At 41.3% G+C, this 144,179-nt stretch overlaps 2 protein-coding genes across 10 annotated transcripts; one reads left to right on the top strand and one right to left on the bottom strand.

The window, feature by feature from the left end:
* Positions 1–3,069: 3,069 nt before the first annotated feature.
* On the bottom strand, positions 3,070–10,922 carry PTGS2 (prostaglandin-endoperoxide synthase 2). 2 transcript variants are annotated; one of them, XR_006168885.1, is made up of 11 exons: positions 10,795–10,922; positions 10,280–10,396; positions 10,031–10,174; positions 9,408–9,551; positions 8,818–8,999; positions 7,936–8,019; positions 7,514–7,760; positions 6,255–6,541; positions 5,956–6,103; positions 5,280–5,805; positions 3,070–3,937 (listed from the first exon to the last, which is right to left on the bottom strand). XR_006168885.1 is itself a non-coding variant. In XM_042819319.1 (10 exons), exons 1-10 carry the CDS (start codon positions 10,844–10,846, stop codon positions 5,399–5,401), a joined length of 1,812 nt encoding a protein of 603 aa, XP_042675253.1. In that variant the 5' UTR covers positions 10,847–10,922; the 3' UTR covers positions 5,149–5,398. The 2 variants fall into 2 exon arrangements, 1 of the variants encoding a protein (XP_042675253.1); XM_042819319.1 differs by lacking the exon at positions 3,070–3,937 and having other exon boundaries at positions 5,149–5,805.
* PLA2G4A (phospholipase A2 group IVA) lies at positions 10,813–118,233 on the top strand. 8 transcript variants are annotated; one of them, XM_042819317.1, is made up of 21 exons: positions 50,648–50,755; positions 51,111–51,166; positions 56,832–56,935; positions 57,100–57,235; positions 61,519–61,577; positions 62,904–62,985; positions 75,377–75,525; positions 79,012–79,125; positions 81,606–81,643; positions 83,712–83,853; positions 90,908–91,044; positions 94,654–94,876; positions 97,088–97,202; positions 99,738–99,875; positions 100,206–100,298; positions 102,503–102,574; positions 104,723–104,965; positions 111,034–111,218; positions 113,623–113,818; positions 114,017–114,174; positions 115,653–118,229. In XM_042819317.1, the coding sequence occupies exons 6-21, from the start codon at positions 62,982–62,984 to the stop codon at positions 115,782–115,784; spliced, it is 2,139 nt and encodes a 712-aa protein (XP_042675251.1). In that variant the 5' UTR covers positions 50,648–50,755; positions 51,111–51,166; positions 56,832–56,935; positions 57,100–57,235; positions 61,519–61,577; positions 62,904–62,981; the 3' UTR covers positions 115,785–118,229. The 8 variants fall into 8 exon arrangements, with proteins under 8 accessions (XP_042675249.1, XP_042675248.1, XP_042675246.1 ...); XM_042819312.1 differs by lacking the exons at positions 50,648–50,755; positions 61,519–61,577 and adding an exon at positions 43,679–43,717; XM_042819311.1 differs by lacking the exon at positions 61,519–61,577.
* The last annotated feature ends 25,946 nt before the right edge of the window (positions 118,234–144,179 follow it).

The following is a 144,179-nucleotide window of genomic DNA, read 5'->3' on the forward strand; positions in this document are numbered from 1 at the left end:
TTGTAGTCAATATTAATTAAAATAGCTGCACCAATCATATTATATCAAAGTAAAATATTATTTTAAAACTGAAGCTTCTAATTGAAGTAAGATGAGTACTCAGCTCTTGCCAAGGAGAGGATTTCTCATTGTAATGTTTCTTGTGATGCTTCTGTGTTTTTGCATTGTGTGGTTTCGGGTTTTTGCATGTCTTATAGCAAAAAAAGTTAGGATTTTTCTATTCATCTTCTCTTCCGTATTTACTTTTTTACAGCCTTTCTGCCCAGCATATATCCTTACATCTTCAAAGACTTCTCCTTTCTGCTTCCCAGAAGGAAGCAGCATGTCTTTGCCAAAGCCTTTTCCAGCACTGTTCCCCAGTGTCAGTATCTGCAGCAGTGCAAGGCTCAGGAAAAAATCTCCATCTGCCTGTCAGAGGCGGCTCCTTGTCTGTGTCTTCTCTCTTGTTCACACTCTTCCTACAGGTTGGTCAAACTACCTGGCTGATTTTTCTGTGGATTGTGCTGAAATCTGAAGGAGTACTTTCTAGCAAAGCTGGAACTGTTTCTGCTACAAATGTCTCTTGTAAGGCAGGTAATGTGTGTCAGGGTGTAAGGCAGTTGTCTTGGGAGAATTGGTGCTCCAGCATAAAAGTAAGCCCGCCTCTAGCGAGTGCATCAGAATTAATGAACATGGTCAGATGCCCACGAGGCTCCTACTCACTGCCCATAAAGTGCTGTTACGCAGTGGGCAAGTGAGAAAATGATGTATAGCCAAAGCCCTCGATGAGGGCGATTGTGTATGGTGACCTGCTTACAGAAGCATTCTGTTCTTGTGCTCCTTGAGGGACCTGCCTCCCAGGTGCGGCTCAAATGCTGACCCCCTCCTTCTCCTCCTCTTTTTGGCATCTTTTTGGGCGAAACAGTTACCTCAGCTCAGTCCCAAGAGAAAGCATTTTTCACAGGGCAGGTTTCCCCTGGGGAACATTCTTGCCTCTTGTATCATCGGGACATGCCCCTGCTCAGAGGGAAGGAGGAGCTCCTCCACGATTGAGCTATCTCATCCATCATGCTCCAAATCCATTCCGGACCGGCCCATCCCTAATTAGGGCAGCACTCACCTGAAACACCATTTGTACAGATGACCTCTGTGCTGTCCCCCTCACGAAGCACCCTGCTGCCCCAGGGCCACAGCAGAATCTGCCTACCACTGCCCTCTGAAGTGCTGGACTTGGTTGTGCCACACCATTCCTTTCATGGCATACTTATTGCACTTTTGGGGTCAGCATTCGCAAGGATACTGGGCACTTTTCCCCCCCTCTAGGCCCCAGGAATTGCTGTGTTTACTTGGGAGACATATAATCTTTTTTTTCCCTACCGTAACAATTGAGCGAAACCCCCAGAAATGCTTGAGGCTGTCTAAATGCAACTGCTGGGCTGCAGATGTGTGGCATTTCTGCATTTTTTTAATCAAGGTGAGAGCACAGCATGCCAGTGTATTCTCCCATGCTTCCCTTGCACTGCATGCTCTGTTTCTTGGAGTGCTCAAGCAAAGCCACAAGACAGGCTCAGAACCCTCCCTTGCTGAGTCAGAGCAGCCACCGTCAGGAGCCTGCCTGTGAGACATGGCCGCAGGCCCTGCTCACTCTCGCCAGTTGCACCAAAGCACTTTAGTGTTTATGGAACTGGGGCAGATGTGTGAGAGGGCCTACAGGTTCCCCGAGGGAACTGGCAGCAGCCACATCTCCCACAGGCAGGCAGGGAAATGTTTTTCCCCCCTCACATCAGAGGGCCTTAAGAAATGTGCTAGAAATGAATTAAATCATAGCATTAATTGGCTCTAAAGAAAAACTAACCCACCTTGCTAACACAAGATCTGCATGCAATTCCATTCACACCCACCGTCTAAGGCCAGGAGAGGGACTGAAGAGATGCCTTTGAAAGGGCTCTCCAGATGTCTTTTCAGGGCTAAAGTGATCAGGACTGTGTCTTAATTTATTAAGAACTGCCAAAGATTCTCTTTTCCACATGTTAGCAGAAATGGAAAGCTACAGAGCAGAGGCAGGAGGACAGTCACATGGGTGCATGGACTTGTGAGTCACTGGGTTGAGCCTTGGACCAAAGAGATTTTGAATGGCTGGCAGGAAGGTGAGTAGGTAAAGGAGATTCAATCACTAAGACGGGACTATGAGGGAACACTGCCAGTACAGAGATGGGTGACTAACGGGGATAATCACAGCAGGATGCTATAGGCGCTGAAAGTAGCATTTGCTCAGCAGCTGCTGAGCAAGAAATGGTAGTCAGTACGAGGTGCCGGATCTCCTCAGGGATACCTTCCATAGCTTTCCTTAGTGAGATGAAAATTAAGGGGAGAAACTAGCTTACTCAAGGTGTTCTCTGCAGTAGAGAGAACTACTGCAACCAATCCTGTCTCTGGATTTTATTAACTGTACTGCTTCTCTTGTCCTAGCCCCATCACCCACCATTCTGACTTGCAGAATTCTTTGCAAAAGCTAATCAAAGGTACCTTTGCTGTTTTTCCCCAACTCAAGCAAAGTTGGACCCTCATGCAAAGGGAAGACTGGTGGTGCCCATAGAGAACATCATAACTGATTTAGCCTCTTGCTTCAGAAGGAGGTTTCTCTCTGACAGCAGTGGCAAACTACCATAGAGGAAAACAACACAAAAGGCTATTTCTAGTTATTACTTGTATCCAAAACACCATTTCCTTTCAAAGTCTATTAAGCCTGAAGGGAGACACCTATGAACAGTTTGTGCTTCAGAGAGCCTGAATAGTCACAGCAAAGGGGTTATGAGTTAAACCATCACACTGGCAAGTGGTTCCAGCAGTGACCCCTCCCTCCGAAACAGTTCAGTACAAAGACAGCATTGCTGGCATGCAGCACAGTGAGTGCTTTATAGGTTTCGTAGTGAAGTCTCTTTTTACGGGTTGCAGAAAAGGTAATGGCAGCTGGATGATGTACAATTTTCTTCAACAACACTTGGCATGAAACAAAGGAGCCCATCAATATAATGTTTTCAATTTATTTATATAAACAATTGCATTAAAAAAAAAAAAAACATTCTTGTCCTATAAAAATAGTGTGAAAAACAATTCACAGAATTTTAAATAAATAATCTCAAACATACACATTTATCATGATCAACTTGAACCCAGCCAAACCCAGCAGGTTGGGTCACAGATAAACATGGCTTCAGAGTACAAAGTGTAGAGTGAACTGGATTCCTTTCCAAAGCAGCTTGTAAGAACAAGGCTGAAATGAACTTTTTTTTTTTTTTTTAAAATGAATTCTTTTTTACCTACCTCAAAATAACTAGATCTGCCCAAACTTGTCTTCCTTTGATTTCAAGACATACTGTTTTCCTTGAGAATGTTAGTAGATGCTCTAACACATTCCAAAGGTGGTCTGAATGATAGCTACATGCTTAATCAATAATTAAGTAGCTTTCACTAATTGAACACAGTACTGGCCCCTTTTTTTTTGTTACAAGGTTACTGAATTTTCTTCCTTCTGTGCCTCAAATACAAAGAGCAAAAACACCCTTCTATCTCCCAAAGCATTTATACCATGGACCACCTCAAATCAGTCACTAGTATCAATTGCTGTAGGAGATCTGGAGTCAGCTATTTGCGCTACCAGTTACAAGTTTGTACTGTAGAACATGATCAGCATCTTTAAACAAATCAACAGAAATACAGAAGTCACAGTACTAGTGACACAATACTAGTACCACAGTCATTACAACACAAGCCTCTACAAGCATTCAAGAGATTCAGATGGAAATATAAAGCAAGTCCTTTTCCACAAGTAGCCAAGGAATTTTGGCTGGGGGCATAGAATACCAGGTTGCTGCTCTACTCCAGTCTGAAGTAACATTCTTTTTATCTACAGTTCCCCAGCTGATTTTATGGGAAGATCATCTTCTACATTTCTTCTCTAGAAATTAAAAAAAGATACCCTTATATGCAAAGGTTGAAGTGCTGGTACAAGATCCCACGTAAGTTCTTATGTGCCCCAATGAGACTAGATACTTCAATGCTGGACCAGGACAAATGTGTCTGGGACATTTTGTGCTTAGCTAGCTATTATTTTTTTTCTTCTTAGAGCTCAAGCCACTCCTTTAAAATGCCTCTGTTTATACTTCAATAAATAAAACATTAACATCCCCCCTCCAACCAAATAAACAATTTATAGTCATGAGTTAGAGCTCTATTTATGTAGACCTAGATTAACAAAGCCTTGGTGCCTTGAAGTTTAGGTCACTCAGTGCTACTTATGTTTATATAATATCCCAATTTTTTTTTATTTTTTATTTTTTCCCCCCCTCTCTATTTTCTAAATTATTCCCCAATAATTTCCATTTGGCTACACAAACCTATATTATACTCATGTCCTTAAGGACAAAAGGATTGTATTGTTTTATCTAAAATAACAGATTTATACCATCCAGAGAATTTATATTGACCAGACAATTACAGCTACAAAAACAAAAACAACCCCACACTAATAGACTTTGGATTAAGTTTAAGATCTCCCCAAACTCACAAAGTAAAATGTCTACTGATATACAAGCAGCCTTGTTTTCCTGCCTGACAGTCGTGTCTAAGCTCAGTACCTCTGTTAACATCATCTCACATAATACTTCTGCGACACATGCTTCAAAAACAAGTAGGATTTCAGACAAGTTCTCTTATTCTTAAATAATTAAATTAATAATTAAATTAAAAATGATGAAAAAGTATAATGCCACACAAAAGGACAGACTTACAAAAAAAAAAAAACAAAAACAATCATGTAAATTACTATACAAAGTGCCTTATTTGCATGAGGGAGAGGTAGTATCATTGACAAACGCAATGCATTTTGACTTTAAATAAGCAAGTCTCAAACATATTTGTTAATCTTGGAGTGCTTATACGGAATTCAGAATCTTTTTTAGCAGTTTCATTAAATCATGCTCTCATTTTTAGTCTGAAAGTCTGTTTTCAAGTTCAAAAAATTGCTGAGGCAATAACTTGCTTTTTGTAGTGTTACGTGACCTATCAAAGTGAGAAGACAATCCTAACACCCTTAGTCAAGTATTAAAACAAGTATAAAAAAAAAAAAAAAAAAAAAAAAAAAAAAAAAAAAAAAAAAAAAAACCACAAACAAACAAACAAGAAACTGGAACTTGGTCCATTTTGGAATACGTAGTTCTGCTACAGAAGGCTTTTAACAAGGGATTTGCTACTACAGAGCTGAAACACAGAAAATCCCTTTTTCTAAAATGAAGCCTTACCTGAGTAAGGAATCTAGGGCAACCCTCAAAGTGAAGATGCAAAAGGTTGCTTTTTGTTTTCTAAATACTAGAGCTATAAATAGAATAACTTAGATAAATAAATAAATTAGATGGCTAATTTACAACTCAGCAGATCGCTCTTTCAGTAGTAGTGTGGGGTTGATATCTTCCATTGCTGTGTTTGAGGTACTAACATTAATAGTTGCCTCTGTGGGTTCAGGATTTAAGACATGGAAAGCAGTGAAAGGACAGCCTTTCACATTGTTGCAGATGAGCTTCTGTAAGGAGGCAGTATTGATTATTTCAAACCCCACTTTTCCACCAAAGGTGCTTGGCTTCCAGTACTCAGGGGAGCATATTGTATTTCCCATCAGTCCTTTCAGAGAGAACGGTGCGCCAATTTCTACCATTGTTTCACCAAAGATGGCACCTGGTCTTGGCTTTTCTACAAGAAGGCCTGGATACAGTTCCATAGCATCTATGTCTCCGTAAAGCTCTTCTAGTTCAGCAGCCATTTCTTTTTCTCCTGTAATTATTAATGAATAAGAACAGTAAGTGGAAAGTCCTGTTTCAACAACAACATCCTGCTGAAGTTCAGAAATAGCATCACAGGTTTCTATTACCCACTTTAAGGAAAAATTGAACTTGTTTATAAGGAAAGATTAAAAACTGTTACCTGTAAGTTCTTCAAATGATTTGAATGGTTTCAACATGAAGCGTTTCCTGTACTCATTCAAGGACTGGTATCTCATTTCTCTGCTTTGGTCAATTGAAGCCTTTGCTACTTTTTGTACTGCAGCTGGAATATTTTTCCCACCAGCAACCTATTTGACAGAAACAAAAAAGTAGTAAGAACTCCACATAAAAGTTGAGGAAGTTGTATCTTTATATTATTAGTTCTGGATAGATTTACTGAACTGCTGCTCAACCCCCAAGTTGATGTTTCCATACTAGTAACTTGAGGAAAATACCTACCCTGCCAGCACTTTGCTTGGAGAAAGATTTCACCATATGGGAAAGGCCATGTTCAAGCATTATGGAGTTGTTGTAGAGGAACTGCTGGAAAGTGTACTCCTGGTCACGTATCTGAAAAGTGTCAGGCAGCAGTGGGTGCCAGTGGTACAGAGTATTGAATTCAGCTGCAATTCGGTTCTGGTATTGAAAACGCTGGTTGAACAGAAGCTCAGGGTCAAACTTCAGTTTGAAGTGGTAGCCACTCAAGTGCTGCACGTAATCTTCAATAACTATCTTGATCGTTTCTCCTGTTGGAGAATAAAAAGGATACAAAAAAAAAAAAAAAAAAAAAAAAGTCAATATTGCTTCCCCTAAGAATTACCAGGCAGTTACCCTGCTCTGAGGGCATATTTCTAAGCTTCTCTAGGGAACAAACACACAGAAAACCTTCAAAACTATAGAAATCAAGAATAATAAACTCATTAGCATTCTGTAGTATATTATGGAATGGATATTTATATTTTGAGAGATAAGTTTTCCCCCTCTACCACCTCCACAGCTTGCACCACTTTGCTTATCCTCTCCCAAACTATACTTCCTTTGGTTTTCTACAAAACCTGTAGAAAATCATTAATCACTGTCTACATTGCATTTGATTGTATAATACTATCTGGGATAGAGGTAGGAGGAAAAGGAAGTCAGCATCTCAAGGCCGTCTCTCAGCTTCTGAACTGCTTAATGTAATTGCTTTCTCTTGGTTTACTGTTTCATTCGCTATTTGGGCACAGACTTTTTCAACTGTGTGTATCAACATTAACAAGATGTAATACCATTTAACAGAAAGTAAGACATAAGAAACATGTACAGTTTTATTCTATGCTGCTTTTCTGACTTAACTATAGCCCATCTCAAAGCATACCTGGTTTCACCCAGTCCCAGAAGAAATTGTCATAGTTGGAGAGCAACTGAGGTCACCTAACCTCACAGGCTTTTTCTCTGAGAAAACTAACCTTAGCTTCTGCCTTTTCAGTTCTGCTTCCCTTAGATAAAAAGAAGTGTCTATCACTTGACTCCATTTTCTTCATTTTGGTATTTAACATGGGCAGGAGGAAGCTGTATTTTACAGCTTCAGTATTATACAGTTTCAGTAGGGGTCATGAAGATCGATTTATTTCCTCACATTTTTCTTCTTATTAAATTTACTGCAGCTGCCATAGGAAATGGGCAGAAGTGTCAACCTCAAGAGAATATTAAGAGTTTTACATGCAAAAATAACACACCTATCAATATGAGTCTTGTAGTCTGAAATAGCTGCTCATCATCCCACTCTGGATGCTCCTGTTTCAAGACATCACAGACTCTGTTGTGTTCTCTTAGCCATATCGTTGCATACATCATTAGGCCTGGGACCAAGCCAAACACCTCCTGCCCAACAGAAAACTGCAGGTGCTCAGGAACGTGAGGAGGGTAGATCATCTCTGCTTGAGTGTCCTTTACTGTTGGTGGATACATTTCTCCATCAATCAACTGCCAGGAAGGGGGCACAGGAAAAAGAACAAGAGCATTATTAGCTAAGATGCTTATACGTTACACCACATTGACGCCATTAATGCCAACTTCAGGCGAGCTCTGCTGCAAACACAGCAGTAATTTTAAGAAACATGTCAGCCAATAAAGAGGTGGCAGTTGAGATAAGATGTACCTGGTACTTTAGTTTTCCATCCTTGTGAAGTCTCAATTTAAGTTGCCTCTCCAGAGTCTCTCCATAAATGTGGTTCAAGTCAACCTGTAAAATAAGAGCATTAAGAACATGAAAAGAACGTTAAAACAAGCCACATTTTTTTGCTATTTTAGGACAGGTCCTATTTCTAATAGATGATCTGGCATCCACAGATGTTTACCTTTTGATTACAGTACTGTTACCTTATAAGTATCACACACTGATATTTAAGATGAAGCCAAATTATTTCCTGGCAACTGCAGCAATCTCTGCATTAAGTTTTTAAATCACACTGGCAATTTAAGAGGACTCTGTTTAGAGTGTCAATGGCATTTTATTAAGCAGACAGCTCTTTATATATACACAAAGATGTTACAGATTTCTGCTTTAGACACGCAAACTATATTTATATTGAGAATTTCTTCGTCCCCAAACCATTTTTCTCATAGATAAATATTTTGAAATCCAAATTTGCTTTTGAAGTTCTTTTAAATCTGTCTAATTAGCAGCACAAAATAAAATACTGTATAAAGCATCTCTGCAACTGATGGAAAGAGTCCAGAGTAGTTGGAAAAACACTCATTACATCTAGCACACTTTAGGTAAAAGCAGATTCTTTGAAGAATTCACAGTCCTCACTGTACAGAGATCTTAAGCAGAACTATGTGCTTGGCACAAACAGTTCTGACCTAAGAGATGCTACTGAGTAGCTGGAATTTTGCCTAAAGATAAGCCACGTAAGGGGTAAAGCCAACAGTTTGTTGCTGTGTTGCACAGTACAGTCACTAGTGTTTGCGTATTCTAACTGCTTGGTAGCTCCTAAGAGCTTAGTGCCGCATTCAAGTTCCAAAGATATGATCTTACCCCATGGCCATAAGCTTTAGTGAAGCCAGGTCCTTTCTTATGGTCTGTTTTAAAGAACTGATGAGTGAAGTGCTGGGCAAAGAATGTGAACATCACATTTGTGCCTTGTGGGTCAGGAATAAATTTTCTCCGCAGCAAGAATTTCTCCACAATCAGCTTTGAATCTGGGAGCTCCTTCTTACCTAGAAGAAAAGTTTCCTTATAGCAAGATATTCACAACAATTATGCTTCATACTTATTTTTGCTCCTAACAACCAAACAGGTCTCCCATTTTCAGCTCTTTTACAAAGGACAGCAGCTTACTAATAAGGGGAACTATCTCCTTTTTGTTGGTTGTAGTCATAGGTTTTCCATGCTTATTTTTTTGAATTTATTAAAGCTTTCTAATTCCTGGTTTTAGAACACAGTTCAATAATGATTGCCAGAATGGTTATCTTTTAGGTCATTACACAATATAACTCATTCATTGCCACTCTCAAAGTCAACAGTGCATTAGGATGGTTGCAGACAAGCAGATCTGTTGGTGTTTTCTAGGACAACAAGATAAATGACATTCCTAGAAATGAACACGGTGCATCCTTATTCCTTACCTTTAACACCCATCGGTGTTGGACAGTCATGTCCTACTGGTGGAAGGCTTCTTGTGTAATAGGAAAGATTGGAATAAGCTTCCCAGGATTTGTAATTATAGTCACTGTTGTATGTTGGTGGGCTGTCAATCAAGTGTGATCTTGCTGGAAGAGGAAAAAAAAAAAAAAAAAAAAAAAAGTACTTCTTAGGCTCCACTTTGATATATGCCAAATAAAAGAAGTCACAGTGCTACGTTGTTTCCATGTATTTTTGGCAGTGGTTGCATTCATAAATTCCACACATATAATTGCATTTGACTCCAGTAACTTGTGGCTAATAGATAATAGGAACTGATCCCAGTTTACCAGTTGGATCCAGCTACTAAATTTATAACAAATGGTTCAGGTTGTGTTAGCAAAATTTGAGATTTTATTTGAGGAAAAAAAAAAAAAAAATAACCATGTCTGAAAGCCTATTTCACACCAAGCGTGAATATGCTTATAGATCTTAAGTTTTCTTTAAAGGGTTTTTACCATAACACATTTTCCTCTTGCTATTTTATCAATGAACTAATGAAATAAAGTACTTGGAGCCCAACATATAACTCCTGTCAGGAGTACTGGAAGAGTGAATGTATACTTACACGTCAACACGTATCTCATGATAATATCTCGTAAGAAGGAAACATTGTTGATGATGTTCCAGACTCCTTTGAAGTGGGTGAGAATGTAGTGGACAGTATTTGGTGTAGGTTTCAACGTTAGTCTCAGCCATGTGAAGAATTCCGCTGTGAGCAAAGATGGAAAGACTGTAAGTTGCTATTCAGAATAACCTGCAATTCTGTAATTGAGTTCTCAGACTCCATTTCCGCACAGAGATCAGAGGTACTTACGTGTTGTACAGTTTTCCCCATAATAGCCTGTCCTCGTGCAGTCGCATTCATACCGATCAAATCCTGTTGTCATACACACACCTCTGTTCTGACACGGGAGGGAGCAGCAAGGGTTGGCTGGAATGAAATCAAACGCCGCAGTTAAAAGAGCGCCTTCTCTACTGGATCAGCACCGCAGGGCGGGCAGCAGAACGAGTTTCACTCGCACGAGATTTCGGGCATCTCCCGGCAACATCAGTGACACAAGTATGGAAGCGCACTGCTTGCGGGCTGCGACGAACCAGTTCCGAACGCTGGCTTAGCGGGGGGTCCGACAGCCCTCCTGCCACGCTAACTTCAGAGTCACGAAGCACGTAAAACAGAAGTCCTACGCTCCGGCCGCGAGCATCACCGCGGCCTGGCCCGCCGCCGCCCATCCGAGAGCTCCCCGCACCGTGGCCGTGCGGCACCGCGCAGCACCGGGATGCAGAGCCGGAACCCGTCGGGGCCAGACGCCCACCACACCCCACACTCACCTGCGTGGCCAGCAGCCAGGAGAGCAGCCAGCAGCGCACAAGGCAGGAGCATATCCCGGCGGGCTTCTTTACGCTTTCCTCGCAGCTGCTGAAATCCCAAGGACGCTCGAAATCGCACAGATCGTACTGCAGCTAGGTACTCACCCTCATTTATACATCCCGCCGTGAGTCACCTCCCCCGCACCCCCCCCCCCGGCCCGGAAACTAACGAAAGGGGTGGGGGATTTCGCGTGCCTTGCTCCGCCCCGCTCCACCCCCAGCTCTCACCTGCTGTGGGCCGCCCCCGGGCGCGGGCCGTGCCTCGTTCCTCTCGGTCCGGTCTGCCGCGGTCCGGGTGCTGCGTGGTACGTGAGGGGGCGCTGAGGAAGAGCGCCGGGCTTGGGGCGGGGGAGCGCAGCACCGCGAGGCACCGTGCAGCGTAGCGGGGCAGCCGCGGGGTGCCACTGAGCGCCACTGAGCGCAGTGGGCGCGCGGAGCGGGCAGCCCGCGGCATCGTGTGCGCCGGGCTCCTTCCGCCGGACGCTGCTGACCCCCCGCTGACCCAGCCTTGGTTGGATCGTGGCTCATTCGCTTTTAGTGAGGTCATCTCGGCAGTTTCATTTAGTGAAGCGCGTTTCCTCACGCGCGGAGCAGGGCCCGTCGCACAGCGTGGTGCCGCAGACGGATGCTGCGGGGTGAGACGGGTGTTTGGGGCATACTTGGTTTAACTTTTGCACATTTGCCAATCCCGTTATTAGGAGTCTTACCTCCATGCGAGTAGCGCTGCTTTTTTTCTTGCCTTTGCCTTAAAGTGCCCCCGTTGCTCTGAGCACAGTCACGTTGTAAACAAAATCTTAGCTCATTTCCTCCCAGCAGCACGCAGACGGGATGCTTTTTGTCACAGATTTCTAACCGGCACACGTTACCTCTATTTTTACTCTTCGTTGCGCACGGAAGGTTACGAAACAACAGGACGTTGCCGAGTTGTGTAAGGGCCGCGCGGTGCCTCCCTCGCCGCCTGCCCGCTCCGAGCCACGGTCGGGTCTGTAACGACGCCTCGAGATTTGAGGTGATGGTGTTTACGTTGCAAATCGTTGCCTTGAAAAGGGATTTAGTCCGATTTAAACAAAATCTTATTTTTGGCTCTGAAGAAACATGCTTTGGCTGAGTGAATAATTTGTGCGCATTGGTAATTGGTCATCAAGACCTTTCAGAGAGCGGTGCACAAAGGTCTGTCATTGCATGATTCTTCTGCAATAGCACAAGACACATCTTCTGATTTTATGCTCACACACACAGAGATATGTGTAGGTGTCAGTGTCCCTACAAAGCACTGCTAGCCTCAGCCGCACATATGGAGCACAACATGGCGTCAGGAGCCTGTCCCTGCACGCACTGCTGCTTGCTGTGCCTTTCTGCAGGTTGTTCAGCCCTCCCTGGTGTGAAACAGGGAGCCTGGCTCCTGCGTTATGAGCTCAACGTCTGGTCGTGAAACACAAGTGGTGTTAGAGTCATAGAATCACAAGGTTGGAAAGGACTACGAGGTCATCAGGTCCAACCATCCTCCCATCACTACTGCTACTACAAACACTAAACCACATCTCACAGCTCCTCATCCAGACGCCTCTTGAACACTGCCAGGGACAGCAACTCAACCACCTCCCTGGGCAGCCATTCCAGTGCCTGACTATTCTCTGAGAGAAAAAGTTTTTCCTCATGTCCAACCTAAACCTTCTCTGGTATGACTTGTGGCCATTTCCTCGGGTCCTGTTGCCTGAGAGAAGAGGCCAAACCCCTCCTCATCACAACCTCCCTTCAGGAAGCTGTAGAGTGTAGTGTTCCACGGGACAGGATATAGAGAGGAACATCCCCTACACACAGCACCATGGATCGAGGTCTAGCCTTACAGGTTTTGCATTTTCATTTCACACCTTTCCTATTTCATCTCTCAAAGTGGTGATGGATGTTGTTGGGCACTAAGACTGAAAATATCAGACAAGCGAGGTGTTACTTTTTAATTGTGTGGGAATTGGTAAATGCAGACAGTATTTCTGAGATGTAAAAGCAACAGTGATAAAGGGAAAACTGAATGAGTTGCATAGTAGAGAATTATCTTTGAAACGATTAAACCTTGCTTGGGTACCATGTAGATATGGGAAATGTATTAGTAAAGGTTTTTCATTACAAAAACAAATGCTATACACCTTGAGCAACAGAGCAGAACTTTTCTGCTGAGAGTGAGGGGATGCTGCTGCTGGCACCACGGCTGTACTGGCTCCAGGCAGGGTGTGTGGTGAAATGTGAGCTCTCTTCAGTCTGCTTTATGCTGGGAAGGGGCATTTGTGCAGTGAATGGCTGTGCTGGAGCTGGAGGCATCCAGCGCCTGCTCTGGCGGGTTGAAGCAGGGTGATAGAAAATCAGGGAGATGGGGTATGGTTGTTTTTCCAAAGGGTGCCCTTCACCATCATGTGTTGTTTTGAAATTGCTTGTAATCAAGATCTGATCATATTCTTGAATGAGATTTTTTCTTATAAATAAATTATTTTTGCTGTGGCAGCATTCAGCACCAGGTGTAGAGTCTTTGCATCAACTAACAAATTCATTATTTATTTAACATATAAAGTGTCCATGAAAAAAATCACCATTATTTTTACTTCTCCAGTGATCATTTCAGATATCCTTTGCTCTAGATGAAGCAGTGTGTGGAATGGAGTAGCTTTCTCTACCTGAGCAGTTTCACTTTGACTGAAATTTCTGAAGCTGGTGATTCCCCTATGTTTCCCTTATGTCCTGTTTCTGTTCCAGGTAGTTCTGTCTAGAGCATCTGCTGAATTCACAGTTCTTTACTGAGGCCAGTTTGCTACCTCCTGATGGCTGAGTTTCAGGAAAGCACTAGGAGAAAATTCAGCAATCTGTCATGACTCAGTAATGCCCCTGAGGGACACAATGGACATCCTTATCCTTCTGCATTACCCACCACGTGCACCCAGGTCTCTGAGAAAAAGCAGTCCCACAGATAGGCTTGTCTTTGCCCGAAACCCTGAAAACCTAGGCAAATTGTGTTGTTCTGATAAGAATGATGATGTTTCTGAGATGTTCGTGGCATGTTTGTGGTGGTGAGATGAAGGTTTTGCAAAGTGGGAATGTTTGTCCATCATTCATCTTCCTTGCAAGGTGTGTACAGTTTTTAAGCATAGCTTTCAAAGCCACAATTTTTATTTATTTATTTATTTATTTATTTATTTATTTTAACAAATGCAGTTTTTCTTTTCCTGACTGTCTTCATTCGTTCATTTTATCTGTAGGCATGGCTTGGAGGGAAAAATTAGGAAAAGCTTCATTTATCATTGGGAATGTTTGTATCCCTGAAGTTAAATTTGCCTCTGCCACTCTGATGTTTGTTAACAACACATGGAAATTAAGTTATAGTTCTATATACATAGTGGATATAAAGTAACATAGATTTTCCCTCATATTAGTAGGCAGAACCCCACCAGGCCTGTTTATGACAGCTCTGCTAAAAGAAGCAGTAAGCGCCTGAATCACAGAATGTTCTAGATTGGAAGGGACCCATAGACATAACTGAATCCAACTCTGGCTCCACACAGGACTACCCAAAATCTGAACCCTATGTGTGAGAATGTTGTTTTAATGCCCCCTGAGCTCCACAGCTTTGGGCTGTGCCCACTGCCCTGGGCAGCCTGCTAAGTGCCCAACCACTGGTACAGAATCTTTCCCTAACCCCCACCAGCCCCTTCCCGACTGCTCCGTGCCGTTCCTCCAGGCCCTGCCGCTGTCACAGAGAGCAGGGTTCAGAGCAACTCTTCTGCTCCCCATCATGGGAAAGCCATAGGCCAACATGGGGCCTCCTCTCAGCCTCTCTGGGTTGAACAAACCATGGGACCTCAGCCACACCTCACATCTCTTCCCCTCCAGACCCTTTATCATCTTTGTAGCCCTCCTTTGAACACACTCAAACAGTTCTATTCGTTTTTGTACTGTGCCCACAGCTGCATGCAGTATGCAAAGCTGCACTGGTGTAGTACAGGGTGGGACAGTCACTTCCCTTGGCCAGTTCGCAACACTGGAGTGCTTGATGCACTCCAGGATACAGTTGGCCTTCCTGGCTGCCTGGACACAATGTTGATTCATGTTCAATTTGCTGTCCAGCAAGATCCCCCCAGGTCCCTTTCACTGAGGCTGCTGTCCAGCGTCTCCCTCCCCAGTACAGATAGGCAGGAAATGCAGAAGGGTTCACTGAATGTTACTGCCCCCTTCTGCTGGATGGTTTTTTTCTTCTGCATGTCATGATAAATGATGGTATTCATATGTTGTGGTTTTTTTTTGCCATTTAGATGGCGCTTTATTTTCAAGGTGAGCTCTAATAAGTCAGTCACTTATGAAGCAAGCCACACAGTGTTCTGTTTTGTAACTGAACTCCATAAGATGAAGTTGTCATTAGATTCTTAAACAAAAGGCAGACAAAAATATATATGTACATATTAATTTTAAGTAACTTAACTAAAAAGAGAAGTGGAGAACATAAGATATTGCCACTTAATGATCACAAATCACCTTTCTTACTTGGTTTAAGAATCAAGTATTAAGAATAGCTTCTGAATGCCTTTTTCCTTTTCTTGTTTTCTACCTGCCCTCTCCTTCCATATGGTGAAGAAGTTAAGCTTTATAAGGAGAAGGTGTGAGTTTATTCTTATTTTGCATCATACAGGGTGAAAATGACAAAAGCCTCCAAGTTACAGACCTATTAAACTTTTAATTGTAGTGAGTGGAAGGATCTTGTACATCTAAAAGAATCCCTGGGAAAATTGCTTTTGGAGGTAAAAAAAATACTCCAAAACCTGATTCTTTTCATTGAGCAGTATGCTGTTGAGTAGAAGTAAAATAGAGTGTGAGAAACTGTGATTTAGACCTCTGCCATGTTCACCTGTGTAGTGGGTCTTCTTGTTGCTCCAAAATATGATGGGTAGCAGAAAGGCTCTTTTCTGTTGGGAATGTTCTGGAGAGGGAGCTTCAATCTCCAAGGACTGCGTGTGTTTCCCAGCGAGGTGCTGGTGCAGTGTGCTGGTCAGCTCCTTTAATGAACTGATTGTGTTTTTATAAATGAATAAGTATACAGTGCACAGTGCCAGGTAAAGGCGTGTTTCTGCTGATAATTACAAAGATCCATGTCTGAACATGTAACAGTTTTGTGTTCATCATGAGCTCCAAGTCTAACATCTGTCACAACTGTTACAAATTAAGTGTGGTATTTGTGGCGCATTCATGGAAACATGAATCAAATATTTATAGGCGCTTTAGAGAATGGAATGAAACAAAGTGCATTTTTCTCCTATCCATTTTTTGCCTTTATGGGTTTCTAAGAAAATAGAAATACAGCCCGATCAATGAGTTGTGTGGGATGCACACATTGCATAGTAAAAATGGTAAAACCAAAGACTCGTTGCATCAGCTGACATTGAAATCAGAGGGGCTGCTTGCACTGAAGCTGGCAGTGAATTTATTTTCACTTCTTTTTAATATGTTTCAAATGTTTTCCCTTCCTCTGTGATTGTAGGAGTCTCATCGTCATGTTATTTCCTGGCAAATAGACCTGTTATATTTCTTCAGCCTGTACTTTTCTGCTCTTTTATTGCAAAACATGCTTGATCTGAAGCTCCCTATCACTATCATGTTAAATATGTTGCAGCACAAACACTGCAGAGTTGTTGGGTATAAAGATACGATAATAAATCTGCGTGTTCTGAAAACATTCTTGAAAACTGAAGGACCTGAGGAGGAAGTTTGTCTTTATGCTTCTTTTGCTGCCTTCTGCTAGTCAGAGATGTATTAACAGAAATGTGTGTCTGTGTGCTTGCTTTAAACTCTCATGAAACCAGCTGGTTTGTCTGGCCAGGGTTGCCATTTTTCTGTCTTTTTATGTGGTCTCTTGGAGAATTCTAGTCATTTGGGTCTCGGTTTCACGGGGACCCCAGTTCTGTAGGTGAAATACTCAGTTACCTGGTTTCAGTAAAGGAGATCAATTTTTTTTCCAGGTTTAAAAAAAAAAAAATCATGGTAAAAACAATTTCTGGAGCTTCTAGACTGCTTCAGTTTTGCTTTTGTCATCTGAAATGCAAAGAAATGTGTTCCAGTGAAAGCTGAGTATGAATGGGAAATCTGCGAGGTCCAGGATATGGGTGGCTGTGCTCTGAAGCACAACATCATGGACTGCTTGTGGGCCCTGCCTGCCAGCACAGGTCTGCTTCAGGGAGCACAGTGGGTTGAGATGGGAGGCCAGTCAGGTGTGGAATTGCTTAGGAAAAAGGAGACGTACCTTAAATTCAAATTCAGTTTTTACTTCCAGAATTATCCTAGAAAGAAATTGGCAGAACTAATGGGTAGGTGGAAGAAAAAGCTACTGCTAATTTAGGGAAGAGCTGAGTGAATTTGGTCCCAAATTAATTTTTGTTTTGCTGAAAAAGAAACAAATCCATTGCTTGTGTTTTATTTGGAAGCTGAGAGGAATTTTGGATTATGCTTTCCAATATGGGAAGATTGCAGTTTCTATCATTAATGTCTTCTCAAATAACTCTTTCCTTGCTTCTGTTTTATTAATGCCTGATTTTTTGTTTTAATCCTCTGAATCATTCTGGATGAATGCAATAAAGAGTGAAAGGCCAAACTGAAACTAAGTTGAAAAGAATGACTTAATGTCAGATTTAACTAGTGAGATGAAGTGTGAAATGAGACACCTCATTGCGTGGCTTCCTAGTTGGGTATTTCCCACTGCTACTTGCTTGCTTTATAGATTATTTGCCGTTTGCATGTGTTATAACACAGCTGTAGGGAAACTGTGCATTTCTTGGTGCTTGATAAACATCAGTTTGACACACAACCAGACAGAAAATAAGAATCGCCAGGTAAAAATTCAGTATCTGCCTTATTCAAAGAACAGGTGAGCTCTCTACTTTGGGAAGTGACTAGATGTGCGGTTCATCTTATTTTAAATGAAAGTTAATCCATGATTCTTCTGCAAAAATGACTTCCAGAATCGTGTCTCCTGTTTTTCAGATGAAGTGTATTAGACAGCATTGCTCTTTTCCTCATTTGCAAGCTCGGTAGTCACAAAATCAGTCCTGCCCAACTAGTTCCTGAAAAACAAACTCTAAATGACTTAAACTCAGCTGGAAGCACTCTAGGATGATTTTTTTCCAAGGAGTGTAGGCAATGGTGTATGAAACAGAACATTTTTATCCTATGGGGTAGTTTGAGTTTGCGGCACAGGCTGCCCTTGATATCTCAGCCCCATTGCTATCTGTCATATTTTGTTTAGGTCTTTTATGGGTGAATTTAAAGGAAAAGGCCATAAATGAAAGCGATCAGGTTTTTTTTTTTTGTTTTTTTTTTGTTTTTTTTTTTTTGGTCAGCCTGAATGCATCAAATCTATGTATGTATGTATGTATGTATTATTATTATTATTATTATTTAATGTAGCTAATAATTTTTCAAGAAGCCTTGTTTGGATGCCCTTGACTTTGACATTTTCTTCCTATTTTAACAGTATCTGTGGGAATTTTTCATTGTTACTTGAGTGAAAGGAAATAGATTTTTCTTATTGGCAATCAGCGCCCAACTTCTCTGCTATCGTGATTTTTTTGTGTGATTTTTTTTTTAGTAGTTTCCATTTTTCCTCAACGTAGCCTCAATGTGTTTTCTATTTCCTATGCAGACATTTGATCTATTAGATGTGACAAATACGTCATGAGATTTTATAACTTTCTTACATAAAGAAGCATCAGCTGACATTTTGTCTGCTTTGTCATCTCACAAAGCTGTAAATTGTATGAGGGTAATCATACAATGTAATTGTATGAGGGTAAATTGTATGAGGATCGTGTTACGCCATTTATAATAAGCATTTTAGATCAAAACAATCAAAAGGTTACCTTTCCGTGGAAAATCCATCCATAGAGAGAACATTTGCAAATGCTGCTCCCTTCCTCATTGCAGATGCTGGAATTTTCTCTTAGCTACTTCCTGCTTAATTTTAGTGAATTCTTTCACGCAATCTCACGCTCTTTTGTCATGCAACTGTAAACCAGTCATTTGTTACAGCAGTGAATATTTTATCTTGGAATTTTCCATCACTACCAAAGGGAAGAAAAGGAGCACTTTGGCATAAACTATGTAAAATGGACTGTGATAGGATTATACCTAAATAAAAGATTAAATCTAACTCAGTGTAAAGCACTTATCCATATGTGCATACTATATAAATACTCCCACTTATAACTAGGAGAATTAGGAATAATCTGGAATTAGCAGAATAGCATGGCAGAGCATTCAAACCCCAATTGCAGTGCAAAAAATTAGAGGCTGGGAGATATGCAGAGCAGCTATGCAGGACTGCAGCACCCGTAGCCTAAACGTTGCATGGTTGTCGGTGCGTGTGCAGGGATGGACTCACCGACCCAGTGGTTCACTGCAAGCCTCTGTCCCTAAAGCAATGCTTAGCGGAAATACTGGGATATTTTATTTTTTGCTACCTGAAGTGCACAAATGTGATGTCTCATCGTGACTTGCCATTCTCTAATCTAATGCATCGCAGAATCATAGAATATCCTGACTTGGAAAGGACCCATAAGGATCATCAGGTTGCCACAACAGGCTGTCTGTATGTGAATCTCCAGGGTGAGTAATAATTGGGACGTTTGATGTGTGTAGTGCGGTAAGGCAGGCTTCTGGTCAGGGCTCCGACATGTTTAATATGGGACAAGAGCAGAATCTCAGGAGATGGGTACACCTTCTTTCTGCTGTGAGCGTTCACACAGAGCCCACGTGAGCAGGTGCCATCAGGGCGCGTTCTCGTTAAGGACTGGATGTGGATTAAGGTGTTGGTGTTAAGATGTTGAGTTCATTAAAACTGACTCTTCCCATTGCAGAGGTTGGAGGAGTCACTGGGTGTCAGGCAAAAATGTTCCATGACACAGATCTGGTGGCAGTACTTTGCGATGGGCAGGGACCGTGCGGGCACAAATTGCAGCGGTGTCTCATGAGGTGTCTATAGGGAGGTTGTGCTCCAGGCTGGGCTGCCCAAACCGTGTCTTCTTGCTGGTCATCCCTACTCCCAGGTTTAAGTCAGAAGAGTTTTCCATTGTCCCAGTGTCCTTGTAATTGCTTGTTGTTTTGCCTCTCCTCCAACATGTTCTTATGACACACACACACGCAAAATTTTTCAAAGAAAAAAGAAAAAGGAAATTTTGAGAGAAAAAAGCTGAAAAAGACTCGAGACTAGAGAACAACTGTTCCGTGTGATCGTTTTCCTTAAAGACCTTTGAAAACTCTAGCTAGGTGGGTAACTTGCTATAATTTCTTGCAGTTACCAATATGAATTGAAGGCGCTGGGGAATATCATGAGTTGCACAGCTTAGGTCAGAACAGGAATTGTAATGCAGGATGATTCTGCCAGCAAAATATGGGGCTCAGGAGAGAAAATCTGGAGAAAGTCTTGCCTTTTTCAAAGTGAAATTAGATGATTGTGCAGGAGACATCACATCATGTTATGTCTTGCCAGACATATGATCCTTACCAAAGAAAAAATAATTCAGAAATTGTTCAAATGCTTTTATGCTTTAAAAGACGGCCAATTATTTAATGGCACCAGCAACTGACTTGCTTGCTGGGCTGAGAACCAAGCCCCTGAGGGAAATAAAGTCTCACTGTTTACTCTCTGAAGGTCTTTAATTTCTTTTCCCTAGAATTTTCAATTAAGGGAAATGTGTAAATTATGTTAAGATATAAAATAATTAAGGAGATATAAACACTGCAATGGCTGTACTAGATCAGACACACAGACTGTCTAATCTAGTATCTGCCAGGGAAAATATCTATCATTGCTTGAACTGTGTTAGAGGTTTTAGCCTGCTTACTGTGACAGGAAAGTCATCTACTTATAATTTCTATTTTAGTTCATTAGTGTACCAGAACACAGCAAATTCCACTGCTGAAATGCACCTTTTGCCAGTAGGAACATCGTTTTGCAAAGCAGAAGGTCTGCCTCCTGAGAGGATACTTTTTCAGGAAAGGGTATGTGCTTATTTCTTTCAGGTATAGCCGGATTCCAGGTGCTGAATTGTCAGCACACAGGCTGAAGGACTAACTCAGGTCTAGCTGATAGTGTCATTGCCATTAGTAAGTGCTATGCATGTGATCTTGTGATTAGTTCTGATTATTTCACTCCACACATTGTCTTATATCACAAACATTGATGGTGTTTCTTGGTGGACCTGAAGTAATTGTCTGTTTGGTATGATACTGCTGTGACTCTGTTTCACTGTTTATCTGTTTATACAGCAGATACCACTAAAATATTTTTTGGTTTATTTCTCATCCTATACCCAAAGGAGGAGAAATGGGCTGAGTGCTATCACTGCTTCTCCTTACAGGCCACTCATTAAGTAAATGAGGGCTTTCCAGCATGCAATGGCAACGTGTGTTATTTTGGGTCATCGCTTTGTGTGGCAGTTTTCCTGAGCTTGTTTGGAGAGAGTTGCCAGAGACCTCAGGACTGCCAGCTTCCATGGAAGCTCGGCTTCCCTGGTGGGCAGGTCTGGAAGGAAACGGCAGAGCACCTCATCAGCTTGTCTTGGGAGCCAGCTCTGTGCCAGAGCTGTTGCTTCTCTGGACCACCACCAGCTCCTCCGAAGGGGCTGGTTTCCAGCTATTGCAAAAGCTGTCAGCATTTTGTGATGCAGCCAATGAGTTCCCGGGTCAATAGCCGGTTCCAGCGGTTACTAGATATGAGCTTTTCTTCCTCACCTGCTGCTCCTTTGGCTGGGAGAAGGGTGTACTGCATCTAGGGCTTTTAGCTCCTGCTAGGAGAGGAATGGCTGGCACTCTGCAGGGCTTGCCTTTCCTCTGGACTTGACTGTGCAGGGCTGTGGCTCCTGTGAAAACAGCTCTCCCACCTCCCCGACAGCAGGACACCTCCCACAGCGTCCCAACCCACTCTCTGCCCTCGCTGTCCTTGGCTGGCTCTGGGTGAGGCCCGCAGGCACCTTAGGGCACTGTGAATGGAACATGGCGGGGGCAAACATGGCTCTGTGAACTTCCTTTCGATGTACTCGTTAGAGCACTCCTGCCTGTGTCAATTAAACATGCAGAGTCATTCTTGAGTGCTATAACTTAGCTCTTGGGGATTTGGAATGCTTGTACACTTTCCCTCAGGAAGGAAAAGGAGAAACATTTATATGTAGAACACTTTGTCGTTTCCTTTTGCTGGTGAGAATGATTCGCCCTCCTACCCGAGGCTCCTTGTCCCCAGCTCTAACACAAATTAATGTAAATGCCATGTTGGCGGTACTGTACTCAGAAAAGTCAGGTATTATTGTCACACTATGAGCAATACTGAATGGGAAAAAAAATCCCCAGCAAATGCAAAGCGCTTTGCAGAGCAGGAATTTCTAGGTAGTGTGGGTAACATTCTTTGCTGCACCACACTGTGCAGCAGCACTGTGGTGTTGGCTCATGGTTACCTGCTCCCCAACAAGTCTGTGCAGCTCCATGGGGATTTACACAGCAATGTTTTGGATACTCTACAGCACTGTCCTGGGGATGAAGTATTTCAGCGTTTTCCTACTACCTCGAAGCCCTCTCAACACAAATTGGTGTAAGATTAACATGAAATAAAGAATTTACGCACATCATCAACATTTGGACGGCTGAACTGTTGTGGAAAACAGGAGAAAAACAAGCCCATATGCAGAAATCTGTCTTCAGATCAAATCCAGGTTTCTTGCAGTGTACCTGATAGGTGGATAGCACTTGTCTAACTGTTCAAGTGGGGAACCAGTTCCTTGCGTCTGTGGGTTTGCTGTCACGAAAAATAACACTGATTGAGATAGATGGATTTCACTTTATACCCTAACCCCGTTTAGATTTTATCCAGATGAAAATCTCAAAATCTCTCCTTCTTCAGGTGCTCTTGATTCTAGCTTAACTAGGAAGTTAATTTTAATCTTCTTTTTGCTAAACTATTCTATGTTGCTCAGTACTTAACCAACATATTAATGAGTTGTTAACCTATTTTGGATTAAAACCAGTCTTCATCACCTGGCATAGCCATGCCCTTATCTTAAGGAAAATCTTCTCTTTCTCTGGCTTTAAATACAAGGGCTCCAAATATAGTGCCTCCTGTTTTATGATGTTGGCCCTAGGAGGCAGGTTTTGCTAGTTTGGCGGTAGAGGTTGAACCTTCCCATCACCACTCCATTACATGTTGTTGCCTTATGACAGATGACAGCAGAGGGGCAGCCTGACAGAATGGTGCCTGACATGGATGTGTATGAAGCAAAGGAGTGTCATTAAATTCCTCAGTGAGGAAAAAACGGCACCTGCTGACATTCACTGACACCTGCTGAACATTTATGGAGACCAAACAGTGGATGTGAGCACAGTGAGGTGGTCAGTGGTGCATTTTAACACTGGTGACAGTGATGTGAAAGGCAAGCCACACTTTGGAGAGCCGCACACAGCTGTCATACCACAAAATGAAGAGCATCTCAATCAACTCATCTGCACAAATTGTCTAGTAGTAGTGACTGTATTAAAAACTAGTGTTTGTTGCTGAGAATTTGCTCTATCAAACAGTGTTTCTGCTCCCTTTGTATCCTTCGTAATTTTCATGGAAATAAATAGCAGGCGTTACTTTCAGAGTAACTTACGTATATTGATGCTTGCTATATCTATATTCATACCCAGGATTGAAAGGCAACCTTCAAGCTTTCCTCAAACAATGTGTTCCTCATTTGCATAATTTTGGTTTAAAATACAGCACCATGTTGTTCATTGGGCATACACAAAGTACCTCCTTCTGACAAGGGCTGACTGTTTCAGCCCCCCCTGCCATATGGATGTGTTCCTCTGCTCATCCAGTGTGTCTGTCACAGACCAGACTGTGGCTCCCAGGAGTTTTTTTTAATTACTGGTTTTGGAAGACAGCAGACCATTAGGAAAATGTGACAAGCAGAACTTGGGCAGACAGTTCTCGAAGAAAACTTGTCATTTTTTGTCCAAAAGCATATTTAGAGAGAACTATCACAGTATGGTTGCACTGCATGGTTTCTTGATATGAGATGAACCACGGCAGATGAACTTCCAAATTGGCTTGCATGGGTTTGTGCAAGGACCCACATAAATAGTATTTTGTTATGTTTTGCAGCATATGGAGGATTTGAAGCTCCTCTTGGGCTTTCAAAAGTCATGAAACAAGAAACTGAACATTTGATGTTCATTTGTGCCCAATTAATTTGCTAGGTTTCATTGGACAAGAGCTGATTTATTTCCTGAATTAAATACCACTTCAAAAGTGTATTCATTCTGTGCCTGCTTTTTTGGGAACGTGAGGCATTGTTTTGTTGATTTCTGTACAAAAAAGGAATAGGTAACTAAAATCTCCTTTTCTCCATCTTTTTAATTACTGCCTTCATCTTTTTCTAATGAGAAGACAAAACAAAAATGACACTTTTGAGAGTTAATGAAACTTCGGGCTATGGCAGCTAAGTGGAAGACCTCTAAAAACCCACAGAATTTGCTAACCTTAAAAATAAAATGTAATAATTTACAAAAAGGCAAACAACCCTACCAGCAGTAAATGTTCTATTCAGTTACTGAATAAAGTACCATTATGGAAATCAGGTTGCAAATTTGACTTTTACGAATTATTCAGGAAATGCATCTTGAAATATAAATATAGTGGTGGCCTGTTTGTTCTCTGAAGTCACTCCTCTTTTTGTCTATGTGGCATGGCACGGCATGGGAACTGTGCAAGGGAACTATTTGCCTTCTCCAGTTATAAGAACTTTCCAGCTCACATAGGCTGTCAGAAACCCCACTTCTTGAAGAGCGTGGGGACTGAGGTGAGCTGCAAGTTGCACGTCACCAGGTTATTCCTGTGTAGCTAGGAAATGCCTTCAGTTCAGAAATTGGGCTTAATAAATAATGGAAACAGACAGTTTATTGATTTTTCACACAGAGAATATGGGGGAGAACTTACTAAGACTGAAAGTGAACATCCATTTGCAGGTTCTCCTGCTCTTCCACTCTCCCCACTTTCTTTTCAAAAAGGAAAATGATTGCTTTTGCACTGTTTTCCAATTGAAAATGCACAGTGAGTTGCGCTTGGTTGGGTGTACATGGACATGATTCAGAGCCCTTCTTGCTGAAATTTGTGAGAACGTATGCATAACAACAGTAAGCACAAGAGCAATGTACACATAATGCCTGTTTTTATCTTCTCTCAGGTTATATGCCCAACATTTTCCTTGCCAGGTTTCTAGGGTTTTTTTGTATTGTATGAATTCAGTGAGATAAATATGCAGAAAGGTGAATTCAGTATATCTAAGCATAGCCTATTAATTGCAAAAGAGAGTAACAGAAATAATCTCAAAAGAGTTAACATTTTTGGGAGCAGACTCAAAGTTTATCCGCATAGCTGGTAGCCCCCAAGAGTCAAATTCCCAGAGGGATTTGCTTGCTAGGGAATGGAGCTACAGAGGGCTACTTTGAGTAGGATCAAGCTTCATGCAGATCAAGTTTCTGTGAAATAGTCGTTCTTTTTGTGATGTCTCACTGCATCTTAAAAGTGGGAAAGCTAGATACCAAATGAGGCTGATCTTGTGGAGTATTTTGATTTTAAAACATGCCGCGAACATCTCCATTGAGAATGGTATGACTGTGTCCCCAGGCTTTTTTCACAGGATTATGATCAGGAGAAGTGGTCACTCTTGAGTTTATTATTGTGATGGTGTGTATAATATATATAGTCTATGATACTGCTTTGCTGAATCTGATCAATTAATATTGACTTTAACAGACATAGCTCTGAACAGTCACAATTCTCTGCAAGGGTAATGAAAGAGGAATTAATGCAAGTGGCATCCTCCTGGGAAAACTTTATAAACAGAAAAAAAATGAGTTCATTGTTTGTTCTTAAGCTGCTAATACAAAACTTAGAAAAAAAAAAACATAATGTAAATGTATGCATTATGTTAAAGATTTTTCTGTGATAATGCTTCTCCTGTTTCAAATGGTGACCATTCCATTTACAAGAAGGTAAAGATCATCTATATTTCCATATACCAGCTGAAGACATTTAAGGCCTGTTTTTAGCAGTAGAGATAGTCCTTCAGAAGATGTGTGTTCTTAGGAGCAAAAGCATTGCTATCTTCTCCACTGACAGCATAAGAATATATGTGAATCATATGCACTTTTTCAGGTCTTGACTTAATCACAGTCTCAGGGCTTCTGAGCCTGTGCTCGTTTGTGGTCAAAAATCTCATTTATTCCAATAGAACATGGAAAAAAAACAACAGGGTTTTATTACAAAGAAAGCATAACAATAGGAAGTGAATGTTTTTTGTGTGTTCCTGGTTTATTGCATGTTTCCATGCTTGCCTTTTTTGACAAGGCACTGGCTTAGCACATATCAGAGAAATCCTAAAGAAATGTGACCTGGGTAAATGAACCAGTTTTTCCCAAGCTGAAGAAGAATGACTTTGAAATTAAAGTTAGGTCTTTGCCATAAGCTTCACATGTAATGCTCTGAGACTTGTTCAGGCTCCTGTGTCAACTTCTAACTGGAGCAGCAGCAGAACTTCTCACTATGTCTTGCCTTCTGGGAAGGGGCACCCTTCTGTGCTCCTACAAAATGCGATGTCTGAATTGCAGTGCCAGTGGAAGTCTCTGGTGGCAGGAATTGCAAATAATCCCCAAAACAAGGAGGGTTTGGGATTTGGGACTGCAAAGCCTGAACATAAACATGATTTATGCCCATTAAATCAGACCTCTTTGTACATTTTCAGCTAAGTTTTCAGGTTCTTCTCATGCATAGCAAGAAAGGATCTGCAAACATAGCTGCCTCTGGAAAAAAAAAAAAAAAACACCAACATTTATGATGTGCTCAAATAGTTCACATTAAAACGTAGCTGAATACAATGACTGATATGTATCTAACCCTCTGACTGGTATAGGTGATTCCACAACTCAGCTTTCTACCTAATCTAGGGTATTTTTTTTTCTACCAGCAGCACTGGGTAGCACACGAGGTCAGGTCACATTCTTACCTGCTTCATTGGATCACCAGTGGCAGTGACCACTCTGAGCCCGTGTGGCTCATGCTCCGTGGCCTCTTGCCATCTATTTCTATGGGCTGTGACACCCAAGAGGCTGAAGCTGCTCCTGATGAGAAGTGTGCTACTGCAGTGAGATCCTGGTGGTGACCAACATCAGCAGGGACCACAGCTTACCTCCACCACTGAGATGGAAGCTGTTTTCTGGTTCTTTTTATGTGTTGTTAGCTTTAACTACAGCCACCTTGGCTTAGTACTGTGGTGTACCTGGGAGGAATTGGACTTGAGCCTTTCTGTTAAGTCCAGGTTTAGCATTAAAGACTTTTTGGGCCTTCTTAGCTTTGTGCAGGTGTATATTTTTGTCTTACTCTAGCTAATCCTGAGAAACTCCCACAGAAATAAAAATCCCATCCTCACCCTACCTCAGCACAGAAGGGTGGTGGGTGTACACACAGCTACTGGAGAGCTCCATGCTGCAGTACTCGTGAACAACAGGATGGACCTGATGGTGAAGAGCCAAAGGTTGCAGGTATTTTGATTACTCAAGTCTGCTGGATCAAAAGCTGGATGTGAAGTTGTAAAGAATTTTTCATTATTTGGCAACAAGTAGTGTATGAAATTCGAAGTAAAGCATCCAAGGAGAAACACTTAACTGTGCATAATCAGTGGTGCAATGCTAAAGCAAGTCATAAGCAAGACAATGTGGAGCTCCCATGATTTGTTTAAATCTTCAAAGCCATAGGAAGAACTGAAGTGAGTTCCTGACACATGAATGTGTGCTAATTCATATGCCTATGAATGTTTATTTAGGTGTATCAGTGCTTAGACCCAGCTTGATGATTTTCCAGACACCATTCCACATGACATCCCTTCTTCTAGGATGGTTACTTGCTCTCCACTGCTTGACATCTTGCTGATGTGATCTCTGTTACACAGTTCTGGCACATGGCCAGCATATTTCCAACCAAAGTTTGGATGATAATGATATCTATCCATCTGCCTATCGAGCTGTCTCCCTTCCAGCAAATGTTTTAACTGTGCTTTGTATCCCTTTTAGCTACAGTCAGCACAGTGACATTTACGGCTTGTGTGTGTTGTGATTTAACCTGTTGGGCAGCTCAACACCATAAAGGAGATTGCAGAGAGAATGGAACATAAACAAAAAAGTAGAACTTGTGGGCTGAGATAAAAACCAAGTTTTATTAAGACAGAAAATGAAGAAGAAAAATGATAGTAGTCATGTAGTAATATTTACAGGTTGCATCCACTGTTTGGTCTCCATAAACGTAAGCAAGTGTTGATGAATTACAGTGGGTGCCATTTATATTTTTATATTTATTTAAAACAAGTGATGCAGAAGCAATTACTCACCACCTGGCAACTGGTGCCCACTCAGTCCCCAAGCAGCAGCTGCCTGCCCGGCCAACTCCCCACCCTTTTTGATTATTTTTTTTTTTTTTATTTTTTGTTTTCTTTTGCATGATGCCATATGGAATGGAATATCCCTGTGACCTGTTGAGGGCAGTTGTCTTGGTTCTGTTCCCCTTCCTTGCGCTTCCCAGCCTGCACAGCACTGCTCAGCAACAACTGGAACATCAGTGTTTTATCAACCACTGTTTTTCTCCTAAAGCCAAAACACAGCATCATACCAGACACTGAAGAAAGTCAACTCTGTCCCAGCTGAAACCAGCACAGTGTGCCTGTTGTGATCAGAAAAATCAGATTACACCAGTCCTTCAGACTAACAAAGAAAGAGGTGGCTGAGCAAGGCCATAGCTAGGAAGCGGTGATATGGATCATCTGAACAAAGAGCCAAGAATTAAACCTGATAACATAGTTAAGCGTTTTTTCCACATGGTGAGAAACTGGACAGGATTGCATCCCATGGAAATACCCAAGATTTGCTCTATTTGGTGAAAATCCAAAATCAGTAGGAGACACAGAATGATGAGTCAGCTGAACACAGGGACTACTCTTGATGCTGATGAGTATTTGGCTGCTAGAGAGGGATGAGTGGCATTGTTAGTCCTCCTGCTGCAGTAAGAGTATTTTGCTAAACAGCAGTGGATTCACTTGTATGGAGAAAGCTCAGCTGGTAAGGATTTCTCTTTTGATTTCTTCTAACGCTGCTTGGTTGTATTTCTCATTGCTGTTGGTATTACTTGCAATGATGCAGATTGTTCACCATTATACCATACTGATGTATCAGTACAAGGGGTATTAGTGTGTGTGCATGTGGCACATCTGGCTACATAGTTATATACTTGCAGGGTTTTCTGAGAGCCCAGGATGAAGCACAGTTTGCTGTGTTTGAAACTCTAGACCTAATTTTAATCTGTATCAGAAATCTAAAATGTATAATTTCTGAGGGGTCTGGTAGAAGATAAAATGTCTTTACATTACCGGTTTGCGGAACTTGGGAAGACCTCAGTCTATATTTGCACTAAATATTGCGTTATAGGCTAACACAACAGGTGACTGATGTGGATGAAGAAGCTCTGTGGTGCCGCTGGAGTCAGGCACTGTGGGTGCCTGCTGAAGTCCCACATGCACCTGAGACTTACTGTGCTCATAAAAGGCAAGAGCAGCAATGACAGATCAGTTTCCTGGCCTTCCTTCTCATCCTTTCCTCTTGCATTTCTGTGCAATTACTTTAATCTGTGGCTGAGAAAATGGCACAGGTATTTCTCTAATTTGGGAAGGAAGCTCATTACTACACGTGTGTGTACTGTCCATCCGAGGCATTACATAACTTCAGGAACAGCACACAGAGCTGCTCTGGTGTTGTTAAAGTTGGCATCAAAGAGGAACAGCATGCTTGGCTGAACAAATGCTTCCCTGTTAAGTAAGACGTTGCAAACACAGAGTTGTCCTTGGCATTCTTGTAATTTTGTACAGCTTTTACCGCTGCGCTAAATTTAAACTGGAAATATTGTTTCCACTTAATTATTAGGAAAGGAACAGTTAGGATTTTCATCCTAATCTTTCCTTGCTAATGACCTTCCATATCTTCTGGGCAGCTAAGCGCACTTCTTCTGTGATACATTACACCCATCTGAAAGATGATTAGAATGTACTTTGTGCATTACATCTCATCTACTGATTACAGTTATTCCCAGTGAGAAATAAGGGTACTGTGTGGACAGTAGGAGTTGGTTACTTCCACTCAAGCTTTTCCTTAATTTCAGGAAGCATGTCAGCAGGAATGAATTCACTTTGGCAACTGATGTTTTCTGAGATAAAAAGCAAAAAGCAAGGATTGTTAACCTGGGTTTCAAATGTGATAATTTGGAGCATCGAAGATCTTTGAATCATTGCTCAGTTCTTAGATACAGTTAAACTTCTGGATGTTGTATGCCGAAGGAAGAAAGTCTGAAAAAATTACGGTTAGGGCAAAAGAGTCCTATTGCAAGTTGTCTGTCTCTGTCTTTATATCTCTGTCTATATCCATGTAGTGAACCAAATTTTAAAAAATTCATATGCTGTTTATGCCACTTAAGACCCAGGAAAAGGAATCCATGTGTGACTGTAGGCTTCCCCCCTCCGCCCTCCCTCTCCCCCCCTCCAGAATTCCAACATTCCTTTTTAAGGGAGTTATGCAAAACTAGTGGCTGAAGAGACAGCAGCACATAATAAAACAAAGCTTGAGTAAAACATTGTCAAAAGGAATAAAATTGAAATCCTGCCATCTCAAGTCCAAAACTACTTGGAATTGCTACAGGCAGACAGTGGGCTATGTACAGTAGTAAATAAAAGGTAATCAATAACAATGATTTACTTACAGAAGCAAGTATCCAGTCAATTGTACTTAATGAGTTAGTTGATTATCTGTAACTGAATGCTAATGAAATTTGGGACATTTACAAAATAAGAAAAGTCATGCTTTAGTGAGGATTATGATTATTTTTAAATGAAGAAATTAATTATTAGTGGTGGCTTCAACGAGATGGTAGTGTATTCTTTTAAATTTGTGGCAATATGGAGAAGTCATAGACATTAAAGATGTAGTAATACTTCATTATGTTTTAATTCTTTGCTGTTTTTAGGCTTCAGATAGATGAAGTGTTACAAACATGTCTGTGAAATGACAGTAAGTGGCAGGAAGTTGCTAGGTCAAGAAGGCACCAAAGTAAACATACAGTAACTAAACAGCTGAAGAAATTGGGGGAAAAAAAATATACAAAATGAAATTCAGGATGGGAACCACAGAAAAGTGCAGCCAAAAGGAAATCATCTGAAACAAACAAACAGCAAACAACAATAACAACAACAACAAAAAAAAAAAAACAAAAAACCAAGAAGAGTGAAAGATAGGAATAGGGAAAAAATTATGCTACTGAAATTCTGGTAGAACAATTCACAGCAAATTGGTCAGAATTACCCAGAACAGCCCAGTATGATTTTGAGGTTCGTCCCATCATGTACCAGAGTGGAACATAATGTTACTAGTGCAATTATATCCAGATTGTGGCATTCCCTTCTAAGCAGAATGTGCCTGGGAGAAGTTGAGAGAGAACCCAGAAATAAAAAAGATAAGTGGCTGGAAGGTTTGGGTTATGAGAGGATGTAAAAAAAGTTAAATATACTGCATAACTTGGCTAAATGACAACTTGCTGGACAGCTGACTGTCTACAGACACTGGGCATATTCAGGAGGATGACAGAGCAGTTTCAGGTGTCTTTAAAAATAACAGGCAAAGTAACGGAGGAAACATTTCATCCAGATGAGAGGACAGGCTCTCTTAGCAGTGATCTCTCACAGGCCACCATGTTCTCTGGGAAGCGGCAGAAATGATCTTGAGGATGTTGAACGAGGGATGAGGAGGTGGCAGCAAGAAGCAAAGCAGGCACAAAGGAGGGGCAGAAGAGGGGGAAGAAAAGCAATGTCTTGTTCTCTCCTCTGCATAACCGTGGCTGGCTGGTCCTGCCACTGCTGTCTTGGAATGGATTTCAGGAGGACAGATTCCCGCAGTGCTGGCTCCATCTACAAGAGCCATTTCAGGCCTGGCATGTTTGAACGATTGATCTCAGTGACTGAGAATTCACTCAGTCCTGCTGAGAACACGCATTCCATACAAATGACAGTGGACTTTTAGTTAGCAGCACGCACCTTAATTGACTTTTCTCAAGTGACTGGTAGCGAGGATCCACTAAGATGCTCTAATATGAAGAGACCAGAGGGGATGCATGCCCATCCAGAGCAGTCAGAGCAAGAGATGTCTGCAATGGCACCAACTAATTGGGCAGTCATTTCAGCAATTATAATATTCCAAGTCTGTAGGAATTCCTTTTTTATTCCCAGTGGGCCAACAGAAGAGAAAACAGAAAGTTTGAGAACAAAACTGGGAAGATGCAGAATGGAGTAGTGGCTAATGGCTGACAAATTTGTTCAGTGACCTTGACCTGATGATGGTATTAAAATACTTTCTAAGGAAATATACTGAGGAAATTGGTTGTTTGAAACAATTAATGGCCTGAATGAGTAGCTTGCAGCCTAAGGGAAAACTTAAAACGAAAGACTTAGTAAGTTAATCGTTAACAGTAGTAATGTTTTGTTTTCAACAGTTTATTATAAGAAAAACAGTGTTTTAATGTCATGTCTGAGAATTGTTATTCAAGCTTTAGAAATTTCTTCTGGTTAGGCTTGCCATGGTTTGCACATACAGAATACAGAATAAACTTGTGTGGGAATACAAGAATTAGTTCCCCTGGGGGAGATGCACAACCCCATAAGATTTTTAATGAATGCAGAAGTCGGCCATCTATGACCAATTTCAAGGCAGCCTTTAAGCATAAAATTAAAGCAACGCATATGCTTACATTTCCTTGACGTCAATGGGCCTTCAGCAGGGCTTACGAGGTGTCCTGATTAGCAAAGCTTCCATCAGCTCCTGCTTCTGCTTATTTAAAACTGGACCTTAACAGGAGTCCTTAAAGCCTCGGTGCCATTTCAGGTGGTGGTACTGTTCCACTCTATCAGATATACACACAGTGGAATAAAAACGCAGTGAGAAGTCTCAGAACTTCAGAAATTCAGAACCAGAGCTATCTAGAGTATTTGCTGCAAGTTTTTGTACAGGTTTCACACCATCTTCTACACTGGGAGCTTGGTTTTGGGATGTACACAAAGCTAGTTCTGCACGGGGAAAGGCAGCAAGGAAGAATTTTCCATTCATTGAATTAGATGTAGTCCTGCTATGTGAGTAGGGAGAGAAGAGGTAGCCAGCAAGGAAGCACAGTTCTGTTCTGATGAGCATAATGCTAGAACAAGTTCTTTGCTCTTGGCATCAAATTAGAGGTGGTACTGATGGAAATGACGCTGAAGTTGCTGTCGAGTCCAGTTGGCTGTTTAGCAAGAAGAGTTCTGCTTGCTAAGATTTGTGCATTTCTGCTTGCTGATATCTGCCAGTTCATGTAAGAACAAAAGAAGAAAGATCAGGATTTGGAAGTGCCAAAGTGAAGGGTGCAACAGCCGTTGAGAGACGTGGTTTCTGCCCAAAGGGATTTTCTCTTGTGCAGCCTTTGCAAGTGCTGCTATGCAGGGCTCTGCCAGAGACGAGACAAACTCTGCAGGCACCTCATGCATATGAACCATTCCGCTCTGTTTTAATTTCCGCTTCTTTACTATTACAACTTGCACTCTTGATTTTCTTGTTATCAAAACCACTCTTCATTCCTCACAATAAAGAGAAATGCTGTCTGCCCACTGTTCTTCTCATGCATTTCATTCACTCGATTCCCTCTCCAAGCCTGTGTCCTTCTGCCAGTAATGAGCTTGTCTAGATGAAACATCCCAGTGTTTCTCATATTAACAAAAATATTGTTTATACATCCATCTTTAATTGTTTATTCTTTAGTTGCTTTATTTGGCAGCTTTGCAGGAGTAAGCCCTGCTTTCCTGACGGTAAATATGAGGTTATGTCCCCTAAGATAATTTAATTTGGGAATATAAAGGACTATAAAGAAGCGTATTCACTGGAGACTGAGGTGTTTCACCCACTTAGTCATTAATGAAAGGGATTATGCCTTGTCAGAAAATAATAGTAACATGCTCTACTAATTCCTGTACAAAGTTTGTTTTATTTGGCAAATTGTATCAGTTCTTTTCCAATAGATAGCAGTACTCTGAGGGGCAGGGAGAATAACCATGAAGCTGAAGGGTGTTCCAAAAATTGCAACACTACTCTCTGCTGCATTTAGGCAATTTTTTACTAAAACAGGGGTTTGCATCCTGTTCTTTTCCAGGCAAGAGAGCAGTTATTCTGGTCTTGCTGACATTAGGAAGTATTACTTTTCAGAAAGGTTGGTCAGGCACTGGAATGGACTGCCCAGGGAGGTGGTGGAGTCACTGAGCCTGTGGGTGTTCAAGGAAAGGCTGGATGTTGTGTTGAGGGACATGGTTTAGTGGGAGCTATTGGGAATAGGTGAATGGTTGGACTGGATGATCTTTTAGGTCTTTTCCAACCTTAGTGATTCTATGATTCTATGTTGAGTTAATGCCCTAACACTGCATTTAATGGCTACAGGTGTACATATCCTTCATGTATTTCTCTGATCTCCAGGTCTGTATAGAGTAACAAGAAGATAGCCAATAATTGTAACAGAAATGAAAGCACTTTGGAGGAGTGATCCCATACAATTTTCAGCTTTATGGAAGTATGACATAGTTTGTGCTAAGTAGGTTCCTGTCTTTCGGATTCTCTCTATAATCAGAACAACCTGACGGTGTAAGAGAATGAGGGGAGGTACAGGAAAATTACCTGGAGTGTGTTTGTAACTGTCTGACAGAGAAAGCAAATCAGAAGATATTCTCTAGCCCCAGGCTCAGAGACGTGAAATGCGTTTTTTTCTTGCTATATTGTGTTGTCCTGATTTGTCTGCAGAAGCAAAAAAAGTTTCTGCTGCATTGTTTGTTTACCAGCAGCAGCTGTTGATGGCTTCAGATGTGTCTTGGTTTTACTGCCATGTCTCAGCTCCTTCTCACAAATCAGATCATCAGCTTGTTATTGTTGCTGTGTGTGATGATGTTGGTAGCATTTGTTAGTTTTAATGTGTTCTAGTCATTTCTGGGAACAGATGTCTTTCATCATTAGAGTGCTTTACTTTGGAAATAAATAAGGGAAGCATTCATAGCAATACATATAATCAAAGTCCTGGATAAATTTCATAAGTATCAACTGAAGAACTCAGCTTACAAATGTTGAGAGGTCTTCAGGTTTACTCTTATTTTTGAATGCATTTATCCCTTTATATAACATAAAAGATGGAATGGTTTCTCCATGTGAGATGTCTAAGTCAGTATAATCTGTGTGGCTGGCCCTTGATCCCCTTTTCTTTTTCTCATATATTATGGCAAACATTTGAGAACAGAGGGTGACATGTTTAACTTCAAGATGATCTATTCCTTAAAGCAAAGCAAGCAAAAAAGCCAAAACAAAAAGGCAGTTTTCTCATTCTGCAAATCATAGAATCATAGAATCGCTCAGGTTGGAAAAGATGTTAGAGACCACTGAGTCCAACCACAACCTGCCCACACTATGTAAATGTCATGTAAAAATTACTTTGTGCACTTGATCTTCTTTCTTCCCAAACTTCAGAATCTGTTGGCTGAGAGATTATTCGATAGGAGACTTATTTTTGATTACTGGATGCTTGGTACATGGTAGCATTTGTACACAAAGGTTCAGCTACTCTAGAATTATTTTGCAGTTTCAAATTCAGTATACTGAGCAGTCTTAGTTTCCTTGTGATGGCTACAGAACTGTGAGCCCCACGCTCTTCCTGGTAGGATGAATCCCCATTGAATTTAACTTGTTTTACAGAGCATTTCTTTGTGGTTAGGGGATATTTATCCACTTTGCTATTGTCATAGTAATATAGATTTAGGACACGGGGGGGACGAGGTTCCCTGTTATATGTAAAGACTCTGTAATGGTAGTCAGGAACATTGCTGAATCTCAGAACATATAAACCATGCAGTCATTTCTCTTTCTCATGTAGTTTCTTGTACAGCCTTTGATGCAGGTATTTTAAGTCTATCATAGTTCATGGACATGAGACCAAAGAAGTGACATTCAGGAGAAGGAAGCCAGAGTAACCCAAGGAGATGGAAGTAGATTATTTTTTTTTTTTGGTGTTGTTTTGTCTAAATTCCTAGCTGGGGGGGCATTCCTTGGAGAGCTCCCTGCTTGATCGCAGCAGGAGGAAATCTTTGGAAATGGCATCTGGGATTTTCTCTTCTTCTACTTTTCCTGTATAATTCTGATTTGGGTGTTGAACCCCTTCTTGTGGTCACAGCAAAGGTCATTGATTTTAGTCAAAAGAGAAGCAGAATCAAAACGAGCATTGTGAAAATAATAATCATTATTAATAACAACAGAGTAAATTGGAAATCTCTTTTTCCAATTGTTTTTAAAAAGTTCATTTTTAAAAAATTTCCAAATTTCCTTTTTTAAAAATTTCCAAATTGCGTTTAGAGTAACAGGGAGAGCAGGGAAAGCTGAAGGTGAAATACTCATTGAAGGGGGACAGCTGGGAAAATATTTAACCTTTTTATCACTGTTCTTTGCCACTTTCTTAGCTGCCTGAGCAACAAGTTACTGTACGGCAATAGCACTACTAACAAAACTGTGGTAATCTGAGTAAAAAAGACATTTCTGGCGTACTTTAAATGTTTAAATAAACCTTATAACCACAAAAGAGGAAAGATTACTTTCAGTATTTTAAAAGGAAAGTTAATGCAGAAAGTGACAAGTTTGAGATTTGCTTACAGTGCTGTGATACAGAAGTGCAAATTGCATCTTAAATAATACACTGAAAATACATTGGAAAAAAAAAAAAAAAGTAAGTGTAGCAGAAAGGCACTTGTTCAAGAGAGGAAATGGGCAAGTTACTCTTTAACTGAGTGAAGAATCCAAATGAAGAACTTGAATAAAGTGTGCAGAAAACTAGTGACCTACAATGGAAACAATAGGAAAGAATGGTTATTATGTGGTAATTTTCAAAAGGGCCAACAAGGTTGTTCAAACACTACACTGAGCTTCTTAACAGAAGTATTTTATCTCCTGAAAAGTGTCTCTCCAATATAAACTGTGTTTATTATTATTACAGTGTGTATATTATGATATATGGGTTTATTTCATTTTTCTTGTGATACCCTTGTGGGCTCTTCCTAGAAAACTCCACTGTGTCACTGAAGCCCTTGCCTTCTCCAGGCATATTAACTCCAGTACAGTGAGTATCTGAGCTGTTCCATACTGCCAAAGTTAGAAAGTTATTAATAAAAATACTTTTTTTTTTTTTTTTTTTTTTTTTTTTTTTTTCATTGTGCAGAGGTCTTGTAAGTCTCATTGCACACAAAATGCAGAACAGAATAACCACTGAGTTTTGCAAATACTTCCTCCCATGTGTAGTGCCATTTGCTTTATTTGAACAACTTCCATGAATAAAGGTGTGCTGGCAAGAACATGACTGTTAAGGGTGGGACATGATCAAGTCCCTGAATGCCCTATATTTATGTTCTGGTTCTTGCTGTGATGAACAGAGCACAGCCCCACTATGCACTCCTCTGCTTTTCACTGATGTGGCCTCCCAGACTCTTAGATATTTTGCTTTGAGTACTGTGAACCACTCTAATGTAAAGTAGTGGGATTGACTTCTTGTGAATCCCCTTAATTCAGTTTTTTTTCAGATCACAGTCTTCCTTAGTTGCTGACTTTTAGGTTACATTCAAACAGAGCTGTACAATTTCTTCCTGCTTACACTGTCTTTTTCAATTTCTTTCAGTGAATGTAAGATGTGACAGGAGCACTTAAGGATGACAGCAAACAGTAGGAAACCTACATAAATTAATTGCATCCATCTTTTGTACAGCAGAAGTCAATGAGATTCCTACAGTGGAGTCATTTGTCAAGGGGCAAAATTAGAAGGAAAGTCTCAGTAAAAGAAGCTCAGGACAGGTTGATAACACAAATATAAGAGCAGCTCAAGTAAAAAAATGCTCAACTGCTGGTTTTGCTGTGTGCACCCTATCATTGGATTCGATGTTGCTGCAAGCCTAGCAGCTGATACACAACTGATTTTTTCCAGAGATGGTTGCAGAGTAGTCCTGAGGCTTCCAGAGCAATGCTTACCCCTTGCTAGGCAATATTAAATTAGAGCTGTAAATATCCTGTGATAACATTTATTTTTCAAGAGGAAATCATGCCTCAAAATCTACTTAGAAGATGTTTGCCATCATTTAGGTGAAAGTGTTCCGATCTGATAAACTGGGATTTTTGGAAAAGAAGGTAAAATATCTCCAATCCTCTCATGAATTAATAAATGGTTAAAAGAGACTGGGGAGGAAATGTAGGAATTATGTTCAGTTTTCATAACTGAGAGCAATAAGCAGTGGAATCTCTTGCTGGAAGCAGTGCTATCTTTTATATGCATTAAATGAACAGGAAAATAAAAGGTTGAATAGTGGAGGAGCCAGCTTTGTAGCTAGCAGAATTATTCCATCTAACTGCAACTGCAGAGCATACGCACAGCCACAGATCCTAAGCTGGCATTACTTGTTAGGAAGGAGAGCTGGACATCTTATACAAAGCTGAACGGTATGCAAAAGGCAACCAAGAAGTTAAAAATAATTACGAGGGAAATAGAACACAAGCAAACCCACTGTTACTTTGTGGACTCACAGCCCATGTTTTGAATGATGTGTGTCATTCTACTCACCCATCTTACGAAGAACACAGAAAATAAAAAATGTAAGTGAAAGAAATGGCCTGCCTCAAGGAAAAAAAACCTAAATCAACAGAGTTTGGAAAGAGATGAGTAATAGATATCTGTAAGTAACTGACAATTTGGGAAATGTCTATAGGAAATTACTCGCATTTACTTAGAGCAGAGAAGTTCAGCTGCATGCAGTATGTGGGCAACTTGTAGACAAACAAACAAAAGAATGTAAGTTTTCTGTTGGCTCTAACTGTGGAATTTGTAGTCACAAGAAAGTACAGAGATTGAGGGTATTCCTTCAAAATGATTTATCAGTGGCAGAGAGGAGCATATTACATGATTTCTGGTTCCAGTACAAAAGAGCACTTAGGTTTCTGCTGGTGATCACTGATGGAGACAAGCAATGGCGAAGAAAGAAGGTGGGCAATTACAGCCAGAACAGCAGATCTTTAGAGTGATGAACTCCATACCACTCAGATGTAAGCTGTTGATCAAATTATTTTCTTTTTTTCTTTTGGTCTGCTGCTTCTTTTTTATGACAGGTTTTTGTTTAGATTCAAGCAGCTTTGTTGACTTCTACAGTATAAATAGTACTTTGGGGTATACTTTAATCCCAAGTTCAGTCCTGTATTAATCTCTTTTAAAAATGAATGTTCTTAAGTGCTCCTACTGTAAATATGATCAGCCTTAGTTGTATAATTATTGTACTTTGTTGGCAAATCATGTGATTTTCCTGATTTGTTTCAGAGAAGCTGCTAATACCATAAAGGATTTTTAAATCATGCAAAACTACCTTGAAATGTCAACTGCTGTGAGATTACTTCAACTGATCTAGTTGTTCACAGACCAACTATCAGGAGCATTGTGCTGGCCCTTCTGCTGGCACTAATTTGGAGGAAATCCAAATGCCATGTCACTTTGTGGCAGATGTGGCTGTTCTGCAGCTCAGGGTGTAATGTGAAGCACAGCGGTTGTGTGTGCAGGGAGGGGATCAAAGAGACTGAGCCAGTTCCTTCACAGGGCTGATGTATGGTGTGAAAACCTCAGACAATGGGCCTGAGCCCATCAGGAAAGGTATGGAGTGGATATTTGGAGAAGCTAGTTCCCCTCGAGGGAAGGCTGGCAGCAGCAGGGGTGGCCCTGAGATGCTGTGCTGCCTCCATCCTCCATTCCAAGTCCCGACTTGATCAAGCCCTGGGAAGCCTGGCCTGAATACAGAACTTCCTCAGCTTTGAGCTGAATGTTGGACCAGAATCCTCCTGAGATCTCTTTCCAGCCTGAGTTATCCTGCAATCCTACCATTTTATGAGGTCAGACATTACAGATATAACAGCAGACAATTACAGAGACTAACTTCTTCCTAAATATGAAGGTTTCACCCAACATGCTGTACTTCAAGCTCTCAGAAGATATTTCAGGATTGCAGCATCAAGACCTGCTGTTATTTCAGCCCTTCGTGTTTGTTTCCCTAACTGCCACGGGTGACTCGGCCACAGCCTGAGCAAACCACCGTGTAGGTGGAAGAAGGGACAGAAAGCGGGGCTCTGCCAAAGCACTGGGCACCTGAGTAGAATTCACTCTGAGTGCAAATTTTCCTCACTTGCAGCGGAAAGTCTGCCAGAATGATTTGTTATTTTTTAAGTGTTGAGGAGAAATGTTTGTGTGTGGATATGGGGGACTGAGTGCAGAGCAATGAAGAAATTTCAGTTTTCCACTGTGACAATGTGTTTGATAAATTGCCTCAGAGGAGCCAAGTGGAAACCTGGAGTTCTGCAGAATGTCTGTGATAAGAGGCACTGGGATGGCAGCTTCTAGCTGTGAGTCCAGCTTTAGCCAGGGATCCAGCTCTTCAGATTATGCAACTGATAAGCAAATAGCTATTTATCATTACAGGCAATCTTAGAGACAAGGGTTACATCTCCCCCCCCCCCCCCTCCACCCTTTGGTGTTATATAACACCTTTTGGTGTTATATATAATGGATGAAACTATTTTTACCACAGAAAAGAGACATTTTGTCTCTGCATGGGCAAGCGTTTGTCACAGAGGTCCCAGGGAGGTGGAACTGGAGGTAATCCTTCAATAGCTGGCGTTTGTAGACCTAACCAAAGAGTGATATATATATATATTTTTTTCTGATGCACCGTGAGGTGTTTGTGACTAAAAGAAAATTCCAGGTTTGTGTTAAGCATCTGACAAAATATCCCTTTTTGTTTCCTTGGATGATTGTTTGTCCTGATATGACCAGTCTTGCTTTTCAGTGGTTTTGCTTACAGTTTTGTCTGAGCCTTGACGCTCAAGAGCAGCACACTTAAAATGCCCTCTGTAATTTGTCATAGCTTCCCTTACAAGTCTGCTTCAGAAAAGACCTTTGTCTGCTTGGTACTTCACAATGCCATTCCCACACCCTCTAATTGCCTCACTGCTGCTCATGGCTTGTTTCCACTGCGGGCCACGCCAAGGGCCGATTTGCCACCGTCATAGGGAGAAGCTGAGAAGGTGGCTCTGGGTCTGAAGGCTTTGGCCAAACACCTCCCTCCTCCCAGAGACAGAGACGAGTCAGGCCAGGGAGGGCAGGACCTTGTGGGGCGTTCTAGAATGAACGGCAGCATCAGCAGGTAGTTGTTAGTGGGCTGAAGTAGTCTGAAACAACAAAATAAAAACCAACAATAGTCTTCACATGAAAGAGAGTGGAAGGAGGTTTCCTAACCCAGTTAATTCAGACATTGTTTGGCCAGGCACCCACAAAAGATTACAAGGACGTAGTGGGGTGAGTAATGGGCTACCATGTAGGGGGTAGAGCAAGGGAGCAGGGAGGGTATCTGCTCAGCTGGTTTGGTCACAGGAAGAAAAATTACAAACTCTACCCATAATTTTCTTGAAGAAATGGGATGAAGACCAAAAACAACTTTCATAATATTATGAGAAATAACAGGAACAGTCAAAATGTAAATGAAAGCTTTTCATTTCTCCTGTCTGTCAGAAGAAACAGGAATTTTTTCTCCCCTCATTAGTCAGCACCTTATCAAGAGTCTGTGTTGCTTCCTTGGGCAGGGAAAAATCAGTGTTGCTACTGAGAACTAAATGGGGGATTTTCAATGGAAATCCTGGAGTTCCCCATTTGTTGTTGATATTCAGAACCATACCGTGGCAGTAACATTTTGCATATATTTAAAATGTGAGATTGGAGATGAAATGTGGGCTTGGCACAGCCTTGGGACAGGTAATGAAGCCTGTGGGCAGCGTGTGGCTTCAGAAGCTTATACATTAGCAGACTGAAACCATGCCAGGGTGGAGATATTGGGGAGCAAGTCAGGTCCTTGAGAACAGGACCGTTGGCTCATCCCAACATGTTGGGTGCTGATGATGACCTCTGAGATGAACACAGCTTCTGGGAACGCTGCCTCTCCAGCACTCTGCAGGATGTGGTATGTTTCTGCAGCAATTCAAAACAAAATTTGGACAAGTAGATAAGAGGAAACCTGGTCATACCCTCAGCTTTGCCAGCAGGGAAGAGGGAAGAAAGTAACAGGTTTCCTAAGAGCAATCATATTCATGCCATCTATCATTTCTATGTGTCTTAAGACTGTTACTGAGCTCTAATGACATATTCTGAAGTGTCCTTTCCTATCAAAAGATAGAGTGGAGGATGATCTTCAGAGAGCAGTTGTTTCGGGAGTCAAAAGTACCCAAATAATGACACCATAGTGGGTTTTCTGTCTTTTTCTGTTCTGTTAGTGTTCCCTCAAATATGCACAATGAAGAAATGGGTGAAGAGGCTGTCCACATCAAATAAGTGCTTTCTGAGCTGGCAGTCCTGGGGCTGCTTTCCAAACACAATCTTGCTCTTTTTTGTGACAGTGCCCACAGGACAGCACTTTCCATGCCTTTTTTTCCTTACAAGATGAGACAGAAAACGAAGTTAAAAGTAATGGTCAGAGTTGCTCAGCTCTTGCAATGCATCATAGCAGAAGGCTACTAAGATTATGGAGAAAATGAGGTTTCTGCCTGGCATTGCTTTGTAGAGAGGAGTGGCTCATTTTCCCCTAATTGTGGCTACCAGCTTGCTACACTTCTAGGAACCTTGTTAATAGGATCTGAATGCTGCCTACTTACCTCTCACTGCACTTTGAATCATACAAGGCATTTTTCTCCTTAATCCACTCCTGCCTTTTGGTACCTAAGGAAGAACAAGCTTTATGGGGTACGCTGAGGCCAGTGCTGGGTGAGCAGCAGCTGAAGCCTGGGAGGTTCTGCTGACCCACGATGGAGTCCACAAACCCAAGTGGGACATATTTTTTTTTTAATCTCATGATAATGATGCAGCAAATACTTACAAATGTACATCAATATGCTTCACACTACATCATTTTAAAGTCCTTTAAAGAAAAACAGAACAAATATGGAAGAGGTATTTAAAGACATTTTACATCTTTGCAGAAGTGATAGAATTAATGAAAACCAGTGCATTGACATTAAAACTGGCTCAAAGAAGTCAGCTGCCTCCACGAATCCCTTCCTCCCCTTCCTCCAGGAAAGACCATCGCACACACCCAAAATGGAGAGATATGAGCTTGATCTGCGCCAGATGAGGTGTAGTTTGCATAGTGCACAACCGGGGTGTATTTCAGAGTCAAATCTTTTAACAATACTGAAGCGTGAGGAGCTGCAGCCTGAGAAGAGCAGCAAGAGGAGGGACTCCAAGTGTGCTTGAGCCGCTTCGTCCTCGTGAGCTTCGGGCCGGCGGCAGTGAAACCCGGGCTCCACAGCAGAGACGGAGCCCGGGGATTTCAGGGCTCCCCACCGCGCAGCCGGCAGGCCCGGACGCAGCCTGGCACGGAGCCACGCGGGCCCGACCGGAGCCTGGCGTGCGATCCCCGGCTGCCGGTGCGGGCGGCTCCAACGCGCCCAAAACCCCACTGGCCGCGGCCCCGCACCTCGCACAACCCCGGAGCTCGGCTCGCCTCCTTAAGAGCGGCGGTCAGCTGACAGCTAGCGCCTCCTCCGCCGCGCGGCTGCAAAGTGCCGAATGCCCGCAACGCGGAGCGCGACGGCACCCGGACCGGCAGGGACCGCCGAGCGTGCGGGACATCGCGCAGCCGTAAGCGCCTCGGGCCGCGCGTGGGGGAGCGCGGGGTAGCGCGGGGCTCGGACTGCTGCGAATCGCCGGGGAGGAGATCCTTCCCGGGATCCGAAGCCTCGGGGGGGCGGCGCGGAACCGAGCGGGGCGACCTCCGCCGTGAGTGGGGAGCGCGGCGGAGCGGAGGAGGGGGACCTCGCGGGGCTGTGCGCACGCACGTGGGAGGAGGGAGAGCGGGAGCTGCGTCACGCTCGTTGCTCACGCATCCCCGGCGCGCGGGGCGGGCCCGCAGCTGTCCTGGTGCTGCCCGCGGTGAAGGCTGCACCGAGAGCTGCTGTGCGGAGCTGCAAGCGGCGCTCCCGCTGCACGGAGGCGTCGCCGCCTGCTCTCTGTGCCGCCCCACCCCCTGCGGCCGGCCCGAGGCCGTGCGCTCGGCTCGTCTCTCCGTTAGGGTGTGTGTGTGTGTTTGTGTGTGTGTGTGTGTCCGCGGCGTGAGGCGCTCATCTGCCTTATCCGTGTACCGCCGTTCTGCCGCGGTCGTGTTTGAAGACACGTAGCAGGAGAGACGTGGAAATGCTCACTCACACCTGAGTCGCGCCACTCCATCTCCTGGCGGCGGTGCTGCCCGCTGCCTTTTGGAACAGACAAAAGGGGAAAGAATTCCGATGTTATTGCTTCATTGAGACTGCATACTTCAAGTCTTCTGAACTTGTTTTTTCTTAGCACAGTTATCCTAAGGTGCCCCTCCTATATTTTCTCAGTGCTGTATGCAGCTTTACCCACTGCCCTGAAACTGCCACACCGAGGTTCTGCAGCCCAGCTGTTTGCCTTAGGACATGTAAATCCAGAGCACTGCGCCGGTCCTGAGCTCTGCCTGGAGCCCGGGCCCTGATCCCTGCTGGCTCCCTCTGGGGCCTTTGCAGCACCAGTCCTGCGTGGCCATGTCTGCCAGGCACACAGCTCAGGGATGGCTGTGTGTGAAGGCACCAATTGGTTATGGCTGTGGAAGCAGTGTCACTGCTTGTGAGCCAGCTGGAGACGATCTTCGCTGTGGGACTGGAGCTGCCCTTGGTGAACTGAGCTTGTGCTGAGAGCAGGTCACTGCCTAGCATGGGCTGGAGAGCATCAGGGGCAGGCTCGTGTAGCAGGCAGAGAAGGATGAGTGTCTGCACATGTCTAGGCAGGCGTAGGAAAGCTGTCCATACAATACAGCAGGTACTCAGCTTGCTCCTGGTGCACACAGAGCTGAAGCCCACCTGCTGCCTCTTGGCTGTGGTGCCTTGCTACCAGGCAGCTGACCCTTAGTGTGGGTTGGGGCTGAGTCCACAGCTAAGGGATGGGAGAGTGTGTTCATGTTTATTTCCTACCTGGTACAAAACACGGTGGATCAGTCTCCTTATCGTTCAGGACGGTGTCTGAAGAACAGAGGTGACCTGGGGGAGCAGAAACAAAGTTGTGTCTAAGCACTTGCTTTGTGCTGATGGGAAAGTCCACATTTCCCATGGTTATTCTGAAGAGTGACCAATGTCAAAAAGCACATGCGCCTTTTCCTACAGTTCTGGTTACATTGGTGTTTGAGCTTCCAGGCAGAAACTGGGGGGCTGATCACCAGACATGCTTTCAGACTGGGTTTATGGGCTGGCCTGCCATTATTTTGTTCTCCTCTTTCTAAATAAGAGCTCCTCGTCATCCCTGGAAGGAATTTTCTCTACTTTCCTGGCTCACGGCAGCACTGGCTATCATGCTTTGAGGCAATGAACTCTGTTTCTGTGCTTCCTATCCCTCGGTGATATAACTTCATCTCCCCGGGCTGAAAAACAAGATTCAGAACCTGCTTTAGTAATGGAAATGAGCTCATCTGGGTTATAATAATGTGATGTAATAATAGAATGCTTTGAAACTAACTCTTTGTTTATTTTTTTTTTTTCTTTCTTAAAACTGTTATTCAGACTTTCCTGAGGGCTTTCCTTTGCCTCTTACCTCAGAGAAAGGATAGGAATTTCCTGACCGTGTGGACTTCCAGTAGCCTGTGTGTCAATGTCTGGAGCAGAATTACTCAGCCCATAGTACAGGGATGGGTGGTGGGCTCGAGACCACGGACAGTGCTTTGCACGGGGCAAACAGCAGCAAGGAGCTGTATGCCAAGAATGGCCAGCCTGCTGCTCTTGTTTTTGTTGCTCTTTGTTTAATGTTTCAATAAAAATATGAAAAACAAAAAGGTTTTATGGCATACGTTAGCTATACTGTGTGTTTTATACATGGCCCAAAACAATTAATCCTTACTCAGTTGTGGGGAAAGTTGAAGTGATTAACCAACATTTGAGCTTCAGCTTGAGTTTTATGAATGAAAAGGATTGTGGTGATGGTGCAGAAGTGCTGGTTGACTCTGCTTAGAAAGATCAGTGAGTCATTCGTCTTACTGGTACTGCATTCCATCAGAAGTTTTCTGTAAGAGTAAGGTTATGGTGTTGGTCAGAGTGGGAGCCCATCTGCTCATGCTGGCATGCACTGTGATGGAAACACACAGACATTAGAGCTGATGTGTGAGTGAGATGGCCAGACTCTTCAGGTAATCCCTTGAGGAAGTACATGCAATCCCAGGGTTAAATTAGTATCATCCTACAGCAGGTATCCACACAAGTTATGTGCCATGAGTGCCTGCTTCTCCCTGTGGGCCAAGGGCAGACGAACACTTGTGCATGGCGGGCATTTGGAGTTAGGTGAGGGGAATCCTATGCAGATTGTGCGCAGTGCTGCAGGCAAGCCCTTGTTTCTCAGTTTTGATGTACAAACTCTTTGGAACAGATGGTAGTGTTGCCACTGCTGCATGCTAGGACTAAAAGCAAAGAATGTCATGCTTCTTTATCTCTTGGATAACAAAACTAGTTGGGCAGACATTTTTAGTCTTAATTACTAAACTGAATGTTGCTCACTGTTATTTTTCACCATCGCATGGTGAAATTTTTTTCCTTCTCCCTCTTCTTGTCCCTGTACTGCTGTAGCTCCCATCCTGAAAAGTACAGATTCATGAAGGAGACACTTAGCTTCCACATATGGAAGTTCAGAGCTGTACTGACTTTGAACTTGACTCTGTCGTACTTTGTGTGCTTCTGTGGTTAACTGTTAATGGGCCCATCAAATTCAAGCTGATATTAATCTCATATTTTCATTAAATGATCTCAGCATAAAACACTCAAACTTTTATTTGTTTTCCTGTGAATAATATCTAACTGTGCTTTTATCCTTAGCTAAGATTTGAGGGAATGTGCACTTATTTTAATAAACTATCCTTAACGATTATTAACTTTTTAAATATGTGTTTGCATGTATATAAATTAATCCTTGTGTTCACAGAATCACAGAAACACCAACAAGAAAAGACCGATAAGATCACCCAGTCCAACCATCCACCTATCACAAATACTTCTCACTAAACCATGTTCCTCAACACAAAATCCAAACATTCCTTGAACACCTCCAGGCTCGGTGACTCCACCACCTCCCTGTGCATCCCATTCCACTGCCTGACCACTCTTTCAGAGAAACAGTATTTCCTAACATCCAGCCTAAATCTCCCCAGCTCAATGCAACCTCTCTTCAGGCAGTTGTAGAGAGCAATGAGGTCTCCCCTGAGCCTCCTCTTCTCCAGACTGAATGACCCCAGCTCCTTCAGCCGCTCCTCATCAGCCCTGTGCTCCAGACTCTCACCAGTGTTGTCGCCTTTCTTTGAACCCGCTCCAGGGCCTCAATGTCTTTCTTGCAGTGAGGGGCCCAAAAGTGGACACAGCACTCGAGGTGCGGCCTCACCAGAGCTGAGTACAGGGGGACAATCACTGCCCTGTTCCTGCTGGCAACACCATTTCTGATGCAAAACTTTACAGTCATTGTGTGATAAATATTTATATGCACACACACAGACACAGATCTTAAGACAGTGCATTTATTTAAGAAGTGCTCATCATGGCCCTCAGAAGATTGCATTTTGGAAGATGCGCATGGCAGGCAAGACTAAGAAGTGAAGGTCAGAAGGGTGGTGGATGCAGTTGTGTGGGCTGTGCCATTCCCCTTGGCTAATTGAATTTGCCAGGCTGTTAAACAGAAAGATCTGGCTTTTGGAAAGCCTGGCGGGGTGGTTTTGTTTTGTTTGTTTGTTTTGTGTGTATTCTGTAGCCGTGTGAGTCTCCAGGATGTAGACTGTAAATGGGACTTAACTACTAGAACTATATTTCTCATTCATTTAACTTAGTGTGTTGTCAGTTGTGCAGTAAAAACAAATGCCCTCAAGTAGAATGTTTGGCTTTGGCCTTAACTGTAGTGGGAAAGCAAACAACACTCCTGTGTGACTTCTGCCAGACACAGAGAAACTCTCACCGTAGCCGAAGCTGTTGTTTTGCATGCTCTGTTAGAGACATTGTGCTGCTGGCCTCAGCATGCAAAAGTATGCAGAATCAGCAGCTGCTGTGTAACGTTGCCATCCTGTTGGAAAAAACACTTGAAAGCTATAGTACTTCTGGGGGAAAGTGACTCTACAGAGCCTTGGAATGCTATTAATTAGGACACTTCTGGCTGGTACTCCTGTGTGCCATCTCTTAAAAATAGTCCACAACAGAGAATTGTAAAGGGATGGCTTTTGATGCACTTCTGTTCTTGAAAGTTTCATGGATACGGATGCCTATGTAAATGAACATCTGGAATAGCGATGGTATCTTGACCTGGACAATTGCTGTATTATATGAAGCCTGCCATTGTCGTTCTGTTTTGTTCGGATCCTTTCTCCTTAGGCTACAAGTACTTCCCCTTTATCTTTTGATAAAGGCCATCTTGTTACGTGAAGAGAAGCTTTTTCCTCACATAAGCAAAGACCTGCAGCTATGAATCAAGGGCAGCACTGGTGAAAAACTTGGAGACAAATGAGAATAACTTGTACAGCATCTAATGGGAGGATTCAAGGAAGCAAATCTTCACTTTACCTCTGGCTTATTTATGTGGGTTTGTGCAGTGTCTTCACAGAGGATACTTGCAGTCTTGTATTTATTTTTTTTTATCAGGCTGTGCAGGGTTCCTCTGGGCAGCTGATGTGGTGTGTGTGCTGGCAGGACTGAAAGGAGAGCTGGAAAGTCATTTTCTAATGGCAGGCATTTGCCCATCCCTTGTATTTCTGGTGTTTTCCACTTTGAAATGCACAAGCTCACACAGACCTTCTTGGTAAGAGGCTGATTGCATTTGGCTGGGACATACTGCCACAACAATTTTGTTTTTCATACTTGGATTCCTTTTGGTCCAAGCATTCCAGATTTATGAACTTAATGAGATCTTCAACTCTCCTGTGGCTGAGTGAGTGTAGATTTCGTTTTTATAAGAGAATTTTTGTAATATGAAAACAAAGTAACTTTGTCCTGGTTAAAGTCAAGTTTGGATCTGTAGTGTTATATCGATGTGTGGCTTTCTCTTTTTGTTGTTGTTTTTTGTTGTGTTACTGAGATTCTTCTGTGACTTAGAAACTGAAATATTGGAAAGCGTGAAAAAAATGTTTGATATGGCTGAAGTAAAGGAAGGCAGGTTTTGTTGCTTGCAAAACTTACTTCACGTTTACTTGGGGGGGAAAAAAAGGAGGCTGAGATGAACCAAGCTTGGCTTTCCCCTCCAGTTCCTTCTCTTTAAAATGGTGCATAGGTGTGTCTGTGGTCAGCTGTGGCACAGAGAGATGCTTCTGAAGGAAGCTGAGGAGAATTCTGGCTGCCAGCTCTGTGCTGGGGGGATGAAGGCAGTGCCTGGGCTCTTTGCCACAAAGTTCTGCTGAAAAACTTGTCCCTGGAGCTCCTTTATGCTATTTGGTTGGCTGTGTGACCATCTCATTTCTTGGCATTATTCCACGTCCATAACTGATGGCCAGAGGGAGACTGACATGTAATGCTCTCTTGCCAAAAGGAGTGTTACTAAAACTGATCTGGTAATGATAGCTTTTTGCTTTGGCAAGTTGACATTTTTTGACCAAAAACTTCTTTGCTGAAAAGTGCTTGGACATCTTTGCTGTGTTCATTTTCCCGTTGTGTAGTTTGTAGCTATCATTTCAGTACAACGTAGACACGTCAGACAGCTTTAATACGCTGAGAATGGAGCTGGTGAGGGAGGTTCTAAGTCCCTGGTGTCTTAAGAAAACAGTAAATGAATTGTTTAGGCAAATTTGTAAGAGCGTAGTCATAGTTCATGCAAAACTCTGCTGAACTTTCTCTGACTGAACAATCTTGATGCATCAGAGGTACAACAAGAAAGTCCCTCTTGCGTCCCTGATTTTGCAAAGCAGTTTTAACAAGAGGATATGTAGGTTTGGCGTTTCTTCCTGAGTTTGATTGCTCTAATTATTTTTTTAGTCATCATCTGTGGCTTCTTAGTGAATTAGGCAGTATCTCATTCCTGTAGGCCAGCCCTGTTTAAGGTCTGGGTACCCAGCAGTTAGTTCTGTATTTCTGTTTTGAAACCGCTGGCATTGCTAAGCTCTTAGTAGTGGTAGAATCAAATTGCAGTGAGGCCTGGCATATCTCTTGATGGCTTATGATAAATAGGAAACTTTCCAGCATCTATATGAAATCAAAATATGATTTTTAGTTCTAACCTATATGCAAAGCCCTGGTTGATGATGGTATGTGCACATTCAGGATGGCTCCTTCTCTCAAGGTTTGGCTGCATTGTTAATGGTAGCACTTGAGATGGCTGTCTAAAAGTGAAGCAGGCATGACCCAGTTCAAAACTTTCTTAAATCAGCATTCTTAGTGTTGTTCCTCTGAGCTTGGTGAAGCAAACAGTGCAAGCAGTTCTGCAGCTGCTAGAGCCCTGGGAGGGAGCTGGGAGAGAAGGTGGTAAATGACCAGGGAACGGAAGGAGCCTCAGAGCTCTGAGAGGCATGGAGCAGAAAGAGGAAGCTGAGGAAGAGCGGAAAGACGTACCACTTCCTTGTGTAGTTGCCCAGGAGGAAGATGTGTGTGTGGCTTCTCAGCTGAGTGGGCAAGCGGGGCTGCAGCCAGACTCCTGTCAGTTTGCACGGAAAAGCAAAATCTTGGGGTAAATACTTTCATTAATTAAGAGGAGGCTTGGGGGGAGACCTTATTGCTCTCTACAACTCCCTGAAAGGAGTTTTCCTTGAGGTGGGGTTCAGCCTCTTCTCCCACATAATAGTGTTAGGATGAGAGGTAATGGCTTTAAGTTCTGCCAGGGGATGTTCAGTTGGATACTAAGGAAAGTTTATTCTGAAAAGAAGTGGCAAGTCACTGGAACAGACTGCCCGGAGAAGTGGCAGTGTTGCTGTCCTTGGAAGTGTTTGAGAAATGTGGAGATGTGGCATGTAAAGATGGGGTTTAGTGGGCATGGTGGTGGTGAATTGGTGGTTGGACTGGATGATCTTTGTGGTCTTTTCCAGGATGGACGATTTCACGATTTTGCATTACTGATGTAACCTTGGCTTCAGACCAGCTGGTAAGTTGGGAGCTCCTTTGGTAACTGCCCAGATTTTGAGCTGCATGGGGTCAGGCACACTTGACTTGTGTTCTGTTCTGTGTGACAGCCATGCGCATGATGCAGATCAGTGATACGCATGTTGGTACATTTTCTCTTTCAGTTGTTTGCTGATAAAACTACTGAAAAGAGCCAAGAATCTTTCACAGCATAAATTCACCCATCACCTTGTCTGATTCTTTAAGAGTACGGTGTGTGCAGCAGGGATGCCTCTGTCTGTTCATGTGCAAGACCTGCATTTCTGTTAAATATTCAGACTTCAGCTTGGCAGAAATCATAAAATATTTCCATATAAATTTTACTCACATAGTTTAAAAGCTGCTGAGAAATCTCATAGTCAGAAGTTTATTCATAAGTACTTTTACTAGAAAGTCCTGACCAATTTCCGTGAGGGCACACCCATCAGGCACCCTAACTACTTTGTCATGCTTTGAACGTGATGACCATGCAGACCAGAGGAAATGCCACACAATTGTCCCCTTTACTGTGGACAGTGGCTAGAGCTGGTGTTTTCAGTAAATGGTCCAAAGCCAGAGCGCGACACTTGTAATGTTGAGTCATGTGCAGCCGTGCTGAGTGATGCTGACTAAGTGCACCTTGCTCTGCTCCAGCCGCACTGTGCCAGCAGGGCACTGGCCTGCCTCGTGGGCTGCGCTGCAGTTTGTTACACTGCAATGCTAGGAAATCAGTGGGGGGAAAAAAAACCCGACAGTTTGGGAGATTTACTCTGGACGCAAAAAGAAGTTGAAGTGTTTGCCTAACTTTCAGCTATATTTGTTTTGCTGCTGACATCTTTGACCATGACAGAAGCCAGCTGTTAATTTCACTGGCTCTTTGCATTTTTAGCTATTATTGGTTGCTCTTTTGTGTGTAACCACTGCATATCTGCAGTGCAGAGGCACTTTCCTTTGGAATTGAAACCTGAGAGCATTGGAGCGCTTTGCCTGCAGCACAACAGATTACCTCTTCTCCAGAGGCAAAATGTAAAAACTTAGGGAGAACATAAGAATAATGTTTTAAAATCAAACTTTTCATATTGAATCATCCCTATTTTACAGCGGGGAAGAGAAGGAAGGTGTAGAAAGATTATAGATATGTAAGAACCAAACTCTAATTTCTCATTGTAGTTCATTATTCTAATTAATTTTTTAAAAGGCATTGGACAGAAGCATTTAGAGATAGAATGATGTCACTGTTGTTGCCAAGGCTGAGTGAAGGACTCAGGTTGGAGTCTAAGTCTAGTGCCTTCCTGTAAAATGTTCAGCAATAGTTACTGCTGCAGTACTAGTGACACTTCTTACAGAACAGGTCCTGGGCATTCTGGCAGACAACAGCTCTCAGTGAGGGAAAATGGAAAAAGACAGAAAATTTTGTTAAAGATCCAGATAAGAGTTAAATGTAGAATGGTGTTTTGTTTTTTTTCCTCCCATGTAAGATTTAATAGGATGTAGTCAACAGAACTACTCTGTCCAGGTTTTCCAGTATTGCAATTGAGTTATTATATGTCAATTAATTTTAGAAGTTACTTTTTAAGAGTTTGCATTTCTGGCAACACTTTCAAAGCTGTGACTGGTATTAAATTTTCCATTTCTGATAGCCTGCCTTGATATCTCAAACATATTGTGTAGCTGGGGCACCCCTTCCTTACATGGAAACTGAAGTGGAAATGTGTATTCTTTATTGCCATAAACTGGGCTTCTGAAAGTGAGAACATGTCTAAATGAACAACTGTTACATATGTGAAAAGCTTATTTGTAGGGTAACCAAATCCCCAAACCCTGAAGTATGAAAACATTGGGCATTTTAAATCTCACTTCCTTTGAACTGAAATGTGCACGTCACAAATAGTCTGCATAGATGATCCCCTTGAAATTATTTAAGCAATTTGTGGCTTGGCCATCTGAAAGAAAAGACAGTGATCTCTACTTCTTTCCTTGGCTTCCATCAGCTGAACTTAGTTATATTCAGGGATGAGTTCTGTTTTTTTGTTTGTTATCTGTAGTACAGTTTCACTGGAACTAAAATATAAAGCACTGGGGAAAAGTTGCATAAAGGTTTGTATTAAGACAATCTTTCATTCTCAGTCTGAATTAATTCCTGAGGTTCTTCTAGGAAGATCCAGTTCTGTTCCATTTTCTGACTTCTCTGTAGGTTGGAAATGTAGTAAAATCATTTATGATGACATGGCTCTTTTCGTAACCTCTTGTGAACCGTTGCAGTGAGTGTTTCTCATTAACCCTTCCTTGCGTAAGTGGTGTAATTGTAGGATAAACCAGCATGCACTGAATCAGTCACCTCTTCCTCTCAGGCCTGTAGTTAGTGACCATGGCGAAAATGCAATATTTGGCTAGAAAGGAAATGTACTGGGAACTCCTATGACTGCCGTGATGTGTGTCAGGTATTCAGGTTTCCAGCCTAGTGAGTATTTGTTGGTTAGGTATTTGCTTGCTGAACATAGCTGGGTTAAACCCAGCCCAATTAAGTTGGTTATGGGAGCGTGTCTACTTCCCCCTGACTCACCATTCCTGTCTCCTGTTACAGGAGGTTGCTGTAGCTTGGAGACCTCCAGGAGATGCTGGGCAGCTTGTACCTAGAGAACTGGCCATTCTCACTCTTGTCTTCTCAAGTAGCCTCCAGCACTAGATAAGATGTAAATTTACCGCAGTCTTTGGAAATGTTTCAAGAGTTTTAGCCCTTCTGGTGTGCTCAGCATCTCTCTTCCACTGAGAAAAAATCTTGCTCTCAGTGCTACCTGTAGCATCAGTAATTGCTTACAGGCTACCAGGTCATCTTTCAAAAAGACGTTCACAATCCTTTCATCTCTGTCCTCTCTAGCAGGAAGTCAGATGTGGTTTCCCAATCTTAAAATCTCCTCTTCAGTCAACTTCCTTACCAAACTTTGCCCCACGGCATCCTCCAAAAATGTGGCACAGAGGTCAAGCTTTTTGCTTTTCTGTCAGGATCCTTCCTTCCACCCCTGCTCTCGGCAGGGCATGGGAAGAATGCTCGTTAAATGTTGAAGCATATAATTTTTTACTTGTGATGAAAACCAGTGATGAGTACCCTGCAGAGAGTAAACGAAAATCCTTTCTTGTGTGGGAAGACCTAAATTAAGAAATAACGTTTCAGTGATTTTCCAGGATGCTTGACTAAATCATGTAGAAACAGATTATTTATTTCTACTGTACAATCACAAGATCAATCTGTAACCAAATAAAATTCTGCTGTCTGATCTGATAAAAGTGGATGGTGACATTCATACCAAAACCCTGAGACAGTATTGAAGTTTTTCTGTACCTTTATCATATCATTCATGAGCATTAATGACTGTATTAGTGAGTCACACTTATTCACTATCTTTTACTTGTGTCTTTGATTTTAAAGAGAATTGGTCAACTGAATATAAACAGAGTCCCTTTGTGATTGTCTTATAATCGTGAGGACTTGCTGTGGTGGTAGTATTCATACTGTGTTGTAATTTACTCATCTTTGGAGTTCTGTCTGTGCGCTAACCTCATGCTCAGCATGGAGCAGGGAAACCTCATTATTCATGTGTTTCATCCTGCACAACTGTGAGGTAGCAGTAAGCGGTGTTACTGGATTAACACTGGGAAGTAAGGCACTTCCAGTAATAACCTGTGTGTGCGTCAACTTCTTTTTGGGGAAGGGCGCTGTTTATTGGTGGTCATTCTAGTTGCTTTCCTTATCCTTTTTAGTGAAAATGGGCTAAGATCAAAAAAGTCTGGTTTTAAACCGGACAACACCTGTCCTGTAATGGCTTGTTACTGTTGGTGTCTGAAACAGTGCCTAGCAATTAGTCCTGTGCTGACAAAATAGTGCAGCTTGAGTACAAGTGAGATTCAGAAGATGAACAGAAAGCTGTTCTGTGTGGTCATGCTAAACGGTGGTCTGTTCAAGATGCTGTGTTTGTTTTTCCACTGTGTATCGCACCAGGCTCTGCTTGCTCATGGCTTTTTTCTCTTTTAGAGATCAATTTTTTTTCCCTGAACTCAAGTCTTTTGTGTCTGTGTTTTTGATAGAGCTGCTAATTACGTGATTGCATATTTGTCTGTTTGCATGATCCTTGCCTCATTCAACATGGAGGACAGATGACACTTGGGAAGTCATTGCGCAGTACTCAAAGAGGCTGTTGTTTGTAGGATCCCAAACATGTTTCCTGCAGATGTTAAAATAAATGAGGCGGGGGGTTGTAGGAGCAGCGAGGATGATCTCATGTCTAAGGCAGATGAACAGCAGAGTAATGATCTGGGGAGCTGGATCCCTGCCTCCAGGACAAGCCTTTCAACTTGGCCTGTCCAGCCCTCCCCTCCTGCAGGCAGCAGCCACCTCTTCTGCTTGGTGGATCTTCCCAAAACGAGCGTGGTAACCTGCTGGAAGTTTTGCTGTGCACTTACGGAAAGGGCACGTTTTCAGTTTTATTGACTTACAAATTTTTCAGCATCACAGTGACTGGGTATTCCTCATTGCTCCCTTTTCCTCTTTCTTGTGCAGCCCATACAGAAGGGCTTGTTTATCAAGATTCCAGTGTCCTTCTTTAACTGGGACATCAGCCAAAATAACCTCGACTGTTGCAAATCAACTATATGGTATTTTTGCAAATGGTTCTCTCCCATCTGCCTGCTTATAGTATTGCTGAACTTGGCTGAAATAATTGTAATGAAAATCAGTCCTTGCAGTTGTGATCACAGTAGGGTGAAATAATGTTACAATAGGGCATTTTTGTGTTAGGGAGCTTCCTTTAAGTACGAGAAGCTGTTTTGCTCTCTGTAATGAAGGTGACTTGTTCCTGATAACCTGACACTGAGCTGCTTTGAATCAAAACTGTGAGTTTAAGGCACGGTTAAGTTTCTCTTCAGACTTCCTTAGACTGCAATTAGCAAGTTAAGTTAATAAAGCCAGGGTAGTTTTTAGCCTCCAGCTCTTGCTGGAGCTGAAAGGATCAAAGAATGTATGCAATGTATTCTAATTACTAAAAGTTTTATGGAAAAGCATACACATAGTTGCTTCAGAGTGACTCTTCGGAGAATGACATAAGTCATCATTCTTCAGGGCTTATGCTGTCCGTTAGAAATGGAAGATAAGGCAACTTTTCCTTGAGACCAATCCACCCATGTGGTGCTTTGTTCTTTTCATTCCCAGCCTGCCCACCTGTGGATCCCTGCAGGCTGCTGACTGCTCAGGGCCGAGCCACTGCTCTGCTGGAACTGCCTCTGCAGCTGTACAGAGGGCACTGTTGCTGCTGGTTTATCACTTATGGAAAGCAGAGAAGCCACCCTGGGCTATTAGCACCCAGATCTGCATTGAGGAGGCTGAGCAGAGCTGAGTGAGGCAGGACGCTGCCTGCCATGCCTGAACCTTTCAGTCTGAATTTCGCAGCTCAGTGTGAGCGCAGAAGGTGGCCTTGTGCATCACTGTGTGAGGGGAGGGGCTTTATCTCTGTGCCTTGTCTGTGTGAGCATGTTTGTGTGCAGGTAACCTACAGAGACCAAGAATGGGTTGTTACAATAAAAAGGCAATTAATGAAACAGTGGGTTTTTTTTATTACTTACTTGAGTTGTAGTGCATGGAGCTTTAACAGTTGTTTTATTCTTTTGTTTATCTGTAGATCTGACAGAAGCACTTGGATGTCTGGAATTCAAGATACTTTTTTTTATGCTCTTACGCTGAAGTAGAACAAATAAGTGCAAGAAATTTCTCTAGTTCAGGCAAGTAGGTATACCCCTACTGCACATATGAAATTAAGATTTTGCTTAACAAATGTATTGTGGGAACCGTTTTTAAAATGAAGGAACTCATTTGTTCTGGTACAACATACAATTTAAAAGGAACATAAGGATTTTAATATTTGACTTTCATTTTTTGTTATTTAATAGTTACGGGTCATACTGAATCCTGCTTTGAATAACTGAGAAGCCTCTTCAGTGTGGAACTGTACAAGACATTTGGCAGCTGTCTTGAATAAAAATTGAGACAGAAATGTCCTTCATAGATCCTTATCAACACATTGTGGTAAGTAGCTATGAATCTTCTATGTGATTTCTTGTATACTGTCTTGTGCTATGTATTCTGTAACAAGTTATTCTGAAGATACACACTGCACTAGAAGTAGCTTAAGTTTGTTTAAGCAATGTTAAGTGTGACTAGAGCAAATTTATGAAGGATCTTGTTTGAATGAAATATGAGAGACAGCCAGCTTCTCGAAAGCAGTCAGTGACTTGGAGAGTGATTTCATGTAGAAGTTGCAACAGAGTGCAGGGTCCTACCTTAACTGATGGGTGTGATGTCACTATGGTGGTGTTCTGAGGGAACTGTCTGTTGGGATTGTTTCATCAAAATGCTTATATTTGTCTGGTTTTTCATAACTAATTGTCAGTCAGAACTGTTTCCCACAGGAGTAACATTGTGTTATTATCTTTCTCCTTTCCAATACAATTTTTTATAATATTCTATGAACTGAGTAACGTTTTCCCATGAAAGTGGGTAGAGAGATGAATTGGCAGTTTTGGATGCACAGGTCCTAAAGCAATGTCCATCAGTGATGTTTGTTCAGAGTCTCTAAAGTATATAGCCTGTAGGCTCCAGGTAAGGATCAGTGAGATGACCTGTGCCACTCAACAACACATCGATGCCACTGTGCTCCCTTCTTCCCACAGCCTCCCAGTCTTCTCCCTGCACCCACCGTAGCAGGTCAGAGGCACAGCTAGTCCTGATCTTGCTGAAGTGGGAGAAAATCAGTGCAAAAGCTCAGCTGTGTGTTGTCAGAGCCGACCTAAGGGAAGCACAGAACCACACGAGCATGGGCTGTGTCAGTGGAGAAGTAGGAGCTAGGGGCTGAAATGGGAAACGGGAGCAGCACTGCCTGCTGAGTGCTGGAAGGCAGCAGGACGGCTCAGCTGCTGGCCGGACTTTTGGCTGTAATGTGCTCTTGTGTGTCACTGCTCGAATGACTTTCCAGGTTAAATATTTCCATTCCTATCCCAACCAAAATCTTGGAACAAGTGAGTCTGTTCTTATCAGCCATTTTTCATAACAATCTCATGGCAGGAAAGTAGATACACACTTAAAGATAGTTCATACACTTGTAATAAAGTTGAACTTTTTACATTACTAAAAATGTAGTGTGTGCTTCCTTGAAAAGATCTCTTATCAGTTTTGTGGTTTCCACCCCACACAGTCACATCCTTTATATGAGTTAGCAGCCAGCAGATGTGAAACTCATGCTCTGCTTGATCCGTAGCTCTGTGAAGACCACTGTAAAGAGAGGCTTCAGGGTCATTGATGCCTGTATTTAACAGCATTTAAAACAACACATGAATTTATTCCTTTCTGTGTCAGTGCCCTCTCCTGGATAGAATGCTTTCTCTGCTCTGCACCTCTGTGGAAGCAGTCTGAGGCATTCCCATCGTTCACTTAAAAGATCTCTTTTGACACTATAGTGAGGAAAACTCAGCTTTAGAAGTATAAGTAATTTTAATCCTCTAGCAGTGCTGAATTCTAATTAAGAGTGTTGTTACAGGAACACTGTTAATGCAAGAAACTTTCTTCTTTTTTCTTTTCACGTGAATTTAAATTGCAAGGAAAGTTGCACTAAGTTGGAACACTCAGGGCAGCAGGAAAAACCAATGTGTTTTTAATAACAGTTGACATTCGAAGACTCAGAAATCAGCATTTTCCAAAAGTCCTGCTAAATACTGTGTGTTTTTTGCTCTCTTTGTCTTTTCCCTTCCCTGTGTTATGAAAGCTGAGAGAATGAAAGGAGGCATTTGCAAAGTCACCGTAGGTACTGGTAGATCTGACTGCACCAAAAGTACTGTCAGATAAATAAATAGCTGTGACTTAATGCACGTTGTTAAATTGTTATTGGGGTTAAATATTAAAATAATGGGTAAAGTTATTTCAAGACTTGCATGCAGAACTATCTGCCTTAATTTGTAGCATCTGTGTGAGAGTGTGGTCTTCATGGATATCCGTTATTTAAGAAAATAGGCAAACATTTTCCTTTGTCTGACTCAATTGACAGCTCAGGTGTCCTGCATAAAGTTGAGGAAGTAAAAGCAGTAACTCTTTATTACACAATGTATACCAGACTTTCCTGGTTTGTATTTTGTGTGTATCTCCAGATTGAGTTACACTTTGTGACTCAGCATTCTAGGGCATGAAAAATACTGTATTCAATGCATGCAAATTCCATGCTTTCTTTGTAAGTGTGGGAAGTTCATAGGCAAAACCTGGCTGTCTTACAGCAGATTTTTAGAGCATCGTCTGTGATGGGGAAGTAATGATTTTACGCAAATACATAACAATGGGTAAAAATAAAGTGAGTTAGATAACAAGTGAAAGTTTATGGGGAGGATAGAACAGCTAAAGTGGAAAAGGAAGGAAGAAGGCAGAAGGGGGGTTTAAAAAAACCAAACAGTTTGGGAGTTGTGTGAGGGCAGGAGATATTGAACAGTGGATCTTCCAAGTAGCATACTTGGAAGACCTTGTGCTTGTATCTCGGGGGGGGAGGGATCAACCCCCCCCGATCAAACATGGGAGTGTTTCATTCAGAAAACCCATCTCCGGAGAAGGCAAATTGAAGGTTATTTTTATTTTAACTTCTTCCTTCTTCCTATTTATAGAGAAAGAGGAAATAAAATGAAACAAATGCTTAAAGCCAGGCCTCATTAGGAGAGAGTATTTAGGCTTTTAAGTTATGTGATCTTCTGAAATTTTAACCCGACTTGTGTTTCTAAAGGTATGCAGATATTGCTCCACTCAGTGTTGCAATGTTTAAGTGATTTACGTGCAGTCTTGTTTTTTTTCAGAAGTAATTGAGAGGTTGGCAATGTACAGATTTTTATCAAGAATTAAGATGAACATAAATCACTTGAAAATGAAGCTTTGTCATCTAAATTATTAAGGGCTGGATTTACAAAGGTATTCAGAGTCAATACGTTGTATTTTCAGGGCTTCTCGCTTCTGTATAAGTTAGCCTTTCCAAAAGACAACAAAGAAGTGATCCCCAAACATGTGCTAGCTGTTAATTTTGGATATTTATAACTCTTAGAAACAAAATCCAAAATGGAAAAATGCCTTTACTTCTGGTTGCACTGAGTTGCATTGAAAACATTTTGGGATAAGAAAGGAGCTGGACTTTCAAGCTTCCTGTGTTTCTATGTACATTTTTTTTCTAAGAGGGCGATAGTTCATTTTAGTACTGTGTTGTTGCAAAACTCTCCTAAGCATGTGATTACAGCCAAATAATAATAACTTTATAATTGTAAACCTCGCTGTGTTATTTTGGGTGAGGTATGGGGAAAGAAGATAACGCTTTTGTGTTGTTTTGCCACTGTTATGTGTGCATTCATTTTGGAGGGTACCAAAAGTTATTCCACACACAGTTAACAGTTTGGAGCCCGATCTGGTGAGGGCAGCCAGCCCATGGCAGGGGCTGAGGCTGAAAGGCCCCTTCCAACACAGCCACTCTGTGATTTGACAGTGGGCAGTTTATTGATGCATACGAGTTTGATAAATAGGGCCAAGGTACAGGCAGGCTGCCTTCCAGTGATACTGTCTCTAAGGGAGCACCTTTGCAGCACTGTAGGACACCAGAACTGCACTTGAGCTGCACATGGCAGCTGAAAACTAAATCCAGCCCTCCAATGTCTTGTACCTGTAACTTAATGACAGCTCGATCCTCTCTTTGTTGCTAAATGCTCAGTGATCTCTGGTTCAAGGTCTCAAGTGAGGACAGGATCTTTTTTAACAGTTAGAACAAGGGGAAGGGCGGTGTGTTTGCACTTTGGACATTTCTTTTTAATTATAAGGTTGTGTATAACAAAGCAACGACACCAGTTTGTGTGAGCAAACACTGGGCCAGCACTGTGTTGTGAAACCTTCAGCAGTCTGACATGCATGTGGACGTGGTGCACACCAATAAAACAGCCCTGAGCACTTGTAAAGTGAACTGGAAACAGGGTGATGAGAGAAGCTGTCTTCTGGAGATTCAGAGCATCTGAAAATTCACAAAACCACATAAATGACACAGATGGGGAAGCCCCACATAGCTCACAGCAGTCTCGGCTACCCACCAACCCCCTTCTCTCCTGTGGCGGAAAGTGTGTTCAGGCAGAGGTTCCATCCTCCTTCCCATTCAAGCAGCTCATGCAAGTTGCAGTGCAGAAGGTGGATATTATGAAGTTACTGAGCTGTCTGCATGTAAGTTTTTTGTGTTTTTTTTTTGGCTCTTCAGCTTATTCCTTTAAAAAAAAGATGTGTTTTTATTTATTTATTTATTTTAATGTGTCCAGAAGAAAACATACCAGGAAAGCACCAGACACAGCTTGAATGGGCACGTCCCACATCAGAGGTAATGTCTGTCATGTTAAAAAAGCTTTAAGGAGTCTCCTGATTTCAGTAGTTGCTCTTTTACTTCTGATTGGAAACTTTTGCAAGATAATCTGGTTAGTTGCTCTGATTTTAATGATTCAGAAGCAGTGTTTATCTAACTATATTTCACAAAGCTGGTGGGCATTGAAGAAGAGATAACAAGAATACCCCAAGTGGCGACCCAGGGCACAGGTGTGTCAGTGTGGTTTCAGGAGAGCACCTGGGACCCCAGGGGGTGTGTAGGGCCTCGTGCAGCCTTTGTGCCTGGGGCTGCAGGGCCCAGCAGTTCGGACTCAGTGCTGTCTGCATGGAAGAGCTTGGGGCCGAGGACGTACCTGGATTTCTTGCCAGGAGGCTGAGCTTGTACTACGTGAACCAATGCTGCGTAGGCAGTCAGAAAGCCCAGGTGAGGCTGGGCACCAAGCAGGCAGTGTAGGTGTAGTACTGGGAGCAGTTGCCTGGCTGCAGGGCTGGGTGCTCGCAGCTTCCGTGCCCTTGAGCCCTTCCTGTGTAAGGAAGGCCTTGGCACCTGCTGGCAGTGCCAGGATGGTTCTCAGTGGCATTCAGTGGGTTGGTCAAACATGGTGTGACTATGTAGATGATGAGAAGAGCTCATGTCTGCTTCTACTTTGAGGTTTTTACTTTTGTTTCTTAATTTCACGTCCTTTTCTACTTCCCTATTTCATTTGGGACAATTGTTCCGGCTGCTTTAGAAGGGCAGCTCCTGCTGTTGCTTGGTCTTTGCAGGAAACAGGAAGCTCCAAAAACTGTCTGCAGTTTACTTGTGGGCATTGTAACAGCTTGCTTTTCACATTTTCTCCACTGTGTTGGGGATACTTGTGCTTTAAGTGTTGATGTGTACTAAAGCTATACCATGTTTTACTGATTTTTTTTTTAATCCTTTTTTTTGCACCCATTTTTTCTGGAGGAAAGTAATTGTAAAATGAGCATATGGTAAAATAGTACCCCCCACTATCTTTTTTTATCATACTGGGTTGGTTGACTGACTAAATGCCTTAAAGCAGATTCTGTAGAGGAGGAGTATTATTCACTGAGATCAGTAGGTGTGGCTGCAGGAAAATCAAGCAACCCCAGTATAAGGTCTGACCTTTCAGTAAAGCTACGGGGTGCAGTTCAGCTTTATGATGCTCTATCCAGTATGCATTTCTATTTATTTATTTATTTATTTATTTAACATTTTGACTTGGAGATTTCTTTCTTTCAGTTCTCAGATGAAGTGAAAGGTGTTTCTAACAGCCGCTTTTTGGTTCTGGACTTTAATCACATTTAACTCTCCGACTTCTAGGTGGAACACCAGTACTCACACATATTCACTGTGACAGTAAGGAAAGCCACAAATGTCACAAAAGGAGCCATTGGTGACATGCGTGAGTATCTCTCTTTCTGTTTTGCTTCTTTTTTCTAGGAGACCGTTCCATAGGCAGGGGGGAGAGGGAGTGCCTCAACACACTTGTCGTGCAATAAAAGGTTGATTGTGTTTTGTCTTTTCTGTCTGCTTTGTTGAAGTGAAAGCTGTGTACCCATTTTGTTGCTCGCTCATTTCAAATTAGAAAGCAGATTTGCCGGTCCTTCTTTCTGTTGATCCAGAGAAGATGAGTGAGTTATAAACAATTTGCCTACGAGCAAACATACCTATGTTTAGTTTTTTTGGCTTAGTAAGAAGTGCTGTTCTGAGGATAGTGAATCTGGCTCTTGTATCTTCAAAAGGCTGTGGTTTGGTGTTACTAACAGTTGAGAAGAAAGAAGCCTAGAGCTCTGCTGAGTGAACACAATAGAAAAAGAAAGGAGGGAGAGAATAAGCAGATCTCACATTGGAGTGCTACATAAGGCACCACTGCTTCTTCCCCTTTCTGTTACACTTCTGAGTCTCCAGGTTTAGCAGCTGAACAGGAAGCCACCAGGAAAGACCCATGAAAACTCTTGCCTGTTCTTAAGGAGGAAAGTAGAGAATACTACACTGGCTCAGTCTGTAAGGAGAGTATTCCTGCTTCCTTTATTATGAGTGTTTGGCTCTCAGGTTGTCACTCTTTTCTCCGGCACTTCTTCCCTTACTTAGCCTGGAACTGCATCTGAGGAGGAGGAGGAGCATGGTAGTACCTTGCTTTTCCTCTTTGGTCAGGCTTGTTTGAGAGGCAGTTATTTCTTTCCCAGCGCATTCTTGGAAGCTGGTTTCAGGTCAGACTACAGCAGCTGCTCTCATACACAGATTTGCTTTGGCAAGTGAATGATTCTTCTATACTTAGTTGCCAGCACTGATATTAAACATGGCAGGTAGGTGGGGAGTGATGGCAGGGAGCCTTGGCAGGGGAAGACTTGGGAATCTGGTATCTGCTATGGGGTCTTCACATAAAACAAAACAAAAAACATGGGAGAAGTGCTGTAAAGAACTAGAACAACGGCCTCACAAATTTATGTGTAGGAGAAGATGGATTCAGTGGAAGGACACAGGATCTTGGCACAAGAGAGTGGGAAGATGGGGAGGGAAGAAAGGATGGGAGGCTTGAAGTATAGGTAGTATGAAAGAGAGTATGAAAAATATTAAAAAGAAAGCCAGAAGATCACCAGAACAGGTATGGTCCTAAGGTGTAAACTCCAGATATTATCCATCAATAATGTTTTTCCATCCAGTAAGTCTTACTGGAAAACTTACTGAATTATTGAAATTGAATGGTTACTCAGAAAAAAACTTGGATACAACCCGGCAGAACTATCTCAGGGGCTACTGAAACCTGCCTGGTTTCCTGTCTGAGGCAGTGCCAACACTCCGTAGCCTGGTGCATCTCAGAGAACTTTCATGTTCCCAGGGCTTGTTCTTGGAGTCCTGGCAAATCCCCCAAAGTGAAATAAAAACCAGCGAAAGGCATGTGATTGCTTCTATTTTGGAAATGTTTCTATTTCCCATGTATATACAAATCCTGGTGTATTGGAGCCTGGAAGCTATTTGATCAAATCTGTAACCTTGTGCATCTTTATTTGGTATCAGCAAGCTGTGAGTAGTGCAGATCCTTCACAGTTGATTGTGGCAGCCAGTATTTTTTTCATTTGGTTTGTTGAAAATAACTCGTTGAAGGAATTTCTGAACATTTATATCAGGTTTCTGATCTCAAATATAGGATTTGATAGCAGAGAGAATGTCTGTGTTATGTAACATAAGGTAAGTATATAAGGTATTAGTATAAGGTATTTGTATAACTTCAGAGAGTTAACTTGTAGTGGTGATGGAGATTCTGGGGAAGATCAGTGGTGTGCTTTTGTTCCTTTTCCCATATCACAAGTGAATGTCTCAGATGCTAAGAGTATCCTGCTAGAAAATTATCAATTCATTTATATTTATGTTTCTCAGGCTGTAATCTGGAACTCTCTCTTCTTCGGAAAGGGCTTCTTAAACGCTGATATCTTCAGGATTTCAAGCATTGGGTTCTGAAGGGGTTCTCATCTCCTGGCTTAGAGGGCATGGGTGGCCAACAGCTTTTCATCGCTTTGTATTTTGAAACGCTGTTGTTCTTTGCAGCCACATGATTCATTTTACATCTTTGCCATATTTTATGAGACTGATAGCTTTCTGGAACAGTGTTGAAGGATCTGGGTAGACTGAAGTTTATTGTGGAGGAACTTCCTACTTTGCTGTATTGCTACCATAAGTATCTGAGGTCTGCCTCTGCCCAAGAAGCCTTGTGTGGTGTATATGGAGTTCTGACTGTGCTTGGGCATCACGAGTGTATGGCGTACTATCTACTCCTCTATCCTTCCAGGCCTAGGCTGGAGAGATGTGCAGAATTTTCAAGATGTCCCGAACTCTTCATTCATGAAGAATATAAATGGATGTGTCATCCTTAAAAGTCAATAATGGATGTATATTGCAACTTCCACAGGCTATGTTTCCTTATGTGAACAGTTCATACACAGCATTGCTGACTCAGGGTATATACTTTGTTTCCTGGCTGACTGGAGCAACAGAGAAAACTGGTGCTAGGATAGCTTCAGGCCCTCTTTTTTGTTTTTCTCACTAAGATTCTCTGTAAGCTTTAAAATCTTTATAGAGTGATCTGACAAATACTGGCAATCAGATCTGAATCTGGATCATACCAGCATACAGCTCTTTCAGCCTGGAGGTGTTCCATCCCTTGGATCATTTTTGTGTCCTTCCTCTGGATGCCCTCCAATAGGTCCATGTGTCTCCTGTACTGAGGACTCTACATCTGGATGCAGTGCTCCAAGTGAGGTCTCAAAGCGCAGAGCAGAGGGGCAGATCCTCTCCCTCTACCTGCTGGCCGCTCTGCTTTTGATGCAGACCAGGGTATGGTTAGCCTTCTTTGAGGGCACGTTGCTGGCACAAGTTCAGCTGCCATCTAGCAGTACCCCCAGGACCTTGTTGGCAAGGTTATGCTCAGTCATTGCATCCCTTAACTTGTACCTAAGTAGGGGTTGCCATCACCGAGCTGCAGTACCTTGCATTTGGCTTTCTTGAACCTCATGAGGTTCTTCTGCGCCCACTGCTCAGGCTGCCTAGGCCTCTTTGGATAGCATCCTGTCCCTTGGGTGTATCATCTGCAGCCCATGGCTTGGTGTCATATGCAAACTTGCTGAGGGTGCACTCAATCCCACTGTTGATGTCACTGATGAAGATATTAAAGGACAGTGATCCCTGTATTGATTCCAGATGCATGTTTCCTGGTGAAACATCATAGTGGGATTCCTGGAAGTCTCTTCATGGAGCTGAAGATACCACTTTTTCTACATTTTGAGCTTTTCTTTTTTAGGAATGGGTCTCCCTCCTTGTCTTGTTAGTCCTCCATAGAAGCTTGATTTCTTCCTGCTTTCTTCTCTTCTTGTGGTTTTATTGAGGCATGAGGTTTATGTAACCAACCTCAGCCTGCACTCATCTGTGGTCCTGCCGGGTTTGGGCAGCTCCAGGCTCTTGAAGTCTCACTGACAGCATTTGTCAGAATCAGAAAGCCAGCCTCTCTCACTCAGAGGTTCTGAGGCTGTGCTTCAGCATCACAGTGCAAGGAGCTCTGTAGCCACTGGTAAAAGACCGAAACCTCTAAGGCCCTGTGATACCAAGCACAGATCCAGTATAAACTTGTTCTGAGGATTCAGAAAATGTTGACAGTTTCAGTTAGCATTAGCAGACTTTATGCCAGACTAGACCTAAGCTATACTTATCAACATGTAGAAGTTACACTGTGGGCTTGAGTAATATACCAGGAATGTGATGATATACCTAAGCCTACACCAGCCCCAGTTGTCGCTGCGCAGAAGAGGCATCAGCGTGGACCCACAGCTGCATGGGGCATATGGCAGTGACAGAGGGAAAGGGTTCATAGATGTGGCACTAACAGTGCTTGTAAGAGCTAAGCTTTTCAATTGAAGAAGGAAAAAACAAACAATACCTTGAATTCTGCTGTACCACCAGAAAAATGGGTTTTTCTCTGGGCCATTACAAACTGATGTTTTCGTTGTTTTTCCCTGCTGTCTCTACAAAGGCAGCTGGAGAGAGAACCTAGAGGGGGGAATTTTTTCTCTTGGCAGTTTGATGGATCTGTTGTGAAACTATTAAAGGGTTCAGGTGGCAATGTTATTTTACTTTTTTTGTCAAACCTGTGTCAGGAAAGCTGGTGGTGGTGTCCCTTCTACCAGTGAAACAGATAGTAATGCACTCCCTGAGCTGGGAGCACAGTCCTTTCCTTCACCTAAAGAGTGCCAGAGCTGAAAAGCATTGTAATACAAGGCAGTAATAATCTCTAACAAATCAGTTGCTCAATGACAGAATTTCTCAGAGCAAAGCTGCTGTTTTGGGAGCAGTGTCGCCTCACTTGCAGTCACCTTCCACAAATGGAATCCAGTCCTGCATCATCCTCTTTTCAACATCTGTCTGATAAGGCCAGAAACCTGGGCAGTGCTTATATAGTACCTGGAACACATGTAGCAAATAACCTCATGCCTCCTGCTTGTGGCCCCTTGCTGGCAGTCCATTAATTTGTTCGAAGGCTCTCAGAAGCAATTGCTCCAAATTAATGGGAAGATTGAAGATGTAGTAATTAGACTGCATTAGTACCTGTTGTGAATACTCTTTCAGAATTGGCGTTAAATTGAATAAATAATTGAAGTTAAATTGATTTATGAGATGGCCTACATAGGAATTTAATTAAACTTAGCTAATGTGCTTTGCAGGTTAATTGTATTTATTTTATTAGTTCAAATCAGCTAATTTAAAAAAGCTAAAATAGCTGAAACAGTCTCATCTGAAGTATGGGTGACACAGGGGGTTGGAGGCCACCACTGCTAACCTGGGAGGAGTGCACTAAGCCACGGTCCTCTTGATAAGTGGGAATTCAGAACAAACTTGGGAAGACAGATCCTGGCCTTGCTGCTTTTCAGATTCTGCTGTTGGCTGCTGGAGATTTTAATGTAAAGATTACTCAATAGAGTCATAAGATGCTTCTTGGTGTTGCAGACTGACACAGCCAGTTCTGCTGCATTGTGTTCCTGGCTCCACCTACCCAAGTAGGAGAAGAACTGTAGGGTTTCCGGAGTTGCACCTCCAGCCCATATGAATCAAATGAGGTTCACCAGGGCCAAGTGCAAAATGCTGCACTTGGATTGGGACAATCCCAGAGTACATACTGGGGGAAGAACTCATTGAATGGCTCTGCTGCAAAGGACGTGGGAGTCCTGCAGAAGAAAAAGTTGACATGAGCCAGCAGTGTGCACTTGCAGCCTAGAAGGCCAATGGTAACCTGATCTGCATTAAAAAAGTGGTGGCAGCAGGGAGTGGGAGGTCATTGCCCCCTCTCTTCTGCCCTGCTGCATCCCTGGCTGGAGTACTGCACCCAAGCCTGGGGCTCCCAGCACGAGAAGGATGTGGAGCTGTTGGAGTTTGTCTGGTGGAGTGCCACAAGGATGTGCTCCAGCCCTTGAATCCTTTTTTGTGAAGAAAGGTTGAATGAGTTGGGCTTGTTCACCTTGGAGAAGGCTTCTAGGAGCCTTACTGTGGCCTACCAGTACTTGAGGGTAGTTTGTAAACAGGAGACTGACTTTTTACATGGTCTGATAATGATGGGACAAGGGCCTCAAACTAAAGGAGAGGAGATATAGGTTAGATGCTAGGAAGAAATTCTTCACTCAGAGGTTGGCGATGCACTGGCACAGGCTGCCCAGAGATGTTATGGGTGCCCAATCTCGGAGGCATTGAACGCCAGGTTGGATGGGGCCCTGGGCAGCCTGATCTAGTGAGTGGCACCCAGCCCATGGCAGGAGGTTGGAACTAGATGATCTTTGAGGTCCCTTCTAACCCAAGCCATTCTATGATTCTGTGTTTCTCTGATTTTATGAATGACAGGGCATGCTTAACTGTTGCCTGCTGCAGTGAGAGACATCTATGTGATGTCTTACCCAGAGCACCAGGCAATCCAGTCAGGGTGCTCACTGCCATTGTTCACATGCCCAAGTGGCACTGCTGGGACTCTGTGTGGGACCTGGCAGCTCTGACATTTCCATTCCTCCCTGGCTACTTGCAAGTAAGTAGTTAATGGTGCTTCTGTTCTGGACGCACAGTGTCAGGCCTTCCATTAACCTGTTCTTTCATTAATTTCAGCAGAGCAAGGGCAAGACAAATCTAGTGATACAAATACTTATTAATACTTTGGGGAATATTTGTTATTTGGCAATTACTCATGATGGATAGTTGTTAATAAACAGCCTTTTTATTCATGAAAATGGTAAAAGACATTTTCACTCAACTGTGATAGGGATAACAACTCATATTTCCATGCCTCTGTAAAGCACATTGTGAAGTGAGCCCGACAAAATTCACCATTAAAACAAAAACATGACTGTCAAAGCTATGCTTCTGACCTGTGAAGAGATTCACATAGCTTGCACGATACTAGTTTGAGCAGTCAGTGCTAATCAACTTGTTGAAGCACCTTGCTTAGGATCCTGTAAGGAAATAGAAGGTTCAGTAGCTTCCAGACCCTTCAGTCATACCTTCCTGCTGCACAGCCTCCTCTACTCCCTTCCACAGTAAGACTTGCTTGCTCCTAAGGCATGGCTGCTATTTCCTTCCTCCACTGGGAGGAGAGGGGAAACAGCAGATTAGATGTCGGGGATATTTTTCACCAGGTGTAGTGAGATGCTGGAACAGGCTGCCCAGACAGGTCGCCCTGTCCCTGAAGGTGTTCAAGGCCAGATTGGATGAGGCCCTGAGGAACCTCATCTAGTATTTGATCTAGTGTTTGGCAACCCTGCCAGTGGCAGGGAGGTTGTGACTTAATGATCCTTGAGGTCCTTTTCAACCCGTGTCATTCTATGATCCTACCACTGGCTGTGCTCAGGCTGCTCTTAAATTTGTGCCATTACCACTGAAATCCAAGCATCGACACTGTGTGTGGCACAGGGGGGAGTTGGCTTTGATGTTCTTGGTATCATGTGAGGAAAGAATGATGGAAATTGGGAAGGTGGATTGAATGGTATCTGTGAAGTCAGGAGAGGCTTGTGTTAATTCATGTTAATCATTTCATAACTCTAAATCCTCACTGTTCGTACTTAAAGAAAAATGAGATGTGACAAAGATTAGTTAGAGCTTCGATCTTAATGAGGTTGTACTGCAGTCCTGTGAGCCAAAAAATGGGTGGAAGGTAGACTAAGATGGTAATTTGGGACCTCGTGATAATTATGAACATGGTAACACAAAATCATAGAGGATGTTGGTTACCCAGAAGCTCAAAAAACTTCAGTCAACCAAACCAACAAAATTCTTCTTTAAAGTTCTGCAATACACTTACTGAAATATTCCTGTAAGTGCATAGGTATGGTGCCTGGAGGTCATGGGTCCAAAGTGTCTGGATCCAGATTTGCTTTCTATAATGCTAGGCATATATTAACCAAAATTAATATTAATATAGTTTTCACAGAATCCCAGAATGGCAGGGGTTGGAAGGGACCTCAAGGGATCACTCAGTCCAATGCCCTGCTAAAGCAGGCACCCTACAGTAGGTTGAACATGTCCGGAAGATCTTGAATATCTCCTAGAAGTAGACTCCACCACCTCTCTGAGCAGCCTGTTCCAGTGCCCTGGCACCCTTACTGTAAAGAAGTTCTTCCTCGTGTTAGTACAGAACTTTCTGTGTTCAAGGCTCAAGTTGTTACTCCTTGCTCTATCACTGTGCACCACTGAGAAGAGCCTGGCCTCATCCATTTTCCTCCCACCTCCCTTTAGATATTTATCAACATTATCAGGCCCCTCCCCCACAATCTTCTTTTCCCCAGGCTGAACAGACCCAGGTTACTCAGCCTTTCTTCACACAGGAGGTGCTGCAAGCCCTTAACAGTCTTTGTGGTCCTCTGCTGGACTCCTTCTAGGAGATCCCTGCCTATTTTGAACAGGGGAGCCCAGAATTGGACGCAGTACTAAGTGTGGCCTCACCAGTTTTTATTTAATAATCCAGTAATAGTTTGTTTAATAATCCAAGATTATTATGCAATGATAACAAGTATTTATCATAAGCTTTTAATAAGTGGGATAAAGAAGACAGATTCTTCTGTAGCAAATTGGATTTTTGAATGCTTCAAGAGCTTTGCATTTCTTTCATGCTTTGATAAACCAATTAGATGAATTTTAATGATTAATAGACGTGGCTTTATCCCTTCTGGTTTAGATTTGAACAAGTTTTCTGTAGATTCTGAGTCTGTTATAGTATTGAAATAATTGAAATTGGAATGACTGAAATATATACTGTTAATTATATTAATATGGAGGCCTGATCTCAGCCATTCTGCCAAATGGATAGTACAAAATAAAATGGTTTCCAGACATTGTAGAAAATCATACAGTTTTCTTTAGTATATTGCTTCATTTTTCACGTGAGAATGATCGGTTGTAATTAGTGTCCGTTGTGTGTTTCGCTTTATGATTCACTGTGTTGTTCAGAGGTAGGATTCTATAGGAATTATATATGTGGAGATAGAAGTCATTAAAACCTTACTTCCTACCTCTTGGCCATTTGTTAAGACTGTTTATAAGTTTGTTAAAGAAACAAATCAACAGCACCTTTATACGCTAATTTTGCTTTTGTATTGGATCTCTCCAAACCCTTGGAAAATGGCAGATGCTGTAGATCTTTCAGAATATGTATTATAAATGTTTTGTTAACTACCTTTATAATTCATCCAGCTCTAAGCTAATAATTGTAGCACCCCTTGAAATCAATGCTGAAACTAATTTTGTACTTTGTATGAAGGTGGATTTTTAGCCACATTTGTATGTCAGTTTATCTTCCTTTTTTCTCTGAGGAATGGTGTCTGGTGTCTCTGTTTTGTAGCACGCCTGTGCCACCGTGTGTGCAGCTCTTAGTTACTTCTGGAAGTGTCTTGTGTTAATTGCCTGCCAACACTGAGGCTCTTACTGTATAGAGTCACAGTGCCAAGAAGGGAGGAATATGGAGTTGTACACTACAGTCGCTGTCTATCAATAGTTCATGTGTCTATAGGTCTGTCCTGAGGAAGAGGTATGAATAGACATTGCTTTTCATGGAGAGTCTTTGAAGTTGGCTGTGTTTCTTTCCAGTTTTGCTTCACTTCAGTCAAGGAGCAATTCTCTAACAGTTGCCCCTATGTATGCAAACTTAGTTCTCTTACAATGATTGCAGTTTCAAAGCGACAGCTTTTGACCCACAAGCTGTTTCATTATAATGTTGGGTATTTTTAATATCAAAATACAGATAACAGTGATGATCAAGCTGTTTTTCATTTTTTGAGATTCTTTTTTTTTTTTTTTTTTTTAAGCATACCTAGGAAATCAACCAGCAAAGACATGTACAGGAATAAATAGATCTGTGCAAGAAGATGCATACACCATCTATTTTACCTGCACATTAAATACATTAAGCAACTTTGCATTGCTAGATTGCTAGTAGCTAGTTTGTGAGTGCCATCCCCAAGTGATAAAAGGAGTACAATTTTTATTTATACAGCATGGCTTGTAGCAATATCTTAATCAGAGCACACAGTCTTCCAGTATTTTTCCTCTTCGTCTGAAGAAGGAAGTTTGAAAAGAATAGATTTTCATTTTCTTAATTGAAAATAGCACAAAATAAACTTTAAAACATGAAAGGGCAGATTATTAACTCCTAGCCTCGGGTTAAAAAACATAATAAAGGCAGGGAGTGAGGGGGAGGCTTGGCATTGCTCAGTTACCAAGGTATTTCTTTTATTTATTTTAGTTGCTGATTTTCTAAGTTTAGCTGCTCTGTGCCTTGATTTAAGTTCTGCTTCAGTGTTCACTTACATTCTCTCTGGTGAGGAGTCAGTAATGGCAGCTGGCTGCCAGCTGTGCTGAGGCCTGAGTTTTCCACGTGCTTTGGGGTTTGGAATACAGATGGGGAGCCATTGGCTTTTTGTGCTTAAAACAAAAATCAAAGTTTTGTAACTTCCAGTTAGAGCTGATCCCATAGTCACATAAAAATTGAACAGGAGAGGCATCAAAGTTTTGTTCAGAACGTTGCTAAGTGTTGTTATTTTTATTAAAAACCAAGCTTCTGGGGGCACATTCAGCCTCTTGGCACTGTGTGTCCCTAGGGTTTGTTGCCTAGGTATTGCTCAATGTCCAGGCTTACAGATGAGATCTTGTCACTGCTCACTGCAGTACGTGTTTTGCTGTGCAGGCTCCTGGGGCTTTGAATTCCCTGCCTTTAGGCACGGATTTGTGTTGTAATTCAAGAGAGGTAATGCAGCCAGTAGAAGTTGGCAATTAGTTACATCCGTCAGTGGAAAAAGAAAGATGCAAAATACACCTGGGGATTGATCCCATCTCTCTCCCTGACTAAGAGACAAGCTAAGACAAAAATTCTTAGGAGCTAATGAAGAGTGCTATCTAAAGGCTTGCCACACCATTCCCTAGCTTTAAATAGCTCCTCGTTAATTGACAGGTAACATGTGACCTGCCAAGTTGTAGCAATTAGCTGAGACCCACAGATACAGAGCATGACATAAAAATCTGTCTGAGTCTTGTATATTGTTCTGCTTCTCTGCAGGGATTGTAAGTTTTTTTATTTTGTGCAAGTTCAGTACTTTCTCTGTTGGTAGTGTCAGAAACTGTGTTAGCTCTCGCTGATGTTCCCAAGTAGCAGTGGCAGGCGGCTCTGAATGTTCTGACTCCATTCTGCCTTGGTACACAAAACCTCCTGAGGCTTTTCAGGAGGTTTTCCAAAAGGAGATTGACTCCTGAAAGTATTGATATAAACTTTTTTGTTTACTCTTTCTCCTTGCTGTAGGGACCCCATGACTCTTGGCTTCAGCACACTCTGATAATGTATTGAAATCAGGAACCTCTGAACACATCTGGCTCTGTTGAAAAAAGTATCTTTAGACTTGAAGTTTATACAGGGTGGGATGTTCAGACCTGTTTGACCTAGTGATGGATTTTAATCTCTTTCCTAAAGACATCTTTAATACAAGGATTCATGTTCATAGTGAGCAGAATGTTTTCTTTAAAGTATTCCCCAAAAGCAGAGGACAACCTTTGCAGAGAGGCTGCGGAGATGTGTGTGTTTTACCATGTTACAGCTAGTGGCTTTGTATGGAAAGGTCAACACCAGCCTGTTTCTTGTATTTATAGGATAATAAATTGTTGCAAAAAATACTTTCTGTTAAACCTTGATTGACAGTGGTGAGATGAAGAAAGTGAAAATCCATACTATTACTGAACATATGGTTGAAGCAAAACAAACTAATATGGATTTAGAAAAAAATAAGTCAGAGAAGGGTAGTGATGCTGACAGCACATGTCCTATTCATGCCTACTGCTTTCTGTAACAGGTTGGCTGAATTTCTTCTGTTGATAAAACACACTAGTGACATTCTATTTCCACAGTGCTCTCTATCTTTTACGAGTTGAACTTAAATGTGAAAACAGGATAGAATCTCTTCTGCAGTTACAATGTGACACTATTTAAGGATCAGGACAACTGAAATTTCTCATTTAGGAATGAACTGTCATTCATAATAGAGACGTTGACACTGGTGATGGTTAAATGTCAGACAAAAAATAATCTCTTTTGAGTGAAAAATCTCATTTGTCAGAAGAAAATTACTGGCTTTAATGGATTGGAAATGTTGGGATGCCAACAGTGTGTTCTTTGCTTTCAGGATGGAATGGCTTTGATTGAACGTCAGGTGAATTTTTTCAAGGTGTACTTTTTCTCCCACTAATAGTTCTGATTAGATAAAGTTGTGATACGTTACTGTATTTTCAGTCAGGGTTCTGCAGTTGTTTTTCAAATATAACGTGCTTGCAAGGTCATGGTTCTGTGGTGACCTCCACAAAGTCAAACAGGTGAAAGAGGATCCAAAGCTAGACACCCCATTGCTTGTTTAGATTTTTAATTGAGGGCTGTTTTGTGGAATGCTCTTGTGTCACTGCTGTGACACTGGGATGAGGAAGGGGTAAGAGCTTTTGGAAATAATTACCAATGCTAGGTAGAAGTATACGTATTTCCAATAAAGGTGAATCTTTCCCAGTGCCTTTCTGTTTGTTCAAGTCTCTCTTCACCTAACAGCATAACTTCTGTTTCCTTCTGAGATACTGGTAATATTGTTTTATTGCTTGTTTCTTTATATTCATGGAATTTGTGTAGTTAAGTTTAAATATATTTCTGCCATAGATCATGAGGTCATCAGCGTTTTCACATAACTGTTTTCACATGACTGTTACAACTCAGATTTGAGTTACATGGAATGCTGCATTGTTTGTCTCTGTAGTTGACACTCCAGACCCCTATGTGGAACTGTTCATCCCTTCCGCTCCTGACTGCAGGAAGAGAACTAAACATTTCAATAATGATGTGAATCCTGTGTGGAACGAGACTTTTGAGTTCATTCTGGACCCCAACCAGGAGAACGTTCTTGAGGTAAATAAAGTGACTGAGCTGCCTGTGTGGAAATGGAAGTCAAAAAATGTCTGGAAGTTTAAAATAACAGTACTTTGTTCATCTCCTGTGTTGAGATTTTGGAGTTTGTGGTGGTGTTATTGTTTTTTATCGTTTAACAGGAAAGGCTGAATTTTGCTTTTAATCATGGTGCTAGGTAAGAGGTGTTGTATTCAGTGAATAGCCTTGAGAGTCATTGTAAGATCACATCAGCCATAAATTTTTTCACATTGCTTCCTTCACTGATTCTGCTATTATGGACAGTGAGTACGTGGGGGCTGTAAAGTCAAGTTTCTGCCCATTCATTCCCTGCTTTCCCCTCAGTAGTCAAAAAGCAGAAGTGTGGTTCTGCTTTTTTCTCAGTGCACACACAGTGATGTTTTGGAACTCTTAGTCCATGTGCAGGCTTGCTGTCTGAGCCATTGTCTAATATCAGTATGTTAAGCCTTCTTGGGTTGTGTACAAAAGGTAAGTATTATATATAATTATTTTACCAGTCCATATAGTAAGAATGTAAGTTCTGTGGTGCTGTGTTAGCTTGGTTCTTCAAAGGACATGGTCCTAACATGTAAATTGATCTGACGTAAGCGTACAGGTTTTCAGCCTAAATTAAATGGGGAGCAAGGGCAGAAGATAAAGCCTGGAAAGCTATTTGTTGACCTAGTAACTATGACCTCTTGAGGCTAAACAGATCAAGATCCTAAAATTGTGTTGTGCTTCCAACAATGCTCTCTCTGGGTGATGATCAGATTTGCAGTTCAAAGAAGAAGCATCAGCCTACTGGAGCACAAAGAACTTTCATGTTCATCCTACCAGTGTGACAATGACTTCAGGGAAGTCAGAGTAACTTCACAATCGTTTTGCAGAAAACAGATTATGCAAAACAGCTCCTGACATTTTATCTTGTGCAGTGGTCACCTGAGTTGATTCTCACTAAGTGTTTTGATCTCAGACATGCAGCATAGCCAAGTGAAATCAGGGAAAAAGTTGGAATCTGTAACTTAGTTGTTATTTTTTCATGAAAATATAGGTGAGTAGTAATCAGGACTTAGAAAGAGAAATGCAGTGATCGTTTGGGGAAATAGAAAGGAGAAAGTAAGAATTTGGGTTCATCAACCTGTCTTTGTTGCTCTATTTTATGAGGGCTATATAAAAAAAAATATATATTATATTATTATAATTTATATTTTATATTAAGATAAAATATTATATATTTTATATAATATAAATGTATATTTTTTTTTATGAGGGCTGCTCCAAAAGTAATACCTCATATTTTATTGTGTTGGCTTACAACATTAGAGGTGGATGTTGGTGGGATGGCAGTAGAGGCTGAACCTTTCTGCCTGCATGCCATTATATGTTGTTGCAGCGTGACAGATGGCAGCAAAGGGACAGTCTGACAGAATGACGTCTGAAGTGGAAATGTGTATGAAGCAGAGGTGTGGAACTGAATTCCTCCATGCAGAAAAAAAAATTACACCCATTGACATTCATCAGCACATGCTGAATGTTGATGGAGATCAAACAGTGGATGTGAGCACAGTGAGGGGTGGGTGGTGCATTTCAGCAGTGGTGACAGCAACAGTGGATCACCTCCACTGGTGCAGATTTTTACCAGCATGGCATGCAGGCTCTTGTTCATTGCTGGTGCAAGTGCGTAGCTAGTAGTGGTGACTGTGTTAATAACTGCTTTTTGTAGCTGAGAATCTGCTCTATCAAATAGTGTTATTGTACTTTTTGTATGTGTTGTGGTTTCCATGGAAATAAATAGGAGGCATTACTTTTGGAGACACTTATGTAGGTGCTGCCCAAGACAGCTCATTTTCACGCAGCGTGGCCCAGGCAAGCCAAAAGGACAGCCATGTTATAAGAGAATGTGGCAGATTTCTTTAGAAGTAGAATTTGGACATGTATCTTTACAATAACTGAAGATCATTGCTGTTTTAGGAGGCAAGTGCTATAAAATTTTATGGAAATTGCCTGCGAAGAGCCAGCGATACCATGTAGTAATGGTTAATTTTGGATCTGCTTGATTTATGTCTGCATAAACAAATACATGCTGTTTTTCGTAAAGCTTCTCTTCCCCATGAAAAACACGTTCTTTAAGTTAAGGCTGGTATTTTTGTTCTGCCATTGTGGTGCACACACAGAGTCCATAGCAGAGCCTTTGGATTCCTGTGTGGGGGACAGCATCAGAATTCAAATCAGCAAAATCCACCTAAAGCATATTTTGTGAGTTCCCAGGCTCACGCAGACTCCACAACCCCTTCTACTCCTCAGGTCATTTAAACGTTTAACACTGTCACAAGTGTAGTTTTTACTTTGAAGTGTAAGAAGCTCTCTAAAATCCTGCTATGAAGTTCTTACTGCTGCTGCTGGTTTCATAAATCAGCCCTCAAAGGTTACAACAATGAGTATTGAGTCCTGTGAGGAAACAGAAGAATGCAGATGATGTTAGAATACCAATGTCACTAAAATACAGTTTGTTTCAAAGAATCAGTAGTGGCACAGGATGAGACAAATTCTCTATAGCTGAGCAAAGGTTGAGCTCAGATTTAACAAATAGTCATGCAAGTGTTTGTGTCTTGATTGCATTTGTTTTACGCAAAATATATGCTCCAAGCCACAAACATGGTATTTCAGAAGAAACTAATCCACAAAGTGGAAAAAAATCATAAGCCAAATGAATTTGGGGAACTCATTTACTAGAAACCACGGAAACAGTAATTTGAAACTCTTTGCAAGCATCTTACTTGAGAACTGAAAGGCTGCCTCTGAGAAAAAAGACAGCTAGACATAGGCACAAGAGAATTAGGGCAAATGCATTGGCACAGGAGAATTAGGGCAAATGCATTGGACAGTGTTCTCTGCTGTTTGCATCAATGCTTGGATAGTATTGCATTTGCAAAGGTATATGCTCTGATATGAAAAATGAGAAGAGACTTGAAGGTCTGGTTTGATACAGAGAAAGGCTTTGTGTCGTTTGGAATGCTGTGCTTCTTTTGCTATGAAATTCTTGGTCTGTGAATGGAAAATAAGGACACATGGATTCCATCTTAGCTGAAAAAGTTGCATTATGTTTTTTGGCATATGATGCTTAGAACACTATTGTCTTCTCCACAGAGATGTACTAGCTAGAAATTGAAATGATTATATATATAATTCATATAATTTGAAGTAATTGCATCTGTTCAGAATTGTGATGAGATTTATTGACAGAAAAAGTGCACAAATGAAAATTGTTTTACGAATGATACTGTCATACTCACTCTATTGAATGCCTTAAAAAAAAGCCACCTTCACTGTGTGCTAGCTTATCTTGCTTGAAGAGCATACCCTAGGGTGTTGACTGTGTTGGGTTAGTTACATTCTTTTCCACATCCCTTTTTAAAAGTTACTTTGGACATAATCCATATGGACCTAAAAAAGGGATTTATCAGTGTTGAATGCCATTTATCTTTTTAGGTTACTTTGATGGATGCCAACTACGTTATGGATGAGACTCTTGGTATGGCCACATTTCCTATATCCTCTCTGAAACTGGGAGAGAAGAAGGAGGTCCAATTAACTTTCAACAATGTGAGTAGTAACGTTTGTGGCTTTGCCTTTGTTATGTGTCTGTGAATCTGTTGGGAAGTTTGTAATCAGTGTAATCAGTGCCTGAACTGAGAGCACCTAAATCACTGTTATAATGTGGATATACATGGTTAGATACAGCTTCTTCACAAGTAATGCTGAAGTTGGTGCTTAGAAAGCCTGAGTGATGTTTCCTAAGGAATCTCACTGAGTCTGATGTTACTCGGAGTTTACCCTTAGTCACTTCATAAGGAAAACATTTAGCCTGCACTTGCAACCCTGATTAAAAATCCAAGGCTTCTTTGTTGCTATTTCTGGCTGTGTTTTATCAACACAATTTTAAATTTAAAATAGACAATGAGATATTACATCCCTCGTTGGGTAATGGCTGCCTGTAGGTCAGGAAATAGCTACATCTTTGGAGGCTTTGGGGCAGGGGGAAATCTCAGCTCAGGTTTGCACACCTGGTCCTGAAGCTGGTTTCCTGAGCATTCACTGTTGGCCATGGTTAAGCACTGGGCTGCCTGCTGGCACTGTATTTATCTCTTTGCAGTACGGCTGAAGATAATGAATAAACAGAGTAGCACTGAATACTTTTCTTTCTGAGGCAATTCTCTCTACAAGTCTAGTATCAAACAGGTTTCAGCACCACTTGGTTCACTTTAGTTTCATGGCCTTTGTTATATGGATTTTATTTTATCTCTACTACTTGAAGTTTGTGACTTCCAGAAAGCTAACAGAAATTCTTTTATTGTTGTGCATTGCAGTTGTAATGAATGGCTTGTTGTAACACAGCCCTACTTAACATTAATGCTGCATTACTGCATGTGGTGCTGAAAAAAAAGAAGACAAGTTCTAGTTTGATTATTTTCTTTAAACTCATATGCAAAACAAAATGGTGTCAGTTTAACATGGTTTGCCTGTCTGCACGGTAACTCCTGGAAATTGTTATTACATCTGTTAATAATTTAATTTGTTCTACATGGATTAAAGTATCACAGTATTGAAGGCCATTCTGAACACACTTCATCAGTTGATTATATCTCTCACGTCTGCTCATCTTTTTATATATCATGTGCATATACTGTATCTATTATCAGTACTGCATGCATTCCTGCTTGGGGCTGTGATCGTGATATGGTCAGAGCTCCTGATTTGTGACTGCTCTGCTATTTTCAGCCAGATACAACTTTAGAACTAGGTTTGATTACAGCAAATAAACAATTAAAGCCCATTTGTTGGGAAGCAGGGAGCTCCATGCACGAACCTTAGCGTTTAACTAGGGGTTACCTTAAGAAGCAAATGGGAAGGGAACATCAGGTCAGGCTGAGTCCCATGCAGGCAGTTTGCATGCACAGTGCGTATCCCTGAGATTTGCTGGGCAGTCTGTGTAAGGTAAAAAAGACATGCTCTCCCTGCTGGAACATTTCCCTTCAAGGGTTTATGTAGTACTGTGTGCATACATTTCTTCAACCATTGAATCATTGCATGTTTTCTGAAGTGCTTTCTAAATTAATAATGTCAGGTGCTGGAATTACGTAATTGCTACTCTGCCTTTGATGTGTTTCCATAAATGACTCTTCGCACTGTTCCTTCACGTTCTCCCTCTGCCTTTCCTTTCTCCAGCCCTGCTGCTGTGCCTCCCTCCCTGCGTGCAGTGCTGGTGTGGGAGGCAGCAGAGTTTGCCCCATCCATACCTGCTCTGCACTCAGCAGGGCTGTTATCCTCTCCTTGCCCTGTGCTAAGATCACATACTGCATGTGGGGAAGAGTATCCAGGTATAGCGAGAGGCAGAGTGAAGGAAGACAATGTGTGTTACATGCCTGCAGGGCTGTACTGGTGAGTCAGCAGCCATTTCCTGCAAGGTCTTGGGGAGATGCCTGTGCTTATCTCTATCCTTAATCTGGCAACCTTGTACTCTCAGACTGGTGCTAACGAGTATGATGAGTGCTTTAACCATTTTTTGTAAACCTTTGCTTGCAGGGAACCCTCTTAAGTGCTCTGTGAAGGAGGCAGAGAGAACCAAGCTATAGCTATGTCCAGGTAGATCCATGTAGCTTGCAGGAGTCCTGCAAGATTCCTGTCCCTCACTGTGTGAATAGTATCTTCTGCATGTGCAGCTGATCAGCTGGTGATTGCTAGGGCTGTTGCTAAAAGTCAAACTGCAGCCACATCTTCAGTGTATGAAAACAATCAGATACCTTTAGGTCAAACATAAATAACTGTCAAAAAGTGATTGCCATTGAAAAAATGGAAGATAATGCCATCTAACCACTGAAAGCCAGCACCTAGCTGCACCTAGCAGCATTTTCTTGTGTTTTCGGTAAAAAGTAAACTCACTGACACATTTTAGCAATTTCTTCTTTTTTCAATGAAGTGATCTAAAAAAGCCCATAGCACTAGTGACTTTGTATTCCAGGTGCCTGTGTGGGTTTTTTTCCTGCTGAAAATGTTGTAATTTGATTTAAATCTCTCTTGTGTAGGTTACAGAAATGATTTTGGAGCTGTCTCTTGAAGTGTGGTGAGTATCTCCTATTGAAACCCATAAATAAATAAATAAAAGGAAAATATACTAGCAACAAAAACCTTTATTTAAAATTTATTCCATTTGTTCTGGTTTTCTTTTAAACATGCCCTGCAGAGTGCAAAAATCCTTAATTTTAGTTTTTAAATACCAAGGACTGAAAAAATCAAAGACTTGAAAATTGAAGGTTGTCTTCGAACAGCAGTTGTCTGATCGACTTGAACAGCGTTACTTTTCTGAATAGTTTTTCCTTTTCCATATGTTTGAGGGTCATGGCTGTTGGACTTCTCATGTTGGCTTGTGTTAAATACTTTCTTTTTCAAGGGCTCTCCCTAATGAAGTCTCAGACATTGAATTCAGCTTGTTGTTTTACTTTCTGTAGTGACTTTGCATCTCATGGTAGCTTTCATTACGTGTGTGTAGTCATTACAAAGCTGCCCTGAAGTGCACCTCAGTGTAGTATCAAGGTGGAAATGGAATATCCCATTCTGGACAGGATTTCCCATGAAGCTGAGCTGATACCTCCTTTTTTGTTTTGTTTTAATCTTCTTTCTTTCAATGTCTTTATCCCTCTATCTCGGTCTATCCAGGTGAAAGACAAAAAATCACCTTGAGGCATAATCAGAAAAATGTCTTTTAAGTCTAGAAATGAATTTCTGAGAACAAGGTGTTTAAAGTCTTTTTTTTTTTTCTTCTTTTTTTTTTCCGGAACTGTAATAACAGTGCTGAGCCAGTAGCTAAATGTATGTAATGACTCTGAAGGCTGACAGAGAGCCCCCAGGGATCATTTTTTTGTTCATCATTTGATGCTAATAAAGGTGGATATGTGGGTGGTTCTTCAGATCAGCCCTAAAACATTCAGAGCTCTTAATTGTGAGTGTTTCATATCTCAGACTTAAGTGAACGTAAGATGCTTGACAGTGTCTGGCTGATGCATTGGCAGTAGACACTGAAGTAGTAAAGCAGAAGAATCCAGTCAAGTTCTACTCTGCTATGCACTGACAGTCACACGGATTTTGGGTTTTGTGGGGCTCTCCAATTGTAATATACTTTCCTGGGATGTTGCTTGTAAACAGTCCTTTTTTAAAAAATATGGGAATTTCAAAAATATGGGAATCTGCATGCCTACCCTCACCGCTACCTGGCAGAGGCAGTGTTGCAGCAGGTCGCTCCTGTGCAAGTGTCTGTCACTCACCTGCATGCCTGTGTGTGAGAGGGACCCTTCTGAGCTCTGTGATGCATATTCACAAAAGGGGTCTTAAGCAGGAGATGGCTTCTGGGCTGGCAGTAGTGAGACTTTTTCCGAAGGCCTTTTTCTAAAGGGAGAAAAGGTCTGTCAGGCTCTGAAAACTGGCAGTGCTGTACTTTAGACTCCTGGGGTGACATGCTGACTCAGTTCCTGTCTTGTTATCTGAAATGAGAAGTGGGAGCTGAAGCTGTGGCTGTTATTCAGAGAGGGTGTTGAAGTCTTTACACAGTCCTGTGCATGCTTGTGATCATGTGGGGTAGGAAAACAGCTGGAAAAAGAGACTTTGTTTTTTCTGTCTCCATTCAGTACAATCTCTGCTGAGATCCATACAGCTTTTGATAGTAAGACTGTATGGATATGGCATCAAAATTGCCCTCTCCTCCCCTTAAGAGTATACAGTAGCACACATGAATGTTTTTTCATTGTAGTTGGTGGTTTTTTGGTGGATAAATAGAGAATTCACGCTTCTAGGCTAAAAATTTGTAGTTGCTTCATCACTCACATTTATTAACTTAATGTTACTTTTTGAGACTAGGTAATACACCAGTAAAAGCTGCTTATTTTGTGCCTTCTTTTACTCTAGGATGTGAACAGTGAAGTTTCTGTGTGAAATACATATCTTAGCGACACAGTGTCATTGTTTTGTGCTTCCTTCACTGTGTCAAATCACATTATGCAGCTGTTGCATGAGTATATGTTTGTTTTATTCTGTTTTATTTTATTTAGAACTCATAGTTGGTCTTCTTCTTGGAATTCATAGTTGGTCTTCTTCCTTGAATAGGGCTTTCTCTAATTCCTGTCTGTTCTGAAAAACAGCTCTTCAACTGACCTCCGGTTCAGCATGGCTCTGTGTGACGAGGAGAAGAAATTCCGGCAGCAGCGGAAGGAAAATATCATGCAGAGTATGAAGTCATTCCTAGGAGAGGAAAACAGCAAGAACTTGACCACTTCCCGTGACGTAAGTTTGCAGAATCCACATAAAAATAAATATCCCTTGTGGAGTCCTGCATTTGTGTCTCAGCTGAAGGAGTGACACACGTTAGGTAGAACAGTCCAGTGTAATGACAGATGACAAAAGCAAAACAATTGTTTTCCCTCTGTGCTTAGGATGAGGAGTGATTTTTCTCATGCCCTAAGTTTATAGGTAAAAGTTTAAGGAGACAAAATCCTGTGTCAAAACGAAGCTGCACTTAAAGAAAATTGCATGCAAAAGAACAGGACTGCAGAAATACTATTTTAGGGTAGAAATCACAGCTTTTTATCAGTGTACCTTAAAAAATCCAGTGTGAATTCCAACCTGGTTCTTGGTTTTAATTTTTGAAAGCAGTGTCTGAGTTAGAATTGGGCAAGGGAGGAGACATATCAGTGCGTTTCATTTCACTCTTGTAAGATGGCCTTGGCTCTATGGCCTTTGTGTCTAAAGGACCAGGCAGAAAAAGAGCAGCTTTAATGTTAGAGTCAGTTTGTAAATGGTTTCTTTCTTTTACTGTAGTCTGTTCTGTAGAGCTGGACTTACGGAGTTTAATTCTTTGAGGGTATGTGAAGCTGTGCTAATGAGCCCAGTAGAAAAGTGAGCTGGGCAGAGCTAGATGGATTGGTTGGATTGATGATGGTTTGGGTCACGTGGAAGATACAAAGTGTGCTGAATCTTACCACTCCTTAATGTGATTCTGTGTAACAGTGCTTTATTTTCAGTTAATAAAGGATAAATTCAGTGTACATTCAGTTATTTGTGTTGGTCTGGCTTATCCATACTCTTCATTCTTCCCTGCTTGTTCCCTATCCTGTTTTGCTCCCTTGGCTTGCAATAGCAATGAACAAAACTGCTAAATTTATCTGGCTTTAAAATATTGATTCCATTTGTGCTGTTTAGCAGAAGCAGAATGTGATAGTATTTTGCAGAAATCAGAACCAATACAGAATTCCCTTCTAAATTTCTGTGAAGTTTTGAGTAGGGAGTGACTGTGTTATTGATGTATAGCTTTGAGCTTGTTCTTAGTAAAGTGTGCTTGCATGATTTTACTGAGTAAAATGAAAATGTAAAAGTGTTGTGCATATTTTATTTGTAGTGATATATATCATACACTTTGTATAGGAATTTTTTTTATTATATGGGATTTTATTTTTTTTTTAATGAGGTGCAGTTATTTTACTGTTCACACATACACATAGGGTAGATATCTATGAATGATACTGGTCTGGTCTTCTATAGCAGGCATATATTTGTCAGAAAAGATGTAAAGATGTTCTGCCAAGTTCCAGGTAAAATTGGAGTGAAGCTTAGTGTCTGAAGTATCAGTTTTCTGCAGGTGGCATATGTGCATAAGTTAATCTGATTACTGAAAAAGCTAGGTAAGCTTTCATATTCTTTTTGTTGTCATCTTCCCTTGGTATTCCTCGCTGTCTCAAAGTTCATCAGTTAAGCTGCATCTACCAAGACCAAAGAGTGTAGTCTTATCAGCCCTAGAGGACTGAGGTAATGCAGTCACCCCCCTTTTTGTTTGTCAAGTATGTATTTCTGAGCTGACATGTCAAATATTGTAGCTGCTTCCAGCAATGAAAAATCATTTTTGTTCAAATTAAAATACATTTGTGTCCTTACAGCTTGTAATTTCTCTTTCTTTTGCTAGAAATGTGAGATAGCAGGAGGATTTATAGTATATTTGAAGAAGTCTTAACGTGGCTTCAGGAATCGAAAGACGTGAGTGTTCTTAGCTGCCTGTGGTTTTAAACAAGTACCTACTTAGATTTCATGTAAGTTTCTTCATCTGTCAATGGCAGCATGTGCTTTGCAAGGATGCTAGGAGACTTGAATACCTGTGAAATAATTATGCCACCCTGGATGGAAGATAATTGTATACTTCCAAGTCTCCTTAGTTAATTCAGAAGCGCATTCAGAAAACACAGAAGATGAGATTTCTCATACCTGTGATATTTCTTATTTTTATAGTTTTCATTTGAACAGTTTTCTAAAAATATCAGAATCAGGGAAGGTATATAATTGTCTGAGACTGAATTTTCACAACAATTTTTAATAATCATCTATGTACCCCATAGCAAGTACTTTTACACTTCAGACCTTTACGTCCAGGTTTTGTGCACTGTGCTTCCAGAGCAGTTGAATGAGAACATCTGCAGCTCTTGTTCTCAAAACAGAATTTAATGTTTAATATTTTAACTTTTTTTTTTTTTTTTTTTTGCCAGGTTACTGAAAAATAGGATTGAGATGGTCCTTTTCAGAGCTTGTTTTCCTGAAATCATATCTTGTTTCCCAGATCTTTTTCATTTTCTTGACCAGTTAAGGAGATTGAGTAGCCAGCACTTGTTGAAGTGAGATGCTTGGTGACTGAAGTTTTGCACTGAGCCTGTTCATGTTTCATGCTGCTACCTGGTTCCTACAAGCAGTAAGAACATGTTGAGAAAATTCTTTATCAAAGTTGCGAAGTCCTGTTCAGTGGAGTTTGGATGATGTAATTTTTTTTCAGAATTAGGTTGGTGCCATGCAGACCAACAATAAGAAAAAGAAACCCAAGCCAGTATAGCTTTTTGCTTGTTCAGAGAAGTGTGCAACCTTATAGAAGTAGGTGTTCAAGATCATGTTGGACAGGTCTTGGGCAGCCTGATGTGGTGGGTGAAAACCCTGCCCACAACAGGGCGGTGGGAGCTCAGTGAACTTTAAGGTTCCTTCCAAGCCATTTTATGATTCTAAGTCAGTGTGGCAGTATGGCCAGAGATCAGAGCAAAGGGCTTTTGTTAACAAGACTCTTGATTTCAGCTCACAATGTTGCCGTTGACTCACTGCATGACATCCTTGTGAGTCCCTTGCCTTTTTGGTCTAGATTGCTAACTTGCTTGAATAGAGTCCCTCAGAAGAGCATAGTGCTTAGCAACCGCCTGTGTGCATGGAGGTGTATGCATGTCTTAGTCTCCTCTGTTCTTTCTCAGTGCTGAGTTGGCATCTTCTTCTCCCTTTGTCGTCCCTGCTTCTGCCCTATTTATCTTAGAGCAGAACTTGCAGGATGGCTGTAAGTGATTTCAGACTTTTCCATTTCTTACTTTTAAACCTGCTAGAAACTGAATTGCAGCTGAAATGCTGCTTTAACAAACCTACTTACTTGGTAGTAGTAAAGCAAAACTCTTTGCATTCTTTTGCACAGCAGGAAAGGACTCACACCTTCATCACCTTGCTTATATCTCCATGTCAGTTATTATTAGATTGGTCTAAATGAATTGATGTAGATATGCAGAAGATGCTTCTCTCCAGTTATATTTTCAGTATTTAAATAAGTTGTTTACCGTGGGATGCTTGCTTCAGCTATTGCCCTCTGCTCTAGAGCTCTTTCAGTGCATTTCTGGAACTAAAGTAGTACATTCAGTTCTTCATGTTTTGCTTTGATATCACAAGTGAAAATTGAGATTCCTATATATACACATAGCTCTTTGCATACCCCTCTTTCCCCAGTATAGGTAACTCTGATTCTCGGGATGTCTGTGGATTAAGTATACATAAACGTTTGCATTCACATGGTAGTGACTCTTCTTGACATGCTTTGTTGATCCTACTTGCAGACTTCTCTGCATTCTGAAGGAAGCTCAAATTTTCCCTTGTGCTCTTGCCACTCTAGTGATGAATAGATTTGTTGAATAGTGGTGCTTTGAAAGTATCCTCACATACTTTTTTCCAGCCTTGCACCTGCAAACCACCCTCTTCATCCTGTTGGGATTTGTCTATGTAGGTTAATTAGGTAGTGTTTGTAAAGAGCTTTCAAAGCCTAACATACGTTATTAAATTTCTGATTAGTAATATGGCTCTCCTGTTCAAAGCTACTGCTCCGTTATTGAGGTGTTGGCTTAACAAAACAAGGCACGTCCTCAATCTTTACTTTTGCTTTGTCATTTTTGGGTAGATAGCTATCTGTGGATGTGCATGATGAATGCTGGTGCCAGTAAATGCCTGTGGTTTATATTACTAAAGCTTAACACTTACAAAGAAGATGATCGAATAATCTGGTTGCATCAAGAATAAGTAGTTTTTGCAGAATGTAAGCCTCAGGAAATGTCTCAACTTACTGGTCACTGTGCATGATCATTTCCATGGGACTGTACAGTTTTGTTCTGCACAGAAGCTTCACTACTTGGAATATGGAGTCTATAGAAAGAAACCGAACTCAGTAGTCACGTGGTTCCATTTCTTTAACTCATCCCATCCATTGGCAGCTTGAGTTTCAGTGACATTTTTGACTGATTGCTAGTTTGATCAGATACAGTCTTCCTACTCAGCTGTGTGAGTTTTTTACACTTAGTAACAGCCAAGGAGTTGCCTAATCACACTGAACAGTCGAAAAGTCTAGATTTCTGAAAGCGGGAGCCAGGTGGGACTTTTGCTTAGTATAAAATTCTTGATGCTGGTAGTGATTGTGCTTGTGTTCTCTTCTATCTTCTTTCCAAATACTGTGGGAAGCTATGCAGTAGCTAATTAGGTAAACAGATGCCTATAAATTCTCCTTATTTCACCAGTAGCTTTTGTAAGGTTGGTTAAATTTGAGACTGGCTTCATGCTGTGTAGCAATATCTTCTTTTCCTTTTTTTTTTAATTATTGTTATCAAATGTGGATTAATTTAATCTCCTAACCAAAATATTATTTGCTTGTCTTTCGGTTTTTATTAGTAACTCTTCCTGCCTTTGGCTCTGTCACTTCATTTGGATTAGAGCTGGTCTTTGGATTGCTTCAAAAATTTCTGTGGCTTTGTGACTAAGTTACTGAATATCTGCATTTAATGCCTTTTCTGTTTTGTTTATTTCCTGGCTTATACAAAATCAGAACCAACAGTCAAAAGAAACTTGGAGTATATTTTTATTAAGAATTCTTGCTAAAAGTGGAGGCTTCTTCAAATAAATTCTGATTATTAAGATATTGGACAATTAGTGTTCTAAGTAACAGGATATTGTGGGTCCACAGCTTACTGTTGCCAAAACCTACCTTGGTTTATTGAGGCGGTCTGTAGTCTACTGATTGTATTTTGAGTCTGTATTAGTGAAGGAGGCTCATAATAGTAGTGTTTGACTTTCACTATGCATACATATTTTACTGCTTGACCCAAGAAATCAGAAAAATCAGACACCTTCCATGCCAATAAGGAACCTACAATTAAGAATTCTGCACAGTGATAATATTGCACTCTGTCAGCAAGTAATGAAGAAGAACTAAGATACAACAACTACAGAGTTACTGTTTGGAAGGAACCTCTCAAGATCAGCTAGTTCAGTTGTGCTTGGATGTAGTACATTCGTCAACACTCAGTCAACTGCCAGCAGAGAAAATCAGGGGCGTTCTGTGTCATGGCTCTCAGTCCTACCAGAGTCCTACTGTGGTGTTCATCTCTGCAACCTTGGCCTGGTTCTCAGCTCAGTCACTCACAATGCCTACAGTCTAAGCTGCTCCCAGTGCCACCTTTGCCCCTGGTGCTTTACTGAGCAGCAGCTGCAGTACAGCATTACCAGTCGGTCCTCTAGCATTTGCAGTAGGCTGTGAAGTCTACAGACTTCTTTGATGGTTTGCAAAGTGTTATTCTTTGATCACAGCCAGACTAGGAGACTTCTGGTTTTTTTTTAGAGAACGCCTTACTCCCTTGATCCAGTTGATTCACCAGTCCAAATCAGACTGCCCCAACATCTCTTATCTTGACCCAGAAGCTCTGCAAGGGTAAGTCTTTGGTTTAATCCTGATGAAAATTTGTTCAGGGAAATATTCCTCCCTCTGTTGGTTAAGAGGATAATTTATTTTCCCAGTGGACCATTTTCATCGTCAAGGCTTCACAATCTTGACAAGAGTCTCCTGGTGATACCACCTGTGCATGACAAGATCAGCCCGAGCTATTCCTCTTCCAGACTGAAAAGATCAAGGCCACAGGCCACAGGCCTGGGGACTTGTGCCCCTTATTCCTCTTTAAAGGGGAGTCAAACCCTTCTCATCTTCATCTGTATCAGTAATGCCACATGGGTGAGAGGTGAGAAACTGGAAGGCCAAATGAGACTCAGCCTTCTCTGCGTGCTGTCCTGGATCCAGAGTCTGAATGAGCAGCAGACCTCCCTGTACAAGCTGGTCTGACTGTCAGGTTGGCCTGTGTCCCAAAGAGGAGGGAATAGCCAGCTGCTTGTCACCTTGTCATCTTGTTTCTTAGAGAGCAGCCAGTTCAAAATCCTCCCTGACTGCATTTGTTCATCCCTCTCTGTCACTAGGGCTCTGAACTAAGGCAAAGAGCTGGAGGTGGTGGGAGGGATTTCCCTCACCATCCGAAGTAGCAAGTTTGCTACTGCCTATTCTGGAAACTCATGCTTCCTTCCTACCCTTGTGTTACGCCAGTTGTGTCTTCTTGCTCACCTTGCTAGGCCGAAGTAGCCTCCTTTTACATCCCTTCATACCAGATGGTGCCTTTCATTTGCGCCTCCTGGTTACCAGTAATCCCTTGGTACCAGATAAATAGGAAGCTGAAAGGAAATCTGCCCTTGCACGAGGTTTTCACCGTGGCAGAACTTTGAATCTTTTGCTGCTGGTTGATTCCTGGTTGCTCTTCCTTGTGGTCCCATGCTGCAGTCTGTAAGTATTTCTGCTGTACAGCTCTTAGTGAAGCAGAAGGACAATGCAAGTGATATACAGAAGATGTACATCACTCCTGGGCCTGGTGATGCTAAGGTAGACACTTAACCTCATGGTGCATTCATGGCACTCTTGCTGTTTAAATGTCATATCTCAGAGCGCTTTAAAGTTATTTTCCACTCTCTTACACATGTGCCACTAAGAAGCTGCAAAATACCTTCTGTTTGTCTTGTTAGAACTTGTTACACACAGATCAGTGTAGGTCTTGTGTCTGCCGTGAGGTTTACTGCGTGGTGACTTTACTAATTGCACAGTTACTATGTTTGGCTGGTGATTAGTGAATAATATTTATTTACTACTTAAGTCTGTAACCGAGCTGATGTGATGACAGACTGTTCTTTTAATCTCTCGCAGGTACCAGTGATAGCAGTACTGGGTTCAGGAGGTGGATTTCGTGCCATGGTTGGGTTTGCTGGAGTCATGAAAGCGCTTTATGAATCAGGAGTTTTAGACTGTGCAACTTACATCGCTGGTCTTTCTGGATCCACGTGGTAAGAGATTTTTCTTTTTCTTTTTTCCTCAGGAAGTTTGAGAACAAATTTTCATGAAAGTGAACTTATTTCAAAGGCTGTTATTCACATCAAATCATTGCTATCAGCAGGTAAGAGGCTCACAGAGCCAATTGTTTTACAGGTCAGCGTGTCAGTAGAGCAGATCTGCTAGAGGATGTGTTCCAGAATGCCTGGAAGGGTAAAGACAGCTTGGTGTCCAGGTGGTCTTCCTGGGAGCTTTGCTAGCAGCAACAGATGAAAAGAAGTGCTACATATGTACACCCACATTTCTCTGTCTGTCGTCAATGCTGAATATATTAAAGCTATGTAACTGATTTTTTTTCATCTTGATGGGTGAACAAAAAAAATTCATGCTGTTGATATAAATCCAACTATTTTCTTTTTTGTTTTCTTTCTCTAATTAAATGAAAAAAAAAAATCTTCAGTCTGAAGATGAAGATTCATTCAACCCCAAGTGGATAATATCCTCTTGGGGTACTTCTCAGCAATTCTCGAAATCATTGAAAGGTCTGCTCCATTTTTAGACTCACTACTCTCTTTCATAGTGGTTACTGGTGATGTCCAGGGCCTAATTGGGAATCATTTCTTAGCATAAGGAAATTGGAGCAGATGTATTTCAGCTTTTAGGAGAGGATACAGTTTGCCATGCTGCAGGTGATACTGATTGCATTGTATCAGGAAATATGGTTTTCTTTTGTTGTTGTTGTTGTTTGTTAAATAAATATGTCATTCAGATGGGAGAAAAGATTTTCCAAGATATCTTAACTTGAGAATGCCCTCATCAGGTAGCTGTGATGTCCTTGTGACTCAGTGCCAATAACAGGAGAAAATCAGATTGATAACAGTATGAAAGGCACTCTCTGGATGTTATGGGCTCAGGGCTTTGTAGGCAGCAGAATAATTTGAACCCTGGTGTTACTTCTGCTTTGATCAGTCTTCTGAAAAGGAGGGTTGCTATTCTCCCTGAACAGTGTTATGAATTTGCAGCCTTTTGTCTTCTTGGCTTTTATAAAAGTTATCCCAAATTACACTTATTACAAATGTTGAAACTATTTGTTTTTACATTTCTTAAATGAAATCATGTAATTTGCATCAGCCAAAGACATCTGGCAAATACAAGCTAAATTTCTTAACTGTTTGGCCTCCTTAGCGCTACGTTTTCTTTGTTAAGTGGAAACTGCTTTTTTTATTGTCTAACTAAAACTCAGTTTTAATGTCAGCTGGTCAGTTTGCAGTAGAGGATGTTGCATCTTAAGAAAATTTTGAACTTTTCAAGGAAATATCCCAAATGTCGCAATAAATGATTTTAACATAACTGGTTCTTTTTGTATGTACCACTTTGAATACTGGAACTGAATCTGAATCAGTTTAGGTCTATCTAATATGAGAAAGGTGTCCACAGGTTAAATGAATTCCACCACAGTACCGCCTACGCAATTAGGGGAGTAGAGTTCTTGGAAAGCTGGGGTGGATGGATATTTTCAGACTTGAGGAGGGAAGGCAAAGGTAGTGGTATGGGGAGGTCTTGCTGCTATTTTCAGGAACCTAATGGGTAAAGAAAACAGGCTCTTCGGAGATAGATATACAAGGGACAAGGAGTAATGGCTGTAAATTACAGCAAGAGAAATTTGGTTAGCTATTAGGAAAATTGTTTTGCAGTGAGAATGGTCAAGCACTGGAATGAATTGCTCCATCATTACTTGATTGGGCTGGATAGGATGTCTGACTCAGGTTGTCTGAATGCTTGCTGTGGAAGGAGAACTTGACTGAACAAAGCCCTGAGCAACTTGATCTGACTTTTCAGCTGGCTCTGCATTGAGCAGAAGCTTGGACTAGAGGCCTCAAAGTTCCAGTGTAAATCACGGGATGATATGAATGTTTAGTTGTTTCTTTAAGACTGAGGGAAAATTGCTATTTTTGGAATAGTGGGAGATGTACCTGAGATGAGTTTTGAAGAGGAGGCTCAGGGAAGACCTCACTGCTCTCTATAACTACCTGAAGGGAGGTTGTGGTGAGCTGGGGGTTGGCCTCTTCACTTGTGTAACAGTGATAGAACTAGAGGAAATGGCTTCAAGCTGCCCCAGGGGAAATTTGGCTAGATGTTAGGAAATACTACTCTGAAAGAGTGGTCAGGCAGTGGAATGGGCTGCCCAGGGAGGTGGTGGAATCACCGAGCCTGGAGGTATTCAAGGAACGTTTGGACTTGGTGTTGAGGGACGTGGTTTAGTGAGAACTGTCGGTGATGGGTGAATGGTTGGACTGGATGATCTTATAGGTCTTTTCCAACCTTGGTGATTCTGTGAGTATCCACTTGTCTAACTCTAAGCAAGAATTTTGGTTACACGTTCTAAGGAAACCTAATATAAACCTATAGAGCATGTTTTAAAATAGCAGGATTATCTGAACTGATTCAGTCAGAACCATGTTTGAAAACAGTTGTATTTAAACAAATTTGCTTTTGCTGTCTTTGTGATGTCACCTATTCAGAATTTTCTCACTTGATTGAATAAATAAATTGACACTTTGGCACACTTCCTATTCTTTTTTTTCCATGCATTCTGATAGTTTGCAATAATGCTCTTTTCTTTATTTTTTGAAGGGTGGAGTATCCCTTTCCTAGACGGAGTGTCAGGTTTTCGCTTGTTTACTCAGATGCGTGCCAAACCTTGGAGCAATGCATTTACCTACTTGACTGTTTCATCTGTCTTCTTGCTTCAACCTTGTGCTGAATTCTTCATCCTGTGTTTTCCTTTCTCTGCTCGGATGGAAGCTTACTGCTGTATTTGTTCCACCCACGGGCTGACGTGCACGCTGAGCTTTAGAGACTGCACAGGGGCTTAGTGAATCAAGTTCTTACATCTCGCATGTGACGAAGTTCATCATGCCATCAACTAAATTGCAGAGTAGTGACCTCAGGGCCAAGATTACACAGTGTGTGTTAAACTGCTATGCAGAATTATGCGTGAAGCATGGTATGTATATATAAGCCAGCTAATTGAATAAATAATAGTGAAAGGAGCCTCTACTAGGTTTGGATGGCATATCTAGAGTCTTCAACCATAGTTTTAATTGAGCCAGCCAAGCGAAAACCACAGTTGTCTACATCTGAATCTAAATTTTGTTTTGAGTAAACAAAACCTCAGTTTCCAGAGTTACTCAATGACAAAATTACAGTGTGCCCGATAGGCCTTTACTAAATCCCCAGTTAAATCCCTGCACAGGTTGTAGTTATTATGCTTCATCCTATTATGAAAACATCTACATCCTGGAAAGTATGCGAGCACACTGGTATATTTTAGGGTTTTTTGAATCTGTATATACCCATAGAATATCCAGTCCTCCTGTTTTTCTGCCTTCTGCAATTCTGTCCACTATCACTTAAGCAGGTAAATGATAAACACATTAGAATTTTACATTGTAAATACCATGGAAGTGTTTGTTGAGTACTTGCTTGTGTGTTTCCACTTACAACAAATTCTGTAGCTTTCTATACTTTGGAAAAAAAAAAAAAAAAAAGATTTACAGTGAGTAAAGTAATCAGCAAGTGAACAAGGCTTTGGCACTGAGAGAGCCTATTTTCCATTGCAGGTACATGTCAACTTTGTATTCACACCCGGATTTTCCAGAAAAAGGACCAAAGGAGATTAATCAAGAATTGATGAACTCCGTCAGTCACAACCCGCTTCTGCTGCTCACTCCTCAGAAAGTCAAACGCTACATTGAAGCACTGTGGAATAAAAAAAGCTCAGGGCAGCCAGTCACCTTTACTGATATCTTTGGAATGCTTATAGGTGAAACGCTTATTCATAATGTGAGTGCATTTTTTTAATGAATATTAAAGCTGTGAAACTACTGCTTGTTTGATCTGTTGCTGTTTTGTTTTGTTTGTTTGTTTGTTTTAAATTACCTTGATAAGTTTTTGCAAAGCGTATTTAGCAATAGGAATATTCGAAGTGACTGCTGAACAGATACTGGATAAGAAGCTTGTAAAATGCTTTCTGTGCTCTGGGGTATGTTTGGAATGGTTCTCGTTTCATTAAGAGCTAGGAGAACATACATTCATGTGCAGTGAAAATGAACTCAAGTGCTGGATAATTGCAGCATGCTCTTAGCGTGCATATCATCCATAGAAGTTGCTGCTCGAGCATTTTCAACAAACAGTTATGCAATGTTGCAACATCTTTACACACGTTCTGCTAGGAGAGAAGCAGCAGTTACTTAACAAAATATTATTTTCAATGTGAAAGACCAGATCCACATCTCTAATACTAATTGTTTTTCTGAGAAGTGACACAATAGCAGTGTTTCATACTGTTGTATTTTATTATTGACAAATCCTATTTGACTGAATCAGTCACAGACTTCAAGTTGAAATGAGTCAAGTAAGCAGAATTGAATTTGATCTTATCGTAAGATTGAAATGTGTTAATAGATTCGCAGACTTTTTAATGCACATGTTCATTTCATAAGTACACATGTTAGTTTTAAACATTAAAATACTGAAAAACAGGCAACACAGAAAGGAATGTTGATGATCCTGTGAGGCTGGTTAGAAGTCCCTGTATGCTAAGGAGTTAAGCAAATGCACAGATGTTTAGCTGAAATCTGAACCTGACGCTGTCAGTAAGTAAAGAATATAAAGCTCTTGGTTTTCTGCAGGTATCAAGTCCTTGTCCTATCTTCGTTCTTTTCTTGACTGCAGTCTCGGTATGGGGGAGATGCAGGGCCCTTAGTTAGCCTCTTAGTGGTCCGTTTGCTTCTCCTAGCTTTTCCTGAGTTCCTAGGAGCAGCACAGACTGAAAAACATTACATGATTGTTAGTGGCTGTTCTGAATGAGAGGTTTTTCCTTTAATGGTTTGCAGTATCAGCAGGGAAGAACCTGCATTGACCAACAGTACTGTTTCCTTTGTGATTGTGTTATCTTGGATTCTGCATAGACTGCAGTGAAAGTAAAGCCTTCTATTTATTTCCAAGGAATCTACAACAGATACAAAGAGCACAGTGGCACTGTTTGACAGAGAAAATTCTCAGCTACAAAACACTCTTTTTCAGCATGTCACCACTATTACTTGTGCATCTTTACCAGTGATGAAGTGATGCCTCTGTGTCACAATGGTAAAAGTCTGCATGGCTGTCTGGAACATGACTTGTCTTTCACATCTCTGTCACCACCACCTCACTGTGCTCACATTCACTGATTGGCCTCCTTAAACGTTCACAAGCGTCAGTGAATGTCAGCGGATGCCATTTTTTTCTGCATGGAGGCTTTCAGTTCCACTTCTTTCCTTCATGCATACATCCATGTCAGGCACTATTCTATCAGACTGCCCCTGTGCTGCCAGCTGTCACACAGCAACAACATGTAACAGGATTTTGGTGTGAAGGTACAACCTCTTTTGCCATCCCACCAACATCTGCATCTGATGTGATGGACCAACAGCATAACATAGGAGGCATTATTTTCTGAGTAGCTCTCATATAACTCATGCTTGTATCATCTTTCTATCAACTCTTTGCCCATCCCTTTCCTCCTGACTTATCAAGTCTTTGAAAGGGTGGATAACAGCAGGACAAGGGGGAATGGTTTTAAATTGAGGGAGGGAAGATGTAGGTTGGAAGTCAGGGGGAAGTTCTTTACAGAGAGAGCGGGGAGGTGCTGGAACAGCTGCCCAGAGAGGCTGTGGACGCCCCGTCCATCCCTGGAGGTGTTCAAGGCCAGCTTGGACGGGGCCCTGGGCAGCCTGGTCTGGTATGAAATGTGGAGGTTGGTGGCCCTGCATGTGGCAGGGGGGTTGGAGATTCATCATCCTTGAGGTCCCTTCCAACTTGGGCTGTTCTGTGATTCTGTGTGATTCTGAGTTGTACAGATAAAAGACATTCAACCAAATTGTTTCCTTTTACAATTTCTTCTGTTTTATTGGAATTATTTTGTCCATTTTCGAGAGAAATTGAGTAGTCTCCAAAAGTATCAGCAGGCTGTCACAGGATCTCTTTGGATGTAACTTCTTTCTTTTCACACAGAGAATGGACACCACTCTGAGTGACATGAAGGAGAAAGTCAATGAAGCACAGTGTGCTCTTCCACTCTTTACATGTCTCCACGTCAAACCAGATGTCTCAGAGCTTATGTTTGCAGGTATGTTTTCAATCTGTCCGCGTAATCATTTGTAACCAGGAATGAGAAGTGCATGAGTAAAAAAAGGAAAAGCCTGTTTGGTTTTTTTTTCTAACTTCTGAGAATAATTGTGTCGTGTTACTTGAATGCACTTCATTTTCCTTGTGGCAAGGACTAGGTAAGAACCTGCCATTTTATTAAACATTCTTTTGAATTTATCAGGAATTCACAGTGCTATGAACTGACTACAGAGAGTTCTCGTTTAAAACAAGAATAGGAACCTGTGATAAAGAATGTACCAAAGCAAAACATAATCATAACAGTTCTGACTGTTAGGAGAGATGTTGACGAAATAGACATGTTTGTGCTCAGTGGCTGCTGGGAATCTGACAGTAGAATCTGCAAGGATCAGTGAGCACGTCCTTAGGTGTGTACTTGGTTGCTGGGGTCAGTATGTGGACGCAGTCTATCAGAGCAAAGCAGCTTTGAGAAGAGATGTTGAATACTTCTATTCCTTATGGCATAGCCCGGAGCTGAGGTTTTGCTTGTCTTGTAAGGTGCATCTTTTCCTGTCCCTATTACCAAGTAAATCAGAAAGACAAATAGAGTGTATTTTAGATCAACTGCATAGACATAGGTGAGATCTTTCATGTTGTTTCAGAGTTGAGATACATTAGTTACATCAGGTAAGGTTCCTTGGAGGAGTGATGGTGCAAGATTTCCTGCAGCTGATAATTGCCCTCATGCCCCAGGCTCTGCATGCTTTCCCAGAACTCCTGACCCTGGCAGCGCTGGCTGTACCCAGAACTGCAGTAATCGCTGTAACTGAACATAATTACAGTGATCTAGTTGAAGACTGCTTCTTAAATTACTTTTTATTACTTTTTTTTTTAATTAAGCTGTCTTCCTAAATGATAAAAAGATACTGATATCCAGTGATATCCAGAGAGGAGTGGAGGACTTCTGACATTGGTACATTTTGGAACAAGCCACAGATGAGGAACTAACCCACTTGACAGGGAAACTCCTAGAAACACCTAAGTGTTTCTCATGGTATCAGGTTCCATTCTCACTCTCTGTCTTTCAGTGTGAGACTTCTCTCTTGGGACACCGATTTGAGTGGCTGTTGTCTCAGGGAGCTTCAGGAATGGCAGTAGAAGCTAAGGTTTTAAGACAGTTGCCTTATTTCTGTGAATAGAGTATGTTTTCAGAAATCATCATTAGTGTAAATAGAAAAATGAAAGCAGACAATCACAGATTTAAGTTAATTCTAATTCTAACTTGTTTCTCTACCAGCATGATTCTGAAATACGTACCTTCCAAAGCTTGTTGGTGACATGAAAGGCAAATAGCTTTAAGTTCCTGGACTGGATCTTTAAAGGAATTTCCTTTTGTTCTAATAACTGAAAATTTATTTGTGGTGGTTTATTTGGAAAGTAGGATGCTTGACTCATGTAGTTAAGCATTGCCCCACGAAACGAAACTCATAGCAGTCATGATTAAATCTTTCCATTTGGGGACAGATGGTTAACTTTCCTCTTACTGTTTCAAATGAAACATTGAATACCTGCATGAGTGGATAGCATCCTGTGATCTGTGGGGATTTCTGAAAACTCTTTCTTTTGACTTTTTGCTTCAGGGTTGTTTCTAATCTATAATTACATGAGTGACCAAATTGATCACTACTAAAAATCTCCAAGATAAAGCAGATGACTAAAGTAGTGAAAATGTAAGGTATTTTTTATTTACTTTTGCTCAAAGATGAAGGAAATTCTCTAATAGAAACAGTTCCACTTGTACAAAAACAATAGTTCAAAATCAACTAAAATACATTTTCTAGAGACATAAGCTGTAGAATGTAAATCACTTCTGGAATTTTCTTCTGAGGTCAGAAAATGCTCTGGAATATTTTGCTTTGTGTTTGAATGAATCTTTGTCAAGTTAGTGTATATATCAAAAAAATATTAACATAGTTTGATACTAGTAACTTTCTGAAGTGCCTCTCGGCTTTGACTTATCTTGTTGCGTTTCTAAGAAAACATTTTTGGTGTAACCTTAATGCCTCTGCTATAATCCTTCACAACATCACACTCTTTCTTGCCATGTTAAATAATTTTTCTTTTGCCTTTGTTGCTGTCATCCACAATTTGGATAGCATATTTGATGGGATCACAGTGAAGGAAAAGAAACCTGGAACTAAGATCCATATTGGTGCTTTATGTAACAAGGAATCATATGGGACTGAGAGATGAAAACAAGATGACATTTTGTGTTTGCTGTTTTTTTCCTTTCGTTCTTCCAACCTTATATTTCTCCTCCAAATATTGCTGTAATAAGAGGGAATGGAAATGGCAATTCTTCCTTTGCTGTGACGTAAGGCTGTTCTTCATTTGCAAACAAAATGTTCAAATCTGCACGATGTAAGAGACATTACTGGTGGTTCAGAGCCAATTTAATTCATATTTGTTGCCTTGGATGGGAGCCTCAGCATTTATGTGTGAACATCCTCTGTTTCTATTCAGATTGAGATTGTGATGCAAATTTCTTATTTTGCAGACTGGGTGGAATTCAGTCCGTATGAAATCGGTATGGCAAAGTATGGCACTTTTATGTCTCCTGATTTGTTTGGAAGCAAATTTTTTATGGGAACAGTGGTGAAGAAATACAGTGAAAATCCTTTGCATTTCTTGATGGGTAAGTACGTGATGGAAGGAAACTTGAAACTAATTTTAATAGTTCATTAACAGATGCTTATAAAAACAAGCACAAAATATGGGAAGCAAGAAGTACCATTGTAGTTGGTGAGAAGACAAACATTTGGAAGATTTCACAGGTGTGGATTGTCATTTCCTAGCTTTGGGTTTCTGGTAAATCTCGGTTTGACATAATGTGTTCCATAATCACAAGTCTGTTCGGAATGAAAGCAACTACTTAAATATTGTAGTATGTGGTTGGCTTTTGTTTTTATTATTTCTTTTTTCTTCTTCTACCAGCCTCCATTCATTTTTTGTTTTCACTTTACAGGTGTCTGGGGCAGCGCGTTTTCTATATTATTTAACAGAGTGCTCGGTGTCTCCAATTCTCAAAACAAAGGTCCCACCATGGAAGAAGAACTAGGTAACTTTCGTAAATAATTATACCATTAAGCAGAACAGTTCCTAACAAGATTCAGTGGACTCTCTGAAGAAAGATGGCGCATTGTTGGTAGTGACTGTAAGGATGTGTAATGCAAGCAGTTTGAACTGCTGACATTGCTGGATCCTAGAGAGGGTAGGGAAAGAAAACTAGAACTTTTCTTACTTTCACTTTCTTTTCTGATCAGTGTCAGATGAACATCACATGCATATGTCTACCTAATATTTTCATAGAGGTGTAAGATTCTACCACTCTTCTGCTAGTTTTTACAGATTGAAAGATGACAAGTGCTGTATAGTTGCTTTTATAATCTCTTGACATAGTGCTGCATTACTCTAGAAATTAGTTGAGTAAACATAAGTTTTATCATTTCTGAATTGTTAGATTACTTATTTCTAATCACAAATCAGCTGCTGGTTTCTGATCCTTCACTTAATAATTTGGTGATTCTGTTTCCATTCCTAATGTACATATGGCAAAATAAGCGTAACAAAAGAATTGTAGTTTGCTTGGGTTAGACTGCTATTTGAGAATGCTGTTGATAAGGAAACAGCTTTTTAACACTTTTTTTCCTATTAAGAAGGCATTACAGGGAAATTTATCTAAAGCAATAGACAGATCATTTTTTTTAGAATGAAGTTGAAGATGATTAAAAACCAAATCCTTAAGCCCCTCAGCTGTATCTCTCTTCTAATAGATGTTACTTAGCTATTTGATACTGTACTTCTTTATGGAAGAAAATGGGACCTGTGCCTTCAGGTTCATATACCTCGCACATATCATGAGCGTTAACAACCAAGGAGGGTGTCTGTTAATGAATTTGCTACTAGAAGGGTTTATGTAATTGCTTATGATGTTGAGATACTGATTGTTATCTCCTACCACTGGCTAACATCTGTATTTATTTCACATGTAATTTAAAAAGTGTACTCTAAGATGTTAAAATACTGGTTAGAGGAGAACCACAATCTGTTACCAGAGCTGCAGATGTCCCAGTACCTCAGTACCTCTAGAGTGTATGGCAAAATGCCAGCAGGCATCAGAAGAGCCACGGTTGTACAGAGAATCTGTTAGTCATACTTAGCAGCAGCAAACAAGCACTTTTTCTTAAGGTTTGCTTTACAGAGATGATGTAATGTCCTAAAACTGGATATGTTATTTTTGTTATCTTCCTTTTTAATCACTGATATTGAATTTTCAACTGTTTTGTGTGACGTGGCTTTAGAATTTGTACATGTTTGTCTTTGGTATGTGTGTTGTATTTTATTGGCGTTTTTTGGATAGTGATTGAGGATCCCTGAGTATTAGAAAGTATTTAAGGAAAAATCCATGATGACGAGAGCTCTTTTGTTTTGTTATGTGATTTTATATAGCTACATATATCTTCAGAAAAAAGCAACAATGGTAGTCATCTGTATTTGTTATTCTTTACAGAGATTAATAAAGCTGTATTTTTTTTTTACAGTTGGCATTATGGTAAATCTCTCTCCAGTCTATATACTTACAGGAAATAGATTTTAACCTTGAGGTAAAATAACAGAGTGATATTACCATTGCTTTAATATGGCATATGGTGGAAATGACAACCTAAAATATGAATGTACCATCATAGAATATTATGATAGAATATTCCAAGTTGGAAGTGACCCCCACAGATCACAGAGTTCAGTCATTGGCTTCACAGAGGACCACCCAAAACCCAAACTCTACTTCTGAGAGCAGTGTCCCAGTGCTCTCTGAGCTGCAGCAGTGTTCCTCTGTTTGAATATTAGCAGTGGATTAAGAGATCTCCTGTTGTCTTCCTAGTTTGCTAGGAGTTACTGAGACAATTGAAGCTATACATCTGAATTTTACTTCAGCTGAATGTGTCAAATGTGATGCAACAGCAGATAGTGTGTACTGCTTTAGGTTTTCCTTTTGTTGTTGTTTTTTTTTTTTTTCTTTTTTCCAACCTTTTGGTTAATCTGCTTATTTCAGGAGCTTGGCAAAAATTGCAAGCTAACGGCAATGTATTCTGATCAGATTCTGAACATAGAGATGTCCACAACAGATTAAATTTCTTAGCTGTGTTCTCTATTATGAAAAATATCACAGTTTTATGCCTCAAATTGGTTTGAAATTCTTAGCTATCCTTAAGCTACAGTTAAGCTGTAGTAGTTCAAAGTAATTTTGTATTTCTTTAACAGAAAATATTAGACTAAAGCACCTTGTAAGTAATGACAGCTCAGACAGTGAAGATGAATCACAGCATCCAAAAGGTAAGGAAATCAACACATTTTATTTCATACTTTACTTTCTTCATCAGCTTTCTTGTAACATATTCAAATTTAAAGGATGTTGTCAAATCCCATTTTCCTTAGTCTTATCAGCCTCTTGCAAGTGATAACAATGATAAAACTTAACTATTTAGCAGAAGGGTTTTAAAGGAGCCAGTGGCTCAGGAAAACAAAGATGTCTTGATCAAAAGCCCTGAGAAAGCCTTTGGCTTGACCTTGTGTCTCCTGCTCAGGTCAGTGAGTAAATGACTCTCTTGCATGCCTTCAGTCTTAGCATCCACCCACCAAGGCTTCACAGTGATTTGCACTTTCACGTACATCCAAAAATCAGACTCTCTGAGCCAGTGATCTCCTGAAGTTCAGCAAGCAATGGAGCTCAGAGGCGTGCTTGAATTGTTATCAGCATAGCAAACTAGTACTACTCATTGTTATGAAGGGCTCCTTATCAAATATTTACTTGTGAATGGTTTACTTTGTGTTTCCAGTGTTCATAGATATCTTCCAGCACCTGTACAAACAATATCTGGTACAGGAAATTCCTAGTGGTTGGCGTAGTGCTTTAAACAGTGCCCAAATCCAGTTTCCCAGAACAGGCACAACCACATGCGGTAAGAAAAGATCCTACTGAAAAAATTCAGGCATCTGAACCACCTGAGGATGTGTGAGATTTCAGTCCAGGATCCGGTCTTATCCTAATAACATTTTCTGTACATGATGATACAGGGATAATAGTGATTTTCATCTGAAGAATTCAGTTATTTTTTTAACAACTTAGGCAAGAATGGGAATGTGGCTCCGTGTGCTCGTTTGTAATTTTAAAGTCTGCAGGAAGAAAAGAAAACCTTGTGAAATCTTGAGCCTTTGATTGGGTCATTAGCTGAGCTGAATGATTGCTTCTTCATTTCCCTTATGTGTAAAATAACAGGGAAGGGTGATATCACTTTTTATGCTGCAGATTTCCTGTTTAAGTACTAGAAGCTCTTATTTAAGCCAGCAAGAAACACTACATTTTTTTCACAGTTTGTAGCCATAGTGGAGGACAACCTACAGATCTGTGCTGTGTGCACTTGCTCATCTTCTATAGGATATTTTTCTATGGATATTGGACCTCAGAACTCCGTAGTGTTTGATGTTTGTTATCTCTCTTCTTGTTTAAAGAGCCTGAGCTTGAGTGATCTCAATGTACAAAGCAATGGAAAAGCTGTGTTATGGCAGGTTATAAATGGTCACACCAGTCCAAGTCATTTTAGCATTTATAACATCTAGTTGTAGATATTTAAGACTGGACATTTCATTGTACTTCTTAAGTAAAATTAAATATTGATTATTGTCTCTAGTGAACTTATCTTTTTTCAGATATTTTAGAATTTCTGTGTGATAGCATTCTCATTTATGCAGATATCACAGAATTTATATCTGATATCTACAACTTTATGCATACTTCCGTATCCACTGTGACTGTGAGGAATACATCTAACTCTGAGATTGTCTGCAGTTAAGTAAAATGGAAATGACCTCTATTTGAGCAGACCACCCAGAGCCAGTATAAATACTGTATCTCCACCTGAGAAAGGTGGACAAACCTTGGTATTTTCCAGTGGCACAGTAAAGGGATGTGCTCAGGAGAACCAAACAAAGATTTTATGAAGATTCAGAGGCCTAGCTCTGGTTCCTTAAGGAAAGCTGGATTTCTAGCAGTCAGCAAAGGATGAAAGAGGTATCAATATACATCCAGATGAATTTGAGTCTACAGTATACAGATATTGGTGACTCAAGTTTCTCACCTGAGTCTAGGACAGATAAAGTCATATTTTTCTTGCCTTTGCCATCCAGACTAGCTAAAATACAGCTCAGGTCATCTAACATAGTCCCAGCACGTTTTCCTGTTGGATATATCCACACTGCTATAGTGCAAATGAGAACATTCGCTGGCTTGTAAAGGTGACAGGATGATTTCTATCCATTCTCTCCATAAGCTCCTTCATTCAGTCTGTGGCTCTTTGAAAGAAGGCAGTGGCCTAGTTCTGCTTATTTTAATTGGTATTTTATTTCAAAAGACCCAGAAATTTTGGATTAATACTTCACATGTTAATTAGCTTACCACTGAATTTTTTCCTTTGTCCTCTAAAGGCACTGAAAATTCAGAGGCAAATGAAGAGTATCAGAACAGCAGCCAAGAAAGCTGGGTGCAGCGAATGCTGATGGCTTTGGTGGGTGATAGTGCCCTTTTCAATACCAGGGAAGGACGTGCTGGGAAAGTGCACAACTTCATGCTGGGATTGAACCTCAACAGCTGTTACCCACTGTCTCCTCTGGCAGACCTCCTGACTCAGGAATCTGTGGAAGAAGATGAACTTGATGCAGCCGTTGCAGGTTAGTTTGCAGAAAGCCTGTGTTGCTGCATATTCATTGATTAAACTGTGTTCTTCAATATGGTAACATTTACTCAAACTACAGGGCTTACAACTGCTCTTGAACAAAGGTGGGACAACATTTCTCTATAAGCAGTCATGAGTACTGACCAGCACCGAAGGTTGTCAGATGACTGGGAGTCACAAAAGGCACTGCACAACAGTTTTGCCTGCCACCTACTTCCTGAATCCCCTGACAAGCTCTGCAGCACAACTGCTACCATTTTGGCTTTGTTTTCAAGGAGATGCTGACAGAGGGGATCAAGCCATTTTTGTGTGTGGCACTCTTCATTAAGGCTGCTTCTTACTCACTTGGGCTGCTCCAAGGGATGGTCTGTGTTCTTTTCACAGGCTAAGCCTTTGGATGGAAGGAGAACCTCTCCTTATCCTTCTACAGCTTTTCTGTAGCTTCTGACACTTTTGTTTTCCTCTGACAATCCTGTGGAGGCAGTGCACTTCTTTAGTTGAACATCCTTGCCTTCCTGACTCCATGTTCCTCCCAGTGTGACTGATCTGTCAGACGCATCTGCATTTCACAGTCTCAGGGGTTGGAAGGGACCATAAGAGATCGCTGAGTCCAAACCCCTTGCGAAAGCAGGCACCCTACAATAGGTGGCACAGGTCAGCATCCAGATGGGGCTTGAATAGAAGGGGCTTCATAGAAGGAGACTCCACAACCTCTCTGGGCAACTTGTTCCAGTGCTCCGTCACTGCAAAGAAGTTTGTCTGCATGTTAGTACAGATCTTTCAAGTTCAAGTTTTAGGCCATTACTCCTTGTCCTATTGCTACATACCACTGAGAAGAGCCTGGCCTCATCCGTTTTCCTCCCACCTCCCTTTAGATATTTATTAATGTTCATCTGATCCCACCTCTCCCCCCTCCAAACTTGTTTTCCCCTTGCTAAACAGACCCTGGTCTTTCAGAATTTCCTCACACAGGAGATGCTTCAGGCCCTTCATCATCTTTGTGGTCCTCCACTGGACTCCTTGTTGGAGGTCCCTGTCTATTTTGTACAGGGGAGCCCATGGTCTGTGTGGCCTCACCAGGATAGAGCAGAGGGGGAGGATCACCTCCTTCAACCTGCTGGCCACGCTCTTTTTAATGCATTGCAGGACAGCATTGGCCTTCTTGGCCCCCAGGGCACACTGCTGGCTCATGGCCAACCTGTTGTCCAGCAGGACATCCAGACCCTTCTCCTGAGCTCCTCTCCAGCAGGTCAGCCCCCAACCTGTACTGATACATGCAGTTATTCCTGCCCAGGTACAAGACTCTACACTTGCTCTTATTAAACCTCATCAGGGTCCTTCTATACCCAATTTCATCTTGTCATAAGCAGGAAGCAAGCATGCTGGTGGCAAACTTGAATTTAAGAAAAAAATCAATTTGCAGAAGTTGTTCAGTGCCTTTCCCCACCCCTCTGCATGAACTGCATGGTGAATAGGACAGTAGGTGTAGAGAATTAGGTATCACATTTAATTAGCATTTGAAAGACTTCCTATTGGCAGTGTTAATTACGCTCTGCTCAGTGAAATCCTCTGAATTTCTGAGTTTTCTTTTGTCTCTGGTGCACTTTTTTTCTTGCTTAGTAGACAACAGAGCGCTGCGTTATGGATGTGGTTTTCCCTATAGAGAAGTTAAGTCACAGTCAAGATACAGTGCGGAGTTTCTGTGGTACAAACTGCAATGCTTGTAGATTATTATTGACATCTTTCAAGTCAAGGAGCTGCCATTCTCTGTTCCTTCCATGTTCTTGTGTGGCAGCACAGCACTGTCAACCATCCCATGTTATAACAGTCACTTCAGTCCCTATTTTCTATCCAGAGGAAATAGATTGTCTCAGTCAGTCATTAGGCAATAGTAAATACCAGATGTCGTTTAAAAGCTTAAGGAGCAGGCGCTGTCTAATGTGTATTTGTTAATGTAACAAATCCCTTTGAGTGGTTGTATAGTAATTTCCATCTGGACTCCACTTTCTAAATATTACTACCATCTCAGAGGTGTTTACAACTGGGTAATCTTAATATTTATAGTGGTTCTAAAAGAGGCAGGAAAGCGGGTAGTAAACTTACGGTTGGAAAAAGTGACAGTTGATGAGAATTTTGCATAATTAAGACACATGGATAATCTTCAATATCAACTATCAGCTTCCTGGATTTTAATTTCAGTTGAAGTAAAATGCAGGCTTGACAGAATGAGTCTGTTTCTTCGAGGCAATTACTTGACTGTCTGTCACCTGAAAATTCTTGGGCTAAAATGTGTGGTGGAAGTTTGCTATAGCTGCAAGTTTTTAGTGTTTTTTGGGAGCCCAGGCTCATAAACCTAAATTAACAACTAAAAATCTAACATCTGTGAATGGCTCCAGTGTAGCCAGGAGTAATAAAAAGCCAAAACAAAGCACAAAATGTCAGCAGTTAATCTAAAAATTAATCATTCAGTAATGCAGAACGTATCCACTTTTTAATGCTGCTGGTGAATTTTGCTAATAGCTGTAAGAACCTGGGAATCCAGAGGAATAGATAGAAAAGAAACTTAGGAATAAATTTGAACCATGTATTACCATGGCACTGGTTGCATTTAAGCACTGCATATTTATTCCTATCAGTAAGAATTTTCCTAGCAGCTTGAGTACAGAGAAGTCTGGATTTCTTAAACTTCGCTTTTATTAACCCCAAACAGAAAAGTAAATGAATCAAAATGTGTATGAACAGAAAAGTAAATGAATCAAGAAGTAATGTTTTACATCTCCAGCCTTTCACAGACTCATGCTCTGGGAGTTCAGCATGGGTGTGCAGTCTGCTTAGAAAGAAACACTCCTACAGACCAGATTCTGTTCTTGTGACAATCAGTGGGATTACTGCTGCCTAAGTCAGTGGGCCAGCATCTAACTCCTTAAGCACTGAAGCAGAGAGTGTACATGACAAAACTGCTCTTGCAGTGGGCTCATTAAGAGTTATAAATTGGTGAAAATGCCAGTCTAGCACCTGTATTTGAACTGTATTGTGATTTTGTTTTTTTTCATGTGTGTGCTCTACTTTGTGAATTCTGTCTCTTTGGTGATTACATCCCCAGCTTATATAATGAAAATACTTGGCATCATTTTGCTGCGGATTCCATTTGTACTGAGAGTTTTCTTAACTGACTACAAATATGCTTCAAAGTTTACATTTCTTGAGCAGTTTCATTGTGAATTCAGAGTTGTTTTATTTCTGTGCCTTAATATTACAACACACCAAAATTCCTTGAGAAAATGCCATATGAATAACAATAGGGGAAAAAAAAAAAAACTTACAATTTCCACTTCCTTACTTATAATCTCCACTTCCTTGCTTCATTATTTATGGAAACTCTGCTATAGTAAATGCACGTCAATAGCGAATGCCCTTTTCATCCTCCTTACTTTCATTGAAGCTGCCATCTGTGACAAAGTTTGGTCGCTAGAGCACAGTATTTTTTTATTTCCAAGCAGCTCTTGTTTATTTCCAAGCTGGCTGTGTATCCGATTGCTGCAGACCAGGCAAGCATTTCGTGCTTCTCTCTGTTGGCTGTTCCATGACCTGAAAGCTTCTCTTCATACAGATACATCTTTCAGAAGAGCAGTCTGCCTGATCTGAAAATTCACATCCTAGGCTCTCAAAGCATAAATATTATTTCAGCCTTCACTCTGGTTCATAATGGTGGGCTGACGTAGTGGGGCTACTGGAGTACGTGGTGTGATAGTCCTGGGAGCGCGTGTTGTAAAATATAAATGGAATAAAGGTTTCTTATCCAGCCCTTTAAAATAACTGCAGCATAGGGTATAAAGTAAGCAGTGCTTCATTCAGCATGGTTCAGTCTGGCTGCTTGTCTTACCTCACTGGTTCTACTGCTGGCCTCCATCTCCATCATGTAAATCCAACCAAACTACATGCTGAGTCTGCCCTTAAGTTCAGGACGTTAAAATAACTACTGGATAATCTTCACTGCGTTTTTAATTCTGGACACACAGCATGGACGTAGGTTATGTTTTGGAACTTTTCTTCTCAGTTCAAAAACTAGATTTACTTCTAAAAGATACTGTGATAAAAAAAAAAAAAAAGCTCTAAAATTGAATTTCTCCTGTTATTACAGGAGTCCATGAATAATGATAACAATCCGTGTGGTCGTTATAAATTCAGTGATGATGTTACAATGCTTTATCCTATTAAGTATCTTAAAAATTACGTTATGATAAGTTGGAAAATAGTATCCCGAACACTGTCTCCATAGAGCTGTCTTGTTTTTGGTAGGGGATTTATGTATGCAGTAGCATAAAAAAATACAGGAGGTGGTACAAACTTAATTTAAAAGATCACCGTTAACTTGATTTGGCTTCAAACTCAAGTTTTATTAAAAAAAAATCTAATACAAAACTTGACCAAAGATGTTTTTTCAATTTTTGGGAATTCTAGCAAGAACAAAGGTTTAAAATGAATAATTTTAGATTGTTTGAAATACAGTCTTCAAAAAAGGAGAGGGAGATCAGAACTGTTTTAATTGTGCTAGAGGTGTGTGTAGTAAGTGTGTCTTTTCAATGGCAAATATTGGATCATAAGTAATTTGATAAATTCTAATATAATTTCATTGATTTATGCTGATTAACAGGTATGAAATATACCTGTTTTTCAAATAAGTCTCTTATTCAGCTCTTTAGCACCAAGCAGTAATTTGAAGATGTTTTTTATAGGAATCAGAGCAAATATGAGGAAACTGGTGAGTCATTTTTTTAATCATTTTTTATCCAACTGCAGTTTAGGGAATAATAATAACAGAACTAAAAAAATATTATAAATGTTTTGCTGCTCATAGCAATATTTTTTTCTCATGGATCTTGAAATGAAGAAAGAAGTTTGTTCTTTCAAACTGGAATTTGAATCAGATTTGATCTTTTTTTCACGTTAAAATATTTTTCTTTCAGATAATTTCTACCACTAATAGGTAGATGATTGTAAATTTAGTCATACAAGAAATAGTTGCAGCATTCTATTCAGCATTACTTAGATTACACTGCCCTCTATAGATATTGTAATTTGTTTTTAGTTAAAAAGCTAAACCATGAATCAGAAATACTTTTAAAATCTGGAGCTAGAAATAATTGTCAGGAGCAAATTTTTACCTACTTACAGGGATGGTTTAACAGTATCCAGAGGATTGGATAGCACAAAAACACCCGCCAAAACTCACTTGGTTTTCCTGAGTGGCACCCAGAGAATATTGGGATTGAAAGGAAAACATCATTTTCCTCAGCCTTCCATTTGGACATCGATGGAATGACTTGACTCAGAAGGAATCTTAAATTAGGTTGTCTAGTTTGAAAACATTAGGCGTAGGAACTATTTTATAATGACAGTAAGTAGCTAATTCTGTCCACTGCTTAATTTCAGATGTGAATATGGGTTACAGTAATGAGGTCATGAGGTTTGGAGTGGGTTGAGAAGCAAGTTGTTTGACTTGTTATCCTGAGCAGTCAGGAACAGACAGAGACAAGCAGTGCCCCAGAGCAGATCCACTTTGAAGCTCTGTGGGCAAATTCCAGTTATTTGGGTGAAGAGGAGCTGGAAAGAACAGAAGGTTTAGGTGAGAAACTTGGGGAGAAGCTAGGCAGGAATTGTAGGGCATGGGATATACTTTAGGATTCTATCTTGGCATCCCACAAACACTTTCCTTTGTGTCTTGTGTTGTTGGGTTAAAGGATAAAGCTAGTAAGGCCAGGGATAAAGCTGGGCATCTGTCCTCACCAGTTACACCTTGAGCCACTTCTGCTTCTGCCTTGAGGCAGGGAGTTGCTGCACATGACCTATTGGGACCATCCCACCTGTTTCTTTTTCTGCTTCTCTAGTTGATGAGATTTAAGGTGATATATGTGTTCTTTTAATGATTAGCTGGAATACTGAGCATTTTAAAGTTTCTAGATTCTTCATTACTTGGGGAAACATTAAAAACTCCATCAAAATTGCAGTTTTTAATTGATTGATGTGTTCCTGTTTTGTTTTGTTTTCATTTGTTCTGCATAGATCCTGATGAGTTTGAGAGGATATATGAGCCACTAGATGTGAAGAGCAAAAAGATTCACATTGTGGACAGTGGTCTTACATTTAACCTTCCATATCCACTTATCCTAAGACCTCAAAGAGGAGTTGATCTCATCATCTCTTTCGATTTTTCAGCAAGGCCAAGTGATTCCAGTCCGCCTTTCAAAGTAAGTAAGATAGGGTATTCTCTTATTTGCATTAATAAATTTAAGTTAAATTTTATTTTTCTAGTTGAACTGGTTGCTCACTTAACGCTGGCAATTCTGTCTGTCTGCAGCATTAAAGCAATTTGTTTCCAAACCAAGGCAGAATATTCCACTCTGCCTCAGTTCCTGTTTACATGACTTACACAAGACAAGTGACACAAAGTAGAAGAATGTAATTTGCATCTCTGCAAACCACTATTTAGAGTAGTAGCTGTGTTGCTTTTTATGAAAGTCTTGCTGTCATGCTGAATTGCTGATTTTATATCAGTAGTTAAAAGTTAAGTTTACTGTTGTGCTTTTAGATCTGTACAGCTGTTCTCTTCTGTGATGCAAACTAATGTTTTTCTGTCATCGCCTTGTCAAAACAGGTTTTCACTCAGCTACTCTGGTATTGCTAAATGTATAACATTTTGTAAATGAAACTAACTGTTCATTTTCATCTCTCTAGGATAATCCCTGTGCTGTTTTAAGTAGTATGCCTAAATGTGTTCATGCCAAAGCAAAAACCACAGAAAAGTACAGATTAAATACAGAATAAATACACCTGCTTACTTTCTTTAGCAGGTGTAGAAAGCATGGCTGTTAGGCCACACAGTCTGTACAAGTTCTGCATCCAGACAGCTGCAGCTGATCAAAAAAGGTTAATGTTGAATGATTTGATAGCTGATAAAGAAACAGCAGCACTTCATAGTCTATTGTGAGGGTCTTAAAGAATAGGGAACATTTATTTGAAACCCGAGTGAATTTTAATAAATAAGTTTTAAGGAAACCAAGAAAGCATGCTAATTGAGGAACACCTGGTGTTCTTTGTTAGTGTACAGGCAATTTTTAATTAGAACAAAGAAAGAGCTTTTTTTTTCCTTCTGACTATCAAGGAACGAAACCTCAGAACAACGTTAAGATCACAGTTTTCAAATGCAAAGAAAAGCAAAAGGACTAGAAAAGAATAACTTCATAATCTCCAGGTGTCTTGGGGGATGCTGGAAAGAGTAGAACTCTGAGAGGAACTGGAGTAGTGCCAGGACCTTTCATTTTGATTCAATCCCAGAATCGTCTTTCTTCCTCTAAGTATTTATTCATTTAAAAATTTCTTTCCTAATTTGTCATGACTACCTTCCATATCAGCTGGATTTACTGATACAATTCTGTCATCTCCTCTGAAACATTTATTACACTCTTTTTTATGTTCTGCACATGGGGCCTACGTAGAAGGCTCTACGTAGTTGTTTCTATTACTTTTCCTATGCATTGAGCCTTCTATCTCAATCCGTTGCAGTTTTCTGTGCCGTTTTGGTGAACATATCTGGATGGTGTCCTGAAAGTTTTTCTATAAACTCTAAGTTTGAAAAGGTGAACTCATTTTACAAAAGAAAGGACAGTGAGAAAATTAAATGATGCCTTGGGATTTTAGTGGTAAATGGTAAAGCTGCTGTTGAAGGGAATGATTCATTTGTTCCTGAAGCACCAATATGTGTATAATAAAAATAGTGATGTACCTCTAGCTAATGCGCATAGAGCCCACCACATAGAGGCAGAGGTTGCATGATAATGGCCTAAAGGACAGGAACAGGTTTTGTTTACTGGCTGTGCACAGTGCTATGAAGAGTAGATGTCAGTTTAACAGTTGGGCTTGTTCTGTCTATGGTAGCGCTCTGATACGCTTTTAGTACTCTACCACATTGGAAAATCAGCCAGCTGAAGTCAGTGGCTCCACACTTGTTTTATTGTTTTATCATTTTATACCCACTGTCTCTTAATCTCTTGTGTATCCAAAACATTTGCTCCAAGAAAGGTCCTATTTCATTTAAAACCAAGACTGAATATGTTGATTCTCCTTCCCCTCCCTTTCACACACCCTCGTTAAATGCTTTTGAGTCATTATTTGCAAATTATTTTGTTTACTGACTTGTTAGAAGGAAAAAAAGACTGTTTTCTAGACTCTTTTGCTTAGCATGCTTTCAAATGCTCCCGTGTTGTGATGTGACTGGGAACATAACAATGCGTGGACTTGTGTTTATTAACTCTCACTGGTTTCCATAGTGCTGATACTCAGTTTGCAAGTAAAATTACAAATGTTTTTTTCCTACCTGTCAACTCTGTAAATTCAAATGAAGATTTATTTGACAGACCAATTCTTTCCTTCCTGTGAATCATCCCAGGTGATGAGGATTGGGCAGACTGAGTTAGCTGCTCGGTTTGCTGTACTGGGTCTTCTGTACAAAGATCAGCTTGATTAGTTCTTCTGCAGTAAAGAAGTATGAGTTAATAAAATTGCTTCTAGAACTGACATCTGGTTGAACTGCATCCTTCTAAAGAAAAATCCTACTTTTCAATGAGTGCTTATATGCATCTTGTTTCTTTTCAGGAAATTTTACTTGCTGAAAAATGGGCCAAAATGAACAAGCTTCCTTTCCCAAAAATAGATCCAAATGTTTTTGATCGAGAGGGCTTGAAGGAGTGCTATGTTTTTAAACCAAAGGATACCTCTTCAGAGAAGGATTGCCCAACTATAATCCATTTTGTACTGGCAAACATCAACTTCCGGAAGTACAAAGCTCCAGGTGAGCAAATTGTTTGGGATGCTGTATCTAGCTGTTCCTTTAAAAATGTTTCATGGCGAAGTGATTAGAGGCCAGAAATTTTTTTGTCTTTGAAGTGTCTGTTATGTTTAGGACTGTTATGATTAGGACTTCCAAAAAACCCTTAAAAAGTAAGATGGTAAGTCTTAGATTGTGTTTGTGTTTTGCTTTTGTATGCAGGTCTTCCAAGAGAGACAAAGGAAGAGAAGGACTTTGCTGACTTTGACATTTTTGATGATCCTAATACACCATTCTCTACCTTCAACTTCCAGTATCCCAATGAGGCTTTCAAGAGGCTTCATGATTTAATGGAGTTCAACACCCTCAATAACTTAGATGTATGTATGCCAGTGTTGAAGGGTCTTAAACTATCTAGATAGTTAAAAGAGGGGAACAGATGATCTAAGTAAAGCCCTTTATCAGCTATACTGATGGTACAGAGGTTTTATTTCAGTATTTACCTGATAATTTTGAAGTACAAGGTGCTTCCTCTATTTAGTTGTGCCCCTTGTTTTCTCAAAATTGAGGCTGGATCAAAGCCATTTATAGCCAGTGGGGGCTGGATTAAGCTCACGATAGGCTCTATATGAGCTTATGTAGAAGTGCGCTGATGATGGGTGCACACACAACAAACTGTGGTATGATTGACTTGTGTCCTTCCAGCATGGGAAGGAATGTAGAGAATCAGGTCACTGTAGGTAATACAGTGACTGGAATTACATGAAGAAAGTTGGATGGGAAGCATAGGGAGAACAGGACGAGTAGAATTTGGTCTTCTCACCTGACCTCTATTTCTGATGTTCTGTAATACCAATTTTATAGGAAGCATTACCGTATACGATCCTCTCTCCATATACTGCGAGGCAAATATGCTGCTGAAAAGGTCAGGAGGTGCTGCCAAGCAGATAAAAAAGAGTCTACTTTCAGGGCTAGGAAGATGGACTGAATATCATGACTTTCTTCCAAATAGTACTAAAGAGTAGTCTTGTGTTTCCTGCAGCGCTTGAACCTGTGCTTGTCAGGACCTGTTTCCATTCATGTTCCATTCTACTTTGGTTTCTGTGATGTTTTTGTCATTTGAAGATCAAAAGCTCTGCAGGGTAACTAAGCAAAGGTGATTGTGTAGGATATGCACTATTATGTTCAGGTTTTTTTACCCAGGCCTTTACGTATGATGTTTTTCTAAAAAAAAAAAGAAAAAAGGGGACATGAAACTTCTTTTGTAAAGAGATTTCTTCACCCATTAACTTCACAACAATTAATTATGCTTTTTAATTGATATTAACTGTAACATGGGACCATGACTGATAACCCAGTTCCCACATTATCTGTAGAGTAGCTTTCTATACTCACAGATGTATCATCTGTGGTAAAGAAAGGATTATTTTTTTTCAGTGCAGTAAGCAGACCTTGCTACGTTGGGACCAAGAAAGCAAAAACGAGGGTGTAATCCTTCAAGATAATCATGATTTAATGCATTATTTAACTGTGAATTTTTGCATTGTTTTGATTTACCCTTCAGTGTTGTTTTGGAACTCGCTTCAGATGGTTTATGTTCCTAAGTGACTTCTTTGACATTGGTGGTATGCTATCATAGCTTTATCTATAAATTACATTTCAGTCAGTCTGTTATGAAGTAAAGAAATTGAACTCATAATGATACTCAGCAATCACTTTGTTGAATTTTGGAGCAGAGGTGGAATTAAGAGTAACAGACATTAAGATCTGAAGGGTTTTTTTCTATGAATTTTATCAATTAGTAAATCATTGAAACTTAGTTACTTTCCTGAATGACATGTTGTTAAATGTTTTCCAGGTGATCAAGCAGGCTATGATGGAAAGCATTGAATACAGAAAGGAAAATCCATCTCGCTGCTCTGTGTCACTTAGCAGTGTTGAAGCAAGGAGATTCTTTAACAAGAACAATCTTAACAACAACCACACGTAGAGAATGTGCCATAGGTCTGCTGCTTCAAGAAACTGATTCTATCTTTATAACTGGATTCAGAAAGACATTATGAGAGCAACACTTCTCTCGAGAAAAAGAGCTGTGCTCAACTCCTGAAAACATTTTCTTGTGAATTTTCAATATTATTTTGTATTTCCTTTTTTTTTTTTAACATTTAAAGCATTTCAGTATATTGATATTCGTATTTTGAAAGCTATGTACGTATGTTGGTATGGCTATAAAGTCACTGAGTTTATTGTCTTTATTTTTTATCTTAGGAAAGTGTAAACACTGGTCTCTCTTAGTAGGACAATTGTCTCATTTTTAATTGATATCAACTGGCATCTCCTGAAATGTGAGGTGGAATTAGAAACAACAGAATAAAAGTTTACTAGCAGAGATAATGCAGATGAGTTCCTTACCATGGACCCTGATTCCATTCAGATTGCATCAGTGAGATTTCCTTCAGCTTTACTTTAGAAAGTCAATAATTACTAATACTGTTCAGTGCACTTCTCTTGAATGTAACTCACTTGACTGCTTGTTATTGCTGTTAAGATTGGTTTCTTGTACTGGAAGGGGTTTTGCTTACCCATAACCATTGGATGTACTGACCTAGCCAAAACTCCGTCATCAAGCTATGTTTCATGTGTTGCTTTTCTTGACTGAGTGGCAAACAGCAAATGTTTGGTAACAAATGCCTGTCAAAAAAAGCGAGATCTGTACAACTTTGAGATTATAAGTAGGGTGTTCAGCTGGTTATTAATCTTAGTAGAGCTTTCGTAATGGTTATTTGAAAGGATCTGCTCTTGAATCTTTGAGTCGCATATGTGTTCACAAAAATCAAAGTCTGCTTGACTGACACTTAAGAATACATACATCCATCAAGGACAGGAAAAAATAAAGCCAGCTTTTTACATTTCCTTTTTCTCTCTTGTTCCACAAAATCACAGTGCTTGAGGTTTTTTTAGCTGGTAGCACCTGTATGTTAGGTAGTTTTCAGTTCACAAATTTCTACACAAATTGTTTCCAGATAAATTAAAATGATTTTGCATGTCATGATTAAAAGCATAACATTTCTGCAAAGGAACAGTGGCAGTGTTTACTAGGGATAAATAAAATATTCCTAGGTAAGAATGTGAAGTAGTTAATCTGCTAAGGGTTGTGTTTTGAAGTCTATTTTTAGTACTTCCGATAATGAAAGACTGCAAGTTAGATACAGGTTATTTGAGTACCATCTGAAAAAGTGATGAAAGTCTTCATAGTAAATGTAGTTAAGAAGTAAATATAGAGAAAAATATAGTCACACTTGAAAGACTTCCAGCCTCCTTTGAAATAATGTAATCAGCTTGTATATAACATAGAAAAGAGCAGAAGGAGCTGATGGGGCCACTGGTGGCACACATGGGAGCAAGAAGCAAGAGCTGCACATTTGAGAAGTGCTTGTCTGGCTTCTCTTTGCATCTCTTTAATTTCACGGGATTAACACTCAGCAGGTGTACCTGGCAGTCCCAGCAATTTTTTGTCAGCTGTTCTCTTGTGGAGTTTGGAGAAGGCGACAGGGACTGAACAGTGTGGCTAAAGGTGGACTTACTGTCTCTGAAGTTCAGTGAAGAGCATAAAAAAGATATTTGTAGAGATTTGGACAAAAACCGTCCTCAGCTATGCTGTGAGTTGCTTGACCGTCAGCAGATGGAGAAGAAAAGCACACTTTAGGAATTTCACTGCAGTGAAAACAAGGCACGTAATTGAAGTTGTTTGCAGGAGTGTGGTCAGAGGGCACGAGTATTTCCTTGCAAGAGTTTTAAGGGAGGTTTTGGTCTCAAGATTTCTGTTGACTCTAACAGACCCCCTTATCAGTCTGAGGGGGCCTTCAGTATCCTAGCAGACACAGAGGCAGTCATCACAAGGAATAACATCACTTTGAGTAAAGACTATTTGAAGCAGGTCTGATCTTGTTTGATAGTTTTCTGACAGAACAACTTTTACAGTAACTGCTCATTTATCAAAATTTGTGCTAATTCAGTGACTACTCATTTTATTGTGAATAGCTTAGATATTTTTTAATTGCTAAAATTTCTAAGCCTATGAGAAGGAAAGTAATTATAATATGTAATAGGTACTGCATCATCTCTCCTTAAATCTGCGTGCGATGCTTGGTGATTAATAACACTTTCTGCATTGATTAATAGGTTTCGTTTCTGTTTGAATTAATGCATGTTTAAAATCAAGAACAAAAATAAAAGTAACTTATCTTAGTGCTGCATAATTTAAACATTTTTTCCAATAAATTTTGCAGTACAGGAAGAAACTGGTACCATGATTTTATTGTAATTTTTTCTTTGTATTTTTTTTTCCTTCTGCTAACATGAGTGTTTTTATATTTTTTACCTTATAGTATGTACTTTCTCTGTTTTATGGCAGTGTTTTATCATGCGTTATACAGTTTATGTTATTGCAGTGTTATCAGACAAAAAGAAACACTTACTGTACTTGGCGCCTGCTGTGTTTACTTTGATCATTTATGTGGTGCTTTCACTTTATTTTTTTGGTGAAGGTTATGGAACACCTCTGTATCTGGAAGCTCTCAGGATAGCTTACATGGAAGACATTCAAGGCTTTGCTTGTTAAGTCTTTCTTTTCAGTTATGTTAAAAACACAACTTCCTCAAGCAGCCCCATGTGTGAAAACAGCATTTCAGTCATTTTCCTACTGTTGTGTTCTGCTACCACCACATTACTGGATAGTTTGTGCTGCTGTGTGCACATCTGATTGCAGCGTGGATTTGCGTGCTGCATTTCTGCTGTCTTTAATCTCAGATTCCTTGAAAAACTGGCGAAAGTGAACATGTTCATTCCTTCTAGCTTGTTCAGATCAAATAGCTGTTGGTTTGTTGCTTCTGTTTGCTAAAAGCTGAGTACCTGCAGGTACTTCACAAACACAAGGACATTGTTTTCTCACTGGGGATCGTGTTGTCTGCCTGCAAGGGTAGTGGTTTCTCTACCTCTGCTGAACCCAAAGTCATCATAACAAAACCTTGTTCCAACATTTTCAAACATTTGAAGTGTCTTTGACTCCCCAGAAGCTCATTGCCAAGTTCATAATTGTCATTTCACAGCAGTCTCAATAAAACCTCTTCTAATTTTATGCCCATAAACTTCAAGTAGAAAAATCCATCATGGTATGATGAGCAGTTTACAGATTGAAACCTATTTCAGGCCAGCTGTACAGCAGACAGATAATACTTCTAGTCTTACTCATCACATTAAAAATTATGTGAAGGGGGAATAGAAGTGAAAAACCGTACAAAACCCTTCCACTTCTGATAAGTGAGGAGAAACCAAGAACATATGCAACTTTTTGCTTAGCCTTCCTTCTAACTATTCTTGGTCTGTTTTAGCCCTGGGATCTTTAAAGGTCATCTCATCCAACTCCCCTGCAATGAGCAGGAACTTCCACAGCTCCATCAGGTGCTCAGAATGTGGTCTAGCCTGGCCTTGAAAGTCTCCAGGTATGGGGCTCTCACCACATCTCTGGGCAACCTGCATCAGTGTCTTACCACCATCACTGTAAAAGACTTTTCCCTTATATCCAATCTCTCTTCTTTAAGCTTGAAGCCATTTCCCCTTGTCATCACCACAGACTCTGCTAAAGATTCTGTCCACTTCTTTCCTGTAGCTCCCCTTTAAATACTAACAGGCTGCTCTCAGGTCTCCCTGGAGCCTTCTCCAGGCTGAACAGCCCCAGCTATCTTGGCCTGTCCTCATAGTTGAGGTATTCCATCCCTTTTGTGGCCCTCCTCTGGATGCACTCCAGCAGGTCTACATCTCTCCTCTACTGAGGACTCCACACTTGGATGCACTGCTCCAGGTCAGGTCTCACAGTGCCAAGCAGAGGGGCAAGATCACCTCCCTTGCCCTGCTGGCCACACTTCTTTTGATGCAGCCCAGGATATGGTTAGCTTTCTGGACTGTGAGGGTACATTGCTGGCTCATGTTCAGCTACTTTCAAAAGTACCCCCAAGTCCTTTTTGGCAGTCAAAAAGGACTCAGTTCTTTCATCCCCCAACTTGTACTGACAGTGGGGGTGCCACAACCCATGTGCAAGACCTTGCACTTGGATTTACGGAAGCTCACGAAGTACTCTTTTGCCCACTGGTCAGACTGTTTAGGTCTTTGTGGATGCCATCCTGTCAGGCATGCTGATTGCACCCCACAGCTTGGTGTTGTGTGCAAACTTACTGAAGGTGCACTTGACCCCGCTGAAGATATTAAAGAGTATCGATCCCAGCCCTGACCCCCTGGGGGACAGCACTCATCACTGATCTCCATCCAAACATGGAGTCATTGACCACCAGTCTCTGGACTCAATCCTGCAGCCAGTTCCTCATTCATCGAATAGTCCTCCCATAAAATACACCTCTTTCCAATTTGGAGAGAAGGATGTTGTGAGGTACTGTGTCAAAGACCTTACTGCAGTCCAGTTAGGTGATAGCAGCAGCTCTTTTCTTGTCCACTGATGCAGTTACACTATCATAGAAGAGCACTTGGCTGGCTCTCTTGTTTCTCCTCCCTGACTTCCATGTGCCTTACAGTAGCTTCCAGGAGGATCCATTCCATGATCTTCCCTGGCACAGAGGTGAGACTGACAGAGGCATCATCCTTTTTACCTTTTTAAAAATGGGTGTAATATTGCTGCCTTTTTCCAGTCACCAGGGATTTCACGTGATTGGCATGACTTCAAATATCATTTAAATATCTTTGTGACTACATCAAACAGTTTCCTCAGGACTCTGGGAGGCACCTCATCAGGACCCATAGACTGGTATATGGTCACGAACCTGATCTTGCTCACTGTGAAAGGGATGTGGCTTCCCCAATCCCCTCCTTCCAAACCAATCCTTCGAGGGCTGTGACGTGAGCAGTTATTATAGAAGACTGAGGCAAAAAAGTTCTCAAGCACCTCAGCCTTCTCCTTGTCCATCATAACCAGCTTGCCTGTGTCACTCACTGCGGGGGTATGCCTTCCTGGACTTTCCTTTTCTGGTTGAGGTACCTATGAAAGCCTTTCTTGTTCTTCTTGGCACTCGTATCCGTATGTGTTTGGAGGAGGTTCTTCTCAAATGTATGCATGTTTGGAGGCAGATTCTCTCAAAATCTACTGAGAAGACTGTGGTTATTGGATTGTAAAATGAGGAAAAAGAACTTTTCCCGGGCAGAGAGAATTGGGGTGGTTCATCCTGGAGAAGAGAAGGCTCCAGGGGGACATTTTAGTGGCCTTCCAGTACCTGATGGGAAGCTGGGGAGGGACTTTTTATAAGGACGGGTAGTGACAGGACAAGGGAAAATGGCTTTAAACAGGAAGAGAGTAGATTTAGACTAGATTTCAGGAAGATATTCCTTACTGTGAGGGTGCTGACACACTGGAACAGGTTGCCCAGTGAGGTTGCCCCCTCCCTGGAAGAACTCAAGGCCAGACTGGATGGGGCTGTGAGCAACCTGGTCTAGAGAGAGGTGTCCCTGCCTATAGCACAGGGTTGGAACTAGGTGATCCAACACAAACCATTCTGTGGTTCTGTGATTTTGAGGGATGGCACTGGAAACTTTTTTTTTTTTTTAATTCTTTTTTAGCAACGGAAGTGAATGCTTGGAAAAAAATCCTATTAACCTGGAAAGCATGAGGGTGCAAAGATGTTGACCTCAAGATTGTTTGCATCAGCAAAGGGAAAATGAGTTTTGGCAGGGAACTGGGTCACAGCAAATGCGCTGTTTTGATCCAGCCTATTTTGTCTGCAACTTGAGAAGTGTAAACAGGCTCTGGGATTCTCTAACAGATTGGATCACCCACAGATCTCAGCTTTTGGAAAACCGGGAGGTTTGTTTCTGAGGTTCAACTGTTCTGCACAAAAAAATGGATATGATTTTAGCAGCAAGGAGAAACAGGTTGTGCAACCAGACATTTACATACCACATGTATGTCGATACTCAAACCAAAAGCATGTAGACATTTCCTGAAGCTGTAAATTCACCCATTGCTCTTAGTGCTTTTCACTTCATATGCGAGTTAGATTTCTGTATTAATCTGACTCACCCAATTAAGTTGTTATACACGGGCCCTTCTCACGCTAGGTAAAAGATCACCATAGCAAAGAATTCCCCAGGACAACAAAAACACGAGACTGCTTGCATGCAAAGAAAAGGCATTGAAAAGATGCAGTTGGCAAAGTGGCCCATTAAGAATTCTGGCTAAGCAAAAAAATGACAATTTTCAGTACAACAGGATTGGCAATTTCTTATGTGACTGTTTAATCCCTGAGTGCTGTGCTGCAAATTTGGCTCAAGCAGAAATGAGGGGCAGAAGCCTGCGCCAAAAGACTCCTGCTCCCTCTAGGTCTGGTTAGAAGAGATCTTGGAACAGAAGAGGAGATGGAAATAGCTGCATCAAACTGTTATGCCTTTGTTTTCCTTAGGCTCTTCCAGTTTCTTGGGGAATGGATGCTGACACAACGTTCTGCTTAAAAATCTGCCACCCTGTGTCAGAGCAGTTCTCCTCTGGTGCCGTGTCCTTGAAGCTTGTGGCTGAGCTAGAAACAGAAACACAAGTACTTTAGAATGATTTTTGGCCTTTCTGTTTCTCTCATTCTCAACCAGACGTATATTTAGGTGATTGAGCAGGGAGAAATAGGAGACAATGTTTTTATTCATGATGAAACAATAATTTCTGCCATTGCAGAACGCAGAAGTTTTGTGGTTTCCTTCTTTCCATTTTCTACTTTATCACTGTACCTGTTCCTAACCTGATGTTTAATGGGACTGTTTGCTGGGACATCGCCTGCTCCACGGGAACACAAGCACTTGTCCCTGCAGCACAGCAGATCTGTAAGCATTTGGGACGATGAGGTAATGTCAGAGGCATGTTCCCCATCACACATTCAAGCATTTGTTTGCCAATTCATTGTTTAGGGTGTGTTATGGAAAGCATGAGAAGGAATTGAGATGATGACATTAAAATAAATTGAGGCAAGTATTTTGCCTGGGAACTAGAAACACTGATGCTTTGCAGCTGCTCAGGTTTAATACAAGTGCGTCCTTCTGGTCCAGTTTTGCCAAATCCTGAGGATTTACTGCAGGACGTTTATGTCTTATGGACAAACACTGTTATGACACTAACTAACTGATCACAGAAGCACACCAAGGTTGGAAAAGACCTACAAGATCATCCAGTCCAGCCATCGATGATGCTAGATGCCTGCAGAGATAGATGCAGCCTGCATGGCTAAGATAGTACCTCTGTGCTGGCAGACACAGATGTGAACGTCCAGCTGTTTGGCTACATGCTGCTGTTGGCAACCACAGGGGAGCAAGTAAAATGTGTCTGAGCCCCATCCAACCCATGGAGCAAGGAGCCAGCAGTGCCTGTGCACCTCATGCTAGCAGGCCTCAAGCAGATTTGAATAACCACTGCACCAGAGACTGTTTTCACTTGTATGCCCATTCTGTGGTTACTTTTTTCAGGTGACAAGGGATTGCCAAATACCACACAGATAATCATTTGGTGGCTGGTGTTTAGAGCACACCTGTGTCAGATATTCCCTTCTCTTCCTTTACTTTGGCACTGGAGCTCAGTGCTCTTTTTCTGAGTGTACTGTGCATAATGCTCTGCATTACTGCTCTTTTTGGAGCCTGAGCCGTGTTTCACGTGCTAAGTCCAGTAAATGCTGCTCAGCAGAAAGCAGGCAGTGGCTCCAGAATGATGGCATGTCAGTGGCAGGAGGATGGCACACCAGGGCTGTGCACAGCAAGATACAGAGGCTGCTCCTGAGTGTTGGGTGGTCTTGGTTCCCCAAGGGTAAAATTTGTGCTCTTCCTACCTCCCTACTCTTCTAGGCACTTTTGAGACCAGATACAGAAGTGACACCTAGATCGGTGACATTTGTGTAATTAGGAGGATTTGTGAAGTCACCAATGGACAAAAGTTCCATCCAGGTGTAAAAGAAAAAGCAGATTCATATCCATAAGTCTAAATAACAGAGAAAAAGGTTGTAGGTAAATCACTGAGGGCAAGAGAATTTTTGGAAATCCAATTTCTTCTGAACCTGCTTGTTCCTTTTAAGCCATGTCAGAATAATAGAAATTTTCCCTTTATATTCAGTTGCAGTGAAGCAAGAAGATATTCAAAAAGGCTTCTACCATCTAGTCAAGAAATACTGTCTCCTAGATGAAGAAAGCAGATGCATATTTGTGCAGATGAACATATACATTTAAAATTTATATTCAACTTACTGAACTGTAGATCAGAAGCAAACAAAGCTCACTTTCATACCTATGGAACACAGCATGTTTCAGCTAAAAACTACATTAAAAATAAAAATGATCATTGCCCCATTGGTGCATTTACGCAGGCGTCAGTGATGAGATCAGGGTCTGGCTTTTTGCTTGTGCATCATTTGATACTGCACAGTAGTGAAAAGAGCAGTAAAACATGATAAAAATTGTGCTTTAGTCTGCATAAAGTGGTAAAACTGAAATGATGTTAAAAACAGGTAAACAGAAACACTGATTTTTCTTATGTCAGTTTCATGCAGGAAAACAGGCAGAAAGCATCTCTGAGTCTGCAACCTCAGCTGCTTCGTACAGCATATGCTGTAACTTAGCTGTTTTCCTTATGAGCAACGGTAACTGCCTGCCTGTCCAAATTTTACTCAATTTGAATGACAACTTGAAAGCACAGTGTTTGGTCTATGGTTTTTCATCTTCACCTGGGTTTTGACGTGTGCATGAGGGCATATAACTTGCCAGAAAACATAGGTCCATGCCTTTAATCAACCAATCAGCACAATTTGGTCATCAGGGAATGCATGTCATCTAAATTTTTGCCAGGCATTGTTTTATTTCCTCAAACAGGAGTTAACACAAAGGAGTGAATGCAAAAGCAAATGAACCAAAGCAAAACAAAATAATAAAAAAAAATACAAAAAAATAAAACAAAACAGCAATCAACAAGAAGATTAAAACATACTAATTCCTTCCTTTTGTCTTGCAAAAATGTATGACTGCTAAGTAGGGATAATATAAGAACTATCCACAGAAAGCTGCTAATTTGATCCTTGCTCCTAGAGCTAAAAGGGAATTTGCTGTTTTAGATTTGGTTTTCTCTCAAATCAGAATGAGAATTCAGATTCCAGGAGCTGAAATACTTAATCATTCCCTTTGGTAAAGTTTTAACATTGCACTCAAATGTGAAATTTCAACATTCATGTGTTACAGTATGATGAAAGCCAGCTTTTCCACTAGGTTGTGTAATTAAATAGATGTCAGAATGAAAAATTCAACTTCACTAGAATGTCTTTGTATAATTGCCTGTGATGTTGTAAGATGCGCTTAGCAAAATGTGTTGACTTAAGGATGCAATTGAATCACCACTTTCTGATGGCAAGCCACAGAAAAATATCCCTTGCTAATAATTTCCATGTTCTCTGTGTGCCAGGACAGTGAGGAAAGCTCTTGTGAAATGCAAAACTTTGTCTCGTAAGGCCACAGGTAATGCCCAAATGATGGCCTGCTAGATAATGTTTAGGGAAAAGAAAGTAGTAGAAATCTAGACTTCAGCTTCCAGCAGGAGGAAACAGTGCTCGAGTGCTTTTGCAAGTCCAGCATTGACTCCCTCAGTGTTTGTATCATTACAGTGTCCTCTCCTCACAGCTGTCGGCTGATGATTTCAGCAGAGCAATACCGCTCAGCATGACGAGGCCATCCTGGAAGTGACACAGTGAGGACATCTCTGGCAGGTCTGGCCATCCAGAGATAGTGAGCCCTTCCCCAGGCAGGGAATCACAGTCAGAATGAGGTGCTGTCATCTGTTAGCTCAGTAAATGAAGATTTAATTTCTCCATGATGCACAAACACACTTTTACAGGATATTAATGCTGACTGCCTCCAAGTGATCTGTTCACTGCAGGTATGGAGGACATAACCTGCTGTACCCAAGTGGGCCCTTCTTGTGACACAAGAACAGGCTGTCACAGCCAATCCGTGAAGCTGGGAAAAATTATTCTGGGAATAGAAATGATTTCAGAGTAAAGTATGAACTGCTTTCCATCTTTCTATGACAGGGCACATCTGCCAATTTGTCTTAAAATCCTTTACAGGAATCTTATCCCCTTAAGTTTTGTGCTTCTTAGTGGTATCACAATAATTATAAGTCCATTATTTGTGTTGCTGATTATTATATGGTTATGAGATATTCATGAATGAATTATTGAACAGTGTTTTGGTTTTTATTTTTTTAATTCTGATTGTGCTTAAGGAGAAGATACAATGCCTCCATGAGCTGAGACTCTGAGCTTAGCCATATTCTACCACCTACAAAACTGCTGGAGATAGCTAGTCTAGCTAGTTACTTATAGTTATTTGCCAAGTAATTTACACATCAATCCACTTGATTCATTAGTTGTCAGTAGCTATAAAAAAATATTGTCATCCTGTAACTCACGGAAAACTGTGTGTAAAAAAATGAAACAAAAACCCCAAGAAGCCGCTGCCTACAAAGGTTGAAAAATTCAGACTCTTTTGCAGCACTCACAAATCAAGAACTGTGAACTGTTTTTCTTCTCTAGAATGAGTTGGTGTCCATATGAGAGCGTGGCCTTGGCTGTGCTGTTGATAACTGCAGCCTGTGGCACTTGCATGTTTTTTTCCCTAGGGACTGTCAGTGCACACGTGTCTGAGGTTCCTGCCATATCTGTGTGTAGGCTACTGAAGGCTACTTGTATCTTGTGGGGTTTGTGCTCATGTTTTAGGTCTACTAAACTCTTAGGCCACTGTTACGTTATAGTATTTTAGGATAAGTTTAAGCCATAAGCAACAAAATAAAGAAAACGTAGGGCATCCATACATCAAGTGAGTCAACTACTGTGATCAGTCCCCGATGAGGATTTGATTGTAAAAGTTATGAATGGGGGACAAGCCCATGCAGAATAGGATTTCCTTCACAGACATGCTATTATTTTGCTTGTGTCCTATCACTTTTCTTGCTTTTAGGTCTTTCATCTGTAAAGAACTACCAGATTGCAAATACATTATTATGTATCACTCGTTTTTGAGTGGGCAAAAAAGAAAATGAGGTGGTAGCTGGACTTGTTAATTTTTACCCATAGCAATTTTGTATGTTTATACACACACATATATATATATACATACATGCAAACTCATATAAATATAGCAGATGTTCTTTAGAAAGGATAGATCCAAAACTATTCAAGGGGTGTCACACTGAATCATAGAATCATAGAATCATAGAATCATAGAATCACCAAGGTTGGAAAAGACCTAAAAGATCACCCAGTCCAACCGTTCACCTATTCCCAATAGCTCCTACTAAACCATGTCCCTCAACACAACATCCAGTCTTTCCTTGAACACCCCCAGGGTCGGTGACTCCACCACCTCCCTGGGCAGTCCGTTCCAGTGCCTGACCACCCTTTCTGAAAAGTAATACTTCCTCATGTCCAGCCTGAATCTCCCCTGCCGTAGCTTGAAGCCATTCCCCCTGGTCCTATCACTAATGACACGAGAGAAGAGGCCGACCCTCAGCTCACTACAACCTCCCTTCAGGAAGTTATAGAGAGCAATGAGGTCTCCCCTGAGCCTCCTCTTCTCCAGGCTGAACATTCCCAGCTCCTTCAGTCTCTCCTCATATGGCCTGTGTTCCAGACCCCTCACCAGCTTTGTTGCCCTCCTTTGAACACGTTCCAGGGCCTCAATATCTTTCTTGCAGTGAGGGGCCCAAAACTGGACACAGTACTCGAGGTGCGGCCTCACCAGTGCTGAATACAGGGGAACAATCACCTCTCTGCTCCTGCTTGCAACACTGTTTCTGATGCAAGCCAGGATGCCATTGGCCTTCTTGGCCACCTGGGCACACTGTCGGCTCATGTTCAGCCAAGCATCAATCAATACCCCCAGGTCCATTTCCTCTACGCAGTCCTCCAGCCACACCGCCCCAAGCCTGTAGCGTCGCCTGGGGTTGTTGTGGCCGAAGTGCAGGACCCGGCATTCGGCCTTGTTGAAACTCATCCCATTGGCTTCAGCCCAGCTCTCCAGCCTGTCCAGATCCCTCTGTAGGGCCTCGCTACCCCCATGCAGATCCACACTTCCAGCCAATTTGGTGTCATCTGCAAATTTACTGAGGGTGCACTCGATGCCCTCATCGAGGTCATCAATAAAGATATTGAAGAGGAATATCAGATGGTGGAGAGATCCTCAGATTTTAGTGCACTTTGACTTGTGTCCCAGGCAATACTTTTTGGGCATGATCTTACTGCAGCTTCAACTGCAGTCATTGACATGCCATATTTGCATATAAAAAATTCATAGGTTTGCTGGAAAGGAAGGAAGGAAGGAAGGAAGGAAGGAAGAAAGCAAGGAAGTATGTTAGTGAAGGACGTCGATAGGGAGGGAGGGAGGGAGGAAGGGAGGGAGAGAGGGAGGGAGGGAGGGAGGGAGGGAGGAAGACAGTTGATGTAGTTAGAGTGTAGATTAGATGATGGTGAGACACTGGCACATGCTGCCCAGAGAGGTGGTGTATGCCTCATCCCTGGAGACATTCAAGGCCAGGTTGGATGGGGCTCTGAGCACCTGGTCGAACTGTAAGTGTCCCTGTTCATCACACGGCAGTTGGACTAGATGACTTTTAAAGGTCTGTGTACCTGCCTAAATGCCTACAGTATCTGGACATCCACCGAAAGACTAAAGAAAGTAATCCTGGTATATTTTTCCGGTTGCTACCTAGTAACACTTTCAAAATCCAAATTCCTCAGCCAAGCAGGAATGCTAATTTGCCATCAAGTTATTTCCAGGTGTGTATAGCATTGTTTTAAGCCTTCAACCCAGAACCAAACAAACTTTCATTTCCTTCTTAGTTAATATTTACCCTTGCAAACAAGCTAGTTATTATTTCCCAGGGTGTCTTGTAATAGTATCCTGTTTATATTTTCTTCTTCTGACAATGAATTACAAAATCCTGAGGCTGCAAGACAATAAAATATCTATCAAACTATAGCTCATTTTCGTCTGGATTTACGTGTAAGGATAGTCATGCTGGGGTCTGTATTTCTATGCAAAACAATTTGTCTTAATAGCTTGATTTGTTTTGGAATACAATTAATAAGATCATCTAAAGAACATGAAGGTGAACAAGTCCATGGGATCCAAGGAGATTCATCCACAGATTTTGAGGGACCTGGTGAATGAAACTGCCAAGTCACTATCCATCATGTTTGAAAGGTCACAGCAGTCCAGTAAAGTCCCCACTGACTGGAAAAGGGGAAACATATCCCCTATTTTCAAGAAGGAAAAAAATAGAAGCTCCAGAGAAATAGAGGCCAGTCAGTCTCACCTCTGTGTCTAGCAAAATCATGGAGCAGATCCTCCTGAAGGCCCTACCAAGGCATTTGGAAAATAAAGATGAGGTGATTGGTGATAACCAAGATAGCTTCACCAGGGGTAAATCATGCATGAGAAAATTGGTGGCCTTTTATTTTGGAGTTACAGAGTCAGTGGATAAAGAAAGAGCAACTGATGTCATCTACCTGGACTTGTGCAAAGCATTTGACACTGTCCTGCATGACATCCTAATTGCCAAATTGGAGAAAAATGGATTTGATGGATGGACCACTCACTGGATAAGGAATTGGCTGGATAGTCATACTCAGTTCTGGTCAATATCTCAGTGTATTGAGTGCTGTTTCTCAAGGATTGTTGTTGGGATTGGTGTTATCTAACATCTTTGTAGGCATTCAGTTCTAGAGCCTCCAACACAAGAGAAGGACATGGAGTTGTTGGAGTGAGTCCAGAGGAGGTCCACAAAGATGATCAAAGGGCTGGACCATCTCTCCTATGGGGACAGGCTGAGAGAGCAGAGGCTCTTCAGCATGGAGAAGAGAAGGCTCCAAGGAGACCTTATAGTAGCCTTCCAGTACCTGAAGGGGCCTACAGGAAACCTGGGATGGGACTTTTTTTAAGAGCATGTAGTGACAGGATGAGGGGAAGTGGTTTTAATCTGGAAGAGGATAGACTTATACTAGATACTAGTAAGAAATTATTTACTATGTACTTGGTGACACTGAAACATGGGCAGAAACTGGAACACAGGAAGTTCCATATTAACACAAGGAAGAACTTCTTCACTGTATGAGTGACAGAGCACTGCAACAGGCTGCCCAGGGAGGCTGTGGAGTCTCCTTCTATGGAGATATTCGGGACTGATCTGGATGCTTTCCTGCACAACCGACTGTAGGGAGTCTGCAGGGAGGTTGGACTCAATGACCTCTGCAGGTCCCATCCAAACCCTACCATTCTGTGATCCTGTGGTTAGCAAAGAAGACACCATGCTCCTGTAAGTGTTGTTCACCATTTTTGTTGAGGATGGAACAAGAGATCAGTGGGGTTAGACCCATAGTGAATTTGGGGCCATTCCCTATGTCTCATGAGACAAGAGTTGCTGCTGTGTCACTGATTGGAGCCCCAGGTCTTTCCCCTCTTTTGTGTTGCACTGGGGGACACTGGTGCTATTCCAACAGCTACTCATGCCATATGTAGCCCCACTTGAAGTAGTTAATCACTGTGGAAATAAAAATCTACCCAGAGGTCCAACTTCTTCATTCTCTTTCCTTCGTAAGCTCTGCTAGATCCTGCGTTTGCAGCAGTGTGTCCATTTTGCTCCTTTTCCTCTTAAACAAAATAATTCAGTCATAATATGTAGCTCCAAAATCCGTCCCGTTGACCTTTCCACAAATGTTCTGCTCTCCACTGTATGTTGTCATCTAAATCACCGTAATAGGAAAAACAAGACAGACCCTGAAATACAGATGGGGGTGGCTTTGTGGGGTGAAACACCATCAGTCAAGCCTCTCTAAAGACTCTTTATCTTGGTAGGTGAAGCATTTAAATTCAAACGTCACTTTTGCAAGCACTTTGAAGAAATTTGTTTATCTGCTGCATTGCTCGGCACTCACAATACATGGTGTAAATAAATACAGAACGTGCACTATGTTGTATGAGAGGCTAATTTTTCTGTGCTTGAAATCTCATAGTGAAGATGGAAAGTGCTCTTCTGAAGTAATTTATGCTTAGGAGAAAAATGTAGAAGGCATAAAAAACAGGAGAGTTTTCCATTCTTACTTACTTGCTTACCAGTAAGAAGATCAAGCAAATTACAAAAGCAGCTTGAGGTGACTTTAGACATTAACCAAAAAGTATGCTATAAAGAATGGAATAATATAAAAGCTGTAACTGTATTAATATATGCATTGAAGACTCTCTTTTTTAAGCTAAATAATTCAACTGCATTTTTCAGCTTCATGGGAAGAATGAATATATTCTTCAGCTTGCAGAGTTTCTAGTTAAATCAGCACCTTGCTGGCAAAGCAGCTACTTATATCTGTGTTGGTTTTTACCATAGTCACAAGAAGATTACCTGCCATGCTAATGGCTTTTGAGTCTCTTGCCGTCCTGCTGTTAAGTAGAGAGCAAAAGAAGGTAAAAAGAAAAAAAATGCATGTCAGGCAAAGAAAAGGACTATGCTGGAGGTTATAAAGAAACTATAGGCATTGTATGAATTATCTGAAGAGCAAGGAGACAGTGAATCAGAATTTAGCTTCACTGTTGTTGTCTTACTATTATACCATGAAAATAGCTTAATTAAAGCTCTAGCAGCACTCCAGGTGGAACACAGCTTTAAAGCAGGTGTATATAGTGTGAAGCCTCCAGGGCTCTTTTTCTTTCTTCAAGAGAAATAGATCTTCAAGAGAAGATGATCCACTGGGCTCTGTGCAGGATGAAATTTTGGAGATCAGCTCAGAAGCATGTTTGAATACAGGGAACCCTCCATTTGCTCATTTATTTCAGCATAAGACGGCGATCGGGAAGACTGCTATGAATTATGACAAAAAAAAGCTTAATAAAGTTATAAAAAATTGCTTCAGCAATTGCTCCTTTCCCTTGATAAAATCATGGGATGGGTTTACAGGATGTTTTCTGTGCTGTTAATTGGGGTTAATCTTGTTGCGTCCTTCATCTGTGCTCTAAAAGCTTTGATACAAGCAGCTGTGGAAGAATCAGAGCTGTGAAAAAGGAAACACATCATCATGGTGTGTGTTTGAAGGTTTCTGCAACGGCCTGTGAGCCCCTGGTGGCATGTGGAGCAAATGCAAAGCAGATGGAGGTGTCTTTCCCATGGGGCCCCATGATGGCATTTGGATGAAAATCACATTTGTTAGTTCCTTACTGTGGAGTGTTTGAGTGACTTTCGTGGCATTGTATGAGGCACTGCGAATGAAGGAATTCTCCACAGTTACAGCTATGTGGAAGGTGGAAGCTATGCCATGCAGTTATTTTAGTTTTGTAAGAACCCTGCATCCAAGCTGTCACAGGATCTGAGCCATTGAGCTTCTCATGAAATATTTTCACTTCCACATTCTAAAAAGAAACACTTTCCTTACTAATTAAGGGACCTGCGCCTTTAGACTGTTTTCCTCTGTTGAAGGGCACAGCAGCAGGAGTTGCAGCACTGTCAGTGGTGCTAATTAGGTAAATAACAGTTTTGCAGCTTTGAAAGAGCAACAGAAATGGAAGGAGTTAACTGTTACTACTTTTTACAGCAAGGATTTGTGCTGCAGAGCTCTAGAAATGACTTGTTGACTTACAGGCTGCCTCTGTTTGCAAGTTTTACGATGCCACCCAGGATTAACAGATTTTGCCATTAAAGGAAGATAAAACGATAAAAATAGAAAGCAGTCCATAAATTGCAGTAACAAGGGGTGCCAACATTGCATTTTGTTACAAATGGGACTTTGACATTTTAATGTTCCTCTTTATTTGCAGTTTGGCTCTAGCTGTGGGGGACAATATTAATTGCCAGGAGGTAGAGAGAGAACACCTTAACTAATATGTCCATGGGACAGTGGGTTGGTTTGGATAAGCATGTAGATATGCCTTTACATCAGACTTTCTTAACCAGGTATCAACGACACATCAAAAGAACCAAGAGAAACCTCAAAATGCCTGGAACAAGATTTACATATTTTTGAAGGGTAGGTTGGAAAGTACAGGCAAAAAATAAATAAATAAAATAAAATAAAATAAAATTGGAATAGGCAGTACCCACCAGAGAAATTCTAGTTTAAAGGCTTCCCATCCCCATACAGTCATCACTTTCCTCAGAGGTAGGTCTGAGCACCCATCACATCTAAGAATGGGCCAGGATGTCACCGCAGCAGACCACCTTTAGATACATAGTTTGCAGTGAATGAACAGCCCTTGAGAGCAGCCCTGCAGAGAGGGACCTGGGGGTCCTGAGGGATGAAAAGCTTAACATGAGCCAGCAGTGTGCTCTTGCAGCTCAAAAAGGAAATGGTATCCTGGGCTCCATCAGCAGAGGGGTGGCCAGCAGGGACAGGGAGGTGATTTGTCCCCCTCCACTCTGCTCTTGTGAGGCCCCATCTGCAGTACTGTGCCCAGGTTTGGAGCCCCCAATACAAGAAAGACAGGGAACTGTTGGAGAGGGTCCAGAGGAGCCACAAAGGTAATCAGGGGGCTGCAGCACCTCCGCTATGGAGATGGGCTGAAGGAGCTGGGCTTGTTCAGCCTGGGGAAAAGAAGGCTGCAGACTGACCTCATTGTAGCATTTTCAGTACCTAAAGGGAGCCTGAAAACAAGAGGGGAGTCAACTCTTTGAAAGGGTAGATAACTGCAGGACAAGGGGGAATGGTTTTAAGTTGAGGGAGGGAAGATTTAGGTTGGATGTCAGGGGGAAGTTCTTTACAGAGAGAGAGGTGAGGTGCTGGAACAGCTGCCCAGAGAGGTTGTGGATGCCCCGTCCATCCCTGGAGGTGTTCAAGGCCAAGTTGGATGGGACTCTGGGCAGCCTGGGCTGGTATGAAATGTGGAGGTTGGTGGCCCTGCATGTGGCAGGGGGGTTGGAGATTCATCATCCTTGAGGACCCTTCCAACCCTGGCCATTCTGTGATTCTGTGATTCTGTGATTCAGTGACAGCCATGATTTTTGGGGTATTTCTCTTTCAGAATGCACTTAGCAGAACTCAGCTCAGTGTATGCCCAGAAAATGCAGCCATTAAGAAGTCAGAAATCAGTATGTCTAACTATTGATCATTTATTCTCATTATTACCTGAATTAAGTAGTACAGCAGCACCAACACAGTAAGATCAAAACACTGGGGAATAAAGTGAAAAAATTTGCTTTTTTTCATCTTATTTTTTTTCTTTAAGAAGTGAAAAGGAGTGCTCTGTGTCCCTGTCCCCTTTGCAAACATGCACAGGGGTTATTTCAAGTTCTCAGAGAAAAGACCTCTATAACCATCTTATTCATTTTGTTGCAGTTCAGTCATAATTTAAGCAGCCATATTTATTCCATGTCCCAAAGTAAGAAGTAAAATTGCTGAGAACAGATTATGTTTGGTGTTGAACTTTGAGGCGTGGATTGGAGACTGGTTTTCATCAACACAGACATGTTTGAAGGGAACACTATCCACCTTGATGAATTTAATTTTTTTAATCGATGAATACATATTGTCATATTCTTGAACAGTACATGGAGTTTATATAATTATAAAATATTTACAAGGAACATATATCAGGATACGTTCAACATTGTCATCTAGAGAACCACTCCTGTTTCCTCTCCTATTAGGGGACATGGTATTGCTTGATTTCCATACAGTATTTTAAGGATGCTGTACGGGAACTGCTGAATCACAGCCTGAACCTCTGGTTGATCACCTGAGGCAAGCAATGAGTCAGCCCTGGGAGCACAGGTGAAGGCAATTCACCCATGCTGCTGGAAGGGGTGGAGCCTGGCTCCTCTCCTAGACCCCATTTAAGAGCTGACTGCCAGGGGGGAAGAATCTTTTTTTTTTTCTCCCTTGGAGTTTTATAGCAAGCCTAGGACAAGGGTAAGCACTCTATCTAATTTTTCTTTGGTATAATAACCTGCTTAGCTAAAATCTCTTTTATTTCATAATTATAACATCTGTATATTCATTGATTATACAGATGTGTATTCTCATTATAGGTAGGTTTGCTGGTATCTTTCTGCCTGTGTACCCACCTACTCACAAAGTTTCTGCCACTGTAGTATATTTGCTGAATGTTTGGCTTATCTTTCTTTAGCTCCTGTGTGGTGAAGAAGAACTGAAATTGGAATTATTCCATCAAATTTCCTTTTCTGTTATTTTTTTTTCCTACATTCCCCCCCCCCCTTTTATTTTTTTTTCTTCTGGGGATGAAGTAGAGGGAGAGAGTTGGGGAAACAGGAAGAAATGTAAGATAAAGCCTATTCTGAGAAAGTTTGTTAGGTAATACAGGATTTAGAAAGTTTAGATGTGTATTCTGTGTCTAATACAAGCTGAAATTTCATTCCAGTAACATATTCTGTTATATTTCAGGGAAAAAGAAAATGCTCAGTTGATAAGTACTCTGATCCAATCTTACACATCTGAGATATGATGGGATACTATTAGAAACATCCCAAAGCACCAAGCTGGATGTATTTTTCCAGCGTTGGCTTTCTGGTGATGGCCAACCAAAGGCCATTATCTTGGCAAACCTACCTTCTTGTACAGTTATTGTACAAATCCCTATTAAAGTACGGCCTCTCGGATGCTTCAGTGTAGTGGCAGAATCCATCACTGATCCTCCAGCAGCTCTGCAAATGGCTTAAACACAATGCAAATGCTATGAAAGTCCCTTCTTTAATTTTGACCACTGTTTTTGCTGTAGGTCAGTATTTTAATACAAGGAATAAATGAGAAAAATGGATTAGCAATGAAACAGGCAATTTGTTGGCCAAGTACGTATCAAATGGAATTGTTTTTAAGAACTTCTTTTTATCAGTAATGTTAATTCATAACATCTTGCTTAAAATTTGTATTTCTTGAAGGGAAGCAGAGGGACTGAGATGAGAATGATGCTGATGTGTCACTCTGGGGCCTCTCAAGCCTGCCCTGAATACTGTGATATTGATGCCATTAGAGTTCTTATTTGCACAGAGCCCTTCAGATTGCTAAATGGTCTTGCACTGCATGGAAGTTTAGCCTATCCTAGATAGCACATCGATCTGTAAAGCTAACGGAGTAAAATGTGACACACTGTTATCCTTCAGGGCTTTAGAGCATTTTAGCTGAAGAACCTTGAATATTAAGTTGGATGGTCCTCAAATAGAGTGTTAGGGAACTTTACTTACAAGGCTGTACTATCAGTCGGGCTCAAGTTTTCATGAAGTACCTGGGGCTGCCTCCAGGGTGATATTAAGTTTTATTAGTTTCCCAGTTGATGCAGCTGTAGAGAAATTCCCAATAGGAGCATATTTAGTTGCAATTTCCTTGGCTAACACACTGCAGCATGATTTCTTCTGTGGAAACTAAGACTGTGCAGACTCTTCTGGGTGTCTCTCACTGTGGGTAGTCTTTAACTTTAGTGATGTTCTTGACCTCTTTTTTTGGTAGCTCAGTCCTCAGGAGCTTGCCAGACCTGGAACATTTGTGTTCCCAGACACATGGGGAACTGTTGGGAAATGGCTCTGGGAACAAGGAGGCCATGAGGAGATGTACAAGCACAGCCTGTATGGCAGTACAGATTGTATACCCGTGGAAAAATACTAGAGGCCAACAGAATGCAGGAGATGGTTAAAGAAATTAATGTAGTTGCCTGACAAGCTGAGTAGGCAGCAAAGAGGGCAGCGTTGACAACCAGGGGTGCTGCCTTAAATGATGCCCTGCAAGAAACTGCAAGGAAGTGGCTTATCAAGGCTAAGAACTGGGTACTAACAGGCTAACGGCTGCAGACCACTGAGCCTGATGCACCCTTGCCCTCAGCAGCTTTTCCAGTTCTCGTGGGTCCAGAAGGGGCCTGTAAACTATAAAGGATACAGGATTCAATGGAATCCTGTAAACTATAAAGTTCTGTTGCAGTTGAGATCAGCTATTCGGTCAGAAGGGATATTGGGATCAGGGGTGCAGCTGCTGTTAGATACCATCGCGACGTCAGGACTGCTAATGTTTGACTGTCAGCAGAAGGCCAGGACAGTCTTAACACTGGCACAATGTACAGTGTGGGAGCAACAGGTGAGGACTCAGGCAGAGGCAATTATTATACAAGCGCAGATGGCTATTACTAAAGGCAGAATGGGTGCTAAGCCTTTGCCTGTATGGCACCAAATAATGGAAGGACTTAAATTCGACAAACGAGAGTTTCTTCTGACTATTCCCCATTGCCCTCCCTCCCATCCCCGCCTCTCACTGCAGGAAGCAGCCCTGGTCTGGATTTGATCTGCGGCTCTGACCTCACCCCTGACCACGAAGAAGAGAAATTGCAACTCACCCATCGCTGCTGCCCTCGGCTCTGCCCCCAGTGCTCATCCCACTCCTGCCTTCAGCTTCATCCGTGATGCTTGCCATGCTCTCACCCTACGCTCCACCCCTGACATTTGCTGTGCTACCCCTGCCCTCCACCCTGTCCATGTCGCCTGCTGTTGCATCTCTGCAGCCTGCGTGTCACTTGCTTGAAAACAATAACAGACCTGCATATACTTCTAAGGCTACACTAACTTTCTTCCAAGAATGGGGGATTAGACATCTTACTGGCATTCCTCATTCTCCCACTGAACAAGCTATCATTGAGTGTACTCATCTAACATTGAAATCTATTCTTAAAAAGGGGGAATACGGGAGATACACCACAGGAAAGATTATGGACTGGCCCTATGTGGATTCCAGAACGATACGTTCGGCCTCATCTCAAGACAGAAAATAGCATCCAGCCTTTATAATGGGATTGTGTTCTTCTTATTTATTGGTATTGCTTTGTAACTTGTCACATTGCAAATAAGTAGTGATATGATATAGTGGGTGATTTTCCTGTGTTATCAATATGGTCTCAAGAATTACAGTTATTGGGTGTTGTCTAGTTTGTTGTGTTCTTCTTTTATTTTAGTAGTAGGTTGAATGTGAATTAAACAGGATTTAATGTTACCAGTGCTGTAATCTATGGGAATAGCTCTTTTAATGTATTAGTAACGCTCGGTTATGATGCTATCAACCTATCAATTAGTTTTTTCTTGATTTGCAAAGACAAAATCTGGAAAGGATTCCTAGGCAAAGGCGCATGCTAAGAAATCTAACCTTGATAGTTTATTATGTTTTGCAAGCAGGTGTTCCACGTGGGCTCTGTATCATGCACTGGCCATGCGGATGCAGCGTACAAATGGAAAATATCTTTTGGACCCTGAGAAGAACAAAGCGAATCTGTGATGAGTGAGAAAGGAAAGTGCACCTTGAAGCAGGGGACGCCCTGCTGGCACTGCCTGTCACATTCACCACCACCATGTCTTTGTTCTTTTTAGTAGGTTGACGTTATTTCTTGTCATTATGCTATGTTTGTCTGTCTAATATTTTGAGTATTGTCAATTGAGGCCTTGATTGAGTTATAATGATTATGTTATTAATATAATTTAATATAATTAGTGTTACAATTCTGCACAACGACAGCCGTAGACAAGGACTAACCTTGTCCATGGATCCAGCATATCTGCACCTCAACGCACTATTCTTGTTTTAATGACTAAGCGACATAACAGTAGAAAGTGAAGGGACACGGCAGCTTGGCATAGAGAGGGGGGAGATGGGGTGTGAAGACTTTAATGGAATGTGTCGTTTTAACCTTTCAGATCATAGTAATTCTATTCTTGAACAGCTCCAGTGGTTAAAGGAACACGCACAGAAGATCAAGGAGCAATCAAACCCATTCGATACTTGGTTGCAATCTCTGTTTGGAGGTCTATCCCCGTGGTTGGTTGGACTACTAAAGGAAGGTCTACGCTAGCCGTTGATTATTATTTTGATACTTATTGTAGTATGCATTGCTTACAGCAATTGGGAATAAAAAGGGTTGTGCAAGGGGCTACGCTCATACAAAAAGAAGAAGGGGGAACTGTTGGGAAATGGCTCTGGGAACAAGGAGGCCATGAGGAGATGTACGTGTGCAGCCTGCATGGCAGTACAGATTGTATACCCATGGAAAAATACTGGAGGCTAACAGAAGGTCGCAATGTTTCTGTGAGCAGGAGGGAGTAGCCCGAGGAGGAACTTGGTTTATGGGAGTTGACAAAAACAGCCCGTGGTTAGATTCTTCTCTGCCTAGAAACAACTGTTGTTCACCAGTAGCAAGGCAACGTGATAGCTAAAGCCAATTATAAAAACTCTGTATAACCGTTAATAAACTGAAGCTGGATCACTCATATTGGGTCTTGTTGTGCTTCCTGTTTGGGTAGCGATCGCATTACTGTTTTAGCTCCATGACAGGGACCAATTACATTACGCTGGGATGACAGCAGGACTTTTCCCTGAAGGCCTACTTGTTCACACAGCTGATTGCTATTTCTGAATGCCACTACCTGTTTATCTTGATGGTAAAATCCTTGTGGCCAACTTAATGAGGTTTTTCTTCCCTTTGGGAAACTTTAAAAAAAATAGTAATCACTTATTCAGAGCTAGTTTAATATATCTGCATGGAGGTCAGGGAGAGAGCAAGGGGAAAGGGATGATACCTGATATGTTACTTATGTAGAAAACATCAGAGTGAAGGTATGATGAACTATCTAAAATGTTGATAGTGGGTTCATTGTGTCACAGAAAGGAAAGGTAGAGGCAAAAAAATAAAAAAAAATAATTTCCCTGCTCCAAAATAAAAATTGGATTCTGGAGTTAAGATGCAAGTCAGGTAAATGGGGGGAGTGCCTTTGGTCTTCAATCTCATTACTTTCAATTCAAGCAAAATGGAGGAGAAAAAACTACTCACTAATTAAAACCAGCCAAAATAGCTCATCAGACTGATATTGTAAGGAGAGAATGAGTTAAGGATTTGGTGGCATGTCCTTTGTTGGCTTTCTAGGCAGTCCGCTTGCCTAGAAGACTTGTAGGGAAACTGGAATGCAGAGGTTTAACTTCTGCATTCTTCTTTCTCAATGGTAGTGAGAAACTACCAGTAAGTAACACATCCTAACTACAAACTGACTCCTGACAAAATCAGCTGACAATTCTATCTGTATTTAAGAATTGGAACAAGCAAGTATAGATGGAATCTAGTTTTCAAGAGAAAGACTTAGAAGTTGGTAACCTTGTTAAAGTGTACAGAACAAATGCAAATCCCTCTGGATGCTTCTTTTAGCTATGTGAGAAACTGGAATTTAGAAGAGACAGAGGAAAACCTAAATTAGGCAATAATGAATAGTTTGGAAGATGGACATATGAACCTGAATTCAATGATCCTGCAGAAGTTTTCTTGAAGAAAGCAAGTTGAGTTATTTAGATTTATTTCTTAAGATCTTTAAAATTGCCAATAGCCATGAACTAGGTTTGGTTGAATGGTTTGGGGAATAATCTGGATTGAGCAGAAATGTAGTGTTAGTTTGCCAGAAGACTGAAGACCCTAATTGTAGGGTGTGTTTGTGCCACATCCACCTGGCCTTGAATGCCTCCAGGGATGGGGCATCTACAACCTTCTTTGGTAACCTGTTCCAGTGCATCACCACCCTCTGTGTGAAAAATGAAGTGAGCAAGGCTACATATTATGTAGCTTGTGCTGAGAAAACTAACTAGATATGGAAAAAGAAAATAGGAAACCACAGCAGAGGGCCCCAAAAATGCAAGCACAAGATGCTATAGAGGCCTTGAGAGTGAGGGGCGCAGGATGACAACTAGTTATGATCATGTTATCATCGTACGTTGACAGTTATGACATAAGAGGTCATAACTGTTCCTTAAAGGATGTAACCATGAACAGTGGGTAAAGCTGATTTTAGGTATAGTAAAGAACAAGTTTCCTACATAAGGTATCTCTGCCATCTCTTGTTATAATGTAGGATTTATGTTCAATGTGCTTTATGTAATTCCTCTTGAGAAAACCATGCTAGGAAAGGCATAAAAATAAATGATGCAGATCCAAGAGTGAAGAGGAAGAAATCTCATTATCAGCTTTCTAATTGTACAGGTGAGAGGAGCACGGAATGCTGATGGAAATTTAACAACATTTGGTGAAGTGTAGGCATAACATCAGGAAAGGGGATAACTATCTGAAAGCTTTGTGTGTATCAGTTTTAATCATATTATTGTAAAAGAGTCGTCATAATTGGATTTTTTTTACTATAAAGGTTCATATCCTTGTAATTATGCTAATAATAAATCTTAGATTAGAGTGTCAAGGCTTTAATTAGACTATCAATAAATTCTTGGCCTTGCCTATCAACTGTGTTCCTTTGGCTCATACGGATGAAGTGTTTAGCTGGTTTCTTAAAAACTGCTGTAAACTCTGGATGCAGCAAAATGTATGATTGAGTACAGACAACAAAGAGGACCTAAGGAAATTGCCACAAGTTAGGCATAAGGAAAACGTTTTTCTCTCAGAGAGTGGTCAGGCACTGGAATGGCCTGCCCAGGGAAATGGTGTTCAAGAGGCATCTGGATGAGGAGCTATGAGAGATGGTTTAGTAGTTTAGTGGTAGAAATGCTGATAGGAAGATGGTCTTGTAGGTCCTTTCCAACCATGTGATTCCATGATTCTATAAAGGGTATTTCTGTGATGTTTCAAAATAAACGGTGATACGAAGAAGTTATTAAAGCTAGATAGATATGTCACTACTAGTGAAATGGTTATTCTTGAAAATGTTAATATTTGTGACCCATTCCTCTAAAACAGGAAGATTCTTAGGCTAGCCAGGGCGAAGCATATAGAAGAATATAGTGAAGCTTGTCATGCAGGCCAGTAAACAGGAAACTGCTTTGGAACTACTTTGCTGTAACGAACAAATGGAAGACAGAAGAAAAAAACAAACTGTGAAAATTTGGGATGTCCCGAATTTGTCGGGTGTCATAGCACTCCCCTATGAGGACAGGCCGAGGGAGCTGGGCTTGTTCAGCCTGGAGAAAAGAAGGCTGCGGGGTGACCTCATTGTAACCTTTCAATACCTAAAGGGAGCTTACAAGCAGGAGGGGAGTCAACTCCTTGAAAGGGTAGATAACAGCAGGACAAGGGGAAATGGTTTTAAGTTGAGGGAGGAAGGGAAGATTTAGGTCGGACATCAGGGGGAAATTCTTCACCCAGAGAGTGGTGAGGTACTGGAACAGGCTGCCCAGAGAGGTTGTGGATGCCCCATCCTTGGAGGTGTTCAAGGCCAGGTTGGATGGGGCCCTGGGCAGCCTGGTTTAGCATTAAACATGGAGGTTGGTGGCCCTGCATGTGGCAGGGGGGTTGGAGATTCATCATCCTTGAGGTCCCTTCCAACCCTGGCCATTCTATGATTCTGTGGTTCTGTGATGTCAGACAACTGTAATGAGTGGTTGTCTCTGAGGCATGGACTACTGAAAGACTTGAAAAGATTCCAATGCCTTCAGACCTGTTTTGATTTGAGCAGGCCCTCCCTGCTCCAATCTGTGTGCATATTGTACTTTTTAGGAGAGCTTTCTTTCTCTCTCACTGTAGGGCTGTAGCAACTCAGAGCAAGACTGAATGATTCTGTTCACCTAGCTATGCATTGTGGCAGCCATGATCATGTTTTGTAATGCTTAATAGTAGTCAACTGATTCTAGCACCTCCTCTGAGCTCTCTTGTCCTGAAGCATAGTCATCTCCCCAGATGCTGTAGGGTTTGCATGTTGGTTTGGTGTGTATATGCAGGCAATTCATTTCTGTTGCCAGCAGAAATTGCCAATTTCTTCCATTTGCCTTTGGTAAATCTTCAGTGAGAATCAAGTTGTATTCTTTCAATAGGGATATGAATATATGCACTTGTTGTGGTTTAACCTGGCATCCAGATGAGCACCACACAATCATTTGCTCACTCCCAGTGGCGTGGGGAGATTTTTGAGAAAACAAACAAACAAACAAAAAAAGCCAACAAAAAGCAAAGTAGAATAGAAAGAGATTTAGAGACTTTAGAGATTTAGAGATAAAATTTTTTACTGACAGAAAAAGGAAGAGAATAATATATATGTATTTATGTGTGTGTGTGTATATATATATATATGCATACAATATGCATACAAAACAATTGATATGCAAGCAGTTGGTCACCACCCACCAACTCAGTGCCTGCACTGGCCAACTCCCCCATCATTTTCAAGTTTCTTTTGTATGATTCCATACGGGATGGAATATCCCCTTTGGACAGCTTGGGTCATCTATCCTGGTTCTGTCCCCTCCCAGCTCCTTGTGTTCTGCAGACCCTTCACTGCCAGGGCAGTAGGGGAAGCTGAGAAAACTGACACATCCTTGCGTCTACGCAGCACTGCTCAGCAACAACTAGAAACATCGGTGTGTTACCAATATTGTTTTTCTCCTAAAGGAAAAAGCAACTCTATACCAGCTGAAACCAGGATAATACCCACCCCTTATTCCACATCTTTTACATCATGCTCAGATTCCACAGTTTCCTGTACAATCCCATTAATTATCATCACCTATCTAGCTTTTTGATATACACATACAGCTACTGGATACCTGTCTCACCATCATAGCAGCCTGAAGATGTTGTGCCTGGATGATTGTTGATGACTTTTTGCACATTTTGCAGCTTACACATGGTTAGCAGTCAGACGGTTTCTGTCTCCTTTCTGAATTCTGACTCTCCCTCCTCCTTTTCTTGTGATGATCCTCCTTTGTCTACTTCATTTTCATCATTTTCTTCCATCTTAGTACAACTATAGGGCCTGTCAGAAGGTTTAGAGCAACAGCAGGGTTCATCAAAAGGACTGGATCACCTGCAGGGCCCGTTCACAGGACTTGGAGCAGCCACAGGACCTGTTGCAGAGATTGGAGCCAATGCTTGTCACAGGGTCTGTCATGTTGCCTATTTTTCGTACAGTATTTGAGGATGACGCAGTCCTTTCTCCAGATGCTGTGGTATTTGCAGGAAAAGAAAGGAAAAAGAAAAGGAAAAAAGAAGAAAGAAAAGAAAAAGGAAACCTGGAAAAGAGCATGCCTGAGTTTCTTCTTAACTCCGTTTCCACTCCTAATGGCAAGAGCAGAGCTGCAATATTCTGCTGGGAAAGTTTCCCGCACATCCACTAGATGCTACTGTTGCTCTGTAGAAGTACATTACATAAATTGCTAAATTCCTGAGCAACCTCTATAACTGTATGTGAGTAGCTTTTTCTGTACCAAACCTTTACCCAGCACCTACAACCTCTTCCCCATCCATAATTTACTTTTCCAATTGTTACTGTCACATCCAGAATTTACAAAATTGTCACTTAAGAGTAGAAAGTGACAATTTCCTTCTAAATCTTCTACTTGTGGGGACCCTTTTTGCCCTTTTTCTAAGCACATTAAGT

The sequence above is a fragment of the Centrocercus urophasianus genome, unplaced genomic scaffold (assembly GCF_019232065.1).
Source record: "Centrocercus urophasianus isolate 14NV4802_14NV808 unplaced genomic scaffold, USGS_Curo_1.0 seq_18, whole genome shotgun sequence".
NCBI classification, from domain to species: Eukaryota; Metazoa; Chordata; class Aves; order Galliformes; family Phasianidae; genus Centrocercus; species Centrocercus urophasianus.

Coding starts and splice junctions, on each gene's coding strand:
- PTGS2 (XM_042819319.1), bottom strand. CDS start 10,846: ATGCTCCTGCCTTGTGCGCTGCTGGCTGCTCTCCTGGCTGCTGGCCAC. Junction 8,020..8,817: donor CTAAAGCTTATGGCCATGGG/GTAAGATCATAT, acceptor CTTATTTTACAG/GTTGACTTGAACCACATTTA. Junction 5,806..5,955: donor ATCATTTGAAGAACTTACAG/GTAACAGTTTTT, acceptor TAATAATTACAG/GAGAAAAAGAAATGGCTGCT.
- PLA2G4A (XM_042819310.1), top strand. CDS start 61,190: ATGAGAGAAGCTGTCTTCTGGAGATTCAGAGCATCTGAAAATTCACAA. Junction 91,045..94,653: donor GGTCTTTCTGGATCCACGTG/GTAAGAGATTTT, acceptor TTTCCATTGCAG/GTACATGTCAACTTTGTATT. Junction 111,219..113,622: donor ATTCCAGTCCGCCTTTCAAA/GTAAGTAAGATA, acceptor GTTTCTTTTCAG/GAAATTTTACTTGCTGAAAA.